This window comes from Talpa europaea (genome assembly GCF_964194135.1).
Source record: "Talpa europaea genome assembly, chromosome: 7".
Taxonomy (NCBI): domain Eukaryota; kingdom Metazoa; phylum Chordata; class Mammalia; order Eulipotyphla; family Talpidae; genus Talpa; species Talpa europaea.
The window spans coordinates 50856023-50977447 of NC_140074.1; the positions used below are offsets into that span (position 1 = coordinate 50856023).

At 38.5% G+C, this 121425-nt stretch overlaps 1 protein-coding gene across 2 annotated transcripts; it reads left to right on the forward strand.

The window, feature by feature from the left end:
• Positions 1-42034: 42034 nt before the first annotated feature.
• NAA35 (N-alpha-acetyltransferase 35, NatC auxiliary subunit) lies at positions 42035-116458 on the forward strand (the record flags this gene model as incomplete). Of its 2 annotated transcripts, XM_084239185.1 has the most annotated exons (22): positions 42035-42163; positions 51078-51111; positions 56580-56694; positions 57792-57866; positions 60271-60438; positions 69304-69370; positions 69448-69491; positions 71834-71884; positions 72745-72828; positions 73656-73770; positions 91394-91572; positions 99831-99890; positions 102624-102730; positions 104444-104510; positions 105438-105536; positions 106090-106268; positions 111334-111470; positions 112115-112182; positions 113649-113789; positions 114161-114283; positions 115511-115591; positions 116399-116458. In XM_084239185.1, 22 exons carry the CDS (start codon positions 42040-42042, stop codon positions 116456-116458), a joined length of 2178 nt encoding a protein of 725 aa, XP_084095311.1. The 2 variants fall into 2 exon arrangements, with proteins under 2 accessions (XP_084095311.1, XP_084095312.1); XM_084239186.1 differs by lacking the exon at positions 72745-72828 and having other exon boundaries at positions 42040-42163.
• Between the last annotated feature and the right edge of the window lie 4967 nt (positions 116459-121425).

Consider the following 121425-nt stretch of genomic DNA (forward strand, 5'->3'; position numbering starts at 1 on the left):
CCCCCAAAGACAGAGTATTCCAAGTAGTTTTAAACATACACCGCTCTAAACTGTCCAGTCTGAAAGCATTCTCTGATAACATTCCATTATCTAAGAATATTTACCATTTTACAGAAATTAAATATACATGAAACTTTATTCAAAGAGTATATTCCTAAATGAGTTAATCTGCAATAGAGAAAGACATAAATGTGTTTATGGAATTTGAATTCCACTTTAGCAAAGCATTGTTAGTGTGGTTTAATGGCCAGGACACAACCAGGTAATCTACACAATGAGGTTTTTTACAAAAAAAGCTGTTCCTATTTGTCACTCTTTCCATTATTTTAAATAGTTTTCTCTGCACACCTTATCATCACATATAAAATCAAGCATAAATGATTGTGTGATGTAGATCAGGATATTAAGGATAATATTAAAGATACTAATTTAGCTAAAAGTCCTTAAATCCATGTAGCCAGTGTCTTGTAGATAGTCAATAAATGTTTGATTATTTTAACTGTGGACTTGTCAATGAGAAGAGAAACGTAAGCATTGGAGCCCAGCTATCTTTCTCCTCTTCTGGTGACTTACCTCCATACCTTTAATAGAGTTACATACACAACGCAGAAAACTTGATTAAAAAAAAAATCCCTTGCCATAAAATTTAGAACTGTTTCTAAATCTAAATCTAATGCTGGAGCTAGGGTCTGGCTACTCACTGCTCATAAGCTAAAATTGGAGGGACAATTGCTGATGGAAAGGAAATCAGATTCAATCAGGGGTTGACAAACCTGAGGCCATGGCTTACTTCTGTCTCAAAGGCAGTCGCCACAAACTGAAGAGAAGCAGGGACTTACATGGGAGGGTGGAGGGGTGTACTCAGGATGGGAAAAGCCTAAAGGGTCTGCATCAGCAGGATTTCAGAAAAATAGGCAGGGGGTTTCCAAGAATTGCATTCACACCCATTTTTCTTACAAGTTTGGTCTTGATCACCTCTATCATGGATGGTGGGCATGATTTTTAATATGATAATGAAGCTGTGGCTTAACCATTGCCTTAATTCTACCTCCATCTTCGTTTCAGACAGTTCTGCCCGGTTTTCTGGCTTTGTCTACAAGAAAAGAGAAACAAGACCAACAGGAGCCAGAGCAAGGATGAACAAAGGAAAGATGAGGAATTCATGTTTATCAGGCTGCTGACAATTCCCTTCTTTGTCCATATTTTGCTCCTCGTTCTTTAGGGGCAATGAGCAAAGGTCCATCTTCTGAAATTACATTCTGCTGAGTAGGGGTGAAGGTTTTAGGTACAGGTAGTGGAAGGACAGACACTGAGCAGTTTCTCTATGATCTGAGCAGACCAGTCAAGGAGAGTCCTGGAGGCCTCAGTGGCTATCTCAGGCTTTTAGTGAGCTTTACACGTACTGCGACAAACAGGTACACAGCCCCCAGCAAGTCTTCACGCTGGGCTTTTCTGGCCTCGTTCTCCCTCTTCTCTCTCTTGCCTCTCTCCTGCTTCTTCTCCTGCTTCTGCTTCTCTTGGTGACTAACTCTCAATACTCCTTCCATGGCCCACAGAAGTAAACAAGTCAGTTTACAACAATGTAACAACTGCAGGTGCCCCATCAGGCAGGGCAATCCTAATGGTGGGAGGGCAGGAAAGCCTGAAAACCATTTACCCTACAGTACCCATGGGGGAACAGAAGCTTTCCCTAGCTAACTTGAGATATGACTGCTTGTAGTAGGGTTGAAGTCCCAGTTGTTTATACCCTTGAGTTACAATTATTGGCAGTTTTAATATCTCCAGTCTTTTGGAAACAAAGAGAACTAAGTAACTGGGGAGATCAAAAGAAGTTAAGTATGTTATAGTAACAGTGACTAAGGGATAGAGTAAGGGTCTCTTTGTGAAGTCAATTAGAAAAGACTTTGTCTATAGGAAGAGTCCAGGGTCAGCATTCAATTTTTTCAAGGTGCCTTATCTCTGGGTAGCTCCTTCTTTCTCTGTGCTTTCAGTTCCTGGGTGATTTTAGAGCTTAGCTAAAGGGTGTTGCTGTTGCTGCATCTGTAAGTACAAGCAGAAAGAGAAAGTTAGATTAAGTGTTTTGTTGTTTTTTTTTTTTTTCTTCTGTGCTCTTTCAGGGTCTGAAAGCAATTTAATTATTCAGCCTCAGTTACAAAACCATAAATGTTAGAAGCACAGGCTCTTAACATGAAGTGTCTGAAACATGCCATGCCTCTGGAGTTGTAGAAATGTTTAAAATAGTCACCATTATACAACTTATTATGTGTCAGACACAAGTCCTCTGAAATCTTCTGAGGAGTTAGGCAAATAAAAACATTCAGCAAAATACTTAATAGCTTCCCTTTGTCGAACTAAAAGGTATTCCACAAACAGACCTTGGAGCAGAAATGCAGTAAGAACAATTTGAGCCTTATTTAAAGGAATATGGCAAGACTGGGAAATGAGTGAAAGCAACCCCACCATTTCACACAACAGAGTCAGTCTTTGGACAAAAGCTTTTACAGTGGCCAGTGATTTCCAGTAGTCAAGCAAGAGACTATGAATGATCTATAATTCTGGGTCAGAAAAATGAGTTTAAAAGATTCATATCTGTAATCCAGTACACCCTCACTTTATGTGTGAAATAGAATTTAAATAATCCTGCCAAATCTAAAGTAATTTAATTTGGCAGATCCATTGATCCACTTACAGGAGTTTATCCTAAGGAAATAAGCAGGAAAGTGTGCAGAGATTTATACCAGCTAGAGATAGTTATTTAGTATGCTTGTCCAAGAGTTGTCTCTAATACCACCTTAAATATTCAACAGAAAGACCATGGCTAAACATATTATTGTAACCGATCAATGAACCAGTAGGAACTCATTAAAAATGATAAGGTGGAGGGCCTCCCCTGGTGGCACAGCAGTTGAGCGCTGGGCTGCGAGTCTGCCCGCAGCCTCCACAGCGCTAGTTCATTCCCCAGCCGCCGGCGAGGGTCCCACAAAAAAAAAAAAAAAAAAAAATATGGTGGAGCAGTTCTTAATCTGGGCCCAACAGGTTTAATTTCATCAACAGTAGGATTTACCTTGAGGCTAATGAAGTAAGGGCCTTATAACCTGTCACTTATGCAGACACTGTGAGTGTCAGTTGCTGAGAATTCACGAATTTTCTGGAAGCAAAGGGGAATCTAGGTTGCAATCAGAAAGGATATCTTTATAAGCATTTCTGATAAATTTCCCAAATAGATCTTCTTTTGAAAGGATCTGAACCTCCAAATCTGAGGAAAATATTTGATTTCTCCTTCTTTATACATATTCGCATTTGTATATAATTTTGGGATTTTTTTTTTTCCTTTTAAAGAGCCTCTCCACAATGTGTGGAAAAGGAAATTCCCATCATCTTCGGGTAAACTTTTCAATCCTGTGTTCTAGACAAGTTGTTTTCTTTTTAAATAACCAAAATAAAATAATAAACTTTGTAACAAAAATCAAAAACACTAAAAGTACTCTCTTTTCCTATTTAATAAAACTGTTCCTTTCCAAAATACTACCCAACTAATAATTAACTGATTTGAAAACACTGAATGGTTTTCATATCACCTAACTATTAATTCATTGAAATTTAGAAATGGAATTTAATAAGTAAATTCACTTATTCACATTTAAGAAATACACTTTGGGGCCTCCCCTGGTGGCGCAGGTGGTTGAGTGCTGTGCTGTGAAGCTGTCCGCAGTCTCTGCAGTGCTGGTTCAATCCTGGCAGGCCGGCGAGTGTCCCACATGGCACAGCAGACCTCTCCTGTCTCGCCTGCTGCTCCCCTCAGCAGTGTATTTCGTCAGTCTGCCTGTTCTGTTCCCTGCTCTGTCTCTGGTGAATCCTCTCACTCTCCGGCGCATCTGGTCAGTGCCCCGGTACTTGTATAAATAAATAAATAAATCTTTAAAAAAAAAAAAAAAAGAAACACACTTTGATGTCTAATATGTTAACTGAGGAAAGCAAGTTGTTGATTGTATAATCCCATTTATATTTCCATAAAACCAATACAATAGAAAATATGTATTTATTGTTCATACAGAGTTCAGTGAGGAAAAAATACCACTCTCTATATTAAAATTACTTGCGGTCAAGTTGTGAGAGGTACTGCTACTTTTTATATTTGGCATTGTTTAAATGTTTTAAATGTAAACATGCATCCTAACAAGAAATAAAATATAACTGAAAACCAAACAAAATCACAAGAGAGTATCCAAAATCATGTGAGCTTTAAGTTCCAGGAATCCTAGATTCTCCTGTTTGTTCACTGATAAATTTCAGTTGCGTATTTGCATAGCTACTTCTTCTGGGATTCTAATTTTCTAAATTCTTACAGGAAGAGGAGACTTTTTTTTTTAAAGATTTATTTTTATTTATACAAGAACCAGGGTACAGGCTAGATGCGCAGGAGGGTGAGAGGATTCACCAGAGACAGAGTGGGGAACAGAACAGGCAGACTGACAAAATGCAGTGCTGAGGGGAGCATCAGGCAAGACAGGAGAGGTCTGCTTGCCATGTGGGTATCTCTGCGGCCGGGAACAAACCCACTGTGCAGATAATAAATACAGAGGCTACGGGACAGCTTCACAGTGCGTGCTCAACCGCCTGCTCCAATAGGTTGGCCCAAGAGGAGGCATTTTAAAAGATAAAACCTCCCCACAATTTGAACACAGCTCACTTAATTCACAGTTTCCTTCTTGCAAGGGGAGTGTTTTCGAGTTGCTGCGTTTGAGAGCTATCAGAGAGGAAGCCATACTGACCACCCTGGCCAAAATCCCAGAAGAATAATCCCTCACTGATGGGTCTGGTTTCTACATAGTTGCTCAAAAAATTTGGGTTTTTAGTCATTCCATCCTAACTTTATCAGGAAACTATCTGATGTTAACTAAGTTCACAAGTGGCTGAATTATACCCAGAAAAAATAATTTGTTAACAATAAGGGATATGCTTTTGTGGTAAACACAGAGCTTTGGCCTACTGTTTTCAAAACTATTTTTAGCAATGGTATGCTTTCTCCAAGCAACTGCTTTTTTGTTTTGTTTCTGGATAACCAATCTGTAAAACAGAAAATGAAGCTGCTCTGGTTGAAGACAGATGAAGGACTTGCTCAGCCTGGTGTGACCCTTCTCCCTTCCAACCCTTAGGTTATCCCCTGTGAGGGCTGCTTAGACTCCCTAGGGCCTCAGTGAATGCCATTCATTGCTAATTCATCTCCAGGTACCAAGTAAATAAGCAGAAGTTGTTTCCTGTGAGCAAAGACCTGAAGCAAAGAGAATTGGAGGAATACTAAATCCAGGTTCTGGGAAACATCAGATGAGTTGTTCCAGTTACACAATAATACATTCCTCTCTGAGAGACAGGAATTTATGTTCTCCTGACAGAATCTCTATGCCTTCACAGCACTAGACTTTGGTACATTGGTAAGCCAGCTCTGTTAAAACAAAGCAAACAAAAAGCTCTGGTTTTTGGTGATTCCATATGAATTTCATCAATAATTGTTCTATTTCTTTGAAGAATGACATTGAAATTTTGATTGGAATAGCATTGAATCTGTATATTGCTTTTGGTAGGATTGTTAGGGGGAAAAGGATGTCCCAAAGCAAATTCCATATAGGCTTTGTGGACTCCACCCCCACCCCAGGTCAAAGCCAAAGACACTGGGAACTCCAAATCCCATCACCACCAAAGGGAAGGTGGCTGGGACCTGAGGGTGGGGTTAAGCAGCCAGGTGGATACAAAAGGCAGACACGTGGCTTTGGGGATCCCCCACTTTTGGCTCTCCACCAGCTCTGAGAGTGACTTTGGGTTTCCAGGTCGTCCGATTGAGTAGGACGCATTAAAGACTTTATTTCCCTATTTTCTCCCTGAGTTGTACATTTTCCTTATTTCTTTTTCTCTTGTAAATAAACCTTTTATTAACCCTTTTGTGTGTGTCTGTAGTAGAGTATTCATAAGTCCCTTTAAAGCGCGCGGGTGAGGACCCACAGCCAGGAACCCGTTTAATATTGGGGTTGCTCTACAACAGGATGGCCATTTTAATAATGTTTATTCTTCCAATCCATGAGCAGGGGATGTCTTTCCATTTCTTTGTGTCTTCTTCTATTTCTTTTAACAGTGTTTTATAGTTTGCTTTGTATAGGTCCTTTACCTCTTTTGTTAGATTTATTCCCAAATATTTGATTTTTTTTTGTTTTGATAATAAAAGGGATGGGTTTTTTTATTTCTTCTTCTTCAGATTTATTGTTTGTGTATAGGAAGGCTACTGACTTTTGCGTGTTATTTTGTATCCTGCCACTTTACTGAACTGATTGATGAGTTGAATTAGTTTTTCTGTGGAGTTTTTGGGGTTCTCTATGTATATTATCATATCATCTGCAAATAGTGATAGTTTGACTTCTTCTTTTCCTATTTGGATTCCTTGTATGTCTTTCTCTTGTCTTATTGCTCTGGCTAGGACTTCCAGTATCATATTGAAAAGCAGTGGTGAGAGTGGACATGTTCCAGATCTTAATGGAATTGCTTTCAGCTTTTCACCATTGAGAATGATACTGGCTGTTGGCTTGTCATATATGGCCTTTATGATGTTGAGCTGTGTGGAGATTTCTGGACCTACTAAACATAGAGCTTCCATGTGATCCAGCAATTCCACTCCTAGGTATTTACCCAAAGGACACAGAAACATCAATTCCAAAGAGCACCTGCACCCCTCTGTTTATAGCAGCACTGTTTACAATAGCTAGGCTTTGGAAACAACCCAAATGCCCAAAAATAGATGACTGGATCAAGAAGATGTGGTACATATATACCATGGAATATTACTCAGCATTCAAAAAAGATAAAAACAAGCAATTTGCAGCAACATGGATGGAGCTGGAGGGATCATGCTCAGCAAAATAAGCCAGAAAGAAAAAGAAAAATACCGGATGGTCTCACTCATAGCAGGAATCTAGAAAACTTAAATAAGGGACCAGGAAAATTAATAACTATAAGAAAGTGAAAATCAAAATCAACAAAAAACTATGAACCAGAGACACTCTATGGGGGGTAGGGGGTGGGAGGGGAGGGATTGGGGTCAAAATAAGGGGGTTGCAAATGTATGGGGAATATAAAAATAAAATTTATTATAAAAAATTTTTAAATTAAAAAAAGCTCTGGTTAATAGCAATTGCCCTGGTTCATATCAAGGTACCAACAGAATTAAATGATTCACAGAATACCTGAATACGGAATAATCATTCTTTTAAAAAAAAAAAAAAGATTTATTTATTTATTTATACAAGCACTGGGTACAGTCAGAAGTGCAGGAGGGTGAGAGAATTCACCAGAGCCAGAGCAGGGAGCAGAGCAGGCAGAAGGACCGAAGTACACTGCTGAGGGGAGCAGCGGGCGGCAGGAGAGGTCTGCGCGCCATGTGGGACCCTCCTCCGGTGGCCGGGGAGTAGCCGGGGATGAACTGGCGCTGCAGAGGCTGCGGGCAGCTTCACAACCCAGCGCTCAACCGCTGCGCCACAGGGGAGGCCCCTGAACAATCATTCTTATGAATATATATCTCCAGCTCCAACACAACACTGATATGTGCGTGTGTCACTCAGAACACTACTTTCTATTTCTTCTTTATTTGCTCACATCTTTGTGCTATAATATAGTTATGTGTTATAATATAGTTTAGGCTATATATATTAGGCTATAGCTTTCTTTGGTGATGATCCTATCTTGATGATATATGTAGATCACTTTTATAAAATTTATGAAATCTCTAACAATCACAAATCTACAAAACATCTCTGGATGGTTTCTGTAGAAGGCAAATGTACTTATTATCATGTGTTAATCCTAACTGGCTTTGTTCAGAGAGTAATCAAATTGTGAAAGTCCCTCTATTTCTTGACAGCAGTAATCCTTACAGTTATCCTTTCTGTAGAAGTAATCCCATGGTAATGACAATAGTCATCTTTTAGGCCCGGAGATAATTTAGTGCCTTATGGGTGTTTTCCTCCTTATTATTCCCAGGAGTAGATGGAGAGTCAGAACCTATTGGACCTGACAAAAAATTGGTTTCATTTCTTTACTGCCTATTATCCATATGTCCTAGTTTCATACTGGGGTTCCAGAGGATCAGTTCTGTTTTCCAAATAAAGTATCTTTTGGTTCAGTTTCCCACACAATTATGTAAGATCAACTACCATCTTGTGCAGAATCACAAACACTATAAAATATTTCTACCCGTCTCCTAGACAATTAGACAATATTAGCTAGCCTTGGTAGCTAATGTGAAGTAAAGAAAATTTGAAATACCTATTACAAAACATCTCCTACTGCAGGTAGATCAAATTACTTGAAATTCTTAGTCAAGTAAATTAATTACAATTCTCCAAAGGAATATATAGCAATGTAATATTTAACCTATGAAAAAAATGCCTTAACAGTTAGAAACACAATTTTTAGACCTTTGTGAATTTCATGAAAAGAAAATAGGCCATAAAAGAGATAATCATGAAGGAATGGGAGGAAGCTTGAGCGCTTAGAAGAAAGCTGTGTGGGGTTCTGGTTTAAATGAAGTGTAGCAAGCTTTGACAGTGAATAGAAGCCCACTGTCTGGAAGGTAAGGGAGTGGAAAAGTGTGTCTTTTTTTTATTTTTCCATTGCTGGTTTGGCTCTAACACATACCTGGCACTGGAAAATAAAACACAGTGTTTCCTTCTTTAACTGAAGTGCTTTAAATTCCATTGCCATTGCAGCTAAAAAAGAAAAATGTCTGAGAACTCTACAAAGACATAAGCCCAGTACACAGCCCTTTCCTCCGAGAATTAGCAGCAATCATAAATTTTAGTCATCGGTCACACCTGGAAGTTGGCCAGTCTGTAATGAGATTAGGGATCACTGGCCATTAAAGGGAGATGAAAGGAGACAGTAGCTAAGAGGAATGTGAGTTGAGGTGTGCAGCCTGAAACAATTGGAACACCAAATCATAATATGTGTGAATTAATCCTTCAGCACCTCCCCCCTCCCTCTTTGGGAGACTTCTATTGTCAAGAAGGGTTTCATTTAATTAGCAAAGGAGGGACCTACCCAGTGGCACAGTGGGTTGAACGCAGCACTGTGAAGCTGTCCGCAGCCTCTGCAGCGTGGGTTTAATTCCCGGCCTGCCAGGGAAATACCCACATGGCACGACAGACCTCTCCTGTCTTGCCCGCTGCTCCCCTCAGCAGTGTATTTCCGTCAGTCTGACTCTTCTGCTCCCCACTCTGTCTCTGCTGAATCCTTTCACCCTCCCGCGCCTCTGGCTGTGCCCCAGCTATTGAATAAAAAATAAATAAATCTTTTTATAAAAATAATTTAAAAAAATAATTAGCAAAGAACTATAGAGGAAAAAAGCTTGTGCAACCTCGAGCCTGAAACTCAAATGTCCCACATTCTGTGTTTCTGCGTGTATCCTTCTTTAAACTTTACTGCTATCTCTGGCTTTCCACCACCTTCCTACTGTATATCCTTATTTCACAGGCATAGTCTAGACTGTCTTCTGTGTCTTGCCATAAGTGCCCCTCTCCCTGAATTGGCCGAGATGACAGTCCCGACATGTCTCGTTACACCCTAATGGGTCACTGGCATAACATCTCCCACCAGTTCCCTGCATGATTGCTGGGCACTCCTCACAGTATGTGTCAGCATTATAGGCAAGTCCCTAGAAAGTTCTCATTTTACATTTGAAGAAACTGAGATTCAGAGAGGGTAAGTAACTAACTTTATGGTCACACAGCTAAAATGAACCACAACTACAATAACTATTATTTATCAAGCATTTCCACATGTCGAAAGTACACTGAGCAATTTGTATGTGCTATCTTAGAATCAGAAGAATCTAAAGTTTGGCCCAGGCTTTAGTGCTCTTTCCTTTATCTTTAAACTATAATTGCAACCAACATGAAAAATGTCATAATACAAATCAATGTAAAACATTGTGGAGATGCATAGTTTTATCATAATAGCCAAAAAACTGAAAATAAGGATGGTTAAATAAATTGTTATCTATCAATATAATGGATACTCAGCCACAAAAGGAACAAACCACTAGCACAGAAAGCATAGACAAATCACAAAAATATAAGTGATTGTCTAGGGCTGGGGAAGGTGAGGGATGATTTACTGAAAAGGGTATGAGGGAACTTTTGGGGGTGATGGAAATGTTTTTCTATTAATTATGATGTATGATAAACAGGTATAGGCATTTGTCAAAATTCATTGAGCTACACACTAAAATTGAGTGTATTTGCATCTTATTAAAGCTGATTTTTTTTTAAGTCACTGGTTAAAGAAGAGGAAATGAGTAAAAGAGTTGTCTAGGGTGAATAGGGAAGGATAGACAAAGGGGTAAGTAATCTAATTGGACTTTCAAGGATGAATAGGAAGTTACCAAGAGGGGAGGAAGAAATGGGAGTGGGAAATGAAATGGCAGACATAAACAAAGGAAAAGGAAGTTGGGCAGCATAGACTAAGAGCACTGTGAAAGAGCATTGTGTACTTTTTCATTCTCACGCTGCAGAGAGTGCGGACAGCTTCACAGTCCTCCACTCAACCCACTGTGCCACCAGGGAGGCCCCGAACAAGGACAATTTTTTTGCAGAACCTTGCTAAGTTCTTCAGATATGTTATACACTCAGTGCAAATTTTACGAGTTTAATTTAGTGACATCAATTTGAAGCACTTCCTGCTTTCAAAAAATTTGCAGAGCAGTGGGAGGGAACATGTCTAAACAACTTTAACACGTTACATGAATTAGCAATATAAGTTATGTTTAATATGCAAAAAGTTATAAGAATGCTTGATAGCTATAGGGTAAGGAAAAATGTCAGGCTTTTCTGTCCTCCTGCCATCAGGATAGATGATGGATCCTTGCGGTCCTGAATGCATGCCTGATGGCGGGCACCTGGAACAGGGTGTGGGCATAGGTAGAGGGGATTCACCTGGGCTGAGACTGGGCTTTTAAGGACGGCGTCATGGGGACGCTAGCAGAAGCCGAGAACGAACAGAAGCCGAGAGAAGCAGAGATCACCGGAGAGCCCAGATAGAGTGAAGACTTGCTGGGGGCTGGGAGGCCTGCCAGCCTCCCGGCCCCCCAGCACCCCTGCCTGCTGTGTACCTGGTAAATCCCAATAAAAGACCTGCAAAAACCACTGAGGACTCTGACTCCTCCTTCACCCGGTCTGCATGGGATCAGAAAACCTGCTCCGTGTCAGTCCTGCCTTTACAATAGCATAAAGTTGTTTTTAAAAATTCATTAAATGCACTTTCATTTTTACCTTTCATAGGGCTCTCCAGTGGCCTGAAATTGACATAAATTATTTTCCTATTTGGTGGAAGAGTTGTACTTTCCTTTTCAAAATTGTAACCTTTCCCTTGCTCTGTGCATGGCTAACTCTTTTCCAGGCTTCTGATCTCAGCTGGGTTCAGTTTGACATCTCTTGAGCAAACTGAGATAAGGACTTAGTAAGGGATTTCTGGAAGCAGTAGTGAGAAAGTGAAGAGTGAGACTGGGAAGGAGTAAAATCCAAAAATCTAATAAAGGACCCACTTATTGACTAGTTAGGGTTACTGGTAACTGAGGTTCCCTTCCCCTAGGAACCCCCTGAAGAATCCTTTCTAATGTGCTTCAGAACTGCCCTCCTGAAGAATAAGAGACTGGAACCTTTTCCTCTTTTGGGTGCACAACACCTGGCACACAGTAGGTGCTCAATAAATATTTGTTGCCTTGATTCAGCTCCAACTTTAAGTAGTAAAATATGGTGTAAGGTCAGGAATGGACCACAGTGCAGGTTTTCTGATCCAACAGACCGGGTAAAGGAGGAATTAGAGTCCTCAGTGGTTTCTTTGCAGGTCTTTTATTGGGATTACCAGGTACACAGCAGGCAGGGGTCCTGGGGGGCCGGGAGGCTGGCAGGCCTCCCAGCCCCCAGCAAATCTTCACTCTATCTGGGCTCTCCGGCCTTCTCTCGGCTTCTGCTTCTCTTGCTTCTCTCTCGGCTTCTTTTTTGGCTTCTGCTGGTATCCCCGTGACGCCGCCCTTAAAAGCCCAGTCTTAGCCCAGGTGAATCCCATCTACCTATGCCCACACCCTACTCCAGGTGCCCACCATCAGGCATGCATTCAGGACCGCAAGGATTCATCATCTATCCTGATGGTGGGAGGGCAGAAAAGCCTGACATTTTTCCTTACCCTACATATGGCAAGGAAAAAATTCTAGTATTGAAATTATAATGTAACTGAGGTAAGCTATATTTATTCCGGTTTAGGGAGGCAATTAGGCTCAGGTGTTTTATCTGAAAGCACTTTAATGAAAGGACTATTTAAAGAGCTCCTTCACAAAAGACCAAGCAAGAGATAGCAATGGTGGGATCCATAACCATACCTAGGGCTGAAGGGTAGGAAATAGTGTTATCAGAGTTTAAGGAAAGTAGAACTGGAGAGGAAGTACTTCTGAGAGAGCTGAAGTGGTGGAAGGAAGTTGCCTCTGTCAAAACCACAGTGACCAATGAGGAGGATATGCTGCAATTAACACCCTGACCACTATCTCTTCCTCACTCTCCTGGTGAAGCCCAACCAGAAGTAAATCTATAAGGAAGCCTGGATGACAAAAATCCCTAGAAGTAGCCTCCAGAAACATGGAGAAAGGCAAAGAAAAGCAAGAGAACTGATCTTGGGTGGTCAGGAGAACAAGTACAAGAACAAAAGATTATCTTGAGAAAATAAAGACCACAGAAAAGAGCAAGGCATCAAATATGACAGAAATCTTTACATCAAATACCAATGCTGTTGCACTTCGCTTTCATATTTTTTCTTCTTCAAATGGGTTTATTTATCTTCACTACTGCCCATCTTTCAGATTGCAAACTATAGGGTAAGGTAAAAAAGTATCAAGTTTTTCTGCCCTCCCGCCATCAGGATAGATGATGAATCCTTGCGGCCCTGAATGCATGCCTGATGGCGGGCACCTGGAACAGGGTGTGGGCATAGGTAGATGGGATTCACCTGGGCTAAGACTGGGTTTTTAAGGGCGGCGTCACGGGGACGCCAGCAGAGAGCAGAACCATGAGAGAAGCAGAGACTACCAGAGAGTGCCGGAGAGCCCAGACAGAGTGAAGACTTGCTGGGGGCTGGGAGGCAAGCAGGGCTCCAGAACTGCCCTCCTGAAGAATAAGAGACTGGAACCTTTATCCACCAACTTCTTTTCCTCTTTTTGGGTGCCTCCCAGCACCCCTGCCTGCCGTGTACCTGGTAAATCCCAATAAAAGCCTGCAAAAGCCACTGAGGGCTCCAGGACTTCTCCTTCACCTGTTTGCTTGAATCATAGAGAACTGCTCCATCCCTTCCTGCCCATTACACAAGCATATATGAAAGTAGAGTGAGTGGGATAATTCAACCATTATGCCACCCATTTATACATCTATAAAAAGAAACTTCTTATCAACAACGATTAAATTACCTTGTTCCTCAACTAATATAGAAAAGACAAAATAAAAGCTTGATCCCTTGTCCTTTTATTGGTAGTTTTTAACATAAAGAGTTAGCTCCCTAATATCCTCCAAAGTTCTCCATCTTTGACCAGTGAAACTATTCCCTTGTTTCCAAGTCCCTCTGAAACAACTCTATTCTATTAGTGTTTGATAGCTTATTTTCATCTTCTGCCTTTCTTGCCCCACTCCTGGAATCAGCCATTTCTCCAAGGAGTGCTGGTGTTCCTTCTTACTCAGTTCAAAACACTGAGAAACAATGACAACCTGGGTAACAATGAGGACCTGCACTGACCAGATTATGGTCTCAAAACAGCATTTTTTCATTAAGTCACTGTATCTAGGTCTTCTTAAATAGTACTAGAAATTTTGGGTAAGTTGCAAAATGTGCACATTTAGTTTAAACTACACATACAAAGGTCTCAGAATAATATTACTAAAACTAACTGTGTCACAGACTGGGTTCTCTGGAAGTACACATTGAGATGGAGTTTAGAATACAACACCAGAAAGGAAGACGGAGAAAGCAAAATTAGGCAGAAGCCAGATCAATGAAATAAGATATTAGGTCCCTCGAAATCTTGGCCAACCCAACAAGGAATACTAGAATAGATAATGCCCACCATTGATTTTTCATGTTGGATAGAACTGGCCAGACCTATGTATTACTATCCAACTCAGTATTACTATCCAACTCACTTACTATCCAGGCCAGATGTAGACTGCATCAGAAAGGGCATGGTGACTCTAACTTGAAGACAACTTGGATGGACATGATAACCTAAGGCTGTGCATAGACCTCACTTTATGAAGGGTGAATCTGAGCAGTACTTCTCCACGTCTACCAAAACCTCCAAAAACATGATGACTGATGACAGTTTAGGATTATTTTATAGCTCTTTTTGTGCTTAGGGTATATACCTGTAGGTACATGTAATTAAATTACTATATTTTAAAGAAATCTTCCATAAAGTCTCTCTCTGTAGTATGCCATTAATTGGAACTCTATTTCAGTTAATTTGTTTATATTTTAATTTCACATTTAATTTTATATTATACTTACAGAAAACAAATTACCTGCTTGCAAAATCAAATATGTAAAGTAAATGAAGAGCTCTAACTTCTCTGTTCCCACCTATTTTTCTCCCTCCCTGTAGGCAACCTATTTTTAAAATTTAATGGTGTGTCCATTTTATTGTTAATTTTAAGTCATTCCACTAAGTAATTTTAAATAAATCATTTTGTTTGCTAATAAGTGTAATTTTATTGGCTTACATCCCATTTACAGAAGTCTTCTTTGATCTGTGATCAAAGGGGTACTTCTAGAGGAAAATGCACCATTAAGTCTTTATGGGCCTATTCTCATATGAAGTGATTCTAAAAGACACTCGTCTCCTGAAATTATGAAGATGTAGGCAATTTGTTCCTTTTGCATCCTAGTCATTTCACAGAGATATGCATGCCAAAGTATCAGATGATTCTTCTGAAAAATAAAAAAAGTGCTATAGGTTATTTTATGCTTCTTTTCAACTGTTATTTGGCTCAAGCCCTTCTATTGTTTCTTGGTTCCACTCCAGGAATTAAATTAAGTGGATAAGATTTTGTAATTCTCTTCCACATGCTATTTGGAAAGTGGTTACCAGATCCTAAAGAGAATATGACAAAAGGTAAGACCCAATGTTGGACTCTAGAAGCTAGGGGATCAGGTCCATTTGTAAAAAGCCATTTCAAAAACCTCCCTGAATTTTTGTTCACTGAAAAGTCTTACTTCACATCCCTGGATCTTTCTAAGAAGTTCCATCAGATATAAGACTTTGAATAAGAGTTTGGAAATTAATTAAAATACTACTACTTCTTTATATCACTTCACATTGTGGAAAAACTGCCTCTGACTTCTGGATTATATCCATGGTTGTGTAAGGGCTTCAACATTTCTGTTCAGGATGATAACAATTAGGTAATGTACAGCAGCTCCCTTCAATACTGAATGTTCCCGCGGTGAACAGAGCCTAAGGGAAAACAAACTAAACATACTGTCAGAAAGACTTGCGCAATTTTTCCACATAGGAGCAGCTGTTTTCTCTCTGAGGTTTTAAACTAGAATCTCCAGAGAATCTCCTCTAAAACAAACCTGGTTAAACAGTTTCATGTAGGACTGTTTAAAAAAAAAAAATCACTAAATAATTGTTTACTTCACATTTTATTTCTAAAACCTCATAATTAGGAAATAAAGGCAAAATGATTTTTTTTCAATATTGTCAACACATTTCAGAAAATTAAGGTGAAAAGGTCTGGCATTATAAAACTTAGGGTCTTTGGGCAGAAAGGTGTTTTTTTTTTTATAGAGGCATGTTTTATTTTATTTTATTTATTTGTTTGTTTGTTTGTTTGTTTTGTTTATACATGCACTGGGTACAGTCAGAAGCGCGGGAGGGTGAGAGAATTCACCAGAGCCAGAGTGGGGAGCAGAGCAGGCAGAAGGACCGAAGTACACTGCTGAGGGGAGCAGCGGGCGGCAGGAGAGGTCTGCGCGCCATGTGGGACCCTCCTCCGGTGGCCAGGGAGCAGCAGGGGATCGAACCGGCGCTGCAGAGGCCGCGGGCCACTTCGCAACCCAGCGCTCAACCGCTGCGCCACCGGGAAGGCCCAGAAAGGTGTTTTTTAATGGAGATCATTACAAGTATACAATTGAAATTTTAAATCCAAATGCATGATCTTGTAAACGTTAATTTTCTAGCTGTTAGAGGCATAAAAGAAATAGAAGATAATACTACTATTACTATCCTACTAAAATCTCTTGAGTTTAGTGAATATTTACTGGTATTACACCAAGACTCAGCAAATTATTGTGCCTGTAGGCTAACTGCAGTCCACTGTCTGGATTTAGGATCTTCAAAAATAATATCCCTGTTACAATTTCAGTAGCACACCTGTGCTGGTTGAGTGCCCACACCAGATGCCTGGGTTAATGAGATTCTACAAAGACCACACAAACAAGAACATTTCTAGGAAAATGAAATTTTTTGAAGTCAGAGAACTATAAGATTAGTGAAAAGAGAAAAATAGTGAAGATACTGAAGGTCTTGCAGCCAGGGTAAAGGAAAACCACAGTTGAAGAGGGAAGGTAAGTTTAGAGATTAGAGACGAGACAAGCTTTCATCTCAGGTGAGGCTAGCTGCTACGGAGAACTCAATCATCTGGAGGCTGACTGCATGGCTTCCTGTGGCAGAAGCTGCAGCTGACCTTGACAATACATAGGCAAGGAGGGGGAGAGACAAAATTTCAGTTTCTCAAATTTTAATGTGCATGGAAGTCACCCAGGAATCCTGTTAAACTTTGATTCTGACTCAGGGGAAATTGATATGATCTTAATTCTGATTCAGGAGATCAGGGAAGGGGGTCACGAGTGTGCACTTCTAGCAAGCAAGTAGATGGTGCTACACTATCAGTTTATGAGCCGCACCTTGACTAGCAAGACTGTTTGACTAAATCACTACTGAAATTCATAAGAAATCTCTACACATAGTTAAGTTTATTTCAAAGGGTCTAGATTACATTTTCTAATATTAGGGAAAAATGGGGACTTGAGATAGCAATTAAATCCATTTTGAGGAAAGTGATGAAGTTCTATCTCATTCACCAAATTTTTTGACTTGAGAAATCCAGGCTCCCTACCAATATTATCCTCCAACAGTCTTTTTTAGATATTTCCCTGTTCAGAATGAACTAATCTTGAGAACCATGAATCAGGTGTTATGGACTGAATGCTTGTGTCTGTAAAGCAACCAACCCATTCCGGGTAGGTTTATGAACGGTTCTAGCAGCCACATGCTCTTCGCCGTTGTTTGTAGTCGCTGTACTCCTCCATACACTCCACTCCTCCACCCTTGACACGCACTACCAACCACACTGCACTCTGCTGCACCACCCTTATAAATCAGTCTCTTAGCTCAGGTGTACCCACCTACGCATGCCCACACCCTACTCCAGATGCCCACCATCAGGCATGCACTCAGGACCGCAGGGTTCCTTCATCCATCCTAATGGCGGGAGGGCAGAAAAGCCTGATACCTTTTACCTACCCTACACATGTGTTATGGACTGAATGCTTGTGTCCCTCCTCCTTCTCCCCAAGTCCATATGTTGAATCTGTTACAGGGCAGGGAGAGGGGCATATATATATATATTTATAATCAACTTTCTTCTTTGTCAAGTACATATAGTTGAGTTAATATAATTTAAATTCATGAAGTATGCTAGACTTCTACCATATAGCGCTGGGAAAATTAGAGTAAAATTCCATTAATATCTAAATAATTAGTTCTATCTATTCAATTAGCAGATAGTTTTTACTCACTTGGCAAGCAAATCTAGCACACACAATAAGTAAGAAAAACATGCCTTGATTAGAATAGCATCCCTTTATTCCCCCCAAAAAGAGCATAGTTAGCAATAACATTGTATACATGGGAGGGAGGAGACACGAGCTATGAAATAATTGAAAATCTGGAAACGTCTGCTAACCATGAAATCCTGCTGTACTGATAACATTCCTGATAAAAAGGTGAAATGTGCATTTAATGGTTTGATAGCCTTGCCAAAGTCACGAGCGAAATTTTATTCTGCCTTTAAGGTTTCATGCTGTCCACCAGCTAGCTTTTGAAAATGTTGCTCATTCTGAACTTGTTACAGCCCTGTCTATTAGACCACAGTCTAGAAGCTGGAGTGAGTAATACCATTTTGAGTGGTTGATAAAACAAGGTTTAATTACTTTATAGGGGGGAGTATTATTGACAGTACATTGTCAAACCTATAATTCTGAGAACCTGAGGCCATTGAAATGAAGAATGGTCATTTCTTCTTGGCTGCAATGTTAGTTTCAACTTCTTTGTATTACTATCGCAGTCTTTCCCAAATTTTCCTCATTACATTCAACACTGGTGATTTTGCCATTTTTTTTTGACATGTCTTAAAATTGCTAATGATTTTAGCAGTGTTTAAGGTCTTTGAACACTGAGGACATATGCACATTTTTAAAGTTTATATATTTCCATCCCCCCAAATAAAAGTAGAAATAATTCAAGTTTTGATTTAGAGTAATAAATACCTTATTGCATTATGAATTTTTGCATTTCTAGTACTATTATGAATCATACAGAAATATGCATATATACTCCCTGGTATTGAGTGCTTTTAAATTTAGTAATTCCCAAACCACCCTATGAAATCAGCCTTTAATAATTTTACTAAAGTTACTTATGCATGTATTATATTCCTTCAGAGTTAGAGTATAAGCAAACTTAAAATGTCCTATATTATGCCTTACAATTAATGAAGGTATTTCTTTCTTTCTTACAAAAATGTATTCTAGACTATTCTTTGATAATATTTGCAACAAGTTTTATACAAATTGAGACAATCTGAAGCAAAAATAAAAGTTTTATAATTCTTCTGAAACATATTTTGTATTACTTGAAAATTTAAGTGTTATTTTATAAAAGATTATATTATTATCTTAATTTACTCAAGACTTTAAATACATGTCTATGTGATTTACACCTATATGTCCAGAAGAAAAACTCAGCAGTGTCAATTTTAACATTATCTTCAGAGTAATGTTTTTATCAAATATAGTGTTCTTATAGGCTAAATTGCTATAATGAAGAAACCATAATATAGGTAATGACTTAAACACAATAGTTAGACATCTCCCTCATGTAACAATCTAGGACAATGGAACTCTGATGTTTGTTCTCCAGAAGGTGATTCAAGGCCCAAACTCTTTCCATCTTGTGACTCTAGTGTAGAGTTTCATTGTTTGCAACTAGATAGCAGAAGTGGAAAAGGGAAACAGAAGGGACACACTTATATTAGATGGTCACTTCCACTCATAAGCCATGAGCTAAATTCAGTCATATAGTCACGTCTAACTTCAAACAAATCTGGAAACTGGGCCTTCCTGGTGGCACAAGGGGTTAAGGCGCAACCTATGAAGCTTTCTGCAGCCACTGCAGCACAAGTTCGATCACCGGCCAGGGAGCTACCCACATGGTGCAGCAGAATTCTCCTGACTTGCCCACTGCTCCCCTCAGCAGTGTACTGCGGTCAATCTGCCTGTTCTGTTCCCTGCTCTGTCTCTGGTGAATCCTCTCAACCCCCACACCTCTGGCCTGTACCCCAGTTCTTGTATGCATAAATAAATAAATCTTTAAAAATAAATAAATCTTTAAAAAAAAAGAATTTAAGTGAGCCTTTCTCTTTATAAGTTTCATGTTTAAAAAGTGACATTGCATCTCTTGGTAAATTGGGACGCATATCATGGGGAGAGTAGACACAAAACCAGAGCAGACAAGATTGTCTTTCTTTAATAACAAGCACTGCTGCCACCTGGAGGATGAGCATCAGTGTGAATGCATTCTCTCTTAACTTTTAAAATCTTTTTTTTTTTAATTTAAATAATAAATTTTATTTTTATATTCCCCCATACAATTGCAAACGCCCCATTCTGACCCCAATCCCTCCCCTCCCGCCCCCCAAAAAGTGTCTCTGGTTCATAGTTTTTTGTTCATTTTGATTTTCACTTTCTTATATTCATTTTCCTGGTCCCTTATTTATTAACTTTTAAAATCTTAACTGCAATTAAAAGGGCAGCAAGTGTAAGGAAATAAATAAATAAATAAAAGCTGAACTGCAATTAAAAGGGCACAATGCCTTTTCCCTCCTAAACTCTACCCATGCAACCAGAAGCTTGTTCAGAGATAGTTTCTTTCTTATATACAGAAGAAATAAATGTAGCTCATAGAAATACAAAAATGAGCCATGTCCAGCTGTGGGGATAATATCTTGATTGCTGGTAGCAGACTTTGCAGTGGAACTTTGAAATCTTTGTTGTTAAGATTTGCTTCTTCCACAATCAAATTTATTCTATTTTTTAGTGCATAATGAAACAGGGAAAAATAACCTCTACTACAATCTGCTCACTTAAGAATTCCCCACGGGCCTCCCCTGGTGGCGCAGGCAGTTGAGCGCAGCTGCGCTGTGAAGTTGCCCGCAGCCTCTGCAGCGCGCGGTTCATTCTGGCCAGCCAGCGAGGGTCCCACATGGCATGGCAGACCCCTCCTGTCTCCCCTGCTGCTCCCCTCAGCAGTGTATTTTGTCAGCCTGCCTGTTCTGTTCCCCACTCTTTCTCAGGTGAATCCTCTCACCCTCCCGCGAGTCTAGCTTATACCCCCCGTTGTTGTATGCATGGATAAATATATAAATCTTTAAAAGAGAGAGAGAGAATTCCCCACATAGGAGACCTGTATCTAGGGAAGTTCCTGTATCTAGGGAAGTTCCAGTTGTGATGTGCGTGCAGCGGTATGTGCTGGTTTGATATCCATGATTGAGCCTCTACCATCCTCACAGTCAACCATCTTCAATATCACCTAGTTTTCCCCCACTATGCTGCACTTATAATTACTTCCATTTTCCTCATGCTCAGGGTCAAGGTCATTATTCTGTTCTTCATTTCCATAAGTTTCAAGAATGTTACATAGGTGGAAACATGTAGTATTATAACCTTTTAGGATTGCCTTTTTTCACTCAGTGTAATTCTTTAGAGGTTCATACAGGTTGTTGCATTTATCAAGAACTCATTCCTTTTTGTTGCTGAATTATCAATATCCCAAGACATCAAAATATCACACAGTTCATTTAACCACTAACTGTTGAAGGACATCTGGATTGTTTCACAATTGGGGGCTATTCTGAATAATGCTACTATAAATATTCACATACAGTTTTATGTGTGAATATCAGGTTTTATTACTCTGGAGTAAATGCCTAGGAGTGCAAATATGAGTTTTTGGCTAACTACTTCTTGTATTTTAAGAAATGCAGTTTGCAGGCTGGCTCTACCGTTGTTCAATCCCACCAGCAATAAGAGTGATCCAGTTTCTGCACATTCTCAACAGCGTTTGGTGTTGTTACTATTTTCGTTTTATTTTAGGTGTATAGTGATATCTCATTGTATTTTCAATTTTCTTCTCCCTGATAGGTAATGATGCTGAACATCTTTTTAAGAACTTGTTTGCCATTCTTCAGTAAAATGTCTCAGTAAGCCTTTTGCCCATGTTTTATTTGGATTGTTGAGTTGTTTATATGCACAAAGTACTATTCTTTTGTGGGGTTTTTGTGTTTTTTTAAAGATTGATTTATTTATGCATACAAGAACTGGGGTACAAGCCAGAAGTGCGGGGGGGTTAGAGGATTCACCAGAGACAGAGTGGGGAGCAGAACAGGTGGATTGACCGAAATACACTGCTGAGGGGAGTAGCTGCGGGCGAGACAGGAGAGGTCTGCTGCACCATGTGGGTTGCTCCCTGGCTGGCCAGGGATGGAACTCGTGCTGCAGTAGCTGCATATTGATTCACAGTGCTGACACTTAACCCCTTGGGCCTCCAGGGAGGCCCCTACTAATATTTTCAAAGTATGCTAAAAGGAGAAACTATTAGATGAATTACTGAAAATGAAACATTGATTTGACCATGGCATGATTTAGATATTCTTAGACATTTGTCTCATTCATGTGCAAAATTCTTTCAAATGTTAAGAGGATTGAAGAGGATTTCATTTCTAGAGAAAGATAAATATGTAACTTTTGTTGACTAAGAATAAAAATTGACCCAAATTGAAGCAACACTCATTCAAACCACATATTTTCAGTCTAGTTTTCCTAACTTTGGGTAGTATATACATTTCTAAGAAATAGGGAGAATGCTGCATTTGCATACAAATGGGACATTTTCCAAATTTAGTCATCCCATATAGGAAAGCCATTGTAGCTGAGGAACTGACAAAATATATTTAGTGGGGAGGGGTATGTCTTTAGGTTTAGTTTTTTTATTATTAAAAAATTGTTACTGAAGTAACAGTCATCTAAAACATTATGTAAGTTTCAGATGTGCAGTATTACATGTCAATGTCTCTAGATACTGAAAGTCTAGTTTTCATCCACCACCATACAATTGACTCCCTTTACCTGTTTTACCCACCCACTGATCTCCCTTCTGCTCTGTTAAGTACCATCTTGTTCTAAGAGTTTTGTTTTGTTTGTTTGTTCCTTTGTTTGGTGTGAAATCATACAATTCTGTATTCAACTTTCTCTATCCATAGTTCACTTAGCATAATACCCTCAAGGTTCATCCATGTTGTCAAAAATGGCAAGTTTTTTTTTTCTTTAGTAGAGTTAAGTAGTACTCCATTGTACATATATCGCAGCTCTTTGTGCATTCATCCACTTAGTTTTTTTCCAAATCCTTGCTATTGAAAATAATGCTGCAATGTACTTATAGGTATACTTAAAGATAACATATATCTTTATGAATTAGTGTCTTTGTATTCTTGGATAAATATCCAGAAGTGAAATATCTGAATGATTCGGTAGTCATTTTCTTAATAGTATGAACTTCAATGTTGTTTTCCATAATGGGTGCAGCAGTGTATGTTCCAATAGTGCAAAGATTCCCTTTTCTTGATATCTTCACCAACATTTGCTGCTTTCTGAGTTTTTGATTCTCACAGGTGAGAGGTGATATCTCATTGCCATTTTGCTTTTCATTTCCCTAATAGGTGATGGTGAAAACACATTGGAACAGTGGAATCTTGGGGTTTATAAAATACCATGTCTCTGATACTTACATTGCCTGCTACTTAAAATTGCAAGTTAATTTTTTTGAAAATTAATATTTTAAGGCAAATATATCAATTAAACTTTGAGAATCACTCAGACGCCTATCTGTTATTTTAGCAGACTGTCCCTTTGAGGTTCCATTAATTTGTTAACAAATTTGATATATGCCAGGTAGACACTGCTCTAGGCATTGAAAACATAGCAGTGAACAATATGGATAAAGTCTTTCTCCTTGGGAAGACTCCATTCTTAAGGGGACAGAAAATTACTCAGCAGATGAATTAATAATTTATTAATAGCCATATTAGTTATTAATGAATTAATAATTTCAAATAGAGATAAATCAATGGGACAGGATGATTAATAGAAAGTGAAGAAGAAAGGCAAATAGGAGGTGGTCAGAGAAGGTCCTTGAGAAGGTGTTTTTTCAACTAAGACAAATTGTAACAGGGTGGTCCCCAGGAAAGGAGGAGGTTCCAGGTTTCCTGCCCCACCCAAGGGAGGGTAGAGCTGCGCAGGGAGAAGAAGCTGCAGAGGAGACTGAGGAAGCAAGCAGGATGGAGCCAGAAGGAGACCTGGAGGAGGCACATGGAGCCTAGAGACACGTGAAGAAACTGCACTTGTTTTTTGGTCGTGGACTGGGTGACACAGATGTGGGTGAGACCCGTGGGGAGGTGACAATGGCAGCTTTTATCTTGATTTTGATATTGCTCTTTTCCTTCCAGGCTTGTCTGGTTGTTTCTGACCTTTTCTGTGGGTCCCCACTGGAAGATGCTTTAGACTTGTGGCAGGCTTTGGGGCCTTGCTCTGGGCCAATCCCATTTGGATGGAGTTTTACCCATGAGGGGACGGGTAACTTTGGGTGCTTGATTTAGAAACTAGATTCTTTGCCTTTCCTGTATTGTTTCCTAATTATATTAAAGTTCCTTCCCATTAAAGTCTCATGTTTTCTGTTAATGCGGCGGATGGCAGAACCCTATATAGAATAGCCAGGTTTGCGGGGTTTGGGCTGCCCCTCTCCCGGCCCTGTAACAAAATGAGGCAAGGAAGGCAGCCATGTGGAAAAAGCCTTCATGCACAGCATATGAATAACATATGCAAAAGAATTCTGCAGCCCTAGCACATGACTTATTATTCCTTATAGATGTTAGCACTCCAAAACTTACTTCATTGAGAAACTGTCACATATATTATAAAATAATATAGTTGTAGATGTTAATTTGTCATGCAAATTATGAACAATTACCACTTCATCAGGGTGTTGTATTCTAATGTCTAGATTGGGAGCATGGAGAATTTAAGGAAGCAGTAGGTATTCTTGCCCCTAATTTTTCTCTATTTTTTTAAAAGATTTATTTATTTATACAAAAACTAGGGTACAGGTCAAATGCACAGGAGGGTGAGAGGATTTACCAGACAGAGCGGGGAACAGAACAGGCAGACTGACTGAAATACACTGCTGAGGGAAGCAGCGGGCAAGACAGGAGAGATCTGCTTCACCATGTGGGATCCTTGCCAGCCAGCTGGGATCGAACCCACGCTGCAGAGGCTGCGGACAACTTCACAGTGCGGCACTCAACCACATGCGCCACTGGGGAGGCCCTCTCTATTATTTTAAAACAAAACTTTTAAGTAATTTCAGGGAATAGGATGATTTTATAACCTTTTATAAATGGTTCCAAAGTATGAAATAGTTTGTTCTAAATTCAATGTTATTTAAACTTCCTCAGAAGATAAAAACAAAAATTCTCATACAATTTTGTTTCCTGAAAACTCATTATTTAATTCCTGCTGTTGCAAGATTGTAAATGGAGACACCATGTGATCTGGTATATCTAGGATAGTTCATAAACAAGGGGGAAAATCAAGAAATGATCAAGAAATGAGAATGGTTTCACAGAAAATGAGTTAAGCATCAAGGTTTTAAGAAAGGTCTCTGGAGAAAGCTGACGACATATTTCTGCAAAAAGTAATTGTGTAGTGAACGTCAGTTATGAAAGATGGCATCACTTCCTGTCTCCAATCCATGATTCATTCTTATGACTCAGTGCTCAGTTATAATTATAACCTAAAATTTACTTCAATATAACATAGACTTTTTTGCATTTTGGGGTTATGGTTCAAGATAAATTTTAAATTAAATCTCTTTTCCACTATTTCCATGATTTGGTTTTCCCATTCTAACTTGTCTCACTTTAAGAGACTTATTTTCTTATTACTTGTTCCTGGTTACTGAAGGCCATTGCTACTTATAAAGAAAATCACAGCTTACCCAGCTCTCTCTTGGACCTGCAGTAATGGTTATCTCTCAACTAACACATTTGTCACATAAGTAATCAACAGGCAGGTGAAAAGAGACACACAGGTCTGCAATGATTCATTAACTCTTCAGACTATCACATATTACCCAAAACCCACAGAAATTAGAGGAGTTAGTGTGCTAAAATTGCCATACACTATGCTTTATTGCATCCCAATAAATTGTAAATGCAGCTGTTGGTTCTGCCTTTCATTCCTGTCTCCCATTGTTATGTAATGGTGTCAGAGACTGTCACTCACATCAGGCCAAGAATCTATGCATCAACTTAAGGTAAGTATCTTATTCCTGTTTTTAATGCAAATAGCTATCTCACAGATTTTATGGAGATGAGAAGTGTAATTTCTTTAGATATTGATAATTTCCTTCCTATCTTTTTTTTTCCAATTTAACAAACACATATAATGCTCTGTGCTTGCTGTAGTTAACTCACTTGTCCCTCAAAACTCTCCTATAAGGTAGGTACTGTTATAGAGCAACCCCGATATTAAACGGGTTCCTGGCTGTGGGTCCTCACCCGCGCGCTTTAAAGGGACTTATGAATACTCTACTACAGACACACGCAAGAGGTTAATAAAAGGTTTATTTACAGGAGAAAAGGAAATAAGGAAAATGTACAACTCAGGGAGAAAATAGGGAAATAAAGTCTTTAATGCATCCTACCCGATCCGACGACCTGGAAACCCAAAGTCACTCTCGAGCTGGCGGAGACCCAAAATGGGGGCTCCCAAAGCCCACGTGTCTGCCTTTTATATCCACCTGGCTGCTTAACCCCACCCTCAGGTCCCAGCCACCTTCCCTTTGGTGGTGATGGGATTTGGAGTTCCCAGTGTCTTTGGCTTTGACCTGGGGTGGGGGTGGAGTCCACAAAGCCTATATGGAATTAGCTTTGGGACATCCTTTTCCCCCTAACAGTACTATTGTTATTATCTGTGCTTTTTTTTAAAGATTTATTTATTTATGCATACAAGAAATGGGGTACAGGCCAGAGGTGTCTCTGTGTGTGTGTGGTGGGGAGGGTGAGAGGATTCACCAGAGACAGAGCTGGGAACAGAACAGGTAAATGTACTGAAATACACTGCTGAGGGGAGCAGCAGATGAGTCAGGAGAGGTCTGCTGCACCTTGTGGGTATCTCCCTGGCTGGGAATCGAGCTCATGCTGCAGTGGCTGCAGACAGCCTCATAGATTGCATCTTAACCCCTTGTGCCACCAGGGAGGCCCCAATACCTGTGCTTCTTAAATGCAAAAACGTCTATAGACCAAGGTAATGGCAGAGCCAGGATTTGAGCACAGCTAGTTTTAAAGACTGTGCACTTAACCTCTAAGCTTTACTGGTCCTGCTGCCTTCACTTTTAAACTATTCTGATTCAGACCTATTGCTCTGTGTAACATGCCGGCATTCATCAGTCAAACCAGAAAGAAATTTCAGAAAGCCCAATAATGCATCAAGATGGAGACTACAGTTAAATAATATAGATTTTTTTTGACACTTTGAGGAATTATCTGGCTGAATGACTGCTTTTCTACATCCTGACACTCTGAATACTGGGCGCTCCCTTTAACTACCCAATACTTGAAGACCAGGTGAACTGTTGGTTGCCCCAAAGTAACGCTGACCTCTCTACCCTGATATTACATTCCTTTGGCACTGTACCACTCTCCAGTTTGTTTGTACATAGTATATGTGGTTTAAATGGTCTATGTTTGGTAGACATAAGACCTGAAACCATAAAATACATAGAAGGAAATATAGGTGAAACACTACATGATATGCACATCAAAAACATCTTTACGGACACATCACCCAAAGCAGTGATAGTGAAGGCAAAGATAAACAGCTGGGACTACATCAAATTAAAGAGCTTCTGCACAGCAAAAGAGACAATAACAAAAACAAAGAGAGACGCCACCGACTGGGAGAACATTTTTGCACACAACACTAATGATAAAGGACTGATCACAAAAATCTGCAAAGAGCTGATGAGACTCAGCAGCAACAAAGAAAATAATCCAGTCAAAAAATGGGCAGAAGAGCTAAAAAGAAACTTCTCTGAAGAGAAAATGCAAATGGCCAAGAGGCATATGAGAAATGTTCAACATCACTTGTAATCAGGGAAATGCAAATCAAAACTACCATGAGATACCATCTTACACCAGTGAGAATGGCACATATTAAAAAAACTAGCAACAACAAATGTTGGCAAGGTTGTGGAGAAAAAGGAACTCTCCTGCACTGCTGGTGGGAGTGCAAACTGGTCCAACCACTATGGAGAGCTGTGTGGAGATTTCTTGACCTACTAAACATAGAGCTTCCATATGATCCAGCAATTCCACTCCTAGGTATTTACCCAAAGGACACAGAAACATCAATTCCAAAAGAGCACCTGCACCCCTATGTTTATAGCAGCACTGTTTACAATAGCTAGGCTTTGGAAACAACCCAAATGCCCAAAAATAGATGACTGGATCAAGAAGATGTGGTACATATACACCATGGAATATTACTCAGCATTCAAAAAAGATAAACACATGCAATTTGCAGCAACATGGATGGCGCTAGAAGGGATCATGCTCAGCGAAATAAGCTAGAAAGAAAAAGAAAAATACGGGATGATCTCACTCATAGCAGGAATCTAGAAAACTTAGATAAGGGACCAGGAAAAAGAATAACTATAAGAAAGAAAATATCAAAATCAACAAAAAAATAAAAAATAAATAAATAAAATAAAAATAAATGGGCTATGTTTGGGCCTCCCTGGTGGCGCAGGTGGTTGAGTGCCACACTGTGAAGGTGTCCATAGCCTCTGCAGCGCGGGTTCGATCCCAGCCGGCTGGCAAGAATCCCACATGGCACGGCAGACCTCTCCTGCCCACTGCTCCCCTCAGCAGTGTATTTCAGTTAGTCTGCCTGTTCTGTTCCCCACTATCTCTGGTGAATCCTCTCACCCTCCCGCACATCTGACCTGTACCCAGGTTCTTGTATAAATAAATAAATCTTAAAAAAAAATAGTCTAGGGCCTCCCCGGTGGCGCAGCGGTTGAGCGCTGAGTTGCAAAGCTGCCCGCAGCCTCTGCAGCAGCGGTTGGATCCCCGGCTGCTCCCCGGCTGCTCCCCGGCTGCTCCCCGGCTGCTCCCCGGCTGCTCCCCGGCTGCTCCCCGGCCACCGGAGAAGGGTCCCACATGGCGCACAGACCTCTCCTGCCGCCCGCTGCTCCCCTAAGCAGTGTACTTTGGTCCTTCTGCCTGCTCTGCTCCCCACTCTGGCTCTGGTGAATTCTCTCACCCTCCCACGCTTCTGACTGTACCCAGTGCTTGTATAAATAAAGAAAGATAAATCTTTTTTTTTAAATAAATTTTATTTTTATATTCCCCATACAATTGCAACCTCCTTATTTTGACCCCAATCCTTCCCCTCCCAGCCCCCCACCCTCCATAGAGTGTCTCTGGTTCATAGTTTTTTGTTGATTTTGATTTTCACTTTCTTATAGTTATTAATTTTCCTGGTCCCTTATCTAAGTTTTCTAGATTCCTGCTATGAGTGAGACCATCCGGTATTTTTCTTTTTCTTTCTGGCTTATTTCGCTGAGCATGATCCCTTCCAGCACCATCCATGTTGCTGCAAATTGCATGTGTTTATCTTTTTTGAATGCTGAGTAATATTCCATGGTGTATATGTACCACATCTTCTTGATCCAGTCATCTATTTTTGGGCATTTGGGTTGTTTCCAAAGCTTAGCTATTGTAAACAGTGCTGCTATAAACATAGGGGTGCAGGTGCTCTTTGGAATTGATGTTTCTGTGTCCTTTGGGTAAATACCTAGGAGTGGAATTGCTGGATCATATGGAAGCTCTATGTTTAGTAGGTCAAGAAATCTCCACACAGCTCTCCATAGTGGTTGGACCAGTTTGGACTCCCACCAGCAGTGCAGGAAAGTTCCTTTTTCTCCACAACCTCGCCAACATTTGTTGTTGCTAGTTTTTTTAATATGTGCCATTCTCACTGGTGTAAGATGGTATCTCATGGTAGTTTTGATTTGCATTTCCCTGATTACAAGTGATGTTGAACATTTTTTCATATGCCTGTTGGCCATTTGCATTTCCTCTTCAGAGAAGTTTCTTTTTAGCTCTTCTGCCCATTTTTTGACTGGATTTATATTCTAATAAAGATAAATCTTTAAAAAAAAATAGTCTATATTCATTCAGTTTATATACCCCCAATGTTGATGCATTTTACATGATCCTTTTTTTTTATATGTGGTTATATTACATAATCAGTTTACTTTGCTCTCACTTTTACTGTTCTTTGGTTTAAAAATTGAAATACCAGGCCTCGGGGCTCCCCTGGTGGCGCAGCGGTTGAGCACCTGGCTGTGAAGCTGCCCACAGCATCTGCAGCGCCGGTTCAATCCCCGGCCGACAGCAAGGGTCCCACATGGCACGCAGACCTCTCCTGCTGCGACTGCTGCACCCCTCAGCAGTGTATTTCGTCAATCTGCCTGTTCTGTTCCCTGCTCTGGCTCTGGTGAATTCTGTCACCCTCCCATGCTTCTGACTGTACCCAGTGCTTGTATAAATAGAATAAATAAATCTTTAAAAAAAAATAAAATACCGGGCTTCCCTGGTGGCACAACGGGTTAAGACGCAAACTATGAAGCTGTTCTCAGCCTCTGCAGCACGAGTTCAATCCCCAGCCAGCCAAAGAGCAATCCACATGGCACAGCAGACCTCTCCTGCCTCACCCATTGCTCCCCTCAGCAGTGTATTTCTGTCAATCTGCCTGTTCTGTTCTCCACTGTTTCTGGTGAATCCTCTCACCCCCCACACCTCTGGCCTGTACCCCAGCTCTTGTATGCATAAATAAATCTTTTAAAAAATTAAAATACCTACTTTGTTTTATTTTTTACATTATTTTTTATTTTTTACATCTTATCTCATTCTATCTTCTGTTATATATCTCTTTTTCTTGCTATTTTAGTTTCATATATGTTGGTTAGACAGTTTTGTAGATCTTTTTCCATCTTAATTTTTAAAATTGTGTTATTTTTCATTGGTTTGCAACACTGTTTATGATTTGGGGGTATAGGTTCTGTGATGTGACCATACCACACTCATTACCAAAGTATCCATAATCCTCCATTGGAGTCCATCGGGCCCCCTTCCCATTTTATTCCCCACTTCCCACCTGTAGGGGCAGGAATGGGCATAGTGCAGGTTTGTTGATCCAGCAGAACGGGTAAAGGAGGAGTCAGAGTCCTCAGTGGCTTTTGCAGGCTTTTATTTAGATTTACCAGGTATATGGCAGGCAGGGGTGCGGGGGGCCGGGAGGCTGGCAGTCCTCCCAGCCCCCCAGCAAATCTTCACTCTATCTGGGCTCTCTCTGGCGTGCTCTCTGCTTCTCTTCTCTCAGCTTCCGTTTGTTCTTGGCTTCTGCTGGCGTCCCCATGACGCTGCTCTTAAAAGTCCAGTCTCTCAGCCCAGGTGTACTCACTTCAGGTGCCCGCCATCAGGCATGCATTCAGGACCACAGGGTTCCCTCATCTATCCTAATGGCGGGAGGGCAGAAAAGCCCGATACTTTTTCCTTACCCTACACCACCTTCAACTTCTGGTAGTCTGAATTCTACAAATTTCTATTGTTTCTTTTGGTTTAGTTTTTCCTGTTCCTTTGTTTTGTTTCTTTATATTCCACAAATGAGTGAAATCATCCAGGATTTGTCTTTATTCTTCTGACTTATTTTGTCTAGTATACTCCTCCCCCCCACCCTGAGTTCTATCCACGTTATTGCAAATGGGAAAATTCCATATCTTATTTTTGTGAGGAAGACTTTACAGAACTTGAACAAAAGGTAAGCAGGAAGCCCAGACATCAGGGGCTATGTCAGATGATTTTAAAATTCTCTAAATAAGAAAGGGACCCTCTGTATCTCCATTCTGAAAACAAAAGTTACAGAAAAACTATTACCAAAGAAGCCTTCTGTAAGGGCAGGACTTGGACACGGTGCAGGTTTTCTGATCCCATGCAAACCGGGTAAAGGAGGAGTCAGAGTCCTCAGTAGTTTTGCAGGTTTTTTATTTGGGGTTCACCAGGCATATGGCAGGCAGGGGTGCTGGCTGGGGGGGCTGGGAGGTTGGCAGGCCTCCCAGCCCCCAGCAAGTCTTCACTCTATCTGGACTCTCTGGCGTTTGGTCTGCTGCTTCTTGGCTTCTGCTTCGGCTTCTACTGCTGCTACTGCGGCTGCTGCTACTGGTGCTGCTGGCGTCCCCCCGTGACGCCGCCCTTAAAAAAGCACAGTCTTAACTCAGCTGAATCCCATCTACCTATGCCCACACCCTATTCCAGGTGCCCGCCATCAGGCATGCATTCAGGACAAGGATCCATCATCTATCCTGATGGCGGAAGGGCAGAAAAGCCTGATATTTTCTTTACCCTACACCTTCATAACAATTTCTCTTTTGATCTTTTATAGCCTCAATTATTTTTGACACCTGATTAGAAATTCTTGGATAGCAGAGTGTAGGGTAAGGTAAAAAAGCATCAGGCTATTGGGCCTCCCCGGTGGTGCAGCAGTTAAGCGCTGGGTAGCGAATCTGCAAGCAGCCTCTACAGCACTGGCTCGATCCCTGGCCGCTGGGCAAGGGTCCCACATGGCAAGCAGACCTCTCCTGCCGCCCGCTGCTCCCCTCAGCAGTGTTCTTCGTCAGTCTGCCTGTTCTGCTCTCTGCTCTGGCTCTGGTGAATTCTCTCACCCTCCCACACTTCTGACTGTACCCAGTGCTTGTATAAATAAATCTTTAAAACAAGAAAAAAAGCATCAGGCTTTTCTGCCCTCCCGCCATTAGGATTGATGATGGAACCCTGTAGTACCAAATGCATGCCTGATGGTGGGCACCTGGAGTAGGGCGTGGGCATGTGTAAGTGGGTACACCTGGGCTAAGACTGGGCTTATAAGGGTGGCGTCACGGGCACGACAGCAGAATGAAAGAGAGCTTCCAGAGGAACGACAGAGCGAAAGGAGCACGGAAGTAAAGGCCACGAAAGAATGCCGGAGAGCCCAGAACGTGTGAAGACTTGCTAGGGGCTGGGCCCCCCAGCACCCCTGCCTGCTGTGTACTTGGTAAACCCTAATGAAAGCCTGCAAAAGCAACCGAGGGCTCCAGGACTCTACCCCATCTGCTCAAATCATAAAAATCCTGCACTGTACCCTTCCTGCTGCTACACGGAGTCTTTCAGTTTTAGTTTTTTTTTTACTTTTTAGAAACAGTTTGGAAGACTCATGAAAACTTTGATAGTGCTTCTTAATCTTGGTTAGTCCTTAGAATCGCTAGGAAGATGTTAAATAAATACATCTGTGTCCTCACCAATTAAATCAGATTCTCTGGAGGTGAGAGCCAAGATTCAGCATTTGGTTTTTTTTTTTTTTTTTCAGTCTCTTTAGGTGATTCCACAGTGCGACCAAGGTTGAGAAGCCCCTCTACCAGCCTTTGAACTGCCCTGACCTTTTTTCCAGTTCCTACCTTCTCTGCACTCTTCTAGGACCATCCTGCACTCTTTTTGAGCTTAACTTGGTATTGCCAGTCAACCATGAGCTCCCAGATTCATCAGAATGTTTCCCCCTAGGTGGAGCCACAGTCAACTTCTTGTCAACCTGCACTGTAGGCCTCCTATACCAATGTCTCTCAGGGTTTCCATTTCCACCAAGAAGTTGTGACTCTGGACGAGCATGGGCCACTTCTGGAAGTTGGCTGAGGGTAAGTTTAAAGAGAATTTGGAGGATCTCTTGTAGATGCAAAACCAGCCCAGCTGCTATGCTCTCTTTCAGGACATGCAAAAGCCAGCCCAAGAATAAAGAGATAATAAAGGCCTCCCAAGTGGCGCAGCAGGTTGAGCTCAGCGCTGTGAAGCTGTCCACAGCCTCTGCAGTGCCAGGGAGATTCCCACATGGCACGGCAGACCTCTCCTGCCTCGCCCGCTGCTCCTCTCAGCAATGTATTTCGTCAGTCTGCCTGTTCTTTTCCCTGCTCTGTCTCTGGTGAATCCACTCACCCTCCCGTGCATCTCTGGCCTGTACCCTGGTTCTTATATAAATAAATAAATAAATCTTTAAAAAAAAAAAACCAACAACAAGAACCCTGCATGCTATGGAAACCACAGAAGTATCTGCCCCAGGCCCTTTTAGATTTGCATGCCCTGGGTTCTACCAGCAGACCCCATCTCTATTCCCTCCTGGAGACCAAATCCTTAATGGTCAGGTGAAACTCATCAAGGAGATGGGCAAGCCCCCTAATTACCTTCTGTAGGCTTTGGCCCCCAGGCTAGACTAGGCAAGTTTCTCTTAGAAAGGGTCCCCCTCAAACACAACTAGGAGCATCTAGAGCCTAGCAGCCGTAGAAGGCACCCGAGTGGGATCCCCTTGGAGTCAGACCTTCTGCCTCAGCCACTCCACACAGCCTCTAGGCAACTGTTTAACCACACTAGAGCATTATTTCCCTAGAGTGGGCCAAATGGAAACAAAGCTTTTAGCAGCAGAAAACACAAAAACAAACAACAAATGCTTGCAATTTAATGGACTAGTCATAGTAATAGCTCCTTATTAGGATAAAAGAGGTGCTAGTTCACCTTATAATTTTTTTATCCTCCTGCCCTGACCTTTATCCCTTCCTCTTCATTTGTGAGTTGTTCAGAAACCCAGGTGAGAGTCAGCTCACGTTTAGCTGATTTGTGTGAGCCCACAGGTAGGGATCTGAAACTCTTTTCCCATCAGTTTGAGTGGATGTCTGTCAATGCAGTTGTGAGGGAGACTTTATCAAGATGAAGCATCACAAAGATAGGCATCAGCCTCACCTGGAAGAGATTGCTGAGCCCCACCTTAAGAATTTTTAATTGAGGAGGTCTGGTATGGAGCCTGAGAACTTGTGCCTCTCGCAAGTTCCCAGGTGGGACTGAAGCTGCTGGCCTAAAGAGCACACTTTGAGAACCACTCATTACACAAAATAACAGATAATAGAGACAGCAGCTTGAGTTGAGCTTTTCACCTTTAGGTGAATTTATGGATTTTTAGAGCAATTGTTTTTCTTCTGGGTTTGTGTATTATTATGCAACTGGGTTTGTTTCCCCTAATAACCCAGCTTCACTCCCCAATAAGTTTATTTGTGATTTCAACTTTAGAAAATAACCTGATTTCAGGGGCCTCCCCGGTGGTGCAGCGGGTTAAGCACAGCGCTGTGAAGTTGTCTGCAGCCTCTGTAGTGCGGGTTTGATTCCCGGCTGGCCAGGGAGATTCCCACATGGCCCAGCAGACTTCAGCCGACCCACTGCTCCCCTCAGCAGTGCTTTAGGTTCATCTGCCTGTTCTGCTCCCCACTCTGTCTCTGACGAATCCTCTCACCCCGCCCCCCAGCGCCTCTGGCCTGTACCCCCCAGCTATTGTATAAATAAAAAATAAATCTTTTTTAAAAAAGAAAATAACCTGATTTCAGCTGATTTTGGCTTATTCTGGAAAGAACTGAGTTGCTAAGGGATGGATTTCATTTCCAGATGGTAGGATTTTGAGAAAAGTGAGAGTTCAGGGAAAAGCAATTAAGTCAAAGAGGTAAGTTTTCATATAAGACAGATGGATGATTATAAGGAAAGAAACTAATACAAAACCTTAAGAACCTAAACAAAGTGAAAAGAAGAATTACCTAAAAATGGATAGAGTATTGGTGAGGATCTTATAAAGCTCTACTGTTTTTAGTAAAACAGACTATTTCAGACAATGATAATAATGATATCAAAATCAAAATTTTGATTGAACATTGTAAGGCCAGAACTGGCCACAGTGCAGGTTTTCTGATCCCATGCAGACCGAGTAAAGGAGGAGTCAGAGTCGTCAGTGGTTTTTTGCAGGTCTTTTATTGGGGTTCAGCGGGTACGTGGCAGGCAGGGGTGCTGGTCCTCCCAGGAGGACTGCAAATCTTCACTCTATCTGGGCTCTCTGGTGTTCTCTGCTTCTGCTTCAGGCTTCTCTTTCGGCTTCTGCTGCTGCTTCTACTGCTACTGCTGCTGGCGTCCCCGTGACGCCGCCCTTAAAAAGCACAGTCTTAGCCCAGGTGAATCCCATCTACCTATGCCCACACCCTATTCCAGGTGCCCGCCATCAGGCATGCATTCAGGACAAGGATCCACCATCTATCCTGATGGTGGAAGGGCAGAAAAGCCTGACATTTCTTTACCCTACAAACATTCTCTAGGCCAGGCAGAGAGCATTCCTTTCATGTTCTGTCTTATCCTCCCTGTTTTGTTTTCTTTTTTTTTCTTATAAAAGATCCAAGCACTTAGGAGGGAAACAGCTTTGGTTGTAGCAGCTCTTGAAGCAGTACTATAAAATGAATTAGAAACATATACAGAAGTCAATAACATGGAAATTTGTGAATTCTCATTTTTTGCCTCAGCTGCCAAACTGCATACAACCAGACAACTGTCACAGAGTCTCCTTATGCATACTCCTGGGGGCCTTTCTGTGCTCCTTACAGAAGTAGTAGATGGGGGGCCTCCCTGGTGGCACACGAGGTTGTGTCTGCACTATGAAGCTATCAGCAGCCACTGCAGCACTACTTCGATCCCCAGCCAGGGAGGTAACCAACACGGTGCAGCAGACCTCTCCTGTCTCAACTGTGCTCCCCTCAGCAGTGTGTTTCAGTCGGCCCGCCTGTTCTGCTCCCCACTCTGTCTCTGGTGATCCTCTCACCTCCCGCAACTCTGGCCTACACTCCAGCTCTTATATGCATAAATAAATAAAATAAATCTTTTTTTTTTTAAAGTGGCAGATGGGGCTTAAGATCAAACATCTCTATGATGGTGTAGGTTAAGGAAAAATGTCAGGCTTTTCTGCCCTCCCGCCATCAGGATAGATGATGGATCCTTGCGGTCCTGAGCCACTGAGGACTGAGGTCCTGAGGACTGCGGTCCTGAGCCACTGAGGACTCTGACTTCTCCTTTACCCGGTCTGCTGGATCATAGAAAACCTGCTCAGTGACCATTCCTGCCTCTACGGACGGTTAATTTTATATGTAAATATTACATGGCTAAGGTATCTACAGCTATCTGCAGTGGCTTCAGATAGCTTCACAGTGCTGTGTCTTAATCCCTTGTGTCACCTCTATACCACATCTTCTTGATCCAATTTTCAGCAATGTTCAGTTAGGCTGCTTCCATGTCCTACCTATGGTACATAATGCTACTGTGAACATTGTGGAATGTATGGGGTTTTTTTATTGTTGATGCCATATTCTGTGGCTATAAGCCCAAGACTCACTCCTAATTCACATTTTTTGCCATTTTTCTCTAAAGTAGTGATTCTGAAGCTTGGTTGCACATCAGAATCACCTGGAGGGTTTCTAGAAATATTATCTTAATCATGCTGCAGCCCGATTTAAAAAAAATCTCTTAAGGAGAAGCCTGAAAGTGAAATTTAAATATCCCTGAGTGTTTCCAATATGCAACCAAGGTTGAAGCTCTGATTCTAGAACATGCCTAAATTTCTAGAAACTAAAATTTTATCTAAATTACAGTTGTAAGCCCCAATATTCCTTTTATTAAGTTATAACTCACATGCCATATATTTCACCCATTTAAAGTATACAATCAATGGCTTTTAGTATAGTCAGTGCAACCACCACTACAAACAACTGTAGAACATCTTAATGATCTCAAAAAAGAAGCCCTGTTCCCTTAGCCATCACCCCTAACTCTCTCTCCCTTGGCCCTACACAACCACTAATCTACTTCCTATCTATAGATTTGCCTATTTTGGACATTTCATTTAAATGAAGTCATATAATGTAGGGTAAATGTAGTCAGGCTTTTATGACATTGGCCTCTGGCTATCACCTGTGGCCTTGATTTTTGTTAGAGCGTAAGTGGGTGTGGGGCACGCATGCCTAACTATGGACACCGGAGCATGGGTGAATGTGTGTGCAAGTGTGCACACCTGAGCCTAGAAGTCAGGGATATAAGGGCAGTGTTGCTCAGAGACCGCTACCACAGAAGGGCTATGAGAGGACGAGACCACAAGAAAACCCTGAAGAGAAAGCCCAGAGAAAATAGCACATAGAGATTTGCAGTTGCTGTCTCCCTTCCAGCTTATTTCCCCTGCTTACCATTAAAACCTGTGAAAATTGGGCCTCCCCGGTGGCGCAGCGGTTGAGCGCTGCGTTGCGAAGCTGCCCGCAGCTTCTGCAGCGCCAGTTCAATCCCCGCTGCTCCCTGGCCACCAGAGGAGGGTCCCACATGGCGCACAGACCTCTCCTGCCGCCCACTGCTCCCCTCAGCAGTGTACTTTGGTCCTTCTGCCTGCTCTGCTCCCTGCTCTGGCTCTGGTGAATTCTCTCACCCTCCCACGCTTCTGACTGTGCCCAGTGCTTGTATAAATAAATAAATAAATCTTTAAAAAAAAAAAAGTTTAAAAATAAAACCTGTGAAAATTATGACAAGGGCTTCAAAATTCTCCTTCAAATCACTGGAAGCAACAGTGAACCTACCTGTCCTGGGATGGTTGCAAAGCACATAAGATGTCTCTATTACACACAAAGTCTCTATTACTGACTACTTCCATTTAGCCTTAATATTTTCAAGGTCTATTCATGTTTTAGCATGTATCATTATTTCATTTCCATTGATGGGTAAATAATATTACATTGCATGGATATATTACACTTCGTCACTTAATGAACGTTTGGGCTGTTATCCCTTTTTAGTTATTATGAATAAAGGTGTTTTGCAAACATTCATGATCACATTTCTGTGGGAACATAAGCTTTCATTTCTTTTAAGTACCTATCTAGGAGCATAACTGTTGAATCATATGGTCACTTCATGGTTAGCCTTTTGAAAAACTGCTAGAATGTTTCCCAAGCAGCTGTACTATTTTACATTCCCATCAGCAATGTGTGAAGGCACCAATTTTTTCCACATTCTGCCAATACTTGCTATTGTCTCTCTCCTTTATTGTGTGAAGTGGTATTTCATTGTGGTTTTGATTTGGATTTTCTTGCTGGCTAATCTTAGTTCTTTTTTTCTTTAAGATTTATTTATTTTTATACAAGAACTGGGGTATAGGCTAGAAGTGAGGAAGGGTGAGAGGATTCACCAGAGACAGAGTGGGGAGCAGAACAGGCAGACAGACTGAAATACACTGCTGAGGGGAGCAGCAGGTGAGACAGGAGAGGTCTGCAGCGCCATGTGGGTGTCTCCCTGGCCAGCTGGGAATCGAACCCATTCTGCAGAGGCTGCAGACAGCTTCACAGCGCTGCACTCAACCTGCTGTAACACCGGGAAGGCCCTAATCCTAGTTCTTAAATGTCCCTAAGGAAAAAAAAATTAGAGCAGTACTGGAAAAGTTACTCATCACAGTTTGTTTTTTCTCTACATATATGCCAGTGCATTTTTTTTTAAGATTTTATTTATTTATGCATGCAAGTACTGGGGGGGGTACAGGCCAGAGGTGTGGTGGGTGAGAGGATTCACCAGAGACAGAGTGAGGAACAGAACAGGCAGACTGACTGAATTACACTGCTGAGGAGAGCAGTGGGCAAGACAGGAGAGGTCTGCAGCACCATGTGGGCAGCTTCCTGGCCGGGGATCAAACAGTGGCTTTGAAGTGCTTCATAGGTTGCGTCTTAAACCCTTGCGCCACCAGGGAGGCCCCTGAATAAATCATATTCTTAGTATTAATTTCATTTTATATATTTCCACTTAATAATACCAGTGTTTAGAGATTTCTTCTGATTTTACTATAAAGTTTCATCTAACCCCAATGAGAATGATCTGCTGAAGTCTGCTTCCAAATGTCTTTTATTTGCCTATTCTTCCTCTCCATTAACCCTACAGTGGTGGAGTTGTATGGCAAGTGAAAAGTCCATTTAATATCATGTGCGTTAGCCCATTTCTGTACTTCCTGTCCAGTAAAGCGGTCAGATTGGTCACTGTACATTTGTTCAGGGCTGCCATATATAACTTTTAATTTTTATAATTTCATAACCTTTAAAGTACTAAAAACCTCCAGAATTCTCCTGCCAGCTATCATGGTTCACAGATGAATTAAAGAGACAAGAACTAGACAGCTGGTGGTGCCAATATGTCTCAGCAAGACTGAGGCAGGTATTTACCAAAACTCAGGGTTTTTTTTGCTGATTTTTTTTATAAAAACCCTACACTAAGCCCCAAGGAAGGAGATAGTTTTTGAAGAGCCTGAACCTGCCGTCTCCCAGAAATACCGGTTTTTGGAATGAAACCTTATCTTCCTAACCCCAACTCCTGTTTCTCCAGTTTGGCTTATGAGTGGCAACTTGGGCTAGGTAACATTTTTAAGTAATCTTCGAAGATTTTATTGCCTTCTTTTAGGCAACCTGTATCCTCCAGAGCTCAGCATACACTTTTGATCTTGCATCACTCCATAGTTTACCTGGCGATAAAGGCTGCTCATAAATCTATGAAATGTCCTAATATGCTTGAAAGAAGATAATTGCTGATGGGCACATAAAGCCAAAGTGAAACTGTGTAAATTAGAACAAAGTGGGAATAAACAGGATAATTATAGAAAAATGCAGTCTCTTCTGATATCCATCATATCTTTCCAGTCCTCCTACACTCTGTTCACTGGGTGACTGGTGACTGGCCTGGCCTGTTGCTGCTCCCCACCATTCCACACCCTCTACTTCATGAGTTCAGTTGCACCATGTGTTTTTCAACATTTGATAGTGTCTCAAATTTTGGCCATTTTACAGGTATTTAAGATGCATTTCTTACACTGCCAGTGTACCCCACTTTAAAACGGATCGCCTTACTAATGCTTTTAAAGATTTATTTATGCATACAAGAACTGGGGTACAGGCCAGATGTGCAGGAGGGTGAGAGGATTCACCAGAGACAGCGCGGGGAACAGAACAGGCAGACTGACCGAAATACACTGAGGGGAGCGGCGGGCGAGACAGGAGAGGTCTACCGCGCCATGTGGGTATCCCCCCCGCCTGCAGGGATGGCACCCGCGCTGACAGCTCCACAGCGCTTCGCTCAACTGCCTGTGCCACCAGGGAGGCCCTTTATTAATACTTTTAAAGAAAAATCTAGAACATGTTAAGTCTGGAAGAAAATGGCTGGCTTGACCCTGCAGATAGTTGGTTCCTATTTCCCAGCACCAAGCTCCCAGGCCCTATCTAAAAAATGTATGTACCAGCTCGATGGGGGCTCAGAGCAGCGCTCGCCATTCCCGCCCGCCTCCACTATGGTCTACTCATACTTCCATTACTTCCTTCCGCCTTGGCATCGCCTTTCTAAGAATTTCCCAGGGTACCGCGCGGGGCGGAGCGAACTCAGCCGGTCCCAGGCCCAGCCCCTTTCCAGGATCCTCCCACTAACTAGCCGGAGGCCGGGGAGGAAAGGTAGTTTCCGGTAACGCTCTTTGACCTAATCCCGCGAGAAGAGAAGACGGCCGCCATCAGCCGAGCGGTGGCGGTGGCAAGGGAAGGGGGTGTGGCCGGGGAGCGCGAAGTCCCCAGGAGCCAGGGAGAGGGGGCGGGGTCGCGCGCCTCGGGCGTACGCATGCGCGCACGCGGCCAGTCGGGCTGGGCTGTGAGGGGAGGGGGCGGCGGCAGCTGAGGCGGCGTCGTTATTTCTGCGGTCCCGACGGTGCGTGACGGCGCCAGTGGCCCGGGGGAAAGTAGGTAGGGACCGCGTCTGTGGAGCCATTGCGACTCGCGCTCTCCGTGTCCGAGAGCCGCAGCCCCCCGCGCGTGAGGCGGACCCTGCGGACGCTAGGTCACCCTGCGGCCCCGGCCCTCCCGCTGCGCTTCGGCTAGGAGCCGCGGGATCCTCCGTGCCCGCCGCCCGCCGAGGCTCCGGCCTGGCCCGGTGGTACCGGGGCGACAGCCCGGCGCCAGGTGCGCCCGCCCTCCCGCGCGACGACAGCTCCGTCCTGGCTTCCGCGCCCTGGGGGCCGGGGCCGCCTAGCCGGACCCAGGTGGGGCGGATTCCCGCCTCAGGTGCGCCCCGGCGGGGGGGCCGGGCTTTGCTGGGGTTCGCGCCCCGGGGTGGGGGGAGGGGAGGGGGAGACTGGCCCGCTGAGCCCCAAGCTGGCGAGGGGACCACCTTGGCTTGAGCAGTTGCCGCGTGGGGTCCTGGGCTTCGCGAGGGCACCCTGAAGAGTGCCTTGGTCTTTTTTGACCTGTGTTGAAAGTTAGGAACTGGAGTGCTTTTAGCAGAGGTGGCATGTTTTCTTAATTTTCTTAATTTTCTTCTTAAATAGTGAAAGGGAGACTTTTTATGAACCCGGCTAGGTAATGGGCTATTAGTAAACGAGCACCAGTTGTGTTAGTTTACGTGCATTTAGTTCATTTTTTCCCGTACCGTTCTCGAGTCCAGAAGAGCTCTGCTTGTATAGTTTATTTAGTAAGACTTTCATCCAGTACTTTAAAAAACAGGCTCACGTAGTTGGCAAATACGCTTGTCCTCAAAACTGCATCCTCTCTTTTACACCAGTTTTAATTTTATAGGCATAATGGTTATGAAAGCTTCTGTAGAAGATGATGATTCGGGATGGGAACTCAGTATACCAGAAAAAATGGAAAAGAGCAATACCACATGGGTGGACATAACCCAAGATTTTGAAGAAGCTTGTCGAGGTGAGTTTTTGGAATAGAAGTTCACAGTCTGGGAAAAGGGAAAAAGTTGATGGTGATTTCTAAGCTATCTCAATAAAGGAAATCAATAGGAAAAGGTGGTTTATCCAATTTGTTAACCACACTTGTTCTCCACTTTAGTAAATTTTAAAGCCAATATGTGTTTGATAGAGCATTACATATGTTGAGACAATTTATTAAATTTTTATAACTTTAACTTGTTAGAAAGTATTAGTAATAATTTCACACTGATCACATGAATTCTCTTAAAGACAGTAGTAATGTTGTGTATTTGAGGTTTGAAAATAATCAGGCGACATCATTCCCTGTTTAAGAGCCTCCCATGGCTTTCTTTTGCATGTAGAATAAAATCCAAACTCCTTTCCCACAACCTGTATGATCTGGTGCATGCCTACCACTCAGACTTCATTTTTGTACCACTGCCTGCTAGGCTCATTATGTTAGTCATAAGTTCCTTCTCATTTAATTAAGCACACCAAGGTAGTTGTACTTATCCTGCCCTCCACCCCTTGTCATATTTTGTTTTTTCTGTCTTAAATTGCTTTGCATCCAGGTTTTCACATAATGGTTTCCTCTTGATCACTAAATGTTACCTCCCCAGTGAGGACTTGACAAAACAATCTAAGCAGATTCACCCTCTCATTCTTTTTTGTCCAACTCCTCATGGTATTTTCTTTGTTAGCCTCAGTCTGCTCTCATTTTCAATTATTTCTTGTTTATTATCAGTCTTATCCTCTGGAATATAAGCGCTGAGTGCCGAGATCTTGTTTGTAATCCTAGCACATAGAACATTACACATAGATTAATGTTTGGCCATGAATTATTGGAGAAATGTTTGTTGTTTGAGATGGAAAGAGGGAAATTGAAAAAGGAATGAATGGTAACGTGAGAATTTGAACTTTAAGAGATGATGTGATCAACAATACAGTAGACACATTAACTTGGGGGGAGAAAGGACATACTGAAACAGGAGAAATTGAGGTTTGGGTGCTGACAATACAGTTGTATTTCTTTACCTTTTTTTCCCCCCAGAAAACATATTTCTAAGTGAATGAGGAAGAATGGTGGAGGGAGTCACACCTTACTGTTTTTTATTTTCTTGCTGAGAAAAGATCAGATCTTTGGTGATGGTGAAGTGAGGTGTATTTATAATGGTGTTCATAGGTAGAGGAATAGACTTGGAGAGCTGCAGGTAGAAAGGGAGCCAGATGAATATAAGCACAATGTTTAAATCATGTGCCTACTCTTACACTATTTTGAAAACATGTCCAGTTAAAATATGCCTAAGTGAGATAGTGGAAAGAACTTTAGTCTGGGATTTGGGTGACTGTCTATATATGTCTATCTAAAGGAGAGAGAAAGAAGTGTAAGTTTCATTGTAGTTTTTGTTGCTCAGAGATCTTATACTATAAAGTGGATTTGTTTGTATCTTGTACTGATTTTAAGTGGTCTATATGAACCTAAATAGGAAAGGTTTTGTGATGTATATGCAGCTTGAATTGGGCTTTTAAGGTGTGGCCAAGCTTCTATAAGTGAATGTGAAGAAATCATTCTAGACTGAGGTGAACCATGAGAGCCAGAGTTTAGTGAGAGTTTCTGTTTGAGAACCAGTATATAATTCTTCTTTATGGAAGGAACCTTGAGTAAAAGAAATGGTTTAGTCCATACTTCTGTGTGGCTTAAGAGGGATAGAATGTCATTTTTTGTCAACATCAGATGATCTTAATTAACTTACATGATTAGCTCTTATGCTATATCAAGTGACACAAAAGGAGGTATGCTTCTTGAAGCTAAAAGGTTGACATAGAATGTATCTTCTTTAGATTTAGGACTAAAGGCTATTAGCAATGCTTAAGCCTGTGGTATTCATTTGTTTTCCCTTCCTGAAAAAATTAGTTCATAATCTCAATTATAGTTTATACTTCTGTCCTAACACCTTCCTGACAACTAAATTTAAAATCAGTATCAGTACATTCTTTAACACTCTTAGTGGTTTGTCCTCTTTATTAACAGTGTGATGAACTTTCGTGGTTTTTTTTTTAGTACTGAAAACAGTCTTCATACTGATGACTGTGTTTCACATGCACATTTCTGCTTTTTTTTTTAAATTGCTGTTTAATGTTCTCTGGATCAAATCCTAAAATTTACTGTTTCTTTTAGTTCCTCTTAAGGAGGTGGCACACATTCTCTATAACTGATCTTGGGTTCTTGTTTTTTTTTCCTCCCCAAATTATTTTCTATAGCATCAGTATCACCACTGAGTGTTGCTTCGCTAGAAAACTTGTCTAATTTAAAACATCTCATTTTGCTACCTGTGAAAGTCTCTGATCTTCATATTCATTTGGCTATCTATATTAGGAGCTTTTTGAATTACAAACCCACAATTAAGAAATTTCACTTAAACACAAATGATTATAAACTCTTCATTTTATGCATTTATGTGCTATATATTCACTGCTGCTTTTGTCTCTCAAATTCCCTTCTTCCACACACTATGTATAGCCAACAGTCTGTCTTAGGATGATGGGGCACCAACAGGTACCTAGAGCACAGAGATGATTTAAGGTCTGCCGTTATAACTTCCATTCTTTTTAAACTGTAGTCTAGGAGATATGAGTCCATACTCTCATCCCATTTTGGGTTTTTTTGATGGCCAAGATCATTCTTCATCTTTAAATTTTTTTTAATTAAATTAACATTCCATTATTAGCTCATTCTTTTTAGTCAGTTTTTATCAGAGATACTGTTCTCTCTGTGATACAATGGTATCCATCCAATGTGTTCATGCCTGGTACTTTTAGAAAACTCCTTTTATTACATTTTCTTCCCTCTTTTAAAATATGTGGTACTTAAGCTTCTTATTTCTCTTAGTGTTCTTTTTTTCGCCCAGTATGTTTATAGGTGCTCAGTTTTTATTTTAAGAATAAAAGACCATTCTAAGACCACGTTTCTTCTAACCAGAGAGTATTTTTATCTTTGACTTCAGAATTTCCACTGCATTACATTAAAAATTATCATTTGGGGTGATTGCCTGAAACTGGCATAATTATAAACATGAACTTGGCCACTGAAATTTTAGCAGTTTTTGATTCATTATCGTGTTCATCTTAAATTATTTCCCCACCCCTGCAATCCATGAACCCCAGTTTGAAAATCTGTTGTAGAATTTTGCTTTTTGTTAACACTTTATTTTGAGGGAAAAGATGGACAGCATATGCCCTGATGAAATACATATAAAATATTTTTTTAGGTGGGTTTGTTTTTAGAAATGAAAATTATATTTTCCTTGTTCTATATGATCAAGAATATTTTCAGGGGTATGGCATGGTTGTTGGGGAAGCAGTACTGGTAATTGTGTCACCATTATTACTACCAATTAGATGAGCTGTTCTCCTCTGGGATAATTTTGCCCCTTAAGGGACATTTACCTTAATACTTACTTGGTTGTCACAGTGGGGAGGGGGTGGTTTTCTACTGGCATCTAGTGAACACCAAGAACGCTGCTCTCTAATGTACAAGATGCCCCCCCCCCCACAAAAAGGTAATTTTTCTGACCAGAATATTGATAGTGCCACTGAGATGACTCCATTTAAATTGCTTTCAAGAATGTTGAACTATCACGTAACATCTCTGATCCTGGATTTTTTAGGATGGAAACATAATGGATATTGTATGTCTTAAGACCTATAGCAGCTGGTATCAACATAGAGCAAGCAGTAGGAAGTGCACTTTCGATGCACTTGAGTGCATCTCATCAGTTTCCCTTTATTTTGTAGCCTGCTTTATGTTAGGAGGTTTTGTCTGTAGATGGGGTGTCCTTAAAAGTTACTACTTCCCCCCCACTTTACTTGGTATTGCGGTATTTATGATTCCAGAGTACCTGCTTTTATTGTTCCTTCTTGATTGCCCATTTCCAATTATAACATTTCTACGGACTTCTCCTATACAGTTATAGCTATATTATGGCTATGCAAACATTCATAACTGAGTCAAAGAATAAATCTATTATTCTGCCTTCCTGCACATAAAAATTTACCCAGACTATTTGTATTTACCGTTAATTCTGCCTTAGACTCTTCACCAACCATCCAAACCTCTTTAAAGCCATCAGATAATCAAGACATCTTATTATCTTCATCTCTAAACAGATTTTTCTTCTTGAGCCTCTTAATTTGCTCCATCTGGATTTATCATTTGTACCTGGTATGATCCTGAGATCATCTTTGTCATCAGCTTGGACTTTCTTACTTTCCCCCCAGCTCTGATTGGACATCTTTATTATCTTCCTGAATAAAATGTGATACATTTCTTTTAGGCTCTGGATGCCTAAAAATGTCTTTATTTTATCCTCCCACTTTATTGATAATAGGACTGGGTATGTTTGACAATTCTGAGGTCATTGCCATTGATTTATTGCTCTGATGTTGCTATTAAGGAGACTGATTACATTCTGATTCCTTTCATGCGTACTCTTTTGGGATCTTCTGCCCTTATCCAGAACATTCACCGTGGTTTGCCGTATTGACTTGACTCTAGGGACTTTTTACTTAATCTGATCCTTCAGTTCTGAGAAACTTTATTGAATTATACTATTTCATATTTTTTTGTGTTTTGGTTTTCTCCTTATAGAATGTCTGAGTTGTTTTGGGGTGTTTTTTGTTTTTTGTTTTTTTGTTTTTTTTGATGTTGAACTTTCTAGATTGATACTCTGGTTTTCCCTCGTCTTTTCTTATTTTCCATCTGTTTTTTTCCCCTCAAGCTTTGGATTGGATGTTTATGTCCCATCAGGTTTATTTTGAAACCTAATGCCCAACAAGATTGTATTAGGAAGTGAGATCTTTGGGAAGTGCTTTAGTCTTGAGAGTGAAGGTCATACGAATGAATAACATTAGTACTCCTGTAAAAGAGAATCCTCAGAGCTCCCTATTCCCTCCCACCATGTGGTTTCCAGCAACATCATGGGCATCTGGTACACTAAATCTTACTGGCACCATGGACTTCCCAGCTTCCAGAATTGTGAGAAATAAGTTGTAAAGATACCAGTTTGTGGTATTTTTATCTTAGCAGCTTGAATAGACTAAGACTATCAACTTTAGCTTCCAAACTTTCTACTGAATTTTTCTTTTCTCCTGTGATGTTTTTAATTTCTAAGGTTTTTTCTTTGAATGTAACTGTATTTTTAAGTTGTCTTGTTTTTGTTTCAGGGTTGCACTATTTTACCTTTCTGAAAGATAATAATTCTCTTGAATTACTGTTTGCTTGCATTGTGTCTTTCTTCCACCTTGCCTTTTTACATTTGTTTCCTTTGCCTTCTGTCTTATTAGGGGATTACTTCAGATATCTAAGAATCCTTTGTTGCCTATCTAATGTTGGTGGGGGAGGAGGTACCAAAAAGCTAGTTGGAACCTTTGAATTTTTGAACAGGGCTCACTATCCAGCTTGACTTTTTTCTTGGAGAACCTCTGATAAGTTGTTTAACTCTCTTCTCTTGGAAAGATCATACTCTGTAGAGAAAATTTGCCTGACTTCCTTCCTTGAGGTTGAAGATCTGACTTGACTGATTAAACATTTAGGTGGGGGTGAGGGAGAGGTGGCATTTTTACATTCTTTTTTTTTTTTTTAAATTTATTTATTTGTTTGTTTTTGTTTATACATGCACTGGGTATAATCAGAAGCGCGGGAGGGTGAGAGAATTCACCAGAGCTGGGAGCAGAGCAGGCAGAAGGACCGAAGTACACTGCTGAGGGGAGCAGCGGGCGGCAGGAGAGGTCTGCGCACCATGTGGGATTCTCCTCCGGTGGCTGGAGAGCAGCCGGGGATCGAACCGGCGCTGCAGAGGCCGCGGGCAGCTTCGCAACCCAGCGCTCAACCGCTGCGCCACCGGGGAGGCCCTTTTTTTTTTTTTTTTTTTTTTAAAGATTTGTTTATGCATGTAAGAACTGGGTTACAGGCCAGAGTCTGGGAGCTGAGAGGATTCACCAGAGACAGTGAGGACCAGAACAGGCAGACTTGACTGAAATACGCTGCTGAGGGGAACAGCGGTCGAGACAGGAGAGGTCTGCTGCACCATGTGGTTATCTCCCTGGGCGGCTGGGGATTGAACTCGTGCTGCGGATAGCTTCATAGTGCTGTGCCCAACACCTTGAGCCACCAGGGAGGCCCTAAAAATTTTTCTTTAAGAAACCTCCATACTGGGCTTCCCCGGTGGTGCAGCGGTTGAGCGCTGGGTTGCGAAGCTGCCCGCGGCCTCTGTGGCGCCGGTTCGATCCCTGGCTGCTCCCCGGCCACCGGAGGAGGGTCCCACATGGTGCGCAGACCTCTCCTGCCGCCCGCTGCTCCCCTCAGCAGTGTACTTCGCTCCTTCTGCCTGCTCTGCTCCCCCGCTCTGGCTCTGGTGAATTCTGTCACCCTCCCGAGCTTCTGACTGTACCCAGTGCTTGTATAAACAAACAAACAAACAAACAAATAAATAAATAAAACATGCCTCTATAAAAAAAAAAAAAGAAACCTCCATACTGTTTTCCATACTGTTTTCCAACCTATATTCCTACCAACACTGTGCAAGAGTTCCCTTTATTCCATACCCTCACCAACACTTGTATCTTTTTTTTTTTAATGTGGACCATTCTCAGAGGACTGAGATATATATCATTGTGGTTTTGTTTTGCATTTCCCTTGCTTTCCAGTTGACAAGTGATGCATTTTTTTTATGTGCTGTATAGCTTTGCAGTATAGTTTGAAGTCTGGGATAGTGCCTTTCTTTTTGTCAGGGTTGCTTTGGCTATTGGGGGTCTTTTGTGGTTCTACATGAATACAATGTTAAATTTTTGAAATTGTTGTTCACATGTCATATATATAGATGTACACCATATTAGAATTTAAAACTGAGAATTTTAAAAATTTATTCCTTTGAAAACGATAGTAAACCCATTACATAACATTTCTTAATGAAAATTTATTTTCCAAAAATTAGATGAGAGGAGTAAACAGTTTTGAGATCTCTTAAATTTTGCCATAATTGAATATATCTGAATTTCATGTTTACTTCTGTATTCAGTCTTTTGCCACAAGTTTTGGTTTTGGTTGAAATATATGAAGTAAATCTGGCCTTTTCAGTAGTTGAAAAATGGAAGAAACTTTTCAGATAATTGTGGATATTCTACTTTGATACACCAGAACTTGACAGGTGGTAATTTCTTAAAGATTAATTGTAGTGTGGAATCTGAAGCCATGTATCAGTGGATGTTTCATGCTCTAATACATTAAAATCCATTTGTCTGTCTTGAACTTTGAGTGACTCCTTGATCCATACCTACTTTTTTAACATACATTATCATTTGCAAAACACTAGTTCAGTGAGTCAAGCAGCTCTTCCAAATGTTGACACACTTCATTATACAGTATTAAAAACCACATTTCTAAGTATGTAAGTTCATATTTTATCATTGCAACATTTTCCTATGTTTTTCTTGAAACTCATTTATTTTTGAGTAGATGCCTTATTTTCATGTCTGAGTAACTATAGTTTGTCAGTTGTCCTTTCAGTTAAACAGGATGTTTTATAATTGTGTGAGTGCTTATCCACTTTGGTGCGCAGTTGAAGTATTTATGTATACTTCCCATATTGTCCAAGTATTAAAAAGACATTTACTCAGACTGAAATTTAACAAAAATAATCAACTGGCACTAGAATGAAGAAAGCGAGGCACCTAGGTACAGAATTTAAGAAAACACAACCTGAAAGTGAGTGCCTCCTTAAATTTTACACCTGGATCTCTCTGGTCATGGTCCTCAGATTAATCATTTACTGCTTCATGAAAGACTTAAGTGAAATTTGAAAAAAAAAAAAATTTTTTTTCTCTTTTTAAGTCCAGTTTTATGAAGGTGAAGAATGCACTCACTTGGATGCACTGACTTGATTTGTGCCAAAACTATAGCAGTTTTTCCCAGCTTTACTTTCTCTTTTTCTTCTTTATAGTATTGCTTTTACTAAATCAGTGTGATATCAACAGTGTAAAAGACAAAGAACATTTTAGTTTGTTATGAAAATAATTTTGACATCACAGACTCCTGGATCCCCAGGTCACTTTTGAGAATTGCTCTGTGTTTTGCTATGCTTTATTGTAGTATTTTGGCATATGGTTTTGTTGATTTATCTGCATTGTTAGATGGAATTGATAAAGATTTTATTTAACTTATGATTAGTTAAGAGGATAGGTAAAGTTCTGAAACTCCTTTACACCTTCCAGTGGTTTTGACATCAATATTCAAGCAACTTACTATGTTACGGTCATAGTTCCTGCCTTACCTTCAAATTGAAATTACTTGGAATAGATTATTACCACTGCTTAGATTTTACTCCTAGAATTTCATTGGTTTGGGGTGCTGCTTTGACATTGGCATTGATAAAAGCTTCCCAGTTGATGATAATATACTGCCAAAATCATTTTGATTTAGCTGTTTACTCAAGTGTTTTCTACAATATTTAAATAAAATTTAGTTTAAAAAATCATCTTGACACTATTTCTGAAACAAAAGTATTAAATTATAGAATTCAAGTATTTTTAGAACTGAAGAAAATGCAACCAATTCCTTGAAAAAGTTTACTTAGGGGGAAATTTACTGATGATTTTTAAAATGAGGTTGGTAATTTTGATTGGACATGGTAACCTGTGACGGATACGTGCTCATTCTTAAAAGCTACTTCTAATTATATTTAAATGTTCACTGTGGAGAATACATGTTAGTAATTGAGTAGAAATAATTAAACCATTTCTAGAAAATAAATTTTAAAATAATGCAAGCACATTCTTTATGTGCTAATGTTTTGTTTTAGTTTTTTTCGAATTGAAAGATAACTGTAGTATTGAAAGGATTTTTTCTTTCTGTCTTTTAGAATTAAAGTTGGGAGAACTGCTTCATGATAAGTTGTAAGTATTTGTGTCCTTTGAAATAACATAGTAAATATTTCCACCTGTTTTTCCTCATGTACACTATTATTCCTGGAAGTCCGAGCAGTTTTACATTTCAAAGCATTTAAAGTAAAAATAAAGCTAATTATAAATATGTTTTTAACCTTACTGAGCTATTTTGGGGCAGCTGACCTTAGTTGTTAGTTGAAATGGTTGTCCCCGGTGAAACTGTGGCTTGTGATTCTTTCCTTGAGGGGTAGTGTAGGGTAATTGAAGATTGCTCAGGCTTTTATGCTGTTGGCCTCTGTGGCTGTCACCTGTGGCCTTGAATGCAGGAGGCTCTTGGGAGCGTGTCCACATGTGCCTGATAGTGGACACCTGGAGTATGGTATGGGCATGCGTGAGTGGGCACACCTAAGCCTGGAGGCTGAGCATATAAGGGCGTGGCATCACAGAGAGCAGGGAGTGGCAGAGGAGTGTGTGGTGAGATGGCAACAGAGAACAGCTACCAGAGAAAGAAAACACAAGAGAACGTCAGAGAGCCCAGAGAGAGTAAAGATTGGTCAGGGGCCTCCTGCCTGCCCTGCACCTAGTTGCCTCACTACAGATGGTGTAGAAAGATCATTAAAAGCCTGAAAAAGCTACTGAGGGTCCCAGAACTCTCCTTTGCCCGCTCTGCCTGCTTCTACTACAGATAGAGAATTATTTTAAAGAAAAGGTATTGGTTGTATTTCATATGTGATTAGTGACTAGAGAATAGGTGACTAAATGCTTGGATGAAAGTAGTTTGAAAATCCCAGTAAAGGTAAAATAAACAGAAGTGCTTAGCCTCAGTTCCTAAACTGCAATGGCCAGGCTTAATTTTTAGGTGTAGGAATGTGAAAACCAGGTATTTGGGGAGGGTAGGTAGACCCCGGAAGTTTATTTATTTACAAACGCTAACATATATAAGAATCCATTGAAGAACTTTTAAAAACCATTGCTGGACAACAGAACTCCTTATTTAGTTGGTCCAGTGTGGGACCTCAGAATTTGACAAGTTCCCAGGTGACCTTGATGCTGCTGATCCTGGGACCACACTTTGAGAACTACTGTAGGTGTAGTTGATGATAGAATATCATTTTGATGCTGTAAGCAATCCTGTGAAAGATAGAATGGAAATCAAACCACACGCTAATGCAGCAAAGAATGTTGCTTCTGGCTGTGGAAAAGATTTGAGAGAGGACAGCTACAGGGACCTGGCACCTTCATTTCCCCTAAGGTTTTAGGCTCTGAGCCCGGGGAACATGATTGCCCGCCTTGACCATTTGTCTTGTTTAGTTGTCTTTTGTATTCTCCTTAGCAGGTAAATGTCTTCTAACATATTATATAATTTATTTTAAAGTAAATTTTTCTTTACTATTTATTGTCTTTTTTCTTCTACTAGAATGGATGCTCTATATGGCAGGCAAATTTGTTTTACTCTTCTATTCCAGTGCATAGTATAGTACCTAGTACTTAATAGGCACTTATTAAGTATTGTTTGAATAAATGAAATTGCTAACTTAATGCTATTATAGTTTCTGTATCAATTTTAGTAATTAGGCAAATATTATTGCCCTAGAGTTTTAATTATGTCATTAAAAATTTCTTTTTAGTTGTCATGTAATACCTGGATACTTTATTTTTAACAAATTTAAACATCCCATGACACCATCTCTTCTTACCATCTATTTTTTACCCAGCAATAATCACCATTATAAATTAGTAGGTTTTTGCATGTCCTTTTGGACCTGTAAAAAATATATCTTTATATATAAAATCTATAAAAATAGCTGATTGTACTTTTTTTTACCTTTTTCTTTTACCTTTATCTTCTCTATCTCCAGGGGTTTGTCAATTTTAAGAGCCAATTTTCATTTTTGTTGAATTTCTTAATTTTGTTTACTATTTCTTTACCTTCAAATTATAAAACTAGCTAATTATAAATGGAATATTTAGTAAGTATTATTTTGTAAATTCCTCTCCCTGTTTTAGTGTACAATAGCTCTGCCTTATTAATTTTATTGGTATCTTTGTGTTGTACAAAATGGCTGTACCATAATTTAGTCTATGATATCCTTATTGATGGGCATTTAAATTTCAAAATTTTTTGGTAATAAAAGCAAAAACATCAGATTTATATAAACCTATTTGATATATAAATGTGCATCTGCTTTTTAGGATAAAAGCCTAGAAATCAAATGACTTTAAGGAATTCAGCTAAATTTCTGTCAAAGTTTGTATTAATTTAAGCTCCAGTAGTGTGTGACAGTACACTAATTTTTTTTTTTTTTAATTTTCCTTGTGGCCAAAAAAGCCTCCAAAACTCTTCATTGTTTTGTGTTATCAGATTGTATTTGGATTTGAGTAGCTTTCCACTTTGAATTAGTAGTTATTATTTTATGTGAATTGTCCAAGTTCTTTTTTTTCCTGATTATTTGACTTATTTGTTTGTAAGAGTTATATGTTCTAGATATTACCTCTTTGAAAATTATGTAAAAATATTTCCTCCAGATAATTATCAGTGTTTTACTTGTGATTTTTCTTGTTTATAAATTTAAAATATATTGGGCCTCCCCGGTGGCGCAGCGGTTGAGCGCTGGGTTGCGAAGCTGCCCGCAGCCTCTGCAGCACCGGTTCGATCCCCGGCTGCTCCCCGGCCACCGGAGGAGGGTCCCACATGGCGCGCAGACCTCTCCTGCCGCCCCCTGCTCCCCTCAGCAGTGTGCTTCGGTCCTTCTGCCTGCTCTGCTCCCCGCTCTGGCTCTGGTGAATTCTCTCACCCTCCCCCGCTTCTGACTGTACCCAGTGCTTGTATAAATAAATAAATAAATCTTAAAAAAAAAAAAAAGAATGTTAAAAAAAAAATTTTAAATATTTACTTATTGCAGTTACCATCTTAATAATTTTGTAAATTAACGAGTTTTTTGTTTTCAATTTAGAGCTTAAATCTGCCAGGGGTTTATTTTTCCAAATTATGTGAATCAAATTTTCATTTTTTCAAGGTGCTTAGTCTTTTGTCTCTATAGTGTTGACTAATCCATTCTTCCACTAATTTGAAACTCCACTGCTGTCATATGTAATTCCTGCAGAAACAGGTTTGAGCGGTTTTCTAGTGATTTGTATATACTAGACACTTTTTAATTGTAGTCTTTTTTTTTTTTTTTTTTTTTTTTAAGATTATTTAGGGCCTCCCCTGGTGGCACAGCGGGTTGAGCACAGCACTCTGAAGCTGTCCACAACCTCTGCAGCGTGGGTTCGATTCCTGGTCAGCCGAGGAGATGCTCACACGGCGCTGAGACCTCTCCTGCCCCGCCCGCTGCTCCCCTCAGCAGTGTACTTCATCAGTCTGCCTGTTCTGCTCCCTGCTCTGGCTCTAGTGAATTCTCTCACCTTCCCGCACTTCTGACTATACCCAGTACTTGTATAAAAAATAAATAAAATCTTTAAAAAAAGATTATGCATACAAAAGCTGGGGTACACGCCAGATGTGCAGGGGTGGGGGGGGTGAGAAGATTCACCAGAGACAAATTGGGGAACAGAACAGGCAGATCAACTGAGGTGTACTGCTGAGGGGAGCAGTGGGCGAGTCCGGAGAGGTCTGCTGCACCATGTGGGTTGCTCCCTGGCCGACTGGGGATCGAACTCGTGCTGCAGAGGCTGCAGATTGCTTCATAGTGTTGTGCTTAACTCCTTGCGCCACCAGAAAGGTGCTAATTATTATAGTCTTGTTGAAAAAAATTCTCCTTCCAATTTTGCATATCTTCTCTTTTGATTTGATACTCTTTTTAAAATACTATCTGGGTATTTATTTATTTATTTATTTATTTGTTATAGAGGCATGCTTTATTTTATTTATTTATTTATTTGTTTGTTTTTGTTTATACAAGCACTGGGTATAGTGAGAAGCAGGAGGGTGAGAGAATTCACCAGAGCCAGAGCTGGGAGCAGAGCAGACAGAAGGGCTGAGTACACTGCTGAGGGGAGCAGTGGGCGGCAGGAGAGGTCTGCGCACCATGTGGGACCCTCCTCCGGTGGCCGGGGAGCAGCCGGGGATCGAACCGGTGCTGCAGAGGCCGCGGGCAGCTTCGCAACCCAGCGCTCAACCGCTGCGCCACCGGGGAGGCCCTAAAATACTATCTGGGTTTTGATTAGCATAATTGCATCAGATTTACAGATAAGAGTTCTCTTATATGAAATCATAACATGCATATTGTTATAGTATCTTAAATTGAAGCTTTAATAGATTTGATGGGTTGCATGGAAAGATTGTCCCCTTAAAGCTCTTTTGGATGTTTTACAAAGCTTCTACTTTTCTGAGACACCTGTTTTAAAGTAATAAGGTAGAATGTCTTTATTTTCCTGGTAATCAAATGATTTATTTTTTTTTTTTAAAGATTATGCATACAAGAACTGGGGTACAGGCCAGAGGGGTGGGGGGGGGTGAGAGAATTTACCAGAGATGGAGTAGGGAATAGAACAGGCAGACTGACTGAAATACACTGCTGAGGGGAGCAGCAGGTGACTCAGGAGAGGTCTGCTGCACCATGTGGGGATCTCCCTGGCCTGGGATCGAACTTGTGCTGCAGTGATTGCGGCTAGCTTCATAGTTTGCGTCTTAACCCCTTGCACCACCAGGGAGGCCCTAATCAAATGATTTAAATTAAGCAAACTATGAAGTCAACAGCGTGATTGTGTGTGTGTATATAATTTTTTTTTTTTTTTTTTTTTTTTTTTGGTGGGACCCTCACTGGCGGCTGGGGAACGAACCGGCGCTGCAGAGGCTGCAGGCAGCTTTGCAGCCCAGCGCTCAACTGCTGCGCCACCAGGGGAGGCCTGATAGTATATATATTTTTAAACCTTTCTTCTGCTCCTGTTTCTTGAGGTTTATCTAATTTAATGATATAATTATCAGTCAACAGTGCATCTCATAGCTATCTGTTTCTATGGCTCATAAGCTACAAATACCAGACCGTCAGAGTTTCTACATTATTTTTCTTTGTGTAATTGCCGAAGTTTTGGCAGTTATACAGATTGTAATATACCAGATTATTGGTCTTTCAAGATATAAATAAAATTAAGAAATCTAAAAGTTACATTTGATGATTATTCCAAACAGACTTTCTAAATGTTAGAGGAAATTATTTAAAGATAATAAAGTGAAATTCATTATAGATAAGTTGATCACTTTTTCCCCAAAAACTTCAAATATGTAACCTTTTGAAGGAAACAAAAAATCTTTTGTTTTAATCCTTTTCTCTGCCAAGTATGTATAAAATAATTTGAATGACAATTAAATGGAAGGATTTTAAGAAAGATTATTTAATTGAGAGGTCATAACAAGTTGGTAAGACTAAATATAAAAAATACATTTATTTAAAATACTATAATAATTTGATATTATGGGAACTGGGTAAGTTTACAGGTTTAAAAACAGTATGTGGGATCTTTTTTTATATTTGCAGATTTGGTCTTTTTGAAGCCATGTCTGCCATTGAAATGATGGATCCCAAGATGGATGCTGGAATGATTGGAAACCAAGTTAATCGAAAAGTTCTCAATTTTGAACAAGCTATCAAGGTAGTCACCATTGCACTTTTTTAATGTTTTCTCTTATTGTTTGTTATTTTGCATTGTAAAACATTCTGATTAATAATGGAAATCAAGCTTAGTATACTGAAGTGTAATATTTAATGGCATCTCATGTATATAAACAAGAATTATGACCTTTAGCTATGTATCTTATTCGTAGAAATCTGGAAATTTATTGTTCAAGGTCTTCAGTAAAAATTTTCTCTGAAATTGTGTGCATATGTGTATATACTTTCAACTGGTTTTTTGAAAGCATTTGAGTACATATTCAAATACCAAGGTAATTGACTTAGGAATTAGATTCACTGTGTTGGTATATTATGTAAAATACTTGTGGTGGATTAGATTTATTCAATGCAGGTTGATTTAGAAATTCATTCATAGTTGACACACTTTAATTTTGCATGTTTCATGAAGAAAGATTAGTTAAGGGCCTCCCTGGTGGCCCAGGGGTTGAGACGCAACCTATGAAGCACACTGCAGCACAAGTTTGATTCCCTGCCGGCCAGGGAGAAACCCACATGGCAGCATAGACCTCTCCTGTCTCACCCTCTGCTCCCCTCAGCAGTGTACCTCAGTCCGTTTGCCTGTTCTGTTTTCCACTCTGTCTCTGGTGAATCCTCTCACCCCCCCACCCTTGCATCTCTGGCCTGTACCCCAATTCTTGTATAAAAACAAATCTTTAAAAATAAAAAAGATTAGTTAAGTACATGAATACTGTAAACAAAATTTTTGTATAGTTAACCAATTTAAGAGGGCAATTTTTTTAAATATTTGTAAATATTGGAATTATTAAATGATTCATATTTGTACTTAACTAAGTTGAACTGTACTTTCAAATACTTACTGAATTTTTTTATAAAGGGCTTATTCTGCTTCAATTTCGAGAGGCTTTACTTTTCCTTATTGAAGATCTTTAATATGTTATTATTTTTAAGAATACGCAATTTGGAGTCTTCATTGATGATCAGATAGTTTTCCTAGAATTACTATGTTTAAATATTCACTATGTATGTATAGCCATAAATTTTTTTCAAAATTTCAAGAAACTTCTGTTGATATGTTGTGTTTCCCCTCCTTTTTAGGATGGCACCATTAAAATTAAAGATCTCGCCTTGCCTGAATTAATAGGGATAATGGATACATGTTTTTGCTGTTTGGTAAGAGCTAAAAATAACATAACCAGCATTGAATATGAAGTATCTGTAATGCTTTGTCTAGTATGGTGGATTAAGTGGTAGATAAAATTAGTAGATTCAGGTTATGATATAGTAAAGAGCTTTTTATCATTTTATCACTCTGGGTGATTTTTAGGTTCTCATTTTTTGGGTAAAGGGATATTTTCTTTCCATGGAAGATAGTATCAATATATAGCCATTACCCAGAGTACCTTTTTTGTTCTTAAGGAACCTAGGGGAACAAATCTATAATTGGAAGTTTTCATTAAAATAAGCATGGAATTAAAACAGAACTCTAGATTTGCTTTGGAAAGATTCTTCTCCCCTAAAATAGGGTAAATTGTACAAACTGACCATATTTTATGAAGAAAATTTTCTGGTGGTTTATATAAGCTGGTTAAACTGTCTTCCCTAGACAGTATTGTTTAATTATGGGGAAGTCTCATTTGTACTGTCATTTTACTTTTTCTGTTTTGTTATATTCCTTTCTGACTTGTTTTTTTAAACTTAATGATGGCGCATCATCCTAAGAAATACATAAAATTTATTTGTTAAATTGGAATGATTGCCAGTGTATGTGAAATACTTCTCTTAGCTGTTTTACATGTGTAGGTCTTACATCATCTCTGTTAGATATCTGTTACCATTTTATTCCATTTGCCTAGGGTTACATTGCTAGGAAGGGGCATTGCCAGAGTCTTAATGCTGATCCTTCTTCCTCCAGAGCTGTCTCTTTCCCTCTAAAGGTATCTTTATCACCCCTTAGCAGTTTATAGTCCTAGTGGAATAGGACAAACAGAAGCAAGACAGGGTTTTTGCCAAAGTTGAGGAATCATTCTGTGAGCCTTTGGGATTGTATCTAAGTGTTTGGCCTTTAATAGGCAGATGGTTTTCAGTCTGGAAAGTCTTCTTGATACTGTTAATACAAAATACACAGATTAAGTTATTTTTATGCTTATTTCTCATGAAATGGAAAGCATATATCTTTCTCTATTGCAGAATTCTCGGACTTAGTGTAAAATATAACCCTGCAGGGCCTCCCCGGTGGCGCAGCAGTTGAACGCTGGGTTGTGAAGCTGCCTGCAGCCTCTGCAGCGCCAGTTCAATCCCCAACCGCTGGGCAAGGATCCCACATGGCGCGCAGACCTCTCCTGCTGCCCACTGCTCCCCCTCAGCAATGTACTTCGGTCCTTCTGCCTGTTCTGCTCCCTGCTCTGGCTCTGGTGAATTCTCTCATCCCCCCCGCACTTCTGTCTGTACCCAGTGCTTATATAAATAAATAAATAAATAAATAAATAAATCTTAAAAAAAAAAAATTACCAAGAATCTTTATTAAAAAAAAATATATATATATCCCTACATACTTTGACAAATGATTTACACTTTCTGACTCTGCTTCTTTATATGTAAAAGGAGAACAATGCCACTTTTCTGAGTTTTAGGGGGGGAAATGAGGTAAGATATATGAAAATACATAGCATAGTACTTGGGAATAATAGTTACTTAGTTTTAACTGCTTTTGGTATTCCCAGCTACTACACATGTTCATCATTGAATAAAATAGTGTTGAATGATATTTTTTGTATTTTGGAAAGATGCCTCTAGTGAGGTATTGAATTAGATTAGAGATGGGAGGCAGGAAAACCATTTTTTTAGGTAATCTAAATGAGATATGATGCTTTTGATAGTTGTGAGGTTGAGAAAAGAATAGTGTAACTAGTTAAGGATCTGGTTAGTTCTGACATTGTGAATTTCCTAATTTATGAAATCTTATTGACCGCGTTGTGGAGTTGATTGCTTTTGGATGCAATGTAAGGAAATACTCTAATTTCGTTAACCTCCAAATATATTATAATAGAAACTGAATTATGGGCATCCCTGGTGGCGCAGGTGGTTGAGCGCCACACACTATGAAGCTGTCTGCAGCCTCTGCAGCGCAGGTTCCATCCTGGCCAACCAGGGAGCAACCCACATGGCGCAGCAGACCTCTCCTGTCTTATCCGCTGCTCCCTTCGGCAGTGTATTTCTTCAGTCTGCCTGTTCTGTTCCCCGCTGTATCTCTGGTGAATCCTGTCACCCTCCCGCACATCTGGCCTGTACCCTGGTTTTATATAAATCTTTAAAAAAAAAAAATAGAAACCTAATTATATATGAGAATGCTGTCCATATCTGTCTCTCAGCTGATCAAATTTATGGTAATGATTCTTGAAAGACTAGTCAATGAAAGTGAATTCTAACACTTGTCTTTCCTGGCCATTTCTTTAATCATCTTTATATCTTTTGATTAATCTTACATTTATTTACATCTGTGGCACTCTCATTTTTGACTGATGGATCAATGCAGATTCTGCGTATCATTTTAAACATACACATTCTTTCTTTACAGATAACATGGTTAGAAGGCCATTCCTTGGCACAGACAGTATTTACGTGCCTTTACATTCATAATCCAGACTTTATAGAAGATCCTGCCATGAAAGCTTTTGCTCTGGGAATTTTGAAAATTTGTGACATTGCAAGGGAAAAAGTGAATAAAGCGGCTGTTTTTGAAGAGGTAAGATTTTGTAATCTAAGTTCCTGAAGTTCATTGACCACCTTACTGTGATGTATTTAAATGGTTATATGATACATAATTTTGTCTCTATATATACGTGTGTGTGTGTGTGTGTGTGTGTGTTTAAAGTGATGTGTTGCTGTCTGCAAATATATTGGCTAAAGCAATCCAGTTTTCTCCCAGAAAGAATTTTTGTCTTGGGATATGTACTTTCCGTCCATACCATTCAGTATCCCTTCTGTTCTGGATATTCTGATTCACAAAGGAAATAGAATAGAGCCTCATCCCTTAAGTTTTCTTAGATATTATAACAGATATGCTATACTTCCAGTGTTTGAATAAGAGGGTGCTAAGAAACACATTTATAAAGAATATTTTAGAGTATGAGCATTTTCTTCCAGGGTTTTAAGTACCTCACTCGGAGGAAGTTTTATGAGTTTTAAACGTGTGGTGTTTTTTTTTTTTTTTAATCAAAATTAAGATTACAGCAACTCTTCTGCTGCCTTTGACTATGCAGGTGCCTCTCTTTCTTTCATCTTTTCCTAATAAACCTGTCCTTTTAAAATGTTAAAAAAAAGATTTCAAATGATTATTTTAAGGGGAAATGTGATAGCAATTGAAATAATTATTTTTCTTCAATTCTTCCCTTTATTGAAACTGTTAAACTTCTTTTTTATACTGTAGTTGATTCAAAATAAATAGGTTAGGTGCCAACAATGTCAGTGTACATTGTATAAACTTTTCTAAATTTAAGTTGTGTATGTGAGAATAATTAAATGAAACCTAGTATCATCCACATTTGAATGTGTGGCTTGTGAGTAGTTTATGAAATACTATTTTACTGTTTATACACTTATTTAGATACATATTTGAATTGATGTGTGGGTATTATTGAAATTCTTATTCATTTGAAAATTTTTAAATGATTACTTTGAGTTAATAAGTGAGAAGAAAAATACAAAGTGTTTTAAATACTCCCATTCTCACAGTGCACCCAAAAGAACATCAGAGATCGGGGAGGGGGAGGACAGAGAAAGGATTCTTTTAATAAGTAGTACTAGAATAGGTGGTTAACACCCTTGAAAATTATTATCATTTTACAACTGCCTTAGTCCATTTGGGCTATTAGAATACCATAAATAGGGTGACTTATAAATAACAGAAATTTATTTCTCACAGTTTGGAGACTAAGAAGTCCAAAATCAAGACTCTGACAGATTAGGTGCCAGTTAAGGCCTATTTTCTGTTTCATCTTCACATTTCATCCTCAAATGGCAGGGTCAGGGGTTGGGGGAGGCTCTTTGGAGTCTCCTGTACTTTTCTTTTTTAATTTTTTGTAATAATGTGAAATCTCCAGTTCTTGAATTTTTTTTTTTTTTTAAGATTTGTTTATTCATGCATACAAGAACTGGGTTACAGGCCAGATGTGCAGGAGGGTAAGAGGATTCACCAGAGACAGAGTGGGGAACAGAACAGGCAGACTGACTGAAATACATTGCCGGCGAGGCAAGAGAGGTCTGCCATGCCATGTGGGAATCTCACCGGCTGGCTGGGATCGAGCTTATGCTACAGAGGTGGTGGACAGCTCCACAGCGCTGCGCTCAACCACCTGCGCCACCAGGGGAGGCCCCTTGAATATTTTATTCTTGAGGGTTCTACCAAATCTTGATCTAATCACCTTCCAAAGGACCTACCTCCAGATTGGGTGTTAGGAATTCATATATGAATTGGAGGGATGGGAGATCAGCACAGATATTTTTTTTTTTTATTAAAGTTATTTATTTATTTATTTATTTTTTATAGAGGCATGTTTTTATTTATTTATTTATTTGTTTGTTTGTTTGTTCTGTTTACACATGCACTGGGTACAGTCAGAAGCGCGGGAGGGTGAGAGAATTCACCAGAGCCAGGGTGGGGAGCAGAGCAGGCAGAAGGACCGAAGTACACTGCTGAGGGGAGCAGCGGGCGGCAGGAGAGGTCTGCGCGCCATGTGGGACCCTCCTCCGGTGGCCGGGGAGCAGCCGGGGATCGAACCGGCGCCGCAGAGGCCGCGGGCAGCTTCGCAACCCCGCGCTCAACCGCCGCGCCACCGGGGAGGCCCAGCACAGATATTTATTTAGTCTGACAACATGAAAATAAATTGCACATAGATGAAATATTTAAAGTGTAAAAATGTTATTAAAAATCAGAAGATAGTTTATAAGAAATAAAATGACCTTTAGAAACATTAGATGCTTGAGCCTCATGGTGGCACAGGGAGTTAAGATGCAACCTATGAAGCTGTCCGGGTCCCCTGCAGCGTGAGTTCGATCCCTGTCCAGGGAGATACCCATAGGGTGCCACAGACCTCTCCTGGCTCTCCTGCTGCTCCCCTCAGCAATGTTTTTCAGTCAGTCCCCCTGTTCTGTTCCCCACTCTGTCTCTAGTGAGTCTCTCACCCCCCACACCTCTGACCTGTACCCCAGTTCTTGTATGCATAAATCTCTTTATTTTTTTAATTAATTTTGTTTATTTTTTACATTGTTCATTTTTAAACAATATTTGTTTCCCCCGATCCCCTCAGGTGTAGTCCCCATAGAGTTTCCTTCACCAGTGCACCCGTGCACTATCACCTTAGTCCCCTGTGCGCCTCCCTCCCTCTCTGCATAAATAAATCTTAAAAAAAAAAAAATTAGATGCTTAATGTCACTTAACTGCAAATTAGAATGGAACTACTGTATTTTTCCTGTTATGGGCAAAGATTAGGATTTTTTCATAATATGCCATTTGATGAGAGTGGGAAAAATAGGCTCTCATGTGCTCTTACGTGTGTATGTGTATTTATATTTCCCTCTTTTTACTCTTTTAGAAAAAATCTTATTTGGAAATAATTTCAAATTAATAGCAGTAACAGTAACGTCACAAAAAATACTATATATTCCTCACTCAGGTTCAGCTACTGTAACCACTGGCCCATTTGTTTTTTTACCTTCTTATGTTGTATGTACTTCCCCCCATAAACTGTTGCTACATTTTGATCTGTGAAAAATCTCAGTGTGTGCATTTCCAAGAAAAATGCCACACACTCAATCCAGCCATGGCAATTTCAGTAAATCTGTATTCCCAGTCTTCTATCCATTTTCCTCATTTGACCCAATAATGTCATTAGCATTTTACTCCCATATGGGATCTAGTCTAGCATCATTTCCTGCATTTCATTTGTATATCTTTTTAGTATTCTTTCATCTACAGCAGTTTTTTAATCTTTTTTGTATTTAATGACACTAATATATATGAAGAATACAGCTCTCTCCTTTGTTCCCTTTTTAAATAGAAGTTCTCATTGGGGAACTTTACTTGTGATCAGATTTGGATTTCTGCAATCTGGATTGGAATATGATATAGGTGATATTTTGTCCTTATATATCGCTTCTGAGGCATACATTGTGCTTCACCTCAATCGTGATATTATTTTCATTACTCCATCAAGATGTTTTCTGATTACTGTTTTTTGATGACCATATAGTAATCAGATTACTTCAGTAAATAATCTTTAGGGAAACCTGTAAATACCCTGCTCATTGAAATTTCTCCCCACAGATTTAGCATCCATTGGTGATACTTACTTGGGTTAATTTTATTATTATTATTTTTTTAAATAGAGGCATGTTTTTATTTATTTATTTGTTTGTTTGTTTGTTTGTTTATACATGCACTGGGTACAGTCAGAAGCGCGGGAGGGTGAGAGAATTCACCAGAGCCAGAGCGGGGAGCAGAGCAGGCAGAAGGACCGAAGTACACTGCTGAGGGGAGCAGCCAGAGCGGGGAGCAGAGCAGGCAGAAGGACCGAAGTACACTGCTAAGGGGAGCAGCGGGGGGCAGGAGAGGTCTGCGCGCCATGCGGGACCCTCCTCCGGTGGCCGGGGAGCAGCCGGGGATCGAACCGGCGCAGCAGAGGCTGCGGGCAGCTTCGCAACCCAGCGCTCAACCGCTGCGCCACCGGGGAAGCCCTTACTTGGGTTAATTTTAGCACTCCTTCCACATTTATTTCAGGGATCAAGAATTCCTCTATAAGCAAGACTTAAAGATTTTTGATCAGCATGTAAATTTATACAAGTTTTTAAAAGAGCAATTGGGTAATTTTTATCCTACCTATCTTGTTTGAGTTTGTACACAAAGACCTGTGCACAGAAACATTCATTGCATTATTCTAGTAGCTGAACTCCAAAAATTACCTTAATAGCCATCATTAAATAATGCTGTATTTATACATGATGAGTGTTGTGCAACCTTAAAAAGGAAGGTGGTAGGTTTATGTGCACCGATTAGATCTCAAAAGTAAGTCAAGTAGAAAAATATGTATGACTTGTTGCTGTTTTTGTTTTTTAAAAGGGAGAGACAGGCAGTTAAATCTTCATGCACAACAAGATAACTTGAGTATTGAGAGTCAGGGTATATATCTGTTTGGATTCTTGGAATTTTTATTATAGGCCAGTATTTTATTTTTAAAGTAAAAATTTATTTCAATAATAGAAGTAATTATCAAAATTCTGTATTTTCTGGGTAAAGGACATTAAAAAATAGGTGAAATCTTAAACAGATGGACTAATAGAGAAAAAAACTAACAGAAAATGCTATCTCATTGTGTATTGCTTATCTCCCCCCCCCCCCCCCCGACTTTTTATTATTCAGCTGGTTTTGAATATGTTATTCTCTTCCATTATCCCATGCTTCTGCACAGGATGTTCCTTCTGGCTCTGAGGCCTTTTCTTCTTGCCCTTTTAGGGCAGTCTTATTTATCTTTAAACTTGGATCTCATTCTCTTGACGTGCCCAGAAAGATGTTGTTTTTTTTCCCTTGCCATTCTTTAGGACTTTATTTGTTACATCTGTGGTCATACATGCTGATTTACATAAAACAGTCTTTTGTAATATTTAGTAACGTTCTCCTTTATTCTTAATAATGTACAGTACCAGTTTGAATTATTCAAACACATCTCTTGTCAGTTCTTTGAATATGGATGTAATGTTTGGAGGTAATGCTTCATTTTGTGAACATGAAATGACAGATGTAAAAATCTAAGAACCTGGGATGGTGGAACTGAAAGATGATGACTTCTAATCATTATTTGACATGAGATAAGTCTGCATCACTTAAGTCCTATAGTTGGATTTTTCTCTTACTTGCAACTGAACATAGAAATATGTTTATATAAAACTAAGTGAAATGGTGAAAGAAAGAAATGCTGTTATCTACTTGGTGTGTATCTTTCCAACTTTTTCTATAATTTGTACATATAAAAAATTTTTTTTCTTACATCATTGTTCAATTTTGAACAACATTTAATTTCTCCCCTCAAGTGTAGTTCCCATAATTCTCCCACTATCATAGCACTCATGAACTATCATTATAGTCCCTTGTGCTCTTCCCTCCTTTATTTTAATCCCTCTCTCTCCCTCTCCCCTACTGTGTGCCTCAGATCTAAGATCAGCTTGCAAGTTTTATCTTTTTCCTGACCCTTTGTTGAGTTTCTCTCTATTCCACATATAAAGTGAAACCATCCAGTATTTCTCTTTTTCCTTCTGACTTCACTTAGTATAATCCCTTCCAACTCCATCTATGTTGCTTCAAATGGCATGAGTTTATCTTTTTTGATTGCTGAGTAGTATTCCATTGTGTACACATTTTTTTAACTTGATGGAAGTATCAATATATAAACTATAGGGTTGTTGTAAAAGTCATGACATATTTTTTCTTTGTTGCATCATGACTTTTCCGACAACCCAATATTTGCAACTTGCTTTTTCTTATGTAGAACAGGGAATAGATTTGTTTTACCAATACGTATAGGTATATCTACCTTGTTTTTATTGACTGCATAGCATTGTGTTACAAGTACAGGTTTTAAATATTTCTAGCAAGAGTTATCAAAGGATGCTAAATATAACTAGACCAAAGCATGATACTCAAGATTTGTACCTAACATCGGTGTATCGCCCCATAAGATAATTTTTTAATTATAAAGGGAGACAAGGATAAGTTTACAGTGGAAAAACTTGGCTAACACCATTTTAACCAATTAACCAGAATTAACATCACCAGTAATAGAAAAAGTTGTCATGTTCCTCCATGTGCAATGCTTTAAAAACACAAAATCAGGGCCTTCCTGGTGGCGCAAGGGGTTAAGCATTTCACTATAAAGCAATCCACAGCCTCTGCAGCACGAGTTCAATCCCCAGCCGGCCAGATTGCTACCCATATGAGTAGCTCTCCTGTGTTGCCTGCTGCTCCCCTCAGTAGTGTGTTCAGTCCGTCTGCCTGTTCAGTTCCCCACTCTGTCTCTGATGAGTCCTCTCACCCCCCACATCTTTTGCCTGTACCCCAGCTGTTGTATGCATAAATAAATCTTTAAAAAAAAAAAACCACAAAATTATTTCTGTGGTATTCATATCAAATATGACAAGCTGAATTTGATCTGGTAAAAACAAGGCAAACCCATTCTGAGCAGCATACACAAAATGACTTTGACTTGTACTATTCCAAAATGTCAGGGCATGAAAGACAGAGAAAAGATCCAAAGATACATGAGTTTCCTGATTTGATAATTGCTCAATGGTTATGTATGTATTTAAAGATAAAGAGACAACTTTATCTCTGCAACTTAATTTCAAAAGTTTAAAAAAAAATAAGGAATTATAATGTAATGTAACATGTTATCAGATAGGGAATATGAGTGAAGGGAATGTGGGATTTATTTTCACTTTTAAATCTGAAAATTTTTTTTTTTTAAGATTTAGTCATACAAGAACCGGGATACAAGCCAGATGTGGGGAAGGGTGACAGGATTCACCAGAGACAGAGCGGGCATCAGAACAGGCAGACTGACAAAATACACTGCTGAGGGGAGCAGCGGGCAAATCAGGAGAGGTCTGCCATGTCATGTGGGCATCTCCATGGCCAGCGGGGATCGAACCAGCACTGCAGAGGCTGCGGACAGCTTCACAGCTCTGTGCTCAATCACCTGTGCCACCAGGGAGGCCCTAAATCTGAAATTTTTTCAAAATGAAACTATGAGACCTAGGTTTGTGCTTTGACTCTTGTTACTGGCTTAGTGGTTTGGGGGAACTTAAACTTTCTTTGCCTTAGTTTCTAATTTTTATTTTATTTTAAAAAGATTGATTTATTTATGCATACAAGAACTGGGGTTTAGGCCAGAGATGCAGAGGGGGTTGTTGAGAGGATTCACCAGAGACAGAGTGGGGAACAGAACAGGCAGATTGATGGAAATACACTGCCGAGGAGAGCAGCAGGCGAGTCAGAAGAGGTCAGCTCACTGGTTGGGGGTCGAACTCTTGCTGCAGTGGCTGCCAATAGCTTCATAGTGCTGTGGCTAAACCCCTTGTACCACCAGGGAGGCCCATTTCCTAATTTTTTTTTTAAAAGATTTATTTATTTATACAAGAACTGGGGTACAGTCAGAGGCACGGGAAGGTGAGAGAATTCACCAGTGACAGAACGGGGAGCAGAACAGGCAGGCGGACCGAAGACACTGCTGAGGGGAGCAACGGGCGAGGCAGGAGTGGTCTGCCACGCTATGCAGGATTCTTCCTGGCCGGCCGGGAATCGGACCCGCGCCGCAGAGGCTGTGGACAGCTTCACAGCGCTGTACTCAACCCGCTGCGCCACTGGGGAGGCCCCAAGTTCCTAATTTTTAAAATGTAGTTTATAATGTCTATTTCAGAGCTAGGCTAAAGGTAGTCTTAGAAGTGAGAGATGGTGGTGATTAGAGACAGCTGTGAAATGAGAAGTGGTTAGAAATAGAAACTTTTCTGATAAATTGATATGGGCTATGGGAAAAAAACAGGACTTAAAGTACAGGTTTTCAGCTTGAGTAGCTGGATAAATAGAGGTGCCATTTAGCCAAGTCGTAAATACTAAGATAATTCCTTTTTTAGACATACAAAAATTGAGAATTGTTTGATGTCCAAGTAGAGATAAAATATAAACATTGCCAAGAGGATAAACTTACAGTTCTGTAACATAATATGAGATTTTTTAAAAGACCCTATCCTGTCAGTTATGTTATGCATAACACAACTAAGTGAAATCTTTCAGACCAAGGACAGTTTATTTGTTTTTTCTGTTTGTAGGATGCAGCACCTGATATGAATTGTATACTCACTGATCTTTTTAAATTAAGTTTCTAGAGATTTTGCTATAGTTTGGGCCACTGCTGTAAATAACATACTCCATTATGTTAGACTTCTATAGGCATATTTAGAAGAATTGTAATATGACAGAAACACTCCTTTTATAGCTAGTTCTGACTTAATAAAATGATACAGATGCTATTAAATTCAGCAGTGTTTTTAGAAGTTGGAATCCACACGAGTTTTTTTCTTTACAATGGGGCTAAAGTGGAAATGTGGTTTTTTCATCACTTTGAGTAATTGTATTTGAGAATTAGCCTTGTCACTTAACAGTAGGTATTAAATAATTTTTGAAGAGTTTTGTCTAGATCTTGATGCTTTATTATCAGACTGTAATTACTCTATGCTTACTATTCATTTGTGAATGTGAGAATAGTCTGTAAGTGGGAGTTAACTACTTTGTGATGTTTCATAAGTATTAGCCTTATTTTACAGATGAACGTATGAAAGGAAGTATATTTAAATTGCCTAAAGATCAACAATTAAGGACAGAGACAACATTAGAATATGATGTTCTAAAGATATGCCTATAATGAAATTTTGGATGTATGAGAGCAATATTTTAGACAAACAGGATGATTCTGTTGTTTTCTGACTAGCAAATAGTGATTTTGTAAGAAGTATAACAAAAAGTTTTCCTACTATTCAAGAGTTTAATTATTCCTTTTCTGTATAGGAAGATTTTCAGTCAATGACTTACGGATTTAAAATGGCAAACAGTGTGACAGATCTTCGAGTTACAGGTAAAACCATTTAGATAGATAATTCACACGTTTTGTGTTTAGATTTCTTTTTTTTAATTCATTGTTTCTCTTTATAGGCATGCTAAAAGATGTGGAAGATGACATGCAAAGAAGAGTAAAGGTATGTATATTTTTTTTTCTTCAGTATGGAATTATTTTTTTCTTCTAAATATCAAGTTAACTTTAGCTAATTGCAAATGGGTAGTATGGGTAGGACAGTCAACTTCCTTTAGATATGCTGTCTTTTTTTAATGAAGACTGTTAGAGGCGTTTTTGTGAATTAACATCACTTTTACATATTAAAATTTAGCCATATTTCTGAATTATTTTCCATATTTTGAATTTCGGTATGCTATTTTAAGAATAGCGTAATGTTCTTAAGAGTCTTAAGTTACTCACATGATAAGGATTATCTTCTTCACCTTTGTATAACACAGAAGAATCCAGTAGATGGTGGTATCACAGATCTAGTGAAAGCCTATGAATCACATCCTTCAGCCAAATGACCTTGGTCATTGGTTCTCATAGAGCTTAAAAAGAAAAAAATATTTTTCTATTTTTTAACACTTATAGCAGCATGGTTATAATAATTATACGTTATTATTTGATATTTACAGTTCTTTAGTGAATTAGGCAATTAGGTGTACAAAATGCCCAGGTTTTAGATAAGAGTTAGGAAACCTGAGTTTAAGGATATACCACTAGTAGTGGCAGCTCCAGGACAGATCTTCCACCAAATTGCTCCTACGGACCTGTAAAAATAATCAACATGCATTACTCTTGTACTAGCAATATGTTTTGCATTTGAGTTTAGAACTGATCAGTATTTACCATGCAACTTTGTGATGATATTTTATAAAAGTTACTGTTTTTTTCTAACAGTTTTGAAAGCATCAGCAATCTCAATAGATTGTTTTAAAAGAATGACGTCCTGTGAGCTAGGTGTTTTTATGTTACTTCATTGTTTTTGCTATTTTTAACCCTTTGCACTCCGATGTCCCCTCTCAGGGGACATCGGAATTCTAGCATATCACTCGGATGTCCCCTCTCAGGGGACATTGCAATTTATTAGTGATTACGGGGAATTGAGTTATTTCAACCAACTTTTTGAGACATGCATGTTTCCCTGAAGTTTTATCTTGAAATGGCACAAGAAATTAAATCAAAATATCGTAAAATTACTAAGATATATACAAGAAATGTCAGCGGGTTTTGTGTCGGAAGAGAATGTGAGAAGCGTGCTCACGATGGTCCGAGCACTTTGCAACGCCACTTGAAAAGAGCGATAAGGGGAGTTTGTAGAAGAAAGGTCGGTTTTCGAACATAGCGTGCACTGTATAGTGAGATATATAATTACAAATAAACAAGTCTACATCTGGAGGAAAAGATTTTCAAAGCTGAGCTCGTTTTGGTTTGAAGCTTCGAGCAGTGCACATAGATCTAACGAGGAGAAAATAGGAAAAGTGATTCTTTTCTTAGTGAATAAATTGTTTGGTGAAAGCTATTTTGGTAAATATCATCTTGTCAGTTAGTAATAACAATTAGAAATTTTCAACCAATGCATTTATTCATATTTTTTATTAGAACAATGGCAAAGTGTCCAACCACGAATGAGTCTCATGACACAAGTAGTAGTGAAGATGAGCTCCAGATAGACCTCTATACAGACATGTCAAACATGTACTAATCAGCCTGCAATGCATATTGGGGAGTGTTACAAAACTTATCATACTGTACAAAATTATAAACAATAAAATATTGGGTTTTTTTGCAAATATACATTCCTCGATGTCACCCAATTCATAAAAGTCCAATATCATTATAATACGTTACTTGGTTCCAAAATTATACTAAATAATACGAGAGTCTGTAAATGCACGTTTCCGCCACAAAGTAGCATCGAGTACCTGGTAGCCAATGTCCAGAATGGTTCGGAGTGCAAAGGGTTAATACCTTTTCCTTTGGAATGATCTTTATGATTTACATCACAGTGCACTTTCTGTATATATTATTTATAGGAGGAAAAGAAATATACTAAATACAGCTTTTTTCTGCCAAATTCTTTTCTTTCTTTTTTTAAAGTTTTTTTTTATTTATACCAGAGCAAAAGTACAGGCCAGATATGTGGGAGGGTGAGAGAATTCACCCGAGACAGTGGGGAACAGAACAGGCAGACTGACAGAAATACACTGCTGAGGGGAACAGTGGGTGAGACAGGAGAGGTCTGCCATGCCATGTGGGTATCTCCCCAGCTGGCCAGGATCGAACCCACACTGCAGAGGCTGTGGACAGCTTCACAGTGCTGTGCTCAACTGCCTGCGCCTCCAGGGATGTCCCCAAATGCTTTTCTTAAAAAAGCAGATTTGATAATCAATTTTAGTGTACTTTACCTTGTATATTTATCATCTAATATGTCTAAGGTTTGTGTTTGTTTTAAATCACTTTTTTTTTTTTTTCCTAAAGAGTACTCGAAGTCGACAAGGAGAAGAAAGAGATCCAGAAGTTGAACTGGAAGTAATTGAACTTATTTTCTGGTAGATAATATCAGAGAAGTCTACCTCTTAATGTTGTAATTTTATGAACTGCATTATAATTTATGGAAGCTCTTTTTAAGGTATTTCTTTAAAAATTGGACATTGCAAGGGATTTTTATTTCCCTTGTATTTATTTTGATAGAATGATCAATACATAGTTTCAGAGTTCTTCATTATTCCTCTGAGGTAGAAAGGAAAAATGACTTTCTCCTGATAACACATCAGAGTTTGTCAAAATTTAAGAACTTGCACAGTATCAAAAATTGCCAATCCTTCCTTGAGATCCTAAGTTTTCTGGCTCTGCTTTTTGTGACTGGCTCTGCTTAGTGTGGCTTTAGATGTAGGGAAAAACCAGTCCTGATGATACAGCCTTTTATATTTTCATTTCAGTACAATAGGTCAATTTTGTTTTGTTTTTGCAGCTCATTTTCAGCTATTTAACAGACTAAGTGGAGGTGTTTGTAATGTAATAAGTTGTTAGCATTGAGATTTAGAACTTTTGAGATAATTCCTTTGACAGATATTGCATTTTTTTAAAAGATTTATTTATTTATTTATGATTACAAGAACTGGGCTACAGGCCAGAGGTGTGGGAGGTGAGAGGATTCACCAGAGACAGAGCAGGGAACAGAATAGACAGATTGAAGTACACTGCTGGGGGGAGCAGTGGGCGAGTCAGGAGAGGTCTGCTGCGCCATGTGGGTTGCTCCCTGGCCAGGGATCGAACTCACGCTTCAGAGGCTGTGGACAGCTTCACAGCGCTGCGCTCAACCCCTTGTGCCACCAGGGAGACCCAATATTGCATCTTTTAACTTCTAGTCTTTTTTTTTTTCTTTTAAGCATCAACAGTGTTTAGCAGTGTTCAGCAGAGTGAAATTTACTCGAGTGTTACTGACAGTGCTTATAGCCTTTACTAAGAAAGAGGTAAGGGCATTTACTGTTAATTTGTCGTTTCAGTGTTTTGCTTTGTTAGAAAGCTTTCTTGAAGTAGTTCTGCTACTTTTTTAATGTCTCTAATTGCACATACAGAGCACTCAGCATTTGGTATATTTGCATTAGAGTAGCTTTGATGATTTTCTAAAAAGTCATGAATTTTACCTTTTGCTCCAAAATAACATACCTGTCTCTTGATATAAAATAGTATTTTATATTGCTTTTTAATGGATAAAGTAACAAAAGCTGGAATTCATGTGTGTAGTCTTACTTTGTGGATTACAGAGAAGAAAGTGAAAAATGAGAATTCTTTCATTCAGTTAAATAGTTAACTGTTGCATTTGTGTAGAACCAAATGTAAACCCTAGATAATGAGTATTTTTTCTCTTGTGTGTATTTGCAGTAACTTAAGACAATTACAGACTAATTTATGATTAAAGACCCAACCTTTATTATTGTCTTAACTTCTGTAATTCTATTTTTTGTGTTTTCTCTTTTTTACCTTGAGTGACACAGTAGAAATATTAAAATTTTTCAGTTGAAAATTTCTGGTTTTTGATTTTTTTTAAATATAAGAATTTTTTTAACATAACTAAATAAGAAATGTTTCCCTTTTTTTAAACAACTTCTACAAGAAATAGATGTAAAAAAAAATAATATCCTAATAGGATCTGTGCATCCTATATTATGTAAATAGGTTGTGAAAACCAATGTCATTACAATAAACAATTTCATTATTGTTTATAGGATTTTCCTATTTAATGTATATCTTTCAGTGAAAGAATATGTAAGAATGTTTTTGGTGATTTGTTTGCTAGACCAGTGCTGTTGCAGAAGCTCAAAAGTTGATGGTTCAAGCAGCAGATCTTCTTTCTGCCATTCATAATTCATTGCATCATGGCATCCAGGCCCAGAATGATACCACAAAAGGAGGTAATTTTCTGCTTTGCTCTTTTTTTTTTCCTTTTCCTTCTAGAACATATGGTGTTCGGTTCTAAAATTACATAAGTCAGTCTGTCTATACCTTAAAATATTTTACTCTGTAGTTATATAGAGTGTGTTTGTTCCTTTCTTTTAATCTATTTTATATCAAAAAGAGTACTATAGAACCTGAGCATCATCTGTGTCTTACTGTTTGGACATTGAATATTTACCCTGTATGATGCTGATACCTTGATATCAGCAGTATTTTCCTCCTTAATCACCTCTCCATTTACTCCTTTGCAAGATCATCACCTCTGCTACATAGTCTTCTGACTCCACCAGGCAGCCCTAGATATTATTCTGTGACCTGATATCATTCATACGTGCTTCTGTCATTTTATCTTTTTAGTATATCATATTGTTGTTTACACATTTGTCCAAGAGATTTTGACTACTCTAGGCCAGGAACTATCTAATTTGTGTATGTCTGTGGTGCTTGGCATATCATTTGATACTCAGTAGATTTTTGTTATAATATGTGCTTTGAAAGGAATAGTGTGCCTTTGTTGTAAAAATTGAGTGAACATTTTGGATAATGTGTAGCAATTTTGATGACCCTTAGAGCTCCTTAAAATGAGATGACATATGTTAGCTTAATATGGTGATCATTTGGTGGTATATTGAATTGTTGTGTTGTATAACTGAAGTTAATATAATGTTCTATCAGCAACACCTCAGTTTAAAAAAATTCCAGTCTGCTGTTTCAAATACTGTAGTTATGCTGTTGAGACAGAGTACTTCTAATTCCCAGCCCAACTATTAGTATCTTTGTGGCTTTGTACAGGAGATTAAATTTCTTTATCTGTAACATGGGAATAAAAACATATTCTAACTAAAGGAAAAAATAGAGAGATGATATATATATACTCTTTAAATTAGTTTTTCCCAGTGTTGGTCCTGTTCTTCGGAAGGCCAGTTTTTACTGATTCATACTGCTTTCCTTACCCCTAAGGTGTTCCCCTTCCCATGGTTTTTTTCTTTCTTAAACATTAGAGAGTAGAATTGTCCAATAATATCATACTCTTTTTGGAAATCAATAATATCATACTCTTTGTTTCTTATAATATACTGATTTTATTAATTCATTAGCTTTTTTTTTTCCCCCATTTTTCTGGAGGGGAGGAGTGCACACATGAGCTGACTAGCATTCTGTAATCATGGGACATAAAAAAGGGTTTTTATTTGTGGCCAAGCTGTCTAGTATGTGTTCATGAGTGACATATTTGCAAATCTTCAAAAGTTTGAAATTTAAGGCAAGAATACTTTCATAAAAACCACTGTATCATACATTACCTCAAAGTAATTAATTGGATTAGGTGTCAACAAGGTATTAACGTAAAGCATGACTCTCCAGGAAACTGGATTCTGATGATTTCTTTTTGCCTTAACCTAGCAAGTGTGATTGTTCTGATTTATAGCTGAGAATAGTGATCGACCTTTTTGGTTTATAATGCTGAGGATAATAACTGCCATAGGATCATAAGTGGCCTATTTGGTTTATATTCTGCTCACAAGTAAGCTTCAGGAAGATGGTTGCATAATGGTGGCTTGAATAAACTTATTAAATATTGTAGCCTGCAACTAAGCGAGTGAAGTTTGAAATTTAAGATGGTATTCGCCCTGTATCACTTTTCTGTTTAACACCTTTAAACTGCCATAATTATCCCTAGACATAAAGCTAAACAGTTATATAATAAGAAAATGAATGCCTTTACAATGTATGTTCTAAGAAGGAGGATGAGAAAGCAGTAATGTAGATTAGTTTGGTTTTATATTGCTTATTTTGTCCTCTTAATAGTGTTAAAACTCTTGCTAAAGACAAAATGACTGTGTAAAGCTTAAAATCACCGAGCATTCATTATCACTTCTCATTGGGAAGTTATATATTTCTTGGAAATAGTGGGGTAAAAGGAGAAATTTGGAAGATTTAACTTGATCCAGAGAATATATGCTGGCATATTTACTTGATAGATAGGATGTCTTGAAAATACAGAAAGCAGAAGTGGTTTAGGGACCAGAGTGACTTGAGAGTAGCTCATATATAATGAATTTGATTTTTTGATGGGGTCACATGAAGTATTTGGTTCTGGAAAATGAAGAAGAAAGCAAGTTTTGGAGTTATTCTCATATTATTGTCATAATATGGAGTTATTCTCATATTAACTGAAATTAAAGAAGTGGATGTAATTACTTCAGCCTTGCTGGGTTTAGGGCCTGGTGTTAGATCTTTGTTGAAAAAACAAGGGAAGAAGATCCAATGAAGCAAATGTAGCTCTTTGTCTTTGCTTATGCTCATGAATGCTACACTTTCTTTTGTAGAATAACCGATCCTTCAAAATGATGTTTAGATCATCTCTTGCAATGAGACTTTTCATGGTACACTTGTCAAGCATCTTTTAATAGTTATTAATGAAATGAGAAATTTTTCTTGCTTGAAATTACTCTGTATGTGTATTAATTTTCTAATTTCAGTTTCAAAATGACTTGTTAGCCTTTTAAAATAAACTAAAAGATGTCTGATTCAAATTGATAGCTTGAATACTTGTGTTTACCTTCTGAAACCCCAATGAAACATGAAGAGTGGTTATTATTTTTAAATAGGCCTAGTTGACAAAAAGGAAAAGGAGACAATAACAACAAAATCTTAGAAGTTGAAAAATAGGACTTTGTCTCCAGATGACTGAATTCTTTCTGAATTCCTACTCTGCTAATTATCAGAAGATAATCTATTTTCTATTTTGTATTACAAATACCTTGAAGAGTCCCATTTTTAATATACCAGCTACTTCTGAAAATGAAAATTTGTTGATTACATAAGAACTGGTTGAAAATCTTTTCAGAAGCCGAGATTTCCTCTTCCTTTTTTCCTGGGACACATTCCTGAGCCTCAGAAGAATAAAAGTTTGTTCTCTGGAATTGGCCTATAAGTATTAAGGACAGTTCAGTAGAGAAAGAAAAGTTTTTTCAAAAAAAAAAAAAACAAACTTTTCAACAAATGACACTGGTACAATTGAACAACCATGTGCAAAAGAATACAGGTGTACAACCTCACATATGTACAAAAATCAAATCAAACTCCATTACTGACCTAAACGTAAGAACTAAAAATACAAAACTTTTTAATCATGGGCATAAATCTAATAGCTCAATAAAAAGAAAATCAATAAAAAAATGGACAAGAGATCTGAATGGACACTTCTTTAAGTAAGATATAATAATTGCCAAGAATCACATGAAAACATGTGAGCATCATTAACCATTATGGAAATGTAATCAAAAGAAAAGAACCCACTTCGCACTTAAACAGGCCTACCCTACTATCCCAAAATAGAGCATTCCAATTTGGTATGATTTGATATGTTATGTTGGAGATATAGGAATGCTTAAATTTTTTTCCATATGCATTAATGGTAATAAAACCTATGAACTCATACCAAATCATTTTATATGCACTTATGGTGCTACTTCATACATTTCCAGCTTTACCTATAACCCTTCCTTATTTTGAAAATTGAAAAGTCAGAGATAATAGGTAAAGCTGACAGAACATGAAGTAGCACTATAAACTTGTTATTTGACAATATGGGGATAAAATCAAATTAAACAGGTAGGAAAGTAGGAGAGATACTTCTGAGAAGAGAGATGTTTAATAGAAACCTCATTCATCTATTTGACTCTAGTGGCATGCATTTATGACTATGTAAAACTAAATTAAAAATAGCATGGATTGGGCCTCCCTGGTGGCACAGTGGTTGAGCGCTGGGTTGCGGAGCTGCCCGAGGCCTCCCCGGCGCCGGTTCGATCCTCGGCTGCTCCCCGGCCACCAGAGGAGGGTCCCACATGGCGCACAGACCTCCCCTGCCGCCCGCTGCTCCCCTCAGCAGTGTACTTGGGTCCTTCTGCCCGCTCTGCTCCCCACTCTGGCTCTGGTGAATTCTCTCACCTTCCCACGCTTCTGACTGTCCAGTGCTTGTATAAATAAATAAATAAATCTTTAAAAAAAATAGCATGGATTAAAAAGAGGCTAAGATACAATTTTGAACGTGATTATATATCATCTAATGAGATATCTTTACATGCCAATGGCTAAACTTGGTGCAGAAGGAGAAACTATGCAACTTCAACACAGTTGGCTTCATTAGCCAGTTTAGCAGAGGTAGGGACTGTCTCCATTTAAAAATCACAATCCGGGCTGCCCTGGTGGCACAAGTGGTTAAGACAAAACTTATGAGGCGGGCCTCCCCGGTGGCACAGTGGGCTGAGCGCAGCACTGTGAAGCTGTCCGCAGCCTCTGCAGCGCTGGTTCAATTCCCGGCCCGCCAGGGAGGAATCCCACATGGCGAGGCAGACCTCTCCTGTCTCACCTGCTGCTCCCCTCAGCAGTGTATTTCGGTCCGTCTGCCTATTCTGCTCCCAGCACTGTTTCTGGTGAATCCTCTCATTCTCCCGTGATTCTGGTCTGTGCCCCCACTCTTGTATAAATAAAATAAACCTTTTAAAAAAAAAAAAAAAAAACTTATGAGGCTGTCCACGGCCACTGTAGCACGAATTCGATCCCCAGCCAGGGAGCAACCCACATGGCGCAGCAGACTTCTGACTCACCCGCTGCTTTCCTCAGCAGTGTAGTTGTCTATCTGCCTGTTCTTTTCCCTACTCAGTGTCTGGTGAATCCTCTCTCCCACCACACCTCTGGCCTGTACCCCAGTTCTTGTATCCATAAGTAAATCTTTAAAAAAAAATTATGCTCCATTAGAGAGGCCTGGGTCATAATGTGCTAATGCCAAAAACTTAAGACATTTATTTAGTCTTTCAAGTAAGTTATTTTTCTTAAGAAAAATGCACATACCTCTAGATGTATGGGAGTATATATAATCTAGAGAGCTTCAGAGTTTTAGGTGGAACACGAAAGATTTCTGTTTCTCATCTCTGTGACTAGCTGAAAATAAGGAATATCCTCCCAACTTCTTAAAAAAGTAGGAATCCTTGTAGCTTGAATCAAAATAGAAGGACCATCAAACACAGAAACAGTAGAAACTAGATGAATGAGAACATTGGGAATGGGTTCCAAGTTTTTCTTGTTTTGAAGTATACCAGCAAACCGCAGTGTTTTCCAAAGTAATTGACATGTGAAGGCCAAATTAAGGATTCCTTTGGAATAATAAAAATGGGATACACAAATTAACTGTGGGCACCTAGCTAGTGTTCGAGATACAAAGGCAGGAAGACTATGCCAGAAACCATGCAAATGTGCTATATTTGTTACTCCTGTAAGAGATCTAAAAATGTAGTAGTAATATAATAAAAGATACACAGTGAGCTCCTAAAACTACAAAACAATAACCCAATCAAAAAAATAGGCAGAAAAACTAACAGGTATTTCTCCAAAGATATAAACTGCAAACAGGCACGTGAAAAAAATGTGCACCATTACTTATCATTAGAGAAATGCAAATCAAGACCACAATGAGATACCATCTCATACTGGTGAGAATGGCCCATATCAAAAAGACCAGAAGCAAGTGCTGGTGAAGATGTGGAGAAAGGTGAACCCTTGTACACTGCTGGGAGAAATGCAGACTGGTCCAGCTCTTATAGAAAACAGTATGAAAGTGTTTCAAAACATTAAAAATGGATCTGCCATATGACCTAGTAATTCTACCCTAGGTAGGTACTCCCAAAATTCAAAAATGCTAATTCAAAAGGAAACTTGCACTCCCGTATTTATTGCAGCACTGTTTACTGTAACTGAATTATGGAAACAACCTGAGGGCTTCAAAACAGATGAGTGGATCAAGAAGACAGGGTATATAGGGGGCCTCCCTGGTGGCTCAAGGGGTTAAAATGAAACCTATGAACCTATCCACCGCCACTGCAGCACGAGTTCAATCCCCGGCCAGGGAGGTGACCCACATGGCACAGCAGAACTCATCCTGACTTGCCCGCTGTTCCCGTCAGCAGTGTATTTCAGTCAATCTGCCTGTTCTGTTCTCCACTCTGTCTCTCTGAATCCTCACCCCCTGCTCCCACACCTCTGGCCTATACCCCAGCTCTTGTATGCATAAATAAATCTTTTAAAAAAAGAAGAAGATGGGGTATATATACACATGGAATATTACTCGGTGATTAGAAAAGAGAAACTCATGACATTCATGGCAACATGTATGGAGCTGGAAGAAATAATGTTAAGTAAAATTAAGTCAGAAGCAGAAAAATAAGTACCAAATGGTGTTATCTATTATGTGGCATATAGAGTAGTTAAACTAAGAAGTAAGACAAGCTTAAACACTAACCCTTAAAAGCTGACTAAAGAAATGAAGCATCCAGAGCAGGGAAGTGGTAGGGGAAGGGTAAGAGCAAAGAGGGAGGAAAGCACAGTAGACTGTGGGTTATCTGGTGGTGGGTACGCCACTGTAGCAATACCTGATGGGAATAGCCAAATATGTCAATTAAAAATCTTTAAAAAAAAAATAAAAAGGAAGTGTTGCCACACTCCATTTTTAGAAAATGTTGCATATAGCCTTATTAAGAAAAGATAAATGTGCATATGAACTCCAAGTCTATTTGTTATAAATTTTAAAATCTATAAAAATTAAGAAAGTTGTCTTATGTTTAAGGATGACTGTAATATGTTTCTAAAGAGACAAACCTGTTGCAAGATATACATACAACTGAATGATAGCCAAAAGAAAAAATTAGTAGTCTAACAATTGGTAATCTTTATTAGCAAAGGAGAAAAAAATAACGTTTGCATTCTCACGCAACATAGACACATCATATGAGTCTTAAATGCAGTCTATGAGACTTCTGTTAGTCCAGAGAAATAGTCTAATACCTCACCCATTAACTGGCTTAGGAAGTATTCATTCAGTGATGTAAAAAAAGAAGCCATACACAGGCCTCCCTGGTGGCGCAGGTGGTTGAGCACTGCACTTGTGGAGCTGTCCGCAGCCTCTGCAGCACAGGTTCAATCCCGGCCAGCTGGCGAGGGTCCCACATGGCGAAGCAGACCTTTCCTGCCTCGCCCACTGCTCCTCTCAGCAGTGTATTCAGTCTGCCTGTTCTGTTCCCCGCTCTGTCTCCAGTGAATCCTTTCGCTCTCCCACGCATCTGGCCTGTACCCCGGTTCTTGTATAAAAAAAAAGGTACTTATACACAAATATTCCAGGAAGTTAATGAGCAAAAAAACAAGACATAAAAAACAGACCAGAAGCATTTTATCTGCAGATTTCAGAGAATATTAAAAAGTAAAATCACTGCTATACAAGCAGAAATATTAGGATGAGAGGAGGAAATAACAGAAAATACAAGTGAGCAGGCGGAGTTCAGGAAAGGACAAGAGAAAAATCTGTAAAGTGAAGATTTTCTCTTTGAAAAGAGCAAAAAGAGGCGCGCAAAAAGAGGCGCGCTCTCCTGCCGTCCGCTGCTCCCCTCAGCAGTCCTTCTGCCTGCTCTGCTCCCTGCTCTGTCTCTGGTGAATTCTCTTACCCTCCTGCGCTTCTGACTGTACCCAGTGCTTGTATAAATAAATAAATAAATCTTAAAATAATAAAATAAAAAATAAAGGCTTTAAAAAAAAAAGAAAAGAAAATAGCAAAAAGAATGCTAAGTATTTCTGCAAAGCTGTACAGGACATGGAGATCAGGACTGAGGAAAAAGCTAAGCAAAATGAAAGCGCAAAAAAATTTAAAGTGTTAGATAATAGGTAAGGAAAAAAAGACTCATAATCAGTGTCTCAAGAGGAAAACTGTATAATGGAGAGAAAAAAATGTGTTAAACATTTCTAGAAAGAAACAAAAATGTTTATAGATTTAATTGGAAGACTAAAATGTGTCCTATGGAAAATTGGTAGAGTTAAGGGAATCCAAGAATATCATTTAAGATATAAAGCTATAATGATGCATGCAAGCTTGACTTCTGAGTTGCTCATATCAACATTCACGAGCAAAGATAGTAAGTAGAACAGTATCTTAAATTAAAAGTCCTCAGTTTTAAAAATGTTATCCAAGAATTTTATATCCACCTCAGCTATCTCTTAAGTGATACTCAGGAAAGTATTTTTAAACTTGCAAGGACTCAGGAAATGTTTTGCCTAGTTTTTTCCTGGATGGAAAATGTTGGAACAGAGAGTGAAAAATTAATAAAAGAAAATCTTTAAAATATGAGGAAGATATACCAGAGTAAACTGTAGTGAAATGTAAAAATCAAAAGCTTTACAAAGGAAAGCATAGATTTTGTATTGAGTGGAAACAAAACTAAGATCTCATTCTAGTTCTTAGTTTTTGAAAAATTTCACACTGTAAGCCATGAACTGGATCTGAGCAAGTTGGGCATCTGTACTAGAGTACGATTTTGGAGCCCAACCCAGGATTAAGATCATGTCTGTGTAGGGGTAGAGATTGCAGTGATATAATTAGGAAGGACATCATGGTTCTAGGATATTCTTCAGGTTCATTAAAACCTGTGTGGAATGAGAAAGCTTCTAAGTATAATAGTGGAAGACAGATGAGGGCATTTGTGAAGAGGTATCCCTGAATCAAGATTTTGGAGTTAAGTAATTGAGGGCATCATCATGAATGGGCAACCTAGTTGTATTTACTCCTTCCCATGTGAGGTGAGAAAGGTATCTTCACAGGAGGGCAACTGTTCCTATGGTAGCTGAAGCTAAGCAGGGTCAGAAAGGTGACCATATGTGGGCAGCCTGACACTATGTTTCTAGAGCCTAAATAGGATGAGGTGAGTGTGTATACGGGACGGCATTTTAGTGCAGGATTTTTGAGCCTAAAGGTAGAGCAAGGAGAGCGTATTAATGAGTGTGGCCTACTGTGGTGTGCTAGAGCCTGAGACAGATTCAAAGAGGTGACTATGCAAACACATAGGAGACCATGAAGGTAAGAGGACAGCTGTGTAGGTGATGGCCCTATGTTGGATTTCAAAGCCTAAGCATGTTGAAAAAGGTTTCCCTGTGGAAAGGTGCTCAGATCACAAGTGGAATGAAGCATGCATTTGTACAGCATAGAATGTCAGAGTCTAAACAGCAAGAGGAGGGTGTCTGAATGGAATGGTAGCCCCTTTTGATGAGTTTTACCTACACAGGTTGAAGAAGGGTATCTGTACAGAAAGAGGAGCTAACATAGGGTTTTCAGAACTTAAATGACTTGAAAAGGCATCTCTGTGGAAGGGCAGCCTTGCCAGGGTGTAGGAGGCCAAACATAGTGGGGGGTTGAGGGGTTATGGTGTCTTTGCCTGTGAGAACCCCTGTAAGGTGAGTAGAACAGGTGGGTGTCAGTCATACAAGAGTGTAAGGGGCTGAATGATAACCAGAAACAGACAAACTTCCTAATTCTTGGATTCTGTAAGTGTTACCTTTATTTGAAAAAAAAAAATACCTTTGCAAATGCAGTTAAGTAAGGCTCTTTCAGTGAGATAATCTTGGATTATCTGGTTGGATCTCAATTACATCCCAAGTGTCCTTAAATAGGAGGCAGAGAGATTAGACCACACACAAGAGAAGAGGTGATGTGAAGTTAGAGGTAGGCATGATACAAATGTAAGCCAAGGAACTCCAACATGTTGGAAGAAGCAAGGAACAGATTTTTCCCTTAGAGCCTTTGGACACAGTGCTGCCCTGCTAACATCTTGATTTCAGCCCAGGGAAACTGAGGTTGAACAGAAGTCTAGAACTGTGAGAGAGAAAAAGCCTCTCTTGTTTTGAGACACCCAATTTTTGGTAATTTGTTACAGCAACCCTAGAAATCAATGCAAAGATTAATACATACAGGGAAATTAATTACATAGATGTGTGTAATCGGAACTATGGCCACATTTTTTAGAGTTGGAAAGTTAAGTTATACTGATCTCCAGAAAGGAAGAAAATGAAATAAAACTAGTTTTGAATTGAAATTAAAAGTATGGTATAAATTCAGTCTAATCTATATAGATTGATGTAGAAAAAAGTACATGTAAAATATATGATTGTGGGTGTGTATGTAAACATGTATGTGTCCATATATATACTTTCCCTAGCTCATCTGGAGAACCTTAGAATAGTGATACCCCAAAGTAGTGAGCACACCTCCAGATCTCGCTTCCTCAGAGGCTTTCCACTAAAAGTAATTAGGGGTGGGATTTGACCAACATATTGGTACAGGAGGCTTATGAGTACCCCTCTTCTCATGGACACATTGAATATAGAACTACATAAGGAGCACTACCCTCTGAAAGAGATTCAGAACTATAGTTGCTTGACTCCTACACATAAGATGAATGAGAAATTCCCCTCACTGAAACAGGTAAGAAAGATTGAGTCATACTCTGCCGTAAACCCCACCTCCTAATACAGCATTATATGACCAAGAGAGAATTCACAGCTCCCAGCTTCTGAAAAACAAAAGGGTTTATTTATACCCCACAAATAGTGTCCCAACTTTTAAAACTCCCTTTGGAGGGATAAGCTCCCAAAGCAACCTAGCTCTAAAATCCAACGGGGCTAGTGTCCGTAAAACCCACAAGACCAGAGCAGACAAAAGAAGCAGTTTTTCATAGGGCATGAGCACTCAATTTGTGCGTGGCTACTGCTGCAAGGGCAGCATTGAGGAAGTAGGCAAAACTGCTGGTCTCCCAGTCTGTCCCTGAAAGGTTTATCGATATACTTTAAAACTCCCTGCCTAAGGGCTGAGCTTCAAATTTAGCCCACACTGGGGACTGATTGCTATCCTCCCCAGAGACCAGGAAAACTAGAAGACAGTTTGCCCCTTCTTCCATCAACCCATTCCAAGTTGCCAGTATCATTTGAAGGAGTTTATCAACTTATCAGTACCTTAGCTTTTATGGCTGTAGTCTGAAGGATAGAACCTAGATTACCTGTCTCTCATAGCTAAAGCGATTTCCAGTCATGTGTCCCAGAGGACTGGAACAAACCAGCAATTCTTAATTGGCTACCCACTGCCACCCACTCTAGGATTTAATGCAGAGAGATCAGGCAAAATTGACTCTCTCCCAGTCTTCCCCCAAATAGTCTTACCTATTTTAAACTTGCCTGAGTGCCAGGTTTTTGATTTATCTGCCACTGGCTGGCTGAGATCCTCAGGCAAAGAACAGTGGGCATCTCTTCACCTATCTATCTCAGCGGTAATGAAACTCATTTACCAGGATCTCCTAGGAAGGAGCTTGTACATACATCTGCTGCCTAATATTTGCAGCTGCCACCCAAGCAATGATCCTGTGGGTCACCTTCTCTAATAGGCCAAAGGGACGTGTGTTCATGAGTACCATAACAAAAAAAAGTTAACAGGTGTGGGAGTACCATTTTTCTGTGGCCATGCACCCAGGCCCAGCTCAAAGGGATTAGGTGAAGCATACATCTTCTGCTTTGTCATTTCAACAGGCTTAACCGCACACTACCTGAGGGTCTAGTTTCTTTCTAATCAGCCTGTGTCTATATGCTGTATTCCTCCCCTTTGGGACGCTAGTGGGTTTTGGCATACTCTAAATTGCTGGGAGCTGCTAAGAACAGACCAGAAAGCTTGGGTAATCACAAGTTTGAGAGACAGCTAGGAACTTAAGCTGGGCTAATTTATAAGGTTCATGTATATTAGATCACTCAGTAAAGACTGGGAGATGTGACTGTTTTATCTGCTGTGCACAAACTAAAACAGACTCAAGGAAAATTAATAAATAGATGTTCCAAACAAAAGAACTAGATAAATACCCAGAGATAGATGTTAATGAAATAAGTATTAAACAGGGCCTCCTTGGTGGCACAAGGGGTTAAGACGCAGCCCTTGAAGCTGTCCACAGCCTCTGAAGCACGAGTTCAATCCCCCAGCCAGCCAGGGAGCAACCCACATGGCGCAGCAGACCTCTCCTGACTTGCCTGCTGCTCGCCTTAGCAGTGTACTTCAGTCTGCCTGTTGTGTTCCCCACTCTGTCTCTGGTGAATCCTCTCACCCCTCCCCCCTCCACGCTTCTGGCCTGTACCCCAGCTCTTATATGCATAAATGAATCTTTTTTAAAAAGTATCAAAACAGGAATCACAGAGCTGAAGAATGCAATAACTGACCTGAAAAATTCAGTAGAGGGGTTTAGCAGACAAAATCAAATAGAAGAGAGGATTAGCAAACTTAAAGATAAGTCAGTGGGATTCATTCAATGAGAAGAGCAAAATGGGAAGTGAAAAAAAGTGAAGGTAACTTAGATTTATGCCACACTATCAAGCCGCTAAGCATTATACATTATAGGGGTTCCAGCAGAAGAGAGGAAGAGGGGTAGAAAGCTTATTCAAAGAAATAATGGCTAAAATTTTCCCTCAACTAGGGAAGGAAACCAACAACCAGCTCTAGGAAACCAAAAAAGTTCCAGATAAGAGGAATCCAAAGATCCCCATAGCGAGAGACAACCGAAATCTTGCAGGGCAGAATGGATCATATATTTAAAAATATTGAAAGAAAAAACTCCCAACCAAGAATACTCTACCAGTTAGCCAAGCAGTGTAGAATAGCATAATAAAACCTTAGTAGCTTCTGCATTTTTTCCCCTAGAATTCCTTCTTACTTCCATGCATCAGATTTGTTATTTCAGTAAGTATAACTAATTTATCTGTGTAATTTGAGAGGCATTTTGAAAACTAATAAAATGTCTCTCTCCTAATACATTTCCAGGTCTTTAGATGTGACATCTACTTTATTTTAAAATAGCTTGCTTTGCTATGTTAAAATACATTGTTACTATGAATCATTTTACAAGAATCCTGTGCTGTTTGTAACATTTTTCTACTGCTTAATAATGAAGACCTGTTATCTAACAAGGATTTCAGTAACTAAAATACTCTAATGTGCCATATCTATTAAAAATAGTAACTATATGTTATCATTTTCTTTTTAAGAGAGTAGTAGTATGAGAGTGAAAATCATCTTATTTGACATTCTTGCATTAAGAAATATTTTATGGGGCCTCCCCTGGTGGTGCAGCGGTTGAGCGCTGGGTTGTGAAGCTGCCCGCAGCCTCTGCAGGGCTGGTTCGATCCCTGGCCGCTGGTGATGGTCCCACATGGCGCGACAGACCTCTACTGCTGTGTCTGCTGCTCCCCTCAGCAGTGTTTCATCACTTTGCTCTGGCTCTGGTGAATTCGCTCACCCTTCGGCGCTTCTGACTGTACCCAGTGCTTGTATAAATAAATAAATAAATCTTTTAAAAAAGGTATTTTATGTATGAAGTATTTTAGCTAGAAAACCAAAGTAATTTTCCTAAATCTACAGACTTTTAAAATCAGAAGTGAGTCTATAAGTTATTTTGTCTCATCTATATCCAGTTCATTACAGAAAAATTTATTGAGCACAGCATACTCTAGGTAGAATGTGATAAGAATTATGTTCTTTTCTGAGCTGATTTAAGGCATTCAGTTTATTTTACCTGAGATAAATTATGTGGTAGAGATATGTGAAATAATATATGGGGGAAATGTTAGAACAGTGTATTCTGGGAGATTTTGGCCATGGGAAGGTTGTTTTTAACATTTCATACTTTTTGTTGCCACAAAGCCAAATGCAAACTTCTGTCTGACTTAACCCCTCTCACACTCAACTCTATTCCATATCCTGAATAACTGCTGTGATCCCTTACGGTTTTCAATTCTTCGGATCTCTTCTAGTCAGGCAAGTTAGTATTTCTTAGTAGAATAGTTACAAGGTTCTTATGCATGAGAGTCAACAACAGAAACTTAAAAATAGCTTTCATCATTAATAATATCCAGAAAAATTAGGGAGGGGAGAATTTAAATATATGCAGAAAATGGAAAGAAGCCTACCTATAACTTGCAAATCTATGCTTATGACTTTGTCCCCCTTCCATTTATATGCATCTACTTTTCCTTCCTAAATTGGTGAACTTACAACTTGGAAAGTTGCATCTCCCTAAGGCAAAAGCAAAAGGAACTATGTTCTCTATTCCCTAGATAGATACATTTGAAATACTTTATCCTGAGCAGTAGTTTGTACTTTGACTAACTTATAGGTCTTTCTTTAATCATCTAGCAAGTTTTTCATGTAATTTTTCAATGGATAAGATGTTCCTGTTACTTTCTAAGCTTATCCACACTGAATTATGTTTGCTTATTTAATTTGTCTAGACCAGTATTTTTCCTTTTTTATTTTCTTACATTGTTGTTATTTTTTTGTACAGCATTTGATTTTTCCCCTCAGATGTAGTCCCTGTAGTTTTCCCACCCATAGTACCTGTGATCCATCACCACAGTCCCTTGTGCTCTTCCCTCCCCTGTTTTGACCCCCTTGCTCCCCCTCCCTTGCTGTATGCTTCAGGTCTAATGTCAGCTTGCAAGTTTCATCTTTTCCCTGATCATTTGCTTGGTTTCTCTATATTTCTAGTTGGTTTCTGTATATATCACTTAGCTTATGCAGCAGTCCCTTCCAGTTCCATCCATGTTACCACAAGTGTCATTAATTTATCTTTTTTGATGGCCAAATAGTGTTCCATTGTGTATATATACTACATCATCTTGATTCATTCATCTGTTTTGGGGCATTGTGGTTGTTTCCATAGCTTGACTATTGTAAATAGCGCTACAGTAAACAAAGGAGTGCAAATTTCCTTTGACTTAGTGTGTTTATGTCCTTTGGGTAGATTCTTAGGAGTGGAATTGCTGGTAGACCAGTATTTTCGATTAGGGCCCCAGAAACAATGGCAATATCTGTTTATATTTTCCTTTTTCACAATTGGGGAGTGTTAATGGCATCTAGCAGGTAAAGATCAGGGATGCTGCTCAACACTGTGTGAAAGGACAGCTGAATTTGAGAAATTAATGCTGTATTATATTGGACTTTACAGCTTATATAAAAATGAATGCATTCATTATCCATTTCTCAGGAATAAACATTATTATGGTAATACAGATTTTTATGAGTGACTATTATCTAATTAATTATCTTCAGTTTGTGGTAGAAAGACTGAAAATATGTGTATTTAGAATAAAAGAATATTCTTGGGTTATGATTTCAGGTCCATAGTAGAATCCTTTGAAGAAAAGTAAGAGTAATGTACTATCTAAGTATTTGAATTTCTGTAATTTATTATTAAAGCCTAATATGTACTTATGTTGATGTGATAAAGAACCTTCTAACAGCATTGTCAATATTACTTTATCTTTGTTCTAAATGAAATGCTTTAAAACAGAAATTCAAACTTGTTAGAGTGATTAGCAGTCTGTTTATTTTGAGCATGCATATGTTGTCATTCAGTAAACATGTACCTAATGCCTATTATGGGCCATGCATTTAGATATTTGAGACACAGTAGTGTTTCTTTGTAAAAGAACTCAGATGCACTCTTACAAAGTAGAGTGGTAGGTACGTTCACTAATACTAAAGGAAGACCTAGAGGGAGAGGGAATTCAAGCTGTATCAAGTCTCCCAGGCTAAGAATAAGGTTTTACAAATAGAATTGTTTGTGTAGACTTAAAAGAATATATTTGTAAGTCACTGTGCCTGCTTATACTTAGGGAGCCAAGGAAATAGGAGCACATCTATTGATGATTATCAGAAAAAAGTAGAACCATGAATCTCATACAGACAAAACATGTTTTGGATTTTTGTTAAATTCATTCAGTAATATGACCAGACTGAAATGTTTTAAAATGAACAAATTTATGTGAACTAATGAAATGTTGGAATAAATTATAAACAGAGCAAAACTTTTTTTTAAAGATTGATTGATTGATTTATACAAGAGCCGGGGTACAGACCAGATGTGCAGGAGGATGAGAGGATTCACCAGAGACAGAGTGGGGAACAGAACAGGCAGACTGAAATACACTGCTGAGGAGAGCAGCGGGCAAGACAGGAGAGGTCTGCCGCACCATGTGGGTATCTCCCTGGCCAGCCAGGATCAAACCTGCACTGAAGAGACTGCAGACAGCTTCACAGCACTGCAGTCAACCGCCTGCGCCACCAGGGAGGCCTGCAAAACTTTTTTAATAGAGTGGGGAAGAAATAATTTGGACATAATTTGCATGTCTGAGTCACCTATAAGTTACAGATTTGTAAAATAGCTCCCTTAGAATCAGTCTGTTAGTGCATACTTTTCCATTGCAATACAGAAATTTTTTCTATAGGAGTGGCAGGAAGTTGTAGAATACTTTCCAATGCCCTGCCAGAGAGTCTATATGTAATAGGGAGGTAAACAAAATTTTTGGATTAGGGGAGTGAAGGTAGGTTGTAATTTAGATAAAACACTGGAGATGACGTTGTGTAGATTTCATTTACTAGGGAGCAGCAATCTGTGCATTGAAACTAGGCTTTGCAATGGCAGTAAGATTGAGCAAAAGGGACAGTTGGTAGATTTAGGACATGGAATACTTAAGATTTATGGCCTGGTTAAATAAAGCAGATGAGGAGGTAAGAAGAGACAGGAAGTGTCTGTCATATGCACTTGTAAGGAAAGTGGCTTATTTCACTGAAGAAGGGAATACCAGAGGAAAAGCACTATTTGTGGAAAGATAAAAGTTAGTATTGGATATGTGCCTTTTGAGATAATGTGGGATACCAGGGTGCACATGTTCATTATGTAGTTAGAAATCATAAGTTTGGAACTCAGATGGAAGATTTTGGACTAAGAATTTCAATCTGTAAACTATTAGCTAAATTGAAATTTACATAAAATAACTGAGCAGGGAGAACTTCACTATGAAGAGGAAGACAAATAGTAGCTCTGGGAAAAATCTTTATTTGCCTATTCCCCTGGAGCAATTATAGTGTATGTCTTGGGACCATTATTATAATTTGGTGAGGTATCGTCTTACTTTTCATTGTTAATAATGACACTTGCTGAGTTTTAATTATATTTTGTATTGACCTTTGAAGCTATTATTTATTCTTGGTTTGTAGTCCAGCGAGAGAACTTTGAATCAAAAATTATAAACATTTTAGATTTCAGATTAGAAAGACTTAGTTGAAACTCTGCACTAGTGTGAAAAGTAAAATCCCCCCAAGGGACAAAGAATAGGAAAAAAGGATTTGCCATTAGGTTTATATAACATATTTGCAATATGTTATACTGTGAATTTCTATAATTACTTCTCAGTTCCAAATGCATTCCAGACTCATGGGAGTGGTGTAGGGACTGTTCTCTGATATTTTACACTGTGATAATAGGTAAGTTTGAATAGATTCTACTGTTCAATAATTGAAGCCTACATTTGTGTTCCCATTTACTTTTCTTCACAGTCTCAGAATTAATGAAGCATAAAGCCTTTTTCTTTTCTTTGAGGGAATCTATTAACCGTATTTTATACCATTCTTGTCTTGGAGTTAATTTTGAGATAGAAACCCCTTTCTATTACCACTGTCACCACCACTTAGATAGGAAGTATAGTTGTGTATTATAACATCACATTTTTAAAAATGTGTGTCTACGGCTATATCAGTTATAAATTATAAAATCCATTTAGGGAATATTGTGATTAGAATGTGTTCGGAGATTTTTTGAAACTGGCCTTTTTTTTAATGTTTAGTTGTATTTGAAGTTTAAAACTCAGAGAAGCATTGAAAATCTTTTTTCTTTTCAGATCATCCAATTATGATGGGTTTTGAGCCCCTTGTTAACCAGAGACTGCTTCCACCTACCTTCCCTCGATATGCAAAAATAATTAAAAGGGAAGAAATGGTCAACTATTTTGCAAGATTAATAGATAGAATAAAAACTGTCTGTGAGGTGGTCAATTTAACAAATTTACATTGCATCCTGGTAAGTAGACATTCTATTTTGGAATCAAACATTGAGTTGACAACAGAATAGTTAATCACTTTTTAGAGACTGTTCCAAAGGTAAATAATACTGCTAACTTGTTCACTGTGGTGACTGAATTAAGTGGTATATATATAGATAGATAGCTGGATGGCTGGATAGATAGATATACATAGATATCTATTGATGTATTTCTGTTTATCTTCTTTTTTTTTTTTTTAAAGATTTATTTAGTTATGCATACAAGAGCTGGGGTACAGGCCAGAGATGCGGGGGGTGAGAGGACCCACCAGAGACAGAGTGGGGAACAGAATAGGCAGACTGAAACACACTGCTGAAGGGAGAGAAAGGAGAGGTCTGCCTCGCCATGTCGGTTTCTCCCTAGCCGGCTGGGGATCAAACTCGTGCGGCAGTGGCTGCGGATTGCTTTATAGTGTGGTGCTTAACCCCTTGCACTACCAGGGAGGCCCTTCTGTTTATGTTCTTAAGGTTTTTTTATACTATGCATATTAGAGATTAATACAGTTTAGAGAAATTAGATAATTCACCCAGTTTTTACAAATGGGAGTTTGAACCTAGATTCTGCCTTCAAAACCTTTTATAAAACTTATGTGTGTGTATAATTTTTCATACAAAGATTGGATCATAGTGGTTTCTAACCTGTCTTTTAAACTACTCATCTATGGTGTGAACATGTTTTAATATCAACAAAAACACATACTTCCACAGTATTTAAACGGCTGTGTGGTACTTCATTATGTGCATATACCACAGGTTTTTTTTAAGTCCATTCATATTGATACATTTAGGATTTTTTCATTGTTTACTGTTATAAACAATTCCAAGATGAACCTCTCTACATGTAATTTTTTTTTAAAGATTTATTTATTTATACAAGAACTGGGGTACAGAGCCTCCCTGGTGGCGCAAGGGGTTAAGCACCACACTCTGAAGCTATCCTCAGCCTCTGCAGTGCGAGTTCGATCCCTGGCCAGCCAGGGAGCAACCCACATGGTGAGGCAGACCTCTCTTGTCTCGCCTGCTGCTCCCCTCAGCAATGTGTTTCAGTCAGTCTGCCTGTTCCGTTCCCTACTCTGTCTCTGGTGAATCCTCTCACCCCCAATATCTCTGGCCTGTATCCCAGCTCTTGTATGCATAAATAAATAAATCTTTAAAAAAAAAGAACTGGGGTACAGGTCAGAGATGCAGGAGGGTGAGAGAATTCACCAGAGACAGTGGGGAGCAGAACAGGCAGATGGACCAAAGACCCTGCTGAGGGGAGCAGTGGGTGAGGCAGGAGAGATCTGCCACGCCATGTGGGTTTCTCCCTGGCCGGGCGGGAATTGAACCCATGCTGCAGAGGCTGTGGACAGCTTCACAGTGCAGCACTCAACCCGCTGCGCCACCAGGGAGGCCCTCTACATGTAAATCTTTGTATCATGTACTTCCTTCCTCCTTAACCTAAATTCCTAAATAATAAAGTTGCTGGGAAAAGGGTATGCGTGTTATTAAGTTAGCATATTTTGGATTAATCTTTTTTACTGGTTAAGATATAGAAGAACAAAATTTATCCAAAGGCTATTAAAGCATTCAGAGGTAGAGATTTGTTAAGCTCATAATGACTTATGTAAGGTTGATAGGAAGGTAGAAAATGTGCAAAATAATACTGTTGTATAGATATAAGCACACTATTTTGCATAATTCTATATAGATGTGCATTTGAGTACTATCCCCTTGCATGCTGAGGTATAGAATTCCTGGCCCCTATGTCTATTCCTCTGTGAAGCCTTCCTTATTGGTTCTAGATTGAAGTTTTATCTGTGTTTGCTAAGATGAAAAATTACCTAGTTTATACTCCTAGAATTAAGCAACAGCCTCTGGGACATAATTGATACCCAATAAAAATGTGTACGTTTTGCTTATGCTCTTTTTTGTAATAACCTTACTTTCCTTTCTTCTAATTTGTTGTTGTTTAAGTCGGTGAAATATTGGTGAAACTTTCACTGATGATACCTTTTGCGTTTGCTTCCTTTTTAGTAGTTTGTCCCATTCTGTCATAAGACTCATAAAAGACAGATAAAAGCAGAAAAGATCAGACATCAGCCAGTTCACTTTGCAATTTACTAAGGTTTAGAGAGCTTATAGTTAAATTTGCTGATTGTTAATGGTATAATCTGGATTTTATTTTTTTTCCTTTTTTTAATTTAAATTTTATTTTTATATTCCCCATACAATTACAACCCCCTTATTTTGACCCCGATCCCTCCTTTCCCCGCCCCTCACGTCCATAGTATGTCTCTGGTTTATAGTGGTTTGTTGATTTTGATTTTTTCTTTCTTATAGTTATTCTTTTTCCTGGTCCCTTATTTAAGTTTTCTAGATTCCTGCTATGAGTGAGACCATCCGGTATTTTTCTTTTTCTTTCTGGCTTATTTTGCTGAGCATGATCCCTTCCAGCGCCATCCATGTTGCTGCAAATTGCATGTGTTTATCTTTTTTGAATGCTGAGTAATATTCCATGGTGTATATGTACCATATCTTCTTGATCCAGTCATCTATTTTTGGGCATTTGGGTTGTTTCCAAAGCTTAGCTATTGTAAACAGTGCTGCTATAAACATAGGGGTGCAGGTGCTCTTTGGAATTGATGTTTCCGTGTCCTTTGGGTAAATACCTAGGAGTGGAATTGCTGGATCATATGGAAGCTCTATCTTTAGTATGTCAAGAAATCTCCACACAGCTCTCTATAGTGGTTGGACCAGTTTGCACTCCCACCAGCAGTGCAGGAGAGTTCCTTTTTCTCCACAACCTTGCCAACATTTGTTGTTGCTAGTTTTTTTAATATGTGCCATTCTCACTGGTGTAAGATGGTATCTCATGGTAGTTTTGATTTGCATTTCCCTGATTACAAGTGATATTGAACATTTTTTCATATGCCTGTTGGCCTATAATCTGGATTTTAAAGAGATTTTTTTAACTCTTCTGCTGCATCTACTTTCTGATCTTAATTGTTTTGTGTATATATATATATTTGTGTTCATCAGATTTAATTATAGGATTTTAGAAAAGGAGAAGCTCAATGTGTATTGGAATAAGAAAGTATAATACAACAGATGGAATTTGATATTCTGGGGGAGGATTATAGATAGCCTTGGGGGGGGGGGCGGAGTTGAATGTATGATGATACCCATAATAGAGGGGATCTGAGAGAGCCCAGGAGCTGTACTACTGGTACTGGACATGAAAGGGGCAGAGTAGGAGAGTCTGGACCCATGGAAGGCTTGGGACAGAGGGAAAGGTGACAGTAGTTATGGAGGACAGGGTAGCAGAGACTAAGAATATAGGAAAAGATTAACGTTAGGAAGAATAAGGGACCAACTAATCTGCTGGCTATGCCTGAGAAATCTGTTACTGATACGATGAAGTACTCGTGTCGATAAGATATAAAGGTAAAAGCATCTCAGTGAAAAATTGGGAAAGAACACAAGCACACACATTTTAAAAGTGCATATGTAAAATGCTAGAAGTAAAATAGGGGAAAAGGACTTAACATTTTAAGTAAAGAAATGCAGTTTATAGCAATTAAGTTGAAAAGTATGACAATTTAGTGTTCATAAGAGGAAATAGTCATTTTTCTATACTCCAGTGATTGTCTTTCTCAAAAGTCTTAAAAGTGTGAACATTTTGACCCAGGACCTTCCTTGGTGGAGAATATTTAACAGTCAATTGACCAGAGAAATTTGGTAGATCTTGGTAGAACAGGCACTTAAACTGAGAAACAGGAGTGTCCTTAGACTTTGTGTAAGTGTGGAAGGAAAAGCATACGAAAATTGGTGATGAAGAAGAGCTGATAAAGGAGTTAGAATGAGTGGATCAGAAAGATAGTAAATGGGAAAATTCTTTGAATTGAATGACAAGGAGGACACCAATATCCTAAATGTATGGGATGCAGCAAAAGCAGTAATAAGAGGAAAATATATAGCAACAGAAGCTCACATCAAAAAACAAGAAAGAACTCAAAGAAACAACCTAATCTCAAAGCTCAAAGATCTAGAAAAAGAACAACAAAAAAACCCCAAAACCAGTAGAAGAAAAGAAATAATAAAAATCAAAGCAGAAATAAATGAAATTGAAACTAAAAAAACAATCCAAAAGATCAATGAAACCAAGAGCTGGTTCTTTGAAAAAATAGATAAAATAGACAAACCCCTAGCCAGGCTCATAAAGGAAAAAAGGGAGAAAGCACAAATACACAGGATCATAAATGAAAGAGGAGAAATCACAACGGACACAGCAGAAATCAAAAGAATAATCAGTAACTACTATGAACAGTTATATGGAAACAAGTTCAACAACCTAGAGGAGATGGACAAATTCCTACAACTCTACAATCACCCAAAGCTAGATAAAGAAGAAATAGAACACCTAAACAGACCAATTACAAGCAGCGAAATTGAAATGGTAATCAAAAACCTCCCCAAAAACAAAAGCCCAGGACCTGACGGATTTACAAATGAATTCTACCAAACATTCAGAGACGAATTAGTGCCTATCCTTCACAAACTCTTCCAAAAAATTGAGAAGGAAGGGACAATACCAAACACGTTCTATGAAGCCAATATTACACTAATACCAAAACCGAATAAGGACAACACAAAAAAGGAAAACTATAGGCCGATCTCCCTAATGAACACTGATGCAAAAATCCTCAATAAAATTTTAGCTATCAGAATCCAACAATGTATCCATAAGATAATTCACAACGACCAAGTTGGATTCATTCCAGGGGCACAAGGATGGTTTAACATCCGAAAATCAATCAACGTTATCCAACACATCAACAAAAAGAAATATAAAAACCATATGATAATATCAATAGATGCTGAGAAAGCTTTCGACAAAGTGCAACACCCATTCATGATAAAAGCCCTTGAAATTCTTGGGATACAAGGAACATACCTCAACATCATAAAGGCCATCTATGACAAGCCAACAGCCAGTATCATTCTCAATGGTGAAAAGCTGAAAGCAATTCCATTAAGATCTGGAACAAGACAAGGATGTCCACTCTCACCACTGCTTTTCAATATAATACTGGAAGTCCTAGCCAGAGCAATAAGACAAGAGAAAGACATCCAAGGAATCCAAATAGGAAAAGAAGAAGTCAAACTATCACTATTTGCAGATGATATGATAATATACATAGAGAACCCCAAAATCTCCACAGAAAAACTAATTCAACTCATCAATCAATTCAGTAAAGTGGCAGGATACAAAATCAACACGGAAAAGTCAGTAGCCTTCCTATACACAAACAATAAATCTGAAGAAGAAGAAATCAAAAAAACCATCCCTTTTATTATCGAAACCAAAAAAATCAAATATTTGGGAATAAATCTAACAAAAGAGGTAAAGGACCTATACAAAAAAAACTATAAAACACTGTTAAAAGAAATAGAAGAAGACACAAAGAAATGGAAAGACATCCCCTGCTCATGGATTGGAAGAATAAACATTATTAGAATGGCCATCCTACCAAAAGCAATATACAGATTCAATGCTATTCCAATCAAAATCTCAATGGCATTCTTCAAAGAAATAGAACAATTTTTGATGAAATTCATATGGAATCACCAAAAACCCCAAATAGCCAAAGCTCTACTGAAAAAAAAAAGAAGGAAATGGAGGCATCACACTCCCAGACTTCAAACTATACTACAAAGCCATAATCATCAAAATTGCATGGTATTGGAACAAGAACAGACATACAGACCAATGGAATCGAATAGAAAATCCAGAAATAAACCCACAGATTTATGGTCAACTCATCTTTGACAAAGGAGCAAAGACTATGCATTGGAGCAAAGAAAGTTTGTTCAGTAAATGGTGCTGGGAAAACTGGGTCGCTACATGCAAAAGAATGAAGCTTGACCACTACCTCACACCATACACAAAAATCAACTCAAAATGGATTAAAGAATTAGATATAAGACCTGAAACCATAAAATACATAGAAGGAAATATAGGCGAAACACTACGGGACTTGCACATCAAAGACATCTTTACAGACACATCACCCAAAGCAGTGATAGTGAAGACAAAGATAAACAGCTGGGACTATATCAAATTAAAGAGCTTCTGCACAGCAAAAGAGACAATAACAAAAACAAAGAGAAACCCCACCAACTGGGAGAACATTTTTGCACCCAACACTAATGATAAAGGACTGATCACAAAAATCTGCAAAGAGCTGATGAGACTCAGCAACAACAAAGAAAATAATCCAGTCAAAAAATGGGCAGAAGAGCTAAAAAGAAACTTCTCTGAAGAGGAAATGCAAATGGCCAACAGACATATGAAAAAATGTTCAACATCACTTGTAATCAGGGAAATGCAAATCAAAACTACCATGAGATACCATCTCACACCAGTGAGAATGGCACATATTAAAAAAACTAGCAACAACAAATGTTGGCGAGGGTGTGGAGAAAAAGGAACTCTCCTGCACTGTTGGTGGGAGTGCAAACTGGTCCAACCACTATGGAGAGCTGTGTGGAGATTTCTGGACCTGCTAAACATAAAGCTTCCATATGATCCAGCAATTCCACTCCTAGGTATTTACCCAAAGGACACAGAAACATCAATTCCAAAGAGCACCTGCACCCCTATGTTTATAGCAGCACTGTTTACAATAGCTAAGCTTTGGAAACAACCCAAATGCCCAAAAATAGATGACTGGATCAAGAAGATGTGGTACATATACACCATGGAATATTACTCACCATTCAAAAAAGATAAACACATGCAATTTGCAGCAACATGGATGGCGCTGGAAGGGATCATGCTCAGCGAAATAAGCCAAAAAGAAAAAGAAAAATACCGGATGGTCTCACTCATAGCAGGAATCTAGAAAACTTAAATAAGGGACCAGGAAAATGAATATAAGAAAGTGAAAATCAAAATCAACAAAAAACTATGAACCAGAGACACTTTTTGGGGGGTGGGGGGCGGGAGGGGAAGGATTGGGGTCAGAATGGGGCATTTGCAATTGTATGGGGGAATATAAAAATAAAATTTATTATTTAAAAAAAAAAGATAGTAAATGGAGCTAAAAAGTAGAAGATTTGTCTCCACTAAAAGAGAAAATTTAAAGCATGTTGCATAACTATTCAAAAAGAAGAAAAGTTAAGTGTCATGAGATGGTAACCAGACAGAATAATAGTTCAAGGAGAAAAGGAAAACCTTTTTAAAAATAGGTGTGACTTAAGCTGACATATTTTAATAACCCTGAAACACTCATTCCCTCACTACCCTCTTCCCCTTTGTCTCCACCACTTCCTTCTACTCCTTCTCTTCCTCCTTTATCCTACCCTGCCCCACGTCCCTTCTCTTATTTTAGGGATGCTACATAATAAAAAATACTGGTAATTTTCCCAGCCCAACAGTAACATTGCCTTTCTTGGATAGAGTTTGGATAAAGTTTGGGTGGCACATACCTTGAATACAAGCTTTAAGTCATTGATGGTTAGGTAGTGCTGTGCTGAGGGGATCTTTCAGCTGTAATATAGGGGGAAGTGCTATAATTGTCTAGATAGTTTTTGCCCAAATGACTATCACTGTAGAAAACAGTCTCTTTCCAGGAAAGGAAACTATAGGCTCTATATCTTTAATTCGCTCATTGCCAGCATATAGCAATGCCATAAGTGTCCGGAAGCACAGATACCTTGTCCTTACTTAATGAGCCCAATCCAAATATTAAAATGCATACATTTTTACTAACTCTAAAATTTGGAAAATGCAAAAAATATGAAGTTGATAAATCACTATAATGTTATAATCTGCAAATGTTAACATTTCAGTGTATATTACCTTTTTCTTTTATTTGTGTATAAGCTGACATACAATTTTTTGGCATATCTTTTGGTTTACCTAAAGTCAGAAACAGCAATATGAATTCAGTCAGCCTGGTTACTTGGTATTTATGTGAAATAGGAAATAAACCTCTCCCATTAATTATAATTTCTTGATTCTATTTTTTTCATGGTGTACACATTTACTATTGATATTATTGATATTCTTGCAGTGCTCAGTTTGTTGAAATTCTAAAATTATTCATTAATCCCAGTGACTGCAATTAAATAAGCCCTATAGATATGTTCTGAAGTTATTTGTCTTAACACAGGTAGTAAATTACACTCTGCAAATATTTTCAGCTTTTATTTAATCTGCTAATGACATTCCTTTTTCTCTTGTGTATCAGGATTTTTTCTGTGAATTTAGTGAACAATCACCTTGTGTTCTTTCAAGATCTTTATTACAAGTAAGTTCCCATTAGTATCATTCCATTATAAAGATGGGATGTTTCTTAAACATTAAGTGTTGTGTATACTCACATTGTTTTTTTGATGGAACAAGGAGATGCTTCTAAAGGATGTTCTACAGTTAGTGTTATTTTAATAGAATAGACTTAAAAGTGTTAGACATTCATCAAGATAATAGGCCATAAAATAAACTTCATTAATTTTAAAATAATATAAATTGTACAAAGTATGCTCTTTGACTTCTGTGAAGTTAAACTAATCAATAACAGGAATGTATCTGGAAAATTCTCCAGATATTGGAAATTAACACTTGTCTAAAAAATCTGTGGATCAAGGAAGAAGTCTTAAGAATGAAAAAGAAAATATATCAGAATCTGTAAGGTACAATTAAATTAAGCAGTGCCTAGGGGGAAATTGACAACATTAAATGTTTATATGAAAAATAAGAAAAATCTAAAATTAGTAATTTAAGATTGTGTTTTAGAAAACAAGGGGATAAAAAACAAACTCTAAGCAATCAAAAGGAAGGAAATAACAAATGCAGAAATCTGTAAAATAGGAAACAAGTGGTAGAGAAAATCAGCACAATCAAAAGCAGGTTCTTTGAAAATGTCAACAAAATTGATGAACCTCTAACCTGACAGAGCATGAAAATAGAAGATAGAGAATCATAATTTTATCAAGGAATGAAAGAGAAGATACCATGATAGGCCCTACACATTAAGGTGATCGTTTAAGAATATTATAAACAGGGCCTCCCCTGGTGGCGCAGCAGTTGAGCGCTGGGTTGCAAAGCTGCCCGCAGCCTCTGTAGCGCCGGTTCCATCCCCAGCTGCTCCCGGGCCACTGGAGGAGAGTCCCACATGACGCGCAGACCTCTCCTGCCGCCCGCTGCTCCCCTCAGCAGTGTGCTTCAGTCCTTCTGCCTGCTCTGCTCTGGCTCTGGTGAATCCTCTCGCCCTCCTGCGCTTCTGACTGTACCCAGTGCTTGTATAAATAAATAAATAAATAAATAAATAAATAAATAAAAATAAATAAAGCTTTTTTTAAAAAAAAAGAATATTATAAACAACTCTGTGTCCATAAATTCAAAATTTTTTTAAAGATTTATTTATGCATACAAGAATGGGATATAGGCCAGAGGTGCGGGAGAGGAGTGGGGGTGAGAGGATTAACCAAACAGAACAGGCAGAATGACTGAAATACACTGCTGAGGGGAGCAGTGGGCAAGTCAGGAGAGGTCTGCTGCACCATGTGGGTAGCTCCCTGGCTGGGGATTGAACTCATACTGCAGTGGCTGTGGTTAGCTTCATAGGTTGCGTCTTAACCCCTTGCACCACCAGGGAGGCCCCATAAATTCAAAATTATAAATGAAATAGACCAATTCCTTGAAGGACACTACCAAAATTCAAAAAGAAATATATAACTTGAATAATCCTATGTTTAGTAAAGAAATTGAATTCATAGTTGAAAACTTTGCAGCAAAGAAAATGCCAGGTCATTTGTATCTTCCAGAAAATAGAACAGGCAAAAACACTTGATATTTTTAAGATGTTAATTCTCCCCAAAACTGATCTACAAATTCAAAGCAATCTCAATCAAAATAATAGCAGGAAAATTTGTAGATATCAGCAAGCTTATTCTAAAATGTATATGGAAAGACAGAGAAATTAGAATAGCCAGAGCAATTTTGAAAATAAAGTTAGGAAACTTACATTACATGACTGCAAGACAGGTATGGTATTGGTACAATAATGGGCACATAGATCAGTAGAATGAAAGGTAAAGCCCAGAAAAGGCCTATTCTTTAATTAGTCCTTTATATAGCCATTTTTATAGTATATATGGTCTTTATTAATTGACTAATGTGGTTGATTAATATATAATCGGTTGTTGACAAAGCGCAAAGATTAGTGGTGAAATGGTGTGGTGCTCCTTTCAACAAATGGAGCAAGAACAGTTGGACAGACATAGAAGAAATTGACTCAGAATATATTATAAACCTAAATATAAAATGTGAAGCTATAAAACTTATGGAAGAAAAGTAGGAGATAAGTCTGTGACTTTGGGGAAGGCAGAAAATTCTTAGATATTACATCAAAACTACAAGCCATAAAAAAATAGATAAATTGATAGGGAAAGGAAAGAGGACTACAGAATGGAAAAAATCATTTGTAAATCCTCTCTGACAAAGGATTTGTATTTAAAACATAAAAACTCTGTAAAAATAACTAAAAAACAGATAACCTTAAAATACGCAGAAGTTGTTAAAGGGAGAAAATTAAATGCAGATTATTAATAACTTATTATTTTAAGTATGTTTTCTCCAATTTCAGAAAGTTTGTAGTATTCCTAAGTGTTCCTTGGGGGTAAAGATTATCAACTAAATATTTATAACCATTTAATATTTCATAATTTGTGAATCCCTTTTACATATTAGCTTGCATGACATGCTCATACTAGGCATTTCATTTTGATTAGTTCAGTTTTTCTGCTTTTGGGAGATATTTTTTTCTCTCCCTCAGAACACACGTTAACATAGGGATCAATAATAGTGCCTATTAGGAAATCATTGATTTATAAAAATTTTCTAGCAGTTTTTTATATTTTAATCCCTTGTATTCTGTGGTGTTTATAAGAAATATATTCATGTCACACTGATCATTTAGTATATGTATATATAGTATGTCAAGATTGTGACAGCATTACTAATATGTAGCACTTATTTTAAGACCACTTTCCTAGTGGATAACAAAAAGGTCTTTGGAACCCATCTCATGCAAGACATGGTCAAAGATGCACTTCGATCTTTTGTCAGTCCTCCAGTTCTCTCCCCAAAGTAAGTATCCTAACATTTTATAGCATTTGTGTTTCTTAAAACCTGAAATTCTCTTTGTTCCTTCGCTGCCAAAGCATAAAAACTATTGGAATCAAGTCACCATATAAAAGAAAGTGCAGACATGCTAATATTAATTGATTTCTGCCACAGGTTGTTTGAAATGAAGTATGTGTGAGAATGGCATTAGGGTCTAACATAAGAAGAAACACTGAAGTCATTTGCAACTTAAGTAACTTGTATTGAACCTCATTGTATGCAAATTACTGTTACGCAGGCATTTTATAAAACAAGATAAGTTCTCAGTGATCTGAGTCTAAGTAGAAATAAAAAATGCAGATAATTGATCTCTAAACTTGTTCTGGTAGCATCACTGCCCTGCCCTGAAAACATTAACAGATTTTATGCAGAAAGTACAAACATTTGAGTTAGCATTTAAGACTTAAGTAGAGCTTTTCCAGCGGGGAGCAGAGAAAAATATTGTCCCTTGTTTTCAACTCAACATGGTCACAGCATCTTTACCAGGAGTAAATTCCATCCCCAGAAACCACTTTCTAAGCTCATCTATAAGAAGCAATTCCTCACCCATTCAGTTTTTATCATGAAATTATAGTTCAGTTATACTTCAGACTCTATTTCTAATTTTAGTTCTTGTTATTTATACTACTCCTGCAGTTTCTTCCTCCACTGAAGTCTTGAATTCCTCATCAGGGTTGAAATCAACTTCTTCCAAATGCCGGTTATAGTTTTACCTCCTCCCATGAATCATTAGTGTTTTAAAGGCATTCATAATGCTAAATCCTTTCAGGTTTTCAGTTGATTTCACTCATGTCGCTAAGAAGAATCACAGTCTATGGCAGTTACAGCTTTATAAGATGTCTTTCTTCATAAGACTTGAAAGTTGAAGTGACTCCTTGATCCTGCAGAATGGACATAGCACTAGCAGGCGCACACATGAAAACATTCATTTCTTTGTACCTCTCCACCAGAACCCTTGGGTGACCGGGTGCAGTGTTACTGAACAGTCCTATTTTGAAAGGCATCTTTGTTTCCTGAACAAGAGAAAGCCTTTGGTGTCTTAGGGGCAAAGGCAACTGACCTCTCACCTCAGTAATAGAAAAATAAGTATTTACCATCAATTCAGACCTATAGTACATTTAGGGCCAGGCAGGGAGCAAATCCTCCCAGAGTGCTTAAGGAAGGCTTTAGTCAAAAAGTGATGCTATCAACTGAGATAAAGAACACCACAGGGAAACTACTTTGTGAGGATAGATGAGGTGCCAGAGGGTTTTGTAGATGATGATTTTGGGTAGTAGTTTAAAGTGTGAGTACATCTTGAAAAAAATTAGGATTCTGTACATTTTCTTGGCAGTTACTGTCAAGAGCACAGACCATAGCATGAGAATATCAATTACAGGGAAATAAAAAATGGGAAAATTGGATCATGAAAAAGTAGAGCTTTGGGATTTTCTTTTTGTCATTAACTTGATGTATTATTGGATCCAGTACTAATACCCAAATAGAGAATAAAAAGAAATGGAAATATTGCACATTTGTTGTGAACAACACAATAATGAAATATTTCTTAATCTAATGCCAGCAGACTTTTCCATTTTCTCTTTTTCTGCCTTCCCTTGTTCATTGGTACACCACTGCTGCTTTTTGTAGGCCAGGCATTAATAGTTTGATCTTAATGACATGAATATTATCTTACAGGTGCTACCTTTATAATAATCACCAGGCTAAGGACTGTATTGACTCTTTTGTTACTCACTGTGTTCGGGTAAGAGCTACAATTTGAATCACTGTGGTGGACATTTAAAAAATTGTGGAGTGTAATTTCTTTAATAGCATTAATTTCTCCTACTTTTTCATCTAAAATTTCTTATTCATGTTCACTGAATAAATAAGCAATTTCGGTCTCCTGTTTAACACTGTACATGACCTGTGCTCTTCCTGGTAGGTACTGAGCTCCTTTTGATGCTATCTCAGTATAGTTCTTAGGGGCCACAGAACATAATATTACAGTAAGTCATGATCCCCATTTGGGAAAATAGCAGTGTTCACTTTTTAAAAATTTTTTTGGTAAATGGACAAAACACTTTAATCTTGTAAACAAAGAATATTAACATCCCCGGGCATTTACCTTTATACTACATTAATGAGCAGGATACTAGTGAAATTAAAATTATTATCAAATCATTCTTATTAATTATCTAAACAGTTCTCTTAAGAGTGCTTGGCTATATACCAATGTGGGCTCTAATTTGATTTATACCAAGTTCCAGGAAGGCAGCATGGTATGGTGAAAGGAGAATATGAATAAAAGACCAAATTTCATTGTTATCATTATCAGACAGATCACTTTTCTATAAACTTCCTCAGTCTTTAAAAGTGATATGTTAATACTGCCTCTACAGCTATTTATTTGAACAAATAGCTATTTATTTGTCAAATATTTTGACAATATCTGTCAAAATATACAAATGTAAAACACTGTTGTGCTTAAAGAATCTTATAGTTCATACTTCTTAAATCATTCTGGTGTTGAGTTCCACAAAAAGGAAACACCTATGTAAAAAACATACGTAGACATTATTCATTCATACACGGCATTTTCCCCCATTTAAACCTAGAATGTTTTGGAATGTTTTCTTTTGTATCAGGAAATTTCATATTGATGGTTGAATAAATTGTATGTGTATTGCAGCCATTCTGTAGTCTCATTCAGATCCATGGACATAACAGGGCTCGACAGAGAGATAAACTTGGTCATATTCTTGAGGAATTTGCTACCTTGCAGGATGAGGTAAGAGCCTGCAAGTTTCCCTCTCCTCTAATTAAGCAGTTTATATACTTTGACCAGATTTTAAAAAACAACTCTTTGGAACTCTTTTGATTTTAATTTTTCAATATGATGAATTTGCTTTTAACTTAAAATGTATTGTCTTTCTACATGAAAGAGTTAATAAAAAGAAATACCAGTAATCAAACTGAAAAACATCTTATTTTGCTGATAATCAGTGTAAATTATGAAATGTGTATTGAACTCCGAATTATAGTTTTATGTAAAGTTAACATTATAATAATACCGTAAATTTGAGAGCAGAGGCAAATTAATAAAGATCTGAAGTCGATTGCATATCTGTCCTATAAAATGTGTGTCTTTTTGTTTAAGGAATATTTAGGTGAAAATTATCCATTGTGACATGAGATGTTTGAATATAAATCTAACCACAAATGTATTTGAAAGTGTCTTTAGGTCTTTACATTTTCTGTTCATGTGCTGTTTTTAGCATTTTTTTTTTTTTCAATTCTCACATTAAGAAGAAAGTCAATGTTATGACATTTCATTCTGATAGGCAGAGAAGGTTGATGCAACCCTTCACACTATGCTGTTGAAACAGGAACCACAAAGGCAACATTTGGCCTGTTTAGGTACCTGGGTCCTTTACCATAACCTCCGAATTATGATACAGTATCTTCTAAGTGGCTTTGAATTGGAACTCTACAGCATGCATGAGTACTACTACATCTATTGGTAAGAGAATAATATGAGTAAAAATTGGTGGAGTGTGGGATAGATGGGATCTGAGAGCATCCATAAAAATATAATTTCAGGGTACTGCTTTATTTAGTATATTTTAACTTTAATTATGGGAAAATTGAAAAATAGCTATTGAAAAATTAGAACCAGGTCATCTTGAATATCTTCAGCTGCCATTAAACTGTACAAATATACTTTCTACAGCCATTGAATACTTATTTTAAAAGTTCTAGTAAATGTGGCTCTAAGGTAAATGGATTATTTTGTTTTATTAATACATTTTTAATGCATTTTGCTCAGATTTCAGTGATGCTTGGTACTAGCGTGGAATGTACTTAATATTCCAAACTTGACCTAATTCATGACTTGAGATTTTCATTGAGAGCAAACAATGACCCTGATTTGTCTTAGGAGCTTTAAGGGAGTTGATAAGAGATAATCCTTAGTAGAGTAGTTCTTCATTTTCTTTTCAGTATGGGGTAAATAATACAAGGAAGAGGATGCTTGAGACTATTTGAAGCATAGAAAAACTCACAGAAAAGAGAATTGAGAGCTAATGAATTTTTTCTTTTTTTTTTTTCAATTTTATTTAAAAAAAATTTTTTTAAAGATTTATTTATTTATACAAGCACTGGCTACAGTCAGAAGTGCGGGAGGGTGAGAGAATTCACCAGAGCCAGAGCAGGGAGCAGAGCAGGCAGAAGGACCGAAGTACACTGCTGAGGGGAGCAGCGGGCGGCAGGAGAGGTCTGCGCGCCATGTGGGACCCTCCTCCAGTGGCTGGGGAGCAGCCGGGGATCGAACCAGCGTTGCAGAGGCTGCAGGCAGCTCCACAACCCAGCGCTCAACCACTGCGCCGCCAGGGAGGCCCTATTTAAAAAATTTTTAAATGTAGTGTTTTGTTTTGTTTTTTCCCTCCATCGTTGTTAGTTTTTGTACAATATATGATTTTTCCACTCAGGTGTGATCACCGTAGTTCTCCCACCACCAAAGCACCCATAGTCATGACCATATTCCCTTGTGCTCTTCCCCCGACTGTTTTCACCTGTCCCTCACTGCCTCCCCTACCACCTCCCCTCCTGGATGCCTCATACCCATGTTAGCTTTTAAGATTTGTCTTTGAACCTTTGGTTTTTCTGTCTTCCACATATAAGTAAAACCATCCGATATTTATCCTTTTGACTTATTTCACCTAGCATCAACACTTCCAGTTCCATCCATATTGCTGCAAATGGCATGAGTTTATCTGTTCTGATCACTAAGTAGTATTCCATTGGGTATATACACACCACATCTTGATCCGTTCATCTGCTATACGACCCAGCTATTCGACTCCTTGGAATCTACCCAAAGAACACAAAAACATTAATTTGAAAGGACACCTACACCCCTTTGTTTATTGCAGCACTAACAGTAGCCAAGGTATGGAAACAACCTAAATGCCTGAAAACAGTTTAAATCTTTTCCTTATTTCTGGCAAAGCATGATAATTTAAATAATGACCTTTTCTTGTTCATTACAAACAATTAGATTTAATATTATCAGATCTTAGTATAGTTCATCTTAACTCAAATTATTAAAAATACTGTATATTCTATGGAGGCACTGTTATGAAGAAAGTTAATCTTTTCTACTTTGTTGACCTTATTTTGTTAATATTATTTACTGTTATAGCTAAGCATTAGTAGATAATGCTTAGCTATGAAAATTTAATTTGAGCATCAGCTATAGTAATATGAGAATCATATTTAGTATATTCCCACATTCATATTTTGCCACAGCTACTTAGGATAATACATTTTGTTATTAACTCAAGTGGACACTCGAACATGAGTTCACGTTCTTTGTAGTTTGAGACAGCTGACTGGAATCTTTTCTGTTACTTATAATTTTTATATGCTTTTGGCACAAAGAATTGTTATATTTTAATTAAAGTAATATTGTATTATAACACATAAGTTTCAGATATGCATCATTGAGAATTAGCATGTATACATACTACATTAAGCTTACTGCTAAAAGTCTAACTCTGTTCTGCCACACCTTGTCCCCTTTTTCCCAATTAGCTCAGCACCTTCCCCTTTCCCATCTAGCAACCACTAGTTGGTCTTATATTCCAAAAGTTTGGTTTTTGTTTTTTTGGTTTTTTAAGATTTATTTATTTATTTATACAAGCACTGGGTACAGTCAGAAGCGTGGGAGGGTAAGAAAATTCACCAGAGTCAGAGTGGAGAGCAGAGCAGGCAGACTGATGAAACACACTGCTGAGTGGAGTAGCGGGCGGCAGGAGAGGTGTGCTCGCCATGTGGGACCCTCACCCGGTGGCCGGGGATCGAACTGGCGCTGCAGAGGCTCTGGGCAGCTTCGCAACCCAGCACTCAACCACTGCGCCACCGGGGAGGCCCCCCAAAAGTTTGTTTTTGTTTCATTTAATTCATCTATTTTCTCTATATAAAGCATACAAGTGACATCAACATGGTGTTTGTCTTTCTCTTACTTCACTAAGCTTAAATAATTGAAATTTTATTTCAGCAAATAAAGAATATTCAGATAAATACTTCATATACTAAGCAGTTTCATTACTTGGTAATGAAAGTAGTTTTATTTCTGCCTGTAATTACCCCTGTGATCTGTTTTCATGTTAATGTTAACTGATTTTTAGTTTTAAAACTACCGATTGGGATCCTGCTTCTTTGCAGGATCATCTTGTTGCTGAGCATGATCAGTAAAGTATATAAACAGTAGAAAATAGTGATTTGTAAACTTTAGCATGCATCGTGACTTAGAAAAGAACATTAGCACACAACTTGGGTCCCTAGAGTTACTGGTTTTGTAGGTCTAGGGTAGAACCAATCATTTACACTGATCACTAGTTCTCCTGGTGCTGTTACTGCTAGACCAGAAATCACAATTTGAGAACCAGGGGTAGGGAATATCAGTAATCTGATTTCTTAGATATGGCTGTCTATTAATTTTTATAAAGCTCTTAATAAAAATTCATTTAGATATCTGATATTTGAGAAGAAAGGCTTGAATCATGCCAACTATCCCTATACTCATCTGTCCTTGGGTTAGATAATTAGAAGGTAGAAGAGAGCATTATTTCCATAAAGAAATCCTATAAGTTGGGCCTCCCCGGTGGTGCAGCGGTTGAGCGTTTGGCTGCGAAGCTGCCTGTAGCCTCTGCAGCCACCAGGCGAGGGTCCCACATGGCGCGCAGACCTCTCCTGCCGCCCGCTGCTCCCCTCATTAGTGTACTTCGGTCCTTCTGCCTGTTCTGCTCCCTGCTCTGGCTCTGGTGAATTCTTTCACCCTCCCGCGCTTCTGACTGTACCCGGTGCTTGTATAAATAAAAATAAATCTTTAAAAAAAAAGAAAAGAATTCCTCTAAGTCAAGATATAAACCTTCAGATTTTGTATTGTGATGGAAAAAATTCATTTGTATCTTGTAAAAAGGATACAACAATAAATATTTTTTAAAAATTTATTTCCGGGATTTACTTTTCTTTCCATATGAAATTACATGCTTTTTAAAATGTATTTATTACTTCATTCTTCTTTTTTATAGAATGTATGCTTTCTCCACTCAGGTGTAGTCCCTGTCATAATTCCTACCACCAATTCACCCGTGCACCATCCCTTGTGTTTCTCCCTCCCTTCTTCCGATTCCTCTCCTTCCCCCTCCCCTGCAGAATGTCTCTGATTTATAGTTGCCTGTTAATTTTGTTTTTTTATTTATTATAACTTCTTTTTCCTGATCCCTTATTTGGTTCCCCTATATTCCTCCTGTAAATGAAACCATCCGATATTTTTTTTCCTTCTGGCTTATGCATTTTTTTAACCAAGTAAAATCATATTGGCCAGTATGCTGTAACTGCCAGGGAGCATAGTTCTCACTTTAGCTTTTGCATACAGTACCTAAGTCATACCACATGTACTTTTTGACTAGCTTTTGTTTTGCTTTATCTTTTTGCATGTGTTTTAATATTATAACCTACATCATAACTTTTAGGGATATTTTGGGAATATGCATTATATATACAAACTTAACCATAAATTTTCTTATAAATCAAAAAATTTTCTTTTAAGTCTTTTTTACTTTATGTAGTAGTGGTTCATAATTTTTTTTATTGAACATATATAAAGTATATTTGTTCATAATCCTAAATTTGAACTGCTTTTCTGGCTTAGAAGAATGTAATTTTCGTTAAACTTATGAAAAATTAGTGTCTGGTGGAGTAACCAGTTTCACATTCCATTTATGGAATAAACACAAGTAAATAAAATAAGCCTGAATGTTCTTAAATTTTTATAATGATTTTGCAGAATGCATGGTGTTTTCTCTGTTCTGTGTTTACTTTTTTTATAATTAACAGGAGACTAAAATATTTAGTAGGTTGAGTCAAAATGTGTCCTGACATAGCAAAACCAATTTAATGAGCTATCCTTTGATTTACACATATTTATCAGGAAATCTGAAAGGTTTAAAAATACATATTATTATAGGAAATAAAACAAATTTTCAGTATTTTACAGCAGCATATATGGCAACAAGGGAGTTAATCATTTGTAATGTTCATTTCTTTTGAGAGCTCACATTATCAATTAATTGGATAATCTGGGTTTTGTTTTTTTTTCCCTAAAGATTTATTTATCTTTATACAAGAACCAGGCACAGGCCAGATGTGTGGGAGGGTGAGAGGATTCACCAGAGACAGAGCAGGGAACAGAACAGGCAAACTGATGAAATACACTGCTGAGGGGAGCAGTGGGTGAGACTGGAGAGGTCTGCTTCGCCATGTGGGATTCTCGCCCAGCCAGCCGGGATCAAACCCATGCTGCAGAGGCTGCGGACAGCTTCACAGTCTGGCGCTCAACCGCCTGCGCCACCAGGGAGGCCCCTGGGTTTTTGTTGTTGTTGTTGTTGTTTTTTTAAGACTTAAAGTGTTATTAAAAATACCTATTATTACTAATACATGTACTGATAAAGTTATCTCATTGAGACATCTGTGTTTTAATATTTGTATCTTTGAAGGTATTAATATTTGTATCTTTGAAGGTATCTCTCTGAATTCCTTTATGCATGGTTGATGTCAACATTAAGTCGTGCGGATGGCTCTCAAATGGCAGAGGAAAGGATAATGGAAGAGCAGCAGAAAGGCCGTAGCAGTAAAAAAACAAAGAAAAAGAAGAAAGGTGCTATGGATTATTTTTAAATTTAAGAAATAAATAACATTGATGTGCACTTTAATTTCTACAGCTAAATACATGGAGAGCTACCTGTGCATTGTAACGGGTAAATTAGTTACTACATTTTAATTCTCACCCATTATCTCTTCAGAGAGTATAATGTAGTAACTGATATTAGTGATAACAGGCCTTTTTGGCTCCTTTTCTTTTACTCCTTTATTACTCCATGTGTCAGATGACTGTTAGGAAAAGAAGCAACAGTTACATGAAGCACAAAAAGAGGATGGGTTAAGGAAGAAGACAGAAGGGGAATCTATGATCTCCTTTTAATAGAAGGCTGACAGTTCAGGAGGTAGATCTGGAGTTGTTGTTACAACCATCACAGAAAGAGATCACAGGTACCACCAAAGCATCATGCGGGGAAAGAAATGTTTCAAAGGGAAGGCTCTGTTAATCAGTCCAAAGGTTACAGATATTGCTACAATTGTTAAAAATATTACTTTATATTTTCTTGGGATTTCAGCAATTTGGTGGGTCATTAAATGACTATATTCATAACCTGTAGGAACTGAAATTTTAATTTAGTAAACTAGGTGGAACTATACAGAGGAGGGGAAAAAGACTACGAATGATTTTCTTTTTAATTATAGTTCGCCCACTGAGCCGAGAGATCACAATGAGTCAGGCATATCAGAACATGTGTGCTGGAATGTTCAAAGTAAGTTGTTGAAAATGACCTTTTTTGCTTTTTAACTTTGTTGCTCCTGTGTAGTTTAGCACAAACTCTTCTGTCATTCTTTCTGGATTCTAAATCATCTGCTTGAAAATTGCCCTTTTCCCCAGTCTAGTTGTTGATTTAATTTTTTTTTTAAGATTCATTTGTTTACTTATGCATACAAGAGCTGAGGTATAAGCCAGAAGTGCGGGGACTGGTGGGCAGGGGGAGGGTTGGGAGACTGGTAGTGGTGAGAAGATTCACCAGTGATAGAGTGGGGAGCAGAACAGGTGGATCTACTGAAATACATTGCTGAGGGGAGCAGTGGACAAGACAGGAGAGGTCTGCTGTGCATTGTGGGTCACCTCCCTGGCCAGCTGGGTAATTGAACTCGTGCTGCAGTGACTGGCAATATCCTGATAGCACTGTCTTTAACAACCCTGTGCCACCGGGAGGCCCCATTTTGGTTTTTTTTTTTTTTTTTTTTTTTTAAGATTTATTTATTTATGCATACAAGAACTGGGGTACAGGCCAGAGATGTGGTTGGCGAGAGGATTCACCAGAGACAGAGTGGGGAACAGAACAGGCAGACTGATGAAATACACTGCTGAGGGGAACAGTCGGCGAGACAGGAGAGGTCTGCCGTGCCATGTGGTATTCTCTCCTGCCGGCCAGGATTGAACCTGCGCTGCAGAGGCTGCGGACAGCTTCACAGTGTGGCACTCAACCGCCTGCGCCACCAGGAAGGACCCCATTTTAATTTTTTTAACAAATATTCGAACCTTGCTGAGTGTCAGATACCTTTTCCTGAGTAGATTGCAGTCTAATCAGATGTGATCCTTCTCTCAAGAGCCTATTTAATGACAGGTCAGGTGACATATGTGTGACACATGTAATAAGAATACAGAAGATTAATGATCAGGAAAAATTTCTTGAAGAGACAGAGTTTAGTTTATTTAAGTGTACACTAGGGAGGGGGTGGGCTCCACAATGAGTGGCTTAAGCAAAAGCAAACACTTTGCAGAGTTATGAGTACCTTCAGTTGTACTAGGCAATTCAAAAAACAATGTGAGAATTTATATTAAAGTATACGAATAGAACATGCACTTCTATTTGAAAAACAGGACCTATGCTTATAAAAATTATATATTAGTTTTTTCTGAATCTTTTACTTGATGATTTCAAAGCTATTACAAAAGCATGCGCTTAGAAGAATCATATACATGTGGTATGATTTCACTTGGAAAGATCATATATAAAAATTGCAACTTGAAAATTTTTTGTATAAAAGTTGGTACATGTCATAGCAAAGAATAAGCAAGGTCAATTTTTCTCTTCTCAGTTCTGATTTCTGAGCCACAAATTGTTTTAGCTATGTGTAAATAGCCATTTCTTGTTTTCTATTCTGATTTAATAAGGATGTTTCCTTTTTCATATTGATGGCAACTTTGTCCTCTTTTTTTCCTTAGACCATGGTAGCATTTGACATGGATGGCAAAGTACGAAAACCTAAGTTTGAACTTGACAGTGAACAAGTTCGATATGAGCACAGATTTGCTCCATTCAACAGTGTAATGACACCACCACCAGTGCACTATCTGCAGTTTAAGGTGAACCTGTTCATTGAAATAATTATAAAATATTTCGTCCTACACCCTCTTAAGAGAGGTGGCATTGGTACATAGTCATTTTGTTAAGGCAGTCAAATCAAGCTATTACTAGATCAATGGGGTAAGGTCATAAAATAACAGTTTTAAATAGTGTGAAAATTATTTGACTTTGTTTGGATTTACTAATATTAACAGTTATTTAAGTATGAGAATAATTTGTAATGTGAAGATAAAATATTGAATATTACATAGGGAAAAATGAGGATACAGGATCAATGAATGGATAATATAAAATTCTTTAATTGCAAAAGAAACTAGAGCTTTTCTTGTTAATAAACATGTTCTGAATAATAATATTTACCTCCTTTTAGGAGATGTCTGACCTCAATAAATATAACCCTCCTCCTCAGTCTCCAGAACTGTATGTGGCAGCTAGTAAGCACTTCCAGCAAGCAAAAATGATACTGGAAAATATCCCAAACCCAGACCATGAGGTAAGATGGCAGTCCCAGTAATTCTAGAGAAAAAACTTGGTAGACGTATATATTTTACTATTGGATGGCTGTGATTATAAAAATAAATTTCATACTATTAATAAATTAAGCCTGTCCTGTTTCTGGCAAAGATTTCAAATGACTTTACTAACCTAATTTTGTCAGACTTTATATTATTTAATAAAGAGGTGGTATAAATACCTCCTTTGTGTAAATTTAGAAATGAATGCAAAGAGAAATTAAGACTTGTGACCATGAAGTAATTACGGAGAAAAGGAATAAAATTCAGATTGAGCCATAGCTCAGAAATGTTAGCATTTAAATTTTTTTACTTTTAATTTGTAGTTCACTATTGAAACATAATTACTTAAATCTAAAATGTGAAAAAGAATCTGTCAGTTATCACAAGTAAAACCACCTTATTTCACTTGACTGTTTAAAGACCATTTAAAATAAAAACTTTGAAATAAAGTTTTGAAGATTTTGTGATATTCTGCAGAGCTAAAAACTTATAAAAATAGCTAATGGCTTCAGATTTTTGTTATTTTCACAATTTACTAGTGTATACCTAATTTTATTGTAATGCATTTATTCTGTTAATGAGAGTTACCTGTAACACACAGACCATTTCAGGGAGTACATCTTGATACAGCATCCACAGAAAGGTAATTTAGTAGTATCAGTCAAAAGTCACAATTGTTTAGGACCAGCAGTTCTTCTTGAGATTTATTGTATAGATATATGTGCGCATGTGACAAGTGTGGAAAAGTAATGGATGTATATGAGTATTCATTTCAGCAGGGTTACTGATAGCAAAAAACAACTTTAGTGTCCTTTAGTAGGAAACCATTAAATTATACATTATACAGTAGAATACTATGCAGTCTTTAAAAGGGCAAGAAAGATCTTTATGTACTATAATGGACTATCCTCAGGATATAAGAAGTTTAAAAGGCAAGTACTAGACAGCATATATAGTATACTACCACTTCAACCTCAAGGAGCCACGGATGACTATATGTATGTTTATAAGGGTTACTAATAATAATGATATTTACTCCTTGGTAGGGGGTACTACTAAGTGGCTTGGGGAACAGGAATAAAAGTATGATTTTTATTTATGTCTTTGAAGTACCTTTATTTAACACATTGTACAACGTAACTATTTGTATCTATAATATAAAAGCATTTTGACTATGAATTTTATATTTGATGGTCATTTCATAGGTCAACAGAATTTTAAAGGTCGCCAAACCCAATTTCGTGGTTATGAAGTTATTGGCAGGAGGACACAAAAAGGAATCTAAGGTAAGTACATTATTATAAAAGTTGTTTTTTTCCCTTTCAAAAAGATGGCATATTACCCCCCAAAAAAGCACTCATAAAACATCAAGTTCAGCAACAGAAAATAAATTCACCAGAACTTGTCATTTTGCTTTGAAATTTATATTTTGCTGACTTAAAATTTCTAAAATCTGCTTTTTGACTTATGAATTACTGAATGACATGCGATCAAAACGAAAGTGTATCAAAAAAAGTTTATGCTTTTAGAAACATGAAGACTATAACAGTTAGACCTTTTTTCATGGCTCAGGAAATGGAAGATTCTGTAAGTTTCCCTTGATAAAGTTGTTATATCATCAGTGCTATATCACCATTCACAGAAGTTCTGCATTATGGAACTGAGGCATTTTTTATGGCATTTTCCCATTATATGTACCAATCCTTTTCGGTAATTCATCTTCTTTTTCTCCTGCCTTGTTTTTCCAGTGACTCACTGTATTGCTTAGTAATATCAATGACCTTGAAACTAAAAAAGTTTGCTGAACCATGACCCTCTTTCCTGTAATTTAAGTCCATTTTCCTTTTCAACTGTTCTCTGAAAATGGACAACTGATGAGCATGTTTTCTAATGACTTTCGTAAACCTAGTGATAAGCTAATTATTTTTCCTCTTCAGGTTCCTTCCTAACAATGTTTTTTGTCATTAAGCCAATTTTTAATCTCTTTTGTGCTATACCTTCCCTCTCAGAATGAAAAGCTCTAAAATAAAATGTCTTTGTTTACTGTCTGAATATTTGTAGATACATAATTGACTGTCAGGTTTTCTTCACAGGTTCCTCCTGAATTTGACTTCTCTGCTCACAAATATTTTCCTGTTGTGAAACTTGTTTGAAAGAGACTGTGATCATAAATGGGTAGGCACTACTTTTTAGATTCTACTCTTAGAGGATCCTCCCATGTCTTACCACAACATGAAGTGAAATGGATTTCTTGGATAACAGCCCATTATAAGGAATACTTTTAATTTGACAGCCTTACATGGTGTGAATGAAAACTGCTGTTTTAAAGTGGTTTATTATGTTCCATGGATGAAACTGGTCTTACTGAATGCATTGCTGAACGTTATATGGTTTTATTATTACAGATTTAATCATAAATCATTTTTTATGAATGAGTGAAAATAGTGTTTGTAAAGGTTAATAAATTTCTTGACAAAAATGCACTACTGGAGATAAAAAACAATAGTACTTTGTTGGTACATGTTGCCAACTAAAGGTGTTTACTCTTTAACATTTGAGTAGTTCACACACAAATTATCCAAAAAGGTTTCAAATCAAGGAGTCTAGTAAAATTCTTTTATGGGATTTTGGCAAAATACATTTAAAAGGATTTTTTGTGAGGAGACTACATGAAGATTGTGATTTTATGTTATGACATCTTAATTTATATACTTGTAAGAGAATATAGATGTTTTTAGAAAACATGTTATTTTTGGCACTTTTAGAAGACATTTGCTAGTGACGTTCAAAAGGTAAGAATGTAGATTGTTAATTTTTAGGCTAGGTTTAAATGTGACATATTCTTTTTTGTTTACTAGTTCATAGTCAGCTTAACACAGGAAACATTTTCAAATGGGGTCTTTTCCAGATTTAAAATCTGCTTTAAATCTGGGGGGTTCTCCAGATTTAAAAATAGATTCTCTCCACGTGCCCAGTGCCAAAAGACCCCACCCTTTTTTTTTTTTGCTGCTCATTGTCCTCTTGTCTCTGCTCTGCTCCTCTGTTTCATGCTGCCATGTCAACTGTCCAGACCTCTGGGGACTTCTCTTTTGTCCTCCTTAAGGGGCAGTAGTAGTAGCAAAATAAGCTACATACACTGTGACTAAAATTGGCTTTTGTGGCTTGGCCTAAGACTAACATTCTTTTATATCTGATGTATGGTAAAAGGGGTTCCAAGCTTTAACTCTGATTTGACACCTTTATAAATACAAAGGTGATATTAAAACTTTATTTCTGGAACTTTTTTTTTTTAAGATTTATTTATATAAGCACTGGGGTACAGGCCAGAGGCGTGAGAGGGTGAGAGAATTCACCAGAGGCAGAGCAGGGAGCAGAACAGGCCGACTGACTGAAATACACTGCTGAGGGGAGCAGCGGGTGAGACAGGAGAGGTCTACCGTGCCATGTGGGTATCTCCCTGGCCAGCCTGGAATTGAACCAGTGCTGCAGAGGCTGCGGACAACTTCACAGTGATGCGCTTAACCCGCTGCACCACCTGGGAGGCCCTTTCTGGAACTATTTTAAAGCAGCTAATCTGACTGAATCTTGCCTGATACGGTGGTGCTTGTTATAGGTTAAAAATTTTCCTGACTTCTTTCTTCTCAGGGCTACTTTTCCAAAAGTGCTTAAATTTGTGTTATCCAGAAACAGCCAATAGACACAGAACCTAGAAGTGTTAGCAACAACAACAACAACAACAAAAAAAAATAGCTTGTACAATAGCCACCTAAGCTATGGGGAGATAAAGATAAAGGACACACCTGTAGTTATCTGCTTAATTTATTTGTTGGTAATTTCTGGAAACTCTAAAAAAAGCAAAGAAATGATAGGAAACAGAAAATAGAATAGTTAAAAGAAAAAACGAGAATATAAGAAAGAGCAGCAACATTTAGCAAACAACTGAGAAACTGAGGCAAGATTTAAAGTGGATCCTTGCCTCAGGGGCTCTGCTAAATGATGGGCTGGCTCACTCTGGCATTTTTAAACATGACATGGCTTTTATGGGTCAGCTAATATAAAGGAAAATAATTGAGGTAGCAAGGATTCAACCTAATTTGAAAATGTCTGGGCTGTTTTTTAGGAGTAGATCTTCCTAAGAGCGAGAGTCTTCCTATGAGTCATCAACTGAAAGACAAAATATTTATTGTATTCATTGAAAGAAATGTGTTTTTCTTTAGTAACTTCAGTATTTTTTTAACTGCAGGTTCCCTAATCAGAAAATTGAAGTTGCTTTTAGAACTTTTAAAAAAATCTGCCATGCAAGAACCTAAAAAACAATGGGAGAAATAAGACAGTCTCTTTTCACAGAATTTATAACCTTATGAAGAATGCAGGAAAGCAAACAGGTATTTAAAAACTGAGAAAAATACAGTATGCTGGTGTAGGAGAACCACCTAAAGGTACATGGAGAAAGTCACCATTTGGGGCACCGTGGAGCCTCAAAGGTTAATAAAGCAGCATTAGCTGTAACGGGGCCTTAGCAGGTAAATAGACATGTACAGATCTAGAGGTGAAAGGGAGGCAGTTTGACTTAAGTGTGGAGCAGGAAAAGGGATTTTGGAGAACTAAGATTGAGAGATTAGGGGAAGGCCAGAATTTGGGGAGCCAGGTTAAAGAATTTGGACTTTATCTTATGTGTTGGTGGGTACCATTAAAGAGTTTGATGCAAGGATGATGGGGTCAAGTTATATCTGTTAGTCTTCTCAGGCAAAGTAAAAAGCAGACAAGACCAGAGAAAGTAGTTTGGGGAGAGAAAATAAGGTTTAAAAATTCAAACATTGAGCCAAGCTTCAAGGAAAATGTGGTGCTTTATTTTGTTCTGATGACTCCTAGAATAACCTTTTAAATGAGCCTATTTCAAAATCCTAGAGAAAGGATCCTGAGTGTTATATAACAAGATTGTCCTTCACAGAAGAAAAAAAAAAAACAAAACAGCAGCTGTATACTGCTGCTCCAGGTCACAGAACTACCTTAAATAATATTCAGATGTTAACTGATTTTAATGCAGTAGCTTTTTTAGAGAGTGAAAACCACTTAGATAAGCATTTCCGTTCTAGATAAAGACAGATGTGATGTATCACCCTGCAGGTTCTGTCATTTCACTTCAGCTTTAAGAGACAAATTAGTATAAAACAAGCAGCATCAGGAACTCTTCCTCAAAGATGATTTATTTATTAAAACTGAGTTTACATCCTAATTTCCATATATTTAACATTGATTCTAAAAAGGCTAAATCTAACTCTATTTCTAAAAGTTTTTTAAAGGGCAAGACTTCAGTTACATGGAAAATTAGGTTCTGTAGGACCATACCTCTGATGAGTCACATTTACTTATTTTGACTTTAAATTTCTAATACCCATCAGTCTTAGGATCTCTGTAGAGGGATATAAAGTTGTACAAACCAGGTATGGCCATTGTCACTCAACTCAGGATTTTTAGGAAGTATAATTCTAAGGGGTAAAATGAGTATCAAGCATTTGTCTCAACTGGTCAGGGCCCTGGTTTATAAAAAAGCTCATCTGAATTTTATATCTCATTTAAAGATGAAAATATTTCAAATCAAATCATTTAACTTTCCCAGGCACACCAACAAGGATGGAAACATTTCTTTTTTTTTTTTTTCCCATTTTTTTCTTAAAGTGCAATAGGAAAACACCTATTTTAAGTAACCCATAAATGTATACATTTTACAAACCTGTTTTTAAGGGGCAGTGACTTAGTACATTTTAAGAAAATGCTGCCCTCTGAACTGAGGGATAGCACATAAACCTACAGACATTTATACATATAATTAAGCTTTCTCCAACTTTGATATTAATGAGTATGCACAGTCTAAGCTAACCATATGAAAAAGTGTTAATATAACCCATCATAAATGGAAAATTTGTATTTCTAAAATTCATTTCAAAGGCATCTTAGAAGTTGAATGTTGTATAAACTACAGTCTGTAATTTTGGGAGTAGGTTTTTCTGGACCTTAGATGACCCTGAATTCACAATTCTTTTCCACCGTTTCAGGTTTTACTGTGAATAGCTAACCAGCTACTGCCAATTAAAACAACCATGCTATTAATTTAGCGATTTAATGGCAGCATGCTGATTTATAACAGGTAATAGTTTTTTTCTCAAGTTCCATCACACAAAATAAAAAATTGCAGTGATTGTTCATAAAACCTAATCCAGGATTATGACAAATGAATCATCACTCCTGTCAGTCTGCACCCCATTTGAAAATATAAACAAAGGTGTGAAATTAGTTTTATACCTAAAAAATTAGCATAGCTATTTATTTGATTGTGGATGAAAAGACCAAGGTCAGGGTTTGATATCTACTTAATGTTTATTACACAAGTTTTGTGTTTTGTTTTGTTTTGTTTTTCCCTTTTAAATAATTACGACTAAACAGTTGCCTTGGAATAGGCACCTGTGCCCCTAAGGGAGACTAATGGTAATAAATCATGTCTGCCTAGAGAAGTAGCTCAAAGTATATACTTCCTGAATCAGTGGCCTTTTCGTGACTCTGTACATGAAAATGAAATCATCTGGTTGCTATTTATTTATACTGATATTCCACATGAGGTTTAATAAGACAAACCACTATCCTTAATCCACAATTTAAGTTGATTCTTTAGAGACAGAATAGGGGATGAAAGCAGTTTTAAAAGCTGAACTAGCAGTATTTTATTTCTTGGTAACTATGCACACTGATTAAACTTGGTGTTTTACTATTAGGCTTTACCAAGAAAGCAAGAGGGGAAAATCAACCCTAAGACCATGAGACAGAGAGGGAGGTTGAACACAGCTTTAAGTAATATAATAAAGCTACTTTTATAATACCCTTCTTCAGTGGGCTTTCCTGGGTGGAAAAGTTTAATCTTAGTGGTTAGGTTAAAGGATTTTATACATGAAGAACGTTCAGGTTAGAGATCTTAACCTAAATAAAAACCAGAACCTGCATTCCATGATTGCCAGGGCAGAGTGAGTCCATGTGTGTCGGTCCTCCACCTCCCCCACTTCACCCTCCCTGGCCCGAGGTGAGAGACCAGGTATTCCAGCTATCTGGCATGCATTTAAGCTCCATG